This window comes from Struthio camelus, chromosome 15 (assembly GCF_040807025.1).
Source record: "Struthio camelus isolate bStrCam1 chromosome 15, bStrCam1.hap1, whole genome shotgun sequence".
Classification (NCBI taxonomy): Eukaryota; Metazoa; Chordata; class Aves; order Struthioniformes; family Struthionidae; genus Struthio; species Struthio camelus.
In genome coordinates, this window is record NC_090956.1 from 8,513,761 (window position 1) to 8,657,939 (window position 144,179).

Sequence of the window (144,179 nt, forward strand, 5' to 3'; positions counted from 1 at the left end):
AATTTCCATTTTCAAAATTGCATTTTATTTTTCCTGCTATGTTATAGTTATATCCCGAGGCAAAAAAAAAAAAAAGTGCATTGAAGTTGGAGTGCAATGTAGCTTCATTTCTAATACTGTCTGTATTTGTTACTAGTAAAAAAGTAAAAAACAGGTGCAAATTCATAAAGTAACCTGGCAGAACTATACATAAGCCTATATATTATATCTAGTTGACACATATTGTAACACTTATGCATAATTAATATATAACAAAGGATTATGTACGAAGTATCAAAGATCTCATGCCCAGTGCAGCAACATACCATACCTGACCTGAAAGGCAATGAAGACTGAGCAGCTGATACCAGATCATTGCGTGACAGGACAAAGTTGAACTCTCTCTCCCAGACAAACACACAGTAGGAACCCTTTAACACTTAGCCTTCAGATGAGTGTAAAGTCATTAACTCAGCTAAACAATTTTGAGTTCCTATTATATTCATGACTGCAAATTCTGTCTGGGTGGGTGGGTGTACTTCTATGTATATGTGTGTATTTATATATACTGAATGGCGATGATCAACTCAGATTATGCCTCTCTTGTGTTATTCTGAAATCTAAAGAACCTCTAAACTATGCTAAAAAGAGAAAAAAAAGAAAAAAAAAAAAGAAACCAAAGCTCCCAAAACCAAGCTCTCCTTTTTTTCTATGGCAATAGTGGCAGAAATTCCCTAATACAGCTCACCGCCAGCATAGTTTTGACCTCTGAACAATTACTTGAAAATTGTGCTTCCAGCAGACATGAAATACACTATTCTGATTAAAGACAGACATTTAGGAGACAGATTGTTAACATGTTAATTGACTGGCTAGCAAGAAAGACTGTACATTGTGTATGACAAGAATTTCTTTCAACATAGTTCCTGTTTGCAACTTGTCTTAGAAACAAAAAGTTCAATGAGTACATCACAGAAAATATGCATGTCTATCACTACAATCATCACCTTCTAGTATTCAGGCTGTTTTCATTTATCAAAGATTACACCTGCTGGTGGGTCTTTTCTATTTTATTGCTGTAGTATTATATAAAATTTTACTAAATAAAATGAGAGTTTTACAAAATATTTATTTTGAAAAAATCACTCTGTACAAATTTAACATTCTCAACACTGAAGTTTTATAAAAATGCTAACACAACAAAAAGACTCAAGTGAAACAATAAACCAATCTTTTCTTAAATTATAAAGATACAGATTCATTCTGAAGAACTATTGTTATGACAGAAGTCTAAACATAAAAAAACCATAGAGATAACTTTATAAGTTTTTGCTTTTATATCTGTTGCAGTCAAATACATGTATCAATGGATGACTTTTCCTATCCTTTTTATAAATTCCCCCCAACACTGTCCACAACTAAACCAAATACCCTAAATGGCTTACAATTTCACTGTACATAGTTTGTGCTCCAAGAAAAGCTAGCACAATTTGATCATCATTTTCTCGGTGCCTAACAAAAAGTTACCTCTATACATTTGGTACAAAATTCTCTGTACAAACCAACTTTGCTCATGTAAATTTTTGAAAGCAAACATAAAGGAACAGTATTTATTTGTGCCTTCAATTTGGTATAATGAAGGAACAGTGATTAAGTAAAATTTCATGAAGTAAAATTCATTAACTGGGAATACTGTTTTTTTTTTTTTAATATAATTACCATTGTATAAAAACTTTATATACTGCAGATTATTAGGAATGACAAATCCTAATCTAACAGTGCTAGTTTTATAGTCCCCATCATAAAATAAGATTTTTATGTACATTATTTAAGTCTCCTCCCTTCATTTTAAGCTATCTGTGAAGCTGTTGTTGCATATTAAACAACCATTTCTGAAACATGAGATATCCCTTCTCATGAGATTAATTAAAAACAGTAAAACTGTTATATTCCTGTAAACACGATTAAAATGAAGACTGACAAAATGCAGTGTGACAGGTAAGCCATGGTTTGAAAAGATTTCTTCACATTTTCTTAACACAATATATGGCTCACAGCACAAGCAGCAGCAAAAAAAGCTATTGAAAATTTCAAGTTACAGCCAGGGGTGCCAGGCAGGATCCATACGACAGAGATTATCCAAGCTATTTGCAGCTGCTACAAGAGTGTTGACTTTGCTTTCTCCTCCTTCAAACTGAGCAAGATTATGAAGTCGAGTCATGATAGCAGTAACAGCTTTCTGAACTAGTGAAACCAGCTGCTGGCTGTCCATATTTTCGGGTTGCCCAGCTGCTGAGAGTGGAGAGGAAGTATCCTCTTGTGTTTTTTTGTGCCAAGCAATTATTTCGTCCCGTAACACAGTTTTTAGGATGCCATCAACCTATATGAAAAATTAGACAATCATGTTTAATCCAAAGAACCATCAGGAATTATAGATGTTTAACTAAATTGTAATCAACAGCATTTTGACACTTTTGGTCCTGCTTTGCAATCTCAGCCTTTTCAAGATGACTGTAGCTTCAACTGTGTTTATTATTCCCTCTCAAGGTTTTTCTTTTCAAAAGAAGTTCTTATTATGAAAATGCAACACAATATCCCCTACAGAAATGAACAGTTACATAAACTGTAAAGTATATTAAGATCTTTATACACAAATAGTCATAAATATTTTGTTTTTTTAAGTGACAGCATTGAAAACATCTCTCCCCCCCCACCAGGCATGCAGGTGCACACACACACACACACACATATATATATATATATATATATATATGTACACACACACACACACACAGAGGTCATTGTGCAAAGATTAAGAGTACTTCGCAAAGTTGTGGGGTTTTTTTGTTTTTTTGTTTTTTTTACACAATGATTATGCTTCTCAGGGAATACTCTTTTCTGTCAAAGAGAAAGCAAGCTGACTGCAAATTACATACACATATATACACACGCACATGCGGTTCTGTAGTATAAATTTATTCAGCGATTTGTACATTGTTAGCTTGCAGTCATTGAGTTTAGTGAACTCTGAATCTTACCACTGAATTCTACGAAGTTCTGCACCCTTTTCCACTTAAATAACTGCAGCATATTTTAACTTAATATAAGGAGCAGTTATCTGCAAGAATCAGTTTCTTTGGGAAGGGGAGCGAGAGATGGCACAGCTAATTCTAGGGAGGTTTTTTTTTTTTTTTTTTTTTTTTTTAGATAAAGGATGTTCAAAACTGTATTTTTAAGATTTCAAGCTGAAAGAAATCCCAAGGCTAGCTCTATTACTGGATGAAAAAACAAACATCCAAAAGAAATAGTTTCCTACTTTTTCCCATCACTAAGTTGAGTTACTGACATTAATCTATCAACTCCATCAGACTTGAACTTCTAAAAGAAACTTTTATGTTTCTAGTCTGAGTTAAATTTACTATTTGCCCATGAGCATTTCATAACATAGATAGAGATTAGGCCAATATATGCATACACTTATCAAATATATTTTATAGGCATCTGTAAAAAAAAAAAGATTTATAGAGAAAAACTTCAATATAAGTCCAGATTATTTTAGAATAATCTAAAGCAATAATGTCCACGTCTGAATTGAGTGCTGGGGACCCGTAACTCCAAATATAATAAATGGGACACCTGTGCTCTGATCTGCAACAAATCAATGTGGCAAATCTAATCGGGTATACATAATTCAGATGTTGAAATTACATGCTACATCTGCAAACTTGTTTGCCTGTATAGACATGGCATAGAAAGGTAAGCTGATGAATTATGAAGAAAAAAAAAAAAAACAAAACTCTAACACCACTTTCTGTATTATGGATAAAGATAAATTTCACTTCAGGATATTTTTCCATTTTTTAAAAAGTAACCAGCTCACGCTATAGCTACAGTATGTTCTGTGCAATGTCTTTCTGGTGCAAATTGCTGCCTAAGTGCAAGACGCCTCATTTCTGGAAAGCATTAGAATTTAAAAGGAAGTTAGACAATTTCTTTAGAAAACTACACCCTGCTAAGAGCTAGAATCCATCAAAGTAACAATATATCTTTAGCATTCTGCTCTTAACAAAGGGTCAAGACACATTTCTACTCACAGTATATTATGAAGATTCTAAATGATGCTGCACTTGTCATTTTGCCATTTACCACGGCCAGAATTTGAAAGGATTTATATGGCTAAAGCATTGAAACCATCAGCCTGAATTAACATGCTTGGACAAAAAATGAAATTAAGAATAGAATTATACCTATTTTCCTCCTATTCTTACCAAAAAAAAAAGAGGCAAATTACAAAGATTTCAGCTGGTCTTTGTAATGACCTTGGGGTAAGATTTAAAAACTTGAATATGGATTGTTCAGTTTCTAGCTTCCCCAATAAAATGCTGTTTAGTTTTATCAACTGCTGAATATAACATGCGTGCAAACAACCTTTCAAAAAGGATACAGACCTTAAAGTTTGGCTGTGCAAAGCAGCGAGCTACTGCAATCATTGATGCAGTCAGCGGACCAGACACCCCAATGGTGGTAAGAAATTCAGAAATGTTTGGTGTGAGCCGGAATGGAACTGGACGATTGGCATCCAAGTCACCAGTAGCATCGTTAATGTCAAAGCGAAAATAAGCTACATTGAGCTTGCCAGTGTCCTGTATTTAAAAGCAAGATGCACAAAAGAAATTAAAGGAACAGATTTTCATTAACGAAGCCAAAAGAGAATGAATTTTTGTTTACTGTTAATACTTAGAGCACACATATTTACAAGTGATTTTTAAGAAGAATGAATGTGTGATTTATTATTTCAGTTTTGCATATATTGTCTTAAATAACATATATATAGAAGCTACCTAAGAAAGAAAAAAAGATTCTTTTTAAAACCTAAATTACTGCAACAGCTTTGTATTCTTTTCATCAAACAGTCTGTGAGTAAAAAAGATAAAAAATTAAATGCACGTAGAAGGTCAAGTACGTACTTCTTTCAAAACGTGTGTCCAAAAACCTTACTAAATATAGGCTATTATAATATCAAGCTTAAGGAATATATTATTTTGTAGCAATGGTCTGTAAGGAGTCACAAAGAAACACAGATCTTCATTCTATATGCATCCCAACAAAGCACTGCATTGTTCACTCTGGGTAAACATCCAAAAGCCATGGCTGCAGAATGAGGACTAAAGAATCATAATTGCTATACACAATATAGCCCTCCCTGCATTAGCATGGCATCAAAACTTTAATATATACCACCTTTACTCTACTAAGGTGGCAAGCCTCATTTTAAATGTTCATTTAGAACAGAAGAAAAATCACTGCTAAAAGGAGTTGTAGCTTAATATGCCAATGCCCAAAAGAGAACAGACAAGGAAAAAGAGTAGTTGAAAATGAACACTCCCTTTTTGGAAAACGAAACTCAAAAATATTTTTCACATGTAACTGTTTGACACACAGATATAGCCAAAGTAATATATTTGAAGAAAGGCTAAAGAGAGCCTTTTCAGTTATTTACATGAACAGTTCCAATATCTAAGAGTGATTTTACGAACAAAGTTCTAAATTCTCATATTTGGACCAGAGAAGGTGGAGTTGACATCCACTGATGTTTAAATTACTACCGACATGATGTGCACTCATATAATTAACTGAAAAACCTACTGAAATGCGTTGTTAATTATATATGTCAAATTACTGTACATTTTGACTCATTTCAAAAGTAAAGTCCAAATTTCCATTTGATCAAAGAAGACAGCACGCATCTAGAACAAACTAAAGCATACCTGGGCAATCTGCAGCATTTCAGGGTTGAGCCTATTTAAGTGAAAGATGAATTCCGCAAAGCCAATTAGGGCTAACTGAATAGTAAACATCTTTCGAAACGTCCAGTAATCTGTAGCATTTGGGAACGTATGTAAAGCCCACTCCTTAAGCATACTGCGTGGCACCATGTTACTCTGTACTTCTTTAAGTATATCTCGAAGAACCTACATAAGAGAAATATTAGTTAAAAGAGATGATTTTTAATAATACACTGTTCAGCCACAGGCAAATACGCCAAAATCCAACTACCAAACTTTCTCTCTCAATTGCTGTATCCTATTTTAGGAAAACATCATGATTCTGAACTTGGACACATTCAGTCCAACACTGCTTTCTGACTTATTTGCAATATACACCCGAACATTTTGTAAGGCTATTCTTTGCATAGCTACAAAGTATTTGGAAATTTATCTGAATAGACTATTTTAATAAAACCAAAAGAGCTGTTTTCATAAGGCATAAGAGACCTGCAAACAGGCATGAGAGAAAACCTGACACTGAAAAGTCAACTGAAGTATCTTTATTCAAGTCCTTCAAGAAAATAAGTGTACTAAAGTGATATTCAATGCACTGCCCTGCTGCGCTTCCTTATGGCAAACTAATGGAACAAACTTCATTATTTTCTAGCTTCAATGCAAGCTGGATATGCATTTCACAGCAATAAAATCAAAATCCTCTATTTTAAGTCTTAAAATTTATACATGTGATTCATAAAACTTATTTCCACCAACCCCAATGTAGTTCACAATGTCAATATACTGACCATTGTACAGGAGGTTATGAGCAACCCAATTCACATTTTTCCACTTTAAAGCACTTAATGTCCCCTCACTGAAAAATCTCCTTTCCTGATTGAAAAATGTAAATATCATTCACAACTTCCCAGTTAAAAAGGTTGTTTTGGGGCCAGCCTAACTCCTACTTGTTTCAAAGGGCTTTGAATTAAGCCCTTACTTAAGATGAAGTCAGAAAGGTTGTTCAGACTGACAGGTTAGTGAGGAAAATACGGATCAACAACAGTGATATAAATTATTTTCATAGCTGTCTCTCCTTCCCTCCTCCCCAGAAAAAAAGATTAATAGCAGCCTCAGTTTACGAATCGTTATCAGGTAGAAGCAGTCTGTAAGTAGCAGAAGGAATCAAGAGGCATAAGAAAAAAACATGCCGACATATGGCAGCAATCTGACAGATTTTATTGGAAGGTGTGCCACAAAAAAAAACAAAGAAAAGCAAGCATCGTGGCAAGTTTTGAAATTATACATGGGATTTACACAGACAGGAACCTTAAGATGCATTTTTTTGTGGTTTCTTTGCATACAGGCTAGTTTACAGAAGAAAGTGGAGGATATTTTTCTTACAGGAGATAGAGAAACACTCTGGGTAAAACAATTAATGCATTTTTAGAGCAAAGTTACCTCAAAAATAGACCAACAAAAGCTGAGAGATGCATTCACCTGTTTCTGTAAATGAATACTTTGCAATAGTTTTTCCCTGGTTTTAAACATCTGCAATCTACCATGATATTTAATTACTGTAGCATATACTAGCTTAATTAATTAGAAAAAGAAATAAAAGTTAGGATCTGTTCTATTGCACCAGAAAGAATGACAGTCATACCGACTTCAATGAAATGTCTGTTAAAAACAGTTTCATAACCTGAAGGAAAAATTTTCAAAATAGAAAGAGATGTTACATAACATTTTTATTTTGTAATGGTGAAAGCCTCAAAAGATCGTTTCTCTAAATGATGCCTATGTTATATATTTATTGTGTATTTCTAACAACTGTATTTGAAATAAGACTGGCATTTTGTATGAGAATTTGCATTAACCTTAAGATAAAAAAATGTAAAATAAACTTATTTATCAGAATTGGCTATTTCATGGAGGTTACAGTGAGAAGGAGCTTTGTACTTTCCCAGAGGTATCATTTATGAGCATGAAATTAGTGGACCGTTTCTACTTGACTTGGGTGAAATGAATGCATTGCCTACTCAGCTGTACCCATTCATATAAAAATTGGAATGCCACTTCCAATGTTATCAACTGGTTATTTTCACAAGCACTATACAAAAGGGCCAAAAAACAATCAAACCTTTGTCTTTTTTCAGTTGCAGTTACCCTTAACAACCTAAATAGAGTAGATACACCTTTTTGAGGTTTCTTCAAGATTATCTAAAATACCAAGGAGTTACCAAAGAGAAACAAAAGTTCCCGGAATCCACGAAGTAAAAATCAAACAAACAAAAAATCAAAACACCACCTCTGTAAAACAGATTTGTCTCATATCTGATTGGGGGGGGGGGGGTGACAGTAGAGTTCTTAAGAAGAAAGCTCAAAAACAAATTCATTGTATATTCTAATACCTGATGGCTAGCTTGAGTACCCCGTGCTTGCACCGTTGCCAGCCTGTCATAGTAACGAGAAATAGGGTTGTCATGCTCAATGCCTTTCTTGGCACAGCGTTGCTTATAGATCTCCACCAGGGAAAGAGAAGAGGGATTGTCTTCAACCAAACGCATCTGTGGAGAAACTGCTACAACACGAGGGACTAGGGATAATTTGAGAAGAGGGAGGGAGGACCAGCAGGAGGGGTAGAGAGAGCAAAACAAAACAGTTAATCCATAATCCAAATACTACGAGAAAAATTATCATGCAAGTATCAGCCCTTAAAACACTCGTGTGATAATCAGCTGAAGCGTGGCAAGTGAAGATTGTTATTACTATGCTTAGAGAAAATTCACAAGCTCAGTTAAAAGAAAACGAGAGCAGATTTGTTATTTTAACTAAATAGAAACACCTCAACTATCTTAGCAAAAAATTGAACCCATAGCGGTTTGTACATCTGATTACATAACACTGATGTCATTTCAGGAAAAATGACTCTGAAGAACAAAACTACTGAAGTTAGGATATTTAAAGTGATCCACAAAAACTGGAGGAAAACTTGAATATACTTGAGGGACAGATATTTAAATGACACTAAAAATAACAGAAGGAAGATGCAGCAAAATGTTCAATAGGAAGAAAACTTAGGACCACTAAGCTTTCACTTGAGGAGTAGTAAGTTAGCTTGCAAAAACCCAATTTACACTTTCAGTGATGCTCAACAGATATTGTGCATTTTCACCTACGTCAAGAAAGACTAGAGTTCTTCTGTAGCCAGCTTTTCAAGTGCCACTACTTGTACTGCTTGACAGTGATCTCCGGTTACTAACAAACCTGTTCCCTCATCATTTCTCTCAGAAGTTGTAAAAATTAGCCTCAGGAATACAGGAAGAAGTTGTTTAAATGCATTTAAATGGTTTGCAGTAGTTTCTTCAATCTTAAAGAAAAAAATGCATTCAGAGAAAGAAGTGGTCTTAATGAGCTTAGTTCTTCTGGACTGTTTCCACTAACCTCTGGTAACAGTGAAATGAATGAGCTGCAGATTCTTTTTAAAAGTATCAAATAACAAGGTACAGAACTTTTTCCAAAAAAACCCTACAGTTTAAGAACTGCTCTTTGAAGGACAACATGTTACTTGATTAATCATGTTATAGATGATATATTTAAGTGCCAGTGGCCTTTTCTATTGTGTCCTTCAAGGCTTTAACTACTGTATTTCTTATTTTGGCCTGAGAATGATATAAAATGGTTTTCACGTATATGGAGATGCTATATTTGCTTTTTGTAATAACCAGTACTTTGCCTTTTATATTTTTGTCCTTAAGATTAGACCTCAATTTTGCATTTCCAGCTCTCAGTACAACTTACATCACCTAGCCACCTAAGCTTATGACAGCAACTTCATATGTCAGAAGATACTACGAGTACAAAAAGGAGAGACTGATAAAACTGTACATTTTTTAATGAGATCAACAGAAAAGCAGCAGCTTTGTCTTAGCGTCTTTACTTAACGCTTCCCTTACCCATAACACACTTCCCACTCACCAGCCAAGGCTTATTAGAAGTGACTAGCACAACGTACAAAACTCATTTATTTAAAGTTAATAAGTGATTCATCGACCTTCTGAAATGAACAGTATTTATATGTTACTATGACGTTATAAGCCGCAAGCTGGAACTTGCCAACAACTTAAGTATCTTGAAAACGTCAGGAATTAAGAGTTCAAAGGCATTCTATTTACATTAGTATTTGAATCACAGGCAGACCAAGTGTGTTGCCACGTGAAGACTGACACTGTCTGTATTTCTCACAAGTTAATTTCATGAGTGATTCCTTATAATCCACACCTGAAATGGTCAAGATGCACAGGCAAAGAGAAAGAATTAAGACTGTGTGTTCAGTTAATTCACCGTTTCTGTTTTGAAATGTTTAAAAACGTGACATTTTTATTACATTAGTATTTTGGCAATTTATACACAAAAAAACATATTGGAACCATCAATACCCCTCCTCGATAAGGCCTCTCTAGCACTATGTCTGTTAATTCTGTTATGTTCAAGCATTGCTAGGTGGTGCTGTTGGCAAAACGTGCTCTTTAAACCAAGTAACCTTTTACAGGATCATAAAAGTACTTTCAACAGAAGGCCTGCATCCAATATCTAGATTATGAATTGATTTTATTCAGCAACAACTAGCTAGTCAGTACATATTCCCAAAAGTAAACATAACTACAGATTTCTATATAAGGTTACTTAAAAGTTACACAGATGTGTCTCACTTGGATAATTCAGAAACCATCTATCAAATTTAAAGAACTGAAAAAAATTTTTCTTCTGGGTTATATGGATAAGGCAAAAGAAATTAAATATACATATATTGGGGGAAAACAGTTTTGTTCTGCCCAGTTGTGTCTAAATGTTTGTTCTAAAGTCTATGTATCCAGTTCTATAGCAACAGATCCAATAGGCATGCCTCTGCCTTACATACTGTCATTCATGACTGAACTTCATACCGTAAGTGATGTTTGTAACCTCTTCTAAAAACACGCTAGATCACATACATCCACTCTCCTTCTTTAGAGTGCAGCTACATGGCCAGAAAAGCCCAGTCATCTAAACATGTGAATTTACCGTCTGAATCAAAAATTTCAGTATCAGTGATTGGTATCCTTCAAACAAATTCAGCTATTATAATCGTTGAGTATAACATATATTTTAAAATAGCATGAAACCTCTCTTTGCAGTACCTGTAAAAAATAAGTGTCTTTTTGTGGTTTCCTTCCTTTTCTCTAAACAGGGGTTCAGAAGGCGAAGGAGCTGTAATACCCGCTCTTCTCTACGAGACTCTGTCAGGCAAGCATCATTCATTACCAGATATGGGTATATCTTTCCATTATGGCCTCGGATATAGAGTCTTCTGGCTGCAGTGTTGTGCTTCTGAACTATCTCCACTCTGGGCATAAACCTGTTAGGAAGAAAGAGGGATTAAAGCACCTGACCTGATCCCCTGTGACATTAAATTAGGACTAAAAAACAAAAAAACGCACAAATATATAAGGCAGTGTAACTGATTTGCAATGTACAATTCTATTATCCAAATAACCCAAGGTTTCTATTTTGTAGTTAAAAAGCCTTTCCTCTATGCATTCTCTCTTTTTTTTTTTTTTTTTTAAAAAAAGTATGGCTCTTGAGTGAAATTAATCATTACATAAGATCTTGATCGTTATCCTGAGAAACAGTCTTTCTATTGGCTACAATAAAGGAAATACTCTCAATTTACAGCATAAATTAAATTCAACTATACTCTTCATTTAAGAAACAGTACAGTTGCCTAGTAAGACAGTGTAAAATTACGAAAAGAAAATTAAGTAAAAACTGAAGGTACTACACCAAAACGTCACAATGAAATATAAGTTTAGATATGTAATTTAAATACAATGAAATATTTAGTAAAACTACTTTTGCACAGCGTAGATGGGGAAGGCTTTGATTTCCTCCCATTTTCAGAATTACAACTATCCTTTCCCCAATCATAGTTTACCTTGCTATCTTGATGTAATAATGTGTTGGCTTTGGCATAAGGAATTCTCCAGGTATCTCTACTTCTGCAGTTTGAGCTGAAAAATTACTTAGAAAACGGCACTTTTCCTCTATGAGGAAGAATTTTGGAAGCTGTTTAGTTTTTGCCTCCAAAATTTTGATCCACTTCTTCAGTTTAGAGATAAGATTGTGAAGTTTCATAGAACCTGGTACACTGAAGTCAAAGTCTAAAAGAAAAAAAATATATATATATCCTTAGCATTTCAAATTACATATGGGATATTTAACTATCAGCCGTTTCAAGTTTGCCCTTAAGCAAAATACTTTAAGGAGCCCCACATACAGCACATAATATATGTTATTTAACATTTTTTAAAGTATCACACTGGTCTTGCATATTATGGTAAAGTGGAAAGCTAGCTACTACAAACATCAGCTTAGTTAAACAAACAAACAAACATACCACCGTTATAGAAACATATCTATCTATGAATCCTGGACACAAAGAAAAGGCACCTGGTTCAGAGAAATACAGAAGAGATTAAGAATCAAAAAAGAAGAATTGGAGCATAATTGATGTAGGATCATACAACAGCAATAACGCTAGGACTGTAGGTGCTAAAAGAGAGCAAATCATACAATCCAATGGTGCAAACCAAACACACACACAGAGCTGTACTACCTTTATTATTCAGACTGCTGGATATTTCATTTCTATTAAAAAATCTTTTAGTGATATCCTAAAATTATATACAACTTAAATCTATCAGAATATGCCACTCCTTTTCTGTACACAGCTCTAAAATATTCTCTATTAACTGGTAACTCACGGACTTTCCAAAGAGCTTCCTACTTTACAGTCACACAAGAACATTCGAAAAACATGCTGTGAAAATTCTGAATACTATTACTGTATTTAACTGCCAGGTAGTGCAACTAGACAGACAGCATAGAAAGAATGCAGTAATAAACCAATGCATTAGATCAGATCATTCAGTGAAAGAGAAAAGTAAGCTTATTTTACAGTCTAGCACTATAATTTTTTGCCCATTTCATTAAACGTGATTTATTTATTTAAATCCAGCAGAGGCTTTTTACTTTTAAGAGATGAAAGAACCTCAACAGAGGATATAATGTGCAATCTGTGAGCAATTCCAGGACAAGCAGTAAAATTGCTGTTACTATTTTTCTTCTATTCTGAGCTGCAAGAATATTCTTTCTTCTTTTCTTGCTCAGATAACAATTGCATGCCACCGCAGGGAGAACAGATATGACAGCCTAAGCAAAAATGACAACATTATGCAAACAGCCTGCTCTTTCCTTTGCGACATAACAGCATTCCAGCGTGGCACTCTACTCTAGCATACATGCCACTGAGGTAAGAACTTTCTCGAGGTCAGTCTTCCACACCATGCAGGTAAATCCGTAAAAATAATCCCTGCAACATCTACCATTTCCTGGGCAAACATCAACGCAATCTTCTCAACATTGCTTTCATCTCAGTTTCAGAACATAGCAAGTAAATAGATTAAATTTTCCACAGATCTTTCCCAAAAGAGTAAAAATGAATAAGCCACATAAATTACATTATAGTTCAGCACTTCAGTACCACAACAGTGAGAGATAAAATACAATCTGCAAGAAGATAAAATGCTGTCTGCATAAACCTCATTAGCTAGAGCATCCAAAATTGTGCAAGTTAACTAACAGACTTGATTTCTTAAAATACATTTCTGTAAAACAGCCTCAAATTGTTTTAAGTTCAACATGTTACAAGTGAAAAAGCCAGAGCAAGGAGGAGATAGAGAACACTGACTCAGTACTTCCAAGTTTTACAGCTAAAGCAGAACAATCACAGCCTTCATTATGGTTCAATACAATAGAAAATTAACTCAGAGATGAGCTTGAACCTTAAAGAAGCTACTGTTCAGTATGTTACATACACACAGTATTTTCCTAAGCTGACAAAAGTAAAATAAAACAATCCTGAGTGCTACTCGGAGGTGAAATTGATTTAACCACACAAACATACCATGACTTCTATCTGCAAATGTGCTAACAATTAACTAAGCACATGCACATAGCAATCACTGGATACAAAAGATTTTTTCAGCTACAACTAAAACCACACAAAAATGATCATCCACAAGACTTACTTCTACAAATACGTTTGTCCTTTTAGCCATAAGAATTCATAAACCTCTTCGTTCATCCTCTCTTTCTATTAGATTTCTCCATTTTGCATGTTCAGCATGCTATTACTAAACAAAATAATGTGACGCAGGATTCCTTTTATTTTGCTATTCTGTTACTTAACATATTAGCTAACGTCTTCTCTGACTGTTTGTTTCAGAGCAGTGCTAGTATCCATAATACTCACATGTCAAGTGCTTTCAATGAAAATCTTAAGTCTATCAACCAAAGACTGATCAAAAAAAAAAACATACAAAAATTTTTCTACTTTTATGTGAAGAAAAAAAAAAAAAGGCTTCAGTGAAGAATGTAGTGCCTTATTATGGATGTTAGAAATTATTATCACCCAGCAGTATTCCTTTTTTTTTTCTACATGGTACAGGCAGTGCATCTATTGCAATATCACTGTAAAAACATTTATTACAATCCCAAGCCTACCCTCTAGTGAGCAGTGGGAGTAAATCACTTCATGAAAGTGACAAAATTATTGAATCATTTATCTCTTGACTCCCTGAAGTGTATAGAAGTACCCCCAAATTGCAACTAGTTTTTGTGCTAATACGTGAATCACCAAAGTAGTAGAAGTATGCATCAATATTATGTATTTCTTCAAAAAAGTCATTTAGTTCACCATGGGAATACCTCCAGTTTGTTGAAATACCTATTTTAGGATGTTTCTTGTTGTTTATTTCCTAGTGGCAGGTGGGTATAACAGAGAGTCCAATTAGTCTTTCTGTTCATGTCACACAAGAGTCCATGTGAGGAGAAAAAATAAATACATACATACATAAAAATCAGCTATAAGAAAAGAAAATGTGGTACCAGACATTCCCTGTTGTATAAAGCTCTTCTGCTTTGCAGATGGATAAATAATGGTTTTGTTTCAAACAAATCCAGTTTTTCAGTACTTCCAACTAGAGAATACCTTTGCAAGATAAGACATGTTGGTCTAAAACACCTTACTGTTTACCTAAAAAGAATAGGAAGTTCATCTCCTCATTGTAATGGCGATGTTCACAGAAGACCATGACACTTTTCAGACTGCATTTCAGTCGAGGAACCTTGCTTCCTCCGTCCCCAGTACTGCGACAGATTTTAGACTGGTATATGTATTCAGATGAACACGTTAATTCGAAGCCTTGAACACTTGAAAAATGACTACCTGAATCTATCCAACCACATGAATACAATTTAGAAACCTCAAGTTCTCACTGCTTTCAGTGAAAGAACAAACAAGGAGCACCACCTTCCTGGCAGTGAGGCAGGTCTGACCTGAAGAAATCTCTTGATGGTTCTTTAAGTAATTAGATAAAAGCATAGCTTTTCTGTATTTGCCTAAATCTTTTTGAGTAAATGCTGTAACATCACTTCTCATGAAGCACCACAAAAAAAAGAACACATAAAACAAAAACACAAACAAAAAAAACACCACACACACCAAATTAAGACTTTTTTGAAATGAAACTTCTGCTGCATTGGCAGAAAATAGTTCTATTCAGTTCAAAGTAATTAGTGATTAATGCTTCTTTAGCATCAGCAATAGCTAATTTGCAAGATTTGAAACATTATCCTGACCACAGACATGGCCTGATTACTCTTAAGAAAACTCAGGACCCAAGGATCTCCAAATAAAGAGCCAAGATACCCATCAAGAAAGATGCCACATAGCACTGTACATTAATTTTATTCTGCAGAGTAGTTCAAATCCCTTGTACACATGCTACTAAAGAAGAACTAAGCATTCTCCAAGACATGTCCTGCTCTGTACTTTCCCAAAGTTCTTTTTAATCTCAAAGGAACTGTTAGACAGCACTAGAAAAATAAGAAAAATCTCTGTGACAATTAAGAAAATAGTTCAGAGAAATATGAAGCAAAACTTGTGGTTTATCAATCAGTTTTAGAAACCCAAGACTACAAAGACCAGACCAAGGTCAATTATCATGACACTAACTCCAACCTCTTCATCTGGATTTTCTGGATGACATCCTGTTATCTAAAAATTAAAACAGAAGTACAGAAAGACCTACCCTAGTGATGCTATGCTTTTCGCTTGAGAGAAGAAAAGTTCCTTTTAAAAGTTGGAAATGAATAACAGCTCTTTGTCCTGCCCTCTCCCCCCACTTCCAGGAGGGGCAAGATCTTCCAGAAGATATTTAACTTCCTTCTGATTACAAAGATGCTATTCAGAGAAAAGAATTCATTGTGCTGGGTGCCAAAACTTCCCAGAGACTTATCTTGCCCTTTCAAAGGTATATTGTGGAAGGATCCACCAGAATTCAATTTGGGCAAAGAGAGGGTTAGAAAAAAGCACAGATCCAAACTCTAAACTCCACCATCTGCCCAGAAAAGAACAACTGGGGCAATTTTTTTTCCTCCGTTCACTGCTGAGTGAGTTCTCTAAAAGGGATTTGCCTATTCTTTGATGTCAAAGGTTTAGCAGAAAAGGAGAGAAGGAACAAAGAACTATGTATCTGAAGTTCCAGAAAACATTATTTTCAAAGTAAAATTTGTTTTTAAAATACATAATTTTAGCATGGAAAAAGCTGACTGAGCAAAGCTCTGGTGGTCAAGTGTGCTGCAAAGAATTTAGAAACTAAGTAATGGTGTGACAGTCCCTAATGGCTCCAAACTTTCCTTTCTGTAATTTGCAGGAACCCAGATGCATCTCAGATGTTGGTGGAAGAGGTTATGCAACAACACATAGCTGAAAGTGTCTACAAAACATAGCTGTCAACATTAATCTGGAAATAACTGAAGAAAACAATTTACTCCAATACAGCTCCTCAGCTTGGATACTCTTGCAAAACTGAAGAAAACATTTTACTCCAATACAGCTCCTCAGCTTGGATACTCTTGCAACAGAAGGCAACCACTGCAATTATCTCTCCATCATCCCAATACAACCGATACTCAGAATCGGAAGCTCAAACAAACATGAAAGTTCTAGTGTTACAAAAGAGCAGAGTGAGCATGATTTACAAATTGTTTTACATAATGTTAATACAGTCTTTGTTATGTTCAGTAAGGTAATTACAGCTCTCTTTAGTTATGTACTTTTTACTGTTATTGTAAAATTAATCAAAAACTTGTTTACTTTCTGCATAATGAATTATAAAACTGTACAAGAAGATGATCAGCTTAACTTCATCTGTTTTCCCACACCTCATTTGTGAATTAAACACTGAGTTTAATAGATTAAAGTAAAATCTAATCTAGTACTAAGTAAAATAATTATTTTAATCTGGTAGCCATTCATGTTTCATCATAATTGAAAAATAAAATGTGAAATCTTCAGTGAAAGAGGCAGAGAATAATTATGTATTATTATATTGAAGTTTTCTAGGCAACGCTTTGCAATGACTTTACATGATTTTTCTTTGTTATTTTTTATGCTGATCCACATAATCCTTTATAAGTGTTGTGATTAGATACCAAACGTGGACATTTTAAATGCCATTTATAAAGATATGCAGAAAAGTATATAACAACACAACAGCATGTAGAAATTGAAAAAAACCTATCAGTGCTTTTTTTTTTTTTTAATTAAAAATTAGAATCGAGCTGTAATTAAGTTTTCAAAAATGGTTCTCTAGACACGTTTTGAAACCTTATTCTAAATTTTGCAGACTTGAGTTGGAAGACTAAATAAAAGATTAGGCTAACTTTGCAACTCATGAAACCCTAGGTCTCCCTAACACTCATATCTCAAGGGAAAAAAACCGCAGAGAAACCATGACAGACCAAAAAATAACTCAAAACCAACCAGAAACCCAGCACATCAACAACATACATAGCACTGAAAAAGTGCCCAGACTGTTACTGCAATGTACAGACATGTAAATCATTAGTACAAATGAAAAATAAGTCCAGATGTATTTTGTTTTCCTATAAACTTCAGTCAAAGGCACACAAAACGTTTCAACTACCACCTCCTTCCCTAGTAGCCTTCATCCATTAAATTTAATCATATGGTCCAGGACTTTCATTAGCCGCTGTCATACAACTGCTGGTGCCTCAAAGGGCATCATGCAATACATAATATGCACAGGATATGTAGGTCATACCTGTAACTGAGTTACTTTCACAAGAGTCCCATCAGTTCACTATTTTCACAACGTTATCAGTAAAATGCTTGACGGACAGAAAAAAAAAAACAAACAAAAAACCAAACAAAAAACACACAAAGTTTACTTGTCAAACTCCATGAATGCTCAGTAGCTCTGTTGACCTCAAATACTTAAGGCTACCTTAACTTAAAATTATCTTAGAATTCTAAAAAGAATAACTTTTCAATGCAAGATTCACTTTTGCAAAGGAATCACCTTGATGTGGAAAGGTTATGTTTTTCAACAGCTGTGAAAGCTAAGATGAGGGAGTTTTAACTCTTGCCAGGATCATCCAAGTGAGACTCCCAGGAGGGTAAGAAGAAAAGTAGATTCAGAAGAAGACGAAAACCCAGGTCTTCACTGAAATTCTATCTTTCCAGTTAAGAACAACTAAGTAGCTTGAATTCTTCTGTTGAGAAAAAAGTAACTATTCTTTTTTATCTCATTTTACAGTCATCTTTAAGGAAAAACTGATTTAGTGTAGATGGGAATTTGTACAAAACCCCATAGCCCTGGCAATCCGCAACACTGATGCCAATAAATATCAGCTTCTGTCATATATAGCTGCATGGTCTTAACATTTTTCAGCAAGTATACCAAAAACACATGGTATTGTACAGAGGCTCTTCTTATATTAAATCAACATCAGATATTCATCAAATATGTAACTCCACTAATAAACAGAAGTTGAATGAAGCAAACAAGCTACTTTCCTAAACTGTCTTTTTTATTAGAGCTGATTAAAGTTATTGATTCAATTCACCTAACAATTACGTGAATTTGTGTAATGAGATATTTTAATCGAGCTATCCAAAACACTAAAGTAATACTACTCATCCCAAACAGCCTGTTTTGAAAGACTTCACACAATACTGTTAGTTTGAGTTCCAGGCTGAAAATTTCATTTAAATTCTGTCATCCACCATAAAGTGGAGACCATTATTGTCTTCATCTATAGCAGGTAATTCTATGCAAACTGCAGAAATATTATAGTGAACTACTCTAATTTATCTTTAAACACATAGGTAATTTGATTACCGCTAGGGTAATAAATAAACAGTATACTACTAAAGTTTAAACTCATTCTCTATATTGTGGTCTGTTTTTCACTGGTTACTCCAATGAAGAAGAAAGGAATAAACAATATATTCCAGAATGCTTTCATAGGTGAACTTTGGGGGTGGAGGGAAGGTGGAAATTTCTTTGGAGATTAAATGTAAAATTGAAGAATACTTTTTAAAAATTTACCTGTTGTAAATTGTCCTTTTAACTTCTGAAACACAGGATCTTGAGCTGTCGCCTGTGCTCTCCTTGCCAGTGACTCTGAGGCTGCGCTGGAAAACATCGTAGACACATTAGACACATTCTCAAGACCTACTCCAAAAGTGCTGACTAACTTCTTGACAAAATTGAGCGTATGAGGAGTGATTTTGGCATCCGAAACTGCTCCACTTTTCTCAAAGGCAACGGAATAGCACTTCGCCAAGCCCTGCTGCAGTTGTCTAAGAACCTAGGGATAAACAAACAAACAAAAAAATCCATCTATATGTATAATATATAAAAATATACATACAAAAATAACATCCCCTCAGAAACTTTTACTTAAAGCTGTATTATTAAATTAGATCAGAGGGTCAATCTGAATGACAGCACTAATTCTTATTAGCACTGCAAATGAGCAAATTGAACAGCAGAAATACTTCATCATAAAGCAAGCCTTGCTCTCTTAATAGCAGCTAGGTTTTAGATTTTGTGTTTTGTGAAAAATTAGAAAACAACGTGGTAGAAGTGCTATGAAGTCTGTGCTAAGTAGACAGATCAGAGCAGCCTACCACTACGAGAGGCAAATAATAAAAATGGAGTACCACGTCCATCTGCTTTTTGATAGCATTCAAACTTTGGACAATAATCGCCACCTGTCACAGACTACCAGAGCAAGAAGAAAAATAGTATCTCCAAAACTTAGTGTAAGAGCAAAAATTTTCGGTTAATGCAAGCAACAGCTGAAAATCTAACATTAGAGACGTTTAACTTACTAATAATTTTGGGAAGCCTCTGTATTGCTTCCAGAAATAATTAAGATCCTTAAAACTCCAATAAGAACTGCCAGTTATAGGAATACATCAGTTTACTATCAAAATAAACAGTTTTTTTTTTAAATGTTTAAATATTTAAACATTTCTAAAAAAATTAGACATTAAACATTTCTAAGGAAAGTTAGCTGTGACATATTTCTCTCTAATACATACATATGAATTCATATCAAAGCCAAATACCTCCTCATGCCAATTCTCTCTGAACCAGACCATCTGATCTACAATGCCTTCCAGAGAAGACAAAAGCGTTGGATGCAATTCTCGCTGCATATGCATAATTCTGCTGCACCGCCACATTGGTGCAGTGGCTCTAATTGGCCCAGGATCTGAAGCAGAATGGGACTGATTTCCAACTGAACTTGGCTGTTGCTGCCCAGAATCTGGAAAGTGAAAAGAAAAAAAACAAAAGAAAAATAATAAAAAAACAAACTTTGATGACCTTGATACATGACTGCACGAAATAAAATAACTGTTCCAAGAATTTGCTTTATATTTACTCTAAGTGCTAATCATATCTTATCCAATGAAGCACAGAAAATTTAGCTTTTTTGAAAGAAAACTCTGCTCCAAATGGTGTTCAGTGGTACAGACTTCCTGAAGTTAGAGCAAAATAAACACTCTTCAAAAACACAGAAGGTGTAGCTTTAGCTTTTACACTACTGAACTGAGCTCCTGAAGTAATTGACATCTTTTCATATAGGATTCAATTACTTACATTATGCTCATTTTGCCACCCCTCCCCTTTTTTTGGTGAGTTCTCACATGTAACTGAAAGGATGAACGTGCTGATGCCAACAACATGCAAATTGTCTTAGAGTGTATCTTTCAGTATAACTGATCTCTTGCACAACAACTACATCATACAGTGATTACATACAGAGTTTTGGTTGACCAGGTTATGACCCACTGCTTCGCACACCATCACATTTCAATCACCAGAGACCTCCTTTAGCCCACCAACACAGCACTAGTTTGTGGCACAATCAAGAGAAAAATATTTTATCAGCTATTACTGTAGACCTGAATCTGAAGAATTTGGCATAGAACAACTCTGTGGCTGCATGCAAATGTAGTGAAGGAATCAAAAATAAAACACTTTTTAATGAAAATATCTTGCTTTAGTCTTACAGTATGTGAGCATCTCTTCCTCCTCTAAAGGAGCACCCAAAGAAAAATAAGACATTCTTTAAACAGTGCCATTTAAATTTTTATGCAGAAATTTAATGGACTGATTGGCAAGTGAAACAGGCACTTAACTAAACAATGCACTTTGTAACAATTAATAAAGAATAGAAAGGAAAGTTCTTCAAGTCTCTTTCCTGGGATTCCTAAGAGATTATATGGGACAAAGAACAAGTAAATTTGTGGAATTGTTTGACATAGTGATTCTAAAAAGGATTTAGTCCCCAAAAAGTGGTGTGCAAATCCCTCAGTGTTCTCACCACTTCCCATACATTTGCCCAAAACAGAAATTGCTTTTATTTTGTGTTAACTTAGATGCTCATTTTACTTGAAAGTTCCCCACAGGAAGTAATTTTGGAGATGTTAAAGCACAGATTTTTCACAGAAAGCAGTTTCTCTCCCTTGAGCTACATGAGCTAGTCTTTGATTAAATTATTTTAGATGCTTGACCCATTCAAAAGGAAACAGTACAACGTGGTTCATGTTTCCAATCAAAATTGGACAGGAACAGCTTACTTAGAAAACAACGACTCTTTTCTACATTTATAATCCAAAAATTTTCTACCTCTAGAGGGATTTTTAAAGAAAAAATCCAGCAAAGAATGTGTGATTCTCAATAATTAAGGTGACAAGAGACCGAAGTAGATGGCACTCTTCTTGGAAAATATTTTATTCAAGAAATTTCAAGACAGCTGAAGCCATCTGTAGACTCAACCTCACAAAAACAAACAGAATCCAAACAAAGTTTATCAAAAATTTTTCCCTTAGATTCTCTACAAAACATATGAACCTAATCAAGACTATTTTCCCAGTAAAGTCTGGTAGAACACACAATAGTGACTAAGTTACAAAACGGGAACTCCAAGAAGCCCAAACAATTTCACTGTTATCAAGCTCACCACTTTTGTAGCGCTCTCGTTGTTCTATCTTCAAGGTCAAATAAAGGGTCCTGATAGGGAAGTAGACAGCTTGGGGGTATACTCTTCCCACCTATTTGGAGATATACATACATTTGCTATTTTCTCTGTTAATGAAAATCAAGTCAATAGGTGTAGATTCTCCTTGTAAATGAGCACACATCAGTAATAATTAGTTCCTTGTTTTAAATAACAGCTGACGAAAAACTAGGAAATTAAAGACCATTTCAGTAACAGAAACCCAAAGAGGATTAAATGGTGACTCTCTCCACCCAGTTAACGCACCCCTAATTAGGGCTTTCATATCATATTCCCTAATAAATCTGGAAACAATATAAAGCTAGACTATCCAGGCCAGCTCAAAGATCTTAACTCACAGGCATAACAGAAGAAAAATAGACATAATGACCACAATTAGGCCACAATTCCAGCACCCAATACTACATGATAAGAAGGCCCATTAGAGAGTAAATATACTCCACCTAATTGCAGCACTTAATGTAAGCAGATACCAATTTAACCAAAAGCTTCTATTTAAAAAAAAAAAAAAACACAAGAAAACCCACCTCCTTTAAAATCTACAAATCTCAGTATCTATTAAAGGAAAGAAACAATATATCTAAGTACTACTGATGATAAGAGCCCATCTTATGACATGACAAGAGACTTCTTTAGACACAATTTTATTAAATCATGTATTGTTCTTGCATCCAAATGCATATGGTAAGTAGTAGAAATTTTGTAATGGCAATTCACTGCTCAGTAATATGATACTCATGACAGATTGCTAACATGACATATTTATGGTTCATGCCATCAATCAAAAATAAAAATCAGGTTCTACCACTTCTGCAAACCTATGGTTTCAAATCAGTAAAACACACACAAAATCTGTTTTTCTTTTAATTGTATACTCCTTCTATGAACCCAAAGATTAAAGGCAAGATTATCAAAACTATCTGTGGTATTTATGAGTCTAAGCTCTAACTATAGTAGGACTTCTGAATAGGCACTCACTTCTGAAAATTTTACACAGAAGAGCTTACCAAATAAGAAGTCTCTATAACTCACTGGAATAGGTTTTCTCTATCTGCTGTCAGGAGACATTTGAGCGCACTGGCGTTGCAAGACAACACCAAGCTATATCAATTAGATGTCTTGCTTTAATTACTTTGCTTTGTCAAGCTGCTTAAGTGCATGGCCTCTTCAAAATTTCACTTTGATTTTACAGAGCGAGACCAAATATATATACATACGCACGCATATATATATACGCTTATGTACACAAGCATCAATGCTCGTGTAAGCACATATGGGCATATTCTCTCTCTATGAGAATACACATTCTCTTTTTGGAGCTCTGAAGAGTATGGGTAAGGGAGAAGTATGAAAGGAGCTGGACATCTCAAAAATCTAGGGTGGAAGAAAGGAAGGAATAATACTGGGACAGAAATTCCGAACAACAGTTTTCCTTTACCAGTTTTCAGGGAACAGTGGAGCGCTGTAGACAGAAGAGACCTAGGTTAAAGGCTGTTGGGTGAACTTCATATATTCACCTGCGTGTTAACAGGACAGCTTCATATGTTCACCTGCATGTTAATAGGACTTCACAATTGTTTTAGGCTAACCTGAGTGAACAAACATATCAAAAGGCTTCCAGGGTTTGTGCATGCTAAAAACAGCTTGAGCTAGTCAGCAAACAGGTAGTATCTCTCAAAAGATGAATGCTGAGCCCTTTTCACACTAAGCAGTAACAAAACTATCTAAAAAACATGTCAACAGAAAAACGTCACAGATTTTCCCTCAGTCTAGGTAAGTCCTAAATAGCAACTTTATATTGAAATACAGGTACACTTTCTGTTTCGCTGACTCTGCTTCAGAGCAGACAGGAGAAGGCAGTAAAATCTTAAAATCCCAAAGCAAGATTAATCAAAGCTCATCTGTCAGGTTGGAGGCACAAATCCAGGAAGTCAGATTCTTCATCTAACTCCCTAAACCTTATCCTTACTCTTCTAATCACTTGACGTACTACACTCAGCATGAAAATGAACAGAGCCTCTGTAAAGCTTCCTGAGGGTGACAGCCAGAACACTCTTTTTAAAATTACGTCTAATAAAAACCAAAGCACTAATAAAACAAGTTTCTCCGTTTAGTCACAAGAGCAAAAAATTCTTTATCCCTACTCCTACATTACAAGCATTTAACTCTACATTTCCAAACGCATATGCATACCATAAAGTTCACAACATACCATAAATAAATTTCAGGCGGGAAGCTATAAGTTTCATGCCCATATGGCATATAGTTTCACTGGATTTAATCTCGTCAAGTAACACTCACTTTGAAAGTAACAATATTCTGCTTATAGAGAGAAATTAACACATACATTTGTTCGCTCAGCAACAGTTACAAATAATAGCATTTTTAAAACTTAGATCGTCTCAATTTGCTTTTAAAAATATTTATATCTCACCTTTAAAACAAAGATTATGGACACTACAGAACTAGTAACAATCTTCCGTACCTACCTGACTAATGAGGTTGAGAAGTAGCTTTCCCTCAGAGCCAACCAAGCACGTCAGCAGCTGAGGAATCCAGGCCAGCCACTGAATAGGCGGGACGCCAATACAGTACTTGTCTACTGCATCTGCTAATGTGTTCTTATCATCATCGAAGCTCAGGAGCCAAAGAACCTAAAAGACAGTTTTAAGAGGACATCTCAGGGCTTAAACAAATTCAAAATGCGTCATTTGGGTTATGCAGAAAACATTGACATTTTATTAATATGATACTGTTTTATCTGGAATCCTTGTAAGCATCAAAGCTTGCTTGGATACAAGAAGTTGTACTCATCATACCTTGCCAATGTCCTTTTCTTTCTCCTAGAAAGGATATTAAAGGATATTAAGAATACGTGCAAGTGTACTGCAAAGCTAAGAAACAAGAAGGAAAAAAGCCAGCGAAGTTGACTGCATCCCACAAATTCTTCGGTTTTTTGGAAAACAAAGACTTGTTACAGAACACAAAATAAACTTTCCGGGTAAGTTAACTTTGATGCAAAAACTTGAATGTTTGGGTTTTTTTATTATTATTAACTGTGCAAGCCTAATGAAACTTTTTCGTATGTGAACTTAAATTCAAACATATTATGCACTATTTGTCTTAAGCACTCAGAAACAACTGAAGTAGAACTTGGGAATTCGACAACATAACACTAACAGTTAGCAGGAGAACACAAATGTAGTAACGGTGTTTGTCTCACGTAATAAAAATAAAAATAGCACAGGGAATTTCAGAAAATTAAGCATTCACTTTGTTAGAAGATTGCTTGGGAGAATAAAGATTAAATTAATTACAGCTGACGTTGCAGCTAGAGCAATCCACGGTTCCTATCACTGATGGAGTCAGAGGGACATCCCTTTAAGTCGACCCCAAGTAAGTAGCTGGAAGAGGTGGTCTACACAGACCCGAAATGCAAAAGTAGAACAAGTGCTGTTAATTCTATGGTTTTGATTTTGCTAAATATTTGACTAAATTAAAAAGCAGAAGTAAGGAACACAAGAAGGCTTATATGAAGTTAAAAATCACTTATAATTATGTAAAACCAGCTAGGGAGAATAATAAACTTCAGAGTGCTAAGCAGTCATTAAAAATATTTTCTGTGTTTGTTTCACGTTCAAAACAGAATGACTTTCACAGTCTGTCAATAGTTTTTAAGTTTTCTTCATGAGGAATATTAAATGCACCCAAACTGAGACATACATAATGCAAAGAACTTCCACTGAAATTTTGTGGAAATAGTTAAAACTTACAGAAAAAAGCCTGTTTTGAATAAAACGCAATATCGAGGTAAAAGTTAATATGAACATCCATACCAATGATAAACACATATGAACTCATGATACTTTTTAAAGCACCAAATCATGCCTTTCTTCAGATTTCTCACTGCATCATGTAGTAGAAATGCTGGACATAACAAATTTTCTCCCTTTCTCCCACTGAGAAAGAGGATCCACATCTAAAAAATCAGATATCCTGATGAAGCAGGAAAATCCATGATAAACTACATGTAATGAACCCCTACTGTAACCACATGTAATCTTTCAGCCTAAATTAAAGTTTTCAGTCAGTAACTGAGCTTTCTCAAATTGCACAACTTGGGGCATATCAACACAATTCCAGCCTCTTCTGAAGAGGTGGAGCTCCAATTTTTTTTTTTTTTTTTAAAACATCTAGATCTTACCTTTGCTAAATATTTTCTCGATTTGCTCTCATTCTGATGACGACATGCATGCAGGTAGCAAGTAATAGCAGACACACCCAGGTGGAGCTGACGTTCTTTCACAAAGATATTCTCCAAGTAATCACCCCACATGGCCCATGCTTTCACTAGCACATCATGCATCTGCACAGCTGCAGAAAAAGCTTTGTTTGCTTCTTCAGACCTGCATTGCGACAAGTGTGAATATTCATTTCTTATTAATACAAAATTATTACATTATCTAAGAGGCAGAACTCTGATAGGGTGTTCAACCACTTCCCTAATACTGAATGATACCTTTCCACTAAGTTCTCTAGCAAGCCCTTATGGCTGCTTTCCCTAACATTCAGAATCCATGAAAGTAAATGCTTCATAATGGGAACAATTACATAAATGTTTAAGATCTCCAGACATTCCCTAAAAGATTAAAACACCTTCAGCGTCTGGAAATAAAACAATTTTTTTAATCAAGTGCTCAGCTACTACCAATCAAGAATAAACATGATATCCAAGCTTAGTAATGAATCCTATCCTGCCCCTTATCCTCTTATCCCTTGATCTCATGAGCATCTAAGACACCCCAGCCTAAGCTATATCATAATGATATCCCACACGTTTGAATCAGTCACTACAGGAAAGAACGCAGACAGTGTTAGAGTATCAAAGAAATGCTGCTTTTCACTTTCCTGAGAAGTTCTTTCATTTAATGGCAGCTATGTTATAGCTTGTTTCTGTTATCTGTGTTGTTATAACTGACGCAACCTCAGTATGTTTCAATTAAGTAGGTCAAAGAGAAATAACACCACTTTGGAATTCACAAGCAACGTTTCCCTCCCCTGCAAAAAACATGTCAGCTACAACAGGGTCCATTTCCCTATCCTGGCACTGACCAATTTTGCTGTGTTTCAGCATCAGCAGCAAAAACTGCCTAGGATTGCATTGCAATTGCAACCCAAACAAGAAAATAAGTTACTGGAAGAGAAAGAAGGAAGAGTGATAACACAGAAAGAGCAAAAGCAAACATTAAAAATACTTCTCTGCCGAGTAAAACTGGAAGTGAGGTAAAAGCCAAATTAGGAAGATGTCATACTAGCTATTTTTTTGGAGGACTACATCTTACTTAACTGCTTACCCACTCTAGTCATGAAAAATCTACAATCAAAGTAATCTAGAAAAAGTCAATTTCTGATCTCCACAGCTAAAAGGTTTATTTTTCAATGGCAAAAACTGAAGGAATATGAAGGCCAACCATACAGTTCGTGGATTCAGCAAAATCTGTTTTTGGTAACCAAAAGATTATTAGCTTGATAATTCTAAAAGTTTTCTCTAGGTTTCCTCAAAAGCTCCTAGTTTAAGGTTTAGCATGACTCATACCAATGTAAACACAGCCCTTGAATCCATATAACCCTGTGGAATACGCATTAACATTTCAGGCACAAAAACAAAGGATGAGAAAACTCACATATGCATTACTGAATTGAAGGAACTTGTAAATCTTTCTGGGATCCTTATTAGAGAAGTGCTCCACTTTTCTCTTAGAGAATAAGCATTTAGAAAAACAGCACAAGAGTAAAGTACTGCTTGTTTGTCTCATGCTTAAAAATATAAAAATATTATTAGTTTGGAGGATCATGGTCTGCAATGATAAACAAATTAAAATGACTACCTGTTGGGTTAAAATAATAAAAAGGAAAGTAACTTTATCTGTCAAAGTGCATATTAGTTTCTATGTTACATAAGTAGGTTACTTTCTTTCAGTGGCTTTCTGTACCCTCTCTGAGCTCCTGAGGCATGCTACCACAGGAGCAGCCTGATAAATGACTTGGTATCACTACTTCCCTTTCACAACAATAAAGATTTTCCACTAGGTTTTCTTTTCTCCCTCTCTACTATCTATCATTCCTGACACCTGAGATGACTTTTTTAACATGGTTTCTATCACCTTGCTCAGAGAAGGGGCAGCTCAGGGAGGTGCAACACCACAGGTGACCTTTAACTCCCAGGTTGGCCAGCACACAGGCAAGCAGGAGTCACATTCCCAAGGGCTGCACTTCAACCCTTGGCCATTCTTCCTAACTGTATGCACCTGCCGTATTAAAAAATGCCTATATTTATTTTTGGCAAGATTAAGAAACTGTAAATAAATCAGAACCATGTTTTAAATAAAACTCACTACCCGTCCTATCCTGAAGGAATGAATACAGACAGTTTTAGCTATTTACTTTTTCTGCCTGCACTAAAAAAAAAAAACGGGGGGGGGAGGAAGGAAGAGCAGACTCTCTTCTCTTTACACCTCAACTAAAACTAAGCTTATTTGTCGTCACAAAAAAGCCCATTGCACTTTTCATCAACGTAATTACATTCTGTCTATTCAAAATTCTCTCTTGTATCCACAGAAGATATTCATCATTTCCTGACCTAAATTGCTATGTGGAGTTGAAGCGTACAGCTTAAAAGCTGATGGATTTCATTCAGTAAGCGCCTACCCTGTAAGTGGTAAAGGAATGATTCCACCTATACCTAGCATGTAGTAATACTGCCATTAAAAATCATGCATATAAAAAGCCATTGATATCTGAAGGGATTTTAAGGTATCACCAGGCAAAAATTGACTACTGAGATATTTGTTCAGTGGATTAAAGAGAGATCTTCCTCAAAGTAATAAGAAGTTTGTCAGTATAAGGCAAAAACATTAGAAAGCAGGTAGTAGTCTGAAAGCAATGTTTGCACTTCGGTGTTTTTTAATTGCTGTAATGCAAGACATCCCCAATACAAACCACATTAATTGTTCCAATTCAATTATCTGAAATGAGTTTGTGTTGTATTTGCATATTGGATGATACAGCAGATTTGTCTAAGCACTCTGAATTATGCCACGATATCTTCCTACGCCCTGAACAGGTACAGCTTACAAGAAGGACATACACAATGAACAATGAAACAGAAGCCAAAAATTAAAAAAAAAAAAGGCAGCAGACAGACCTAAGCTTACAGACTAATCAGCATTTTTTTTCCTTGGTTTTGCATATGATGTTTACATTGAAAACATACTGAAAGCCACCTCCTTTTATCAACTACACTAAGAAATTACTCAAGCCTTCATCAGGTTGACTAACAAAGCAGTCACCAAACCAGGGAAAACAGTATATTAAGCTGCAAAGCTTTGGGCAAATCCTTTCTTCCTGCCCCTTCCCCCTGCCCCACCTGCTTCTTCCAAAATAAAACATTTTAAAAAGAACTGATGCAACGTTTGCTTTAGCTAGTCTTCCTAAAATACTTAGAAATATTACCAGTCATTACATCTTCAAACTGAAGAGCAACTAAGTGTTACCTGCACTTTTACTTTAACAGTTGTGCCAAATTTTAGGCTGGTATAAAGATACAGAAAAACTTTCTTGCTTAAATATTGTGTTTAAGTATGTCAGCCGCATTTTTCTGAAATGTGAGCTAGTGCCTCTTCCAGCCAACACACTTACTTGTTAATCTGTGCCAAGAACATTCCCTTCAATGCATAGAACTCAGCAGTCATCTCCTTGGTGAAGTACTTCAGATTAGTTGATTCAATAACTTCAAGACCCTGTTAAATAAACCTTAATGAAAAAAAACCTCCAAAATGGAAGTTTCTATCAAAATGAAAGTGCCATAGAAAACAGCCAAAATATCCTCCTGAAATTTAAACAGCATGAATTTTAACTGTTTTTAACTTATGTTCCATTTAATTATCCTTTAAAAAAAAACGTGGACTGAAACCACATTTAAGTTCCTATTGACCTATGCAAAACTATTAGACGTTATAGATAATCCATCATCTGATGAGCTTTGGCATTTCCACCTTAAAGCTGGCTGACCTTATGTCAAGATTTTTTGCTTAGTCACACTTCTTTTTTCCTGTCCATTTAACTCATTCAGTTTCACTTCAGTATGCCAGTATTCATCGCTCATACAATGTAAGTCACTCAAAACCTTTATTTAGATCTTCACTTAGTCTTGTGATAGTATAGTTTCTTTCTTTTGCAAATCATACTTACAAAGTCTGTTCCATTTATTTCTTAAAAGATTTTTAAAATCTATTTCTCCTTTACTCTCATTTGGCTAATTTTTAAAATAATCACAGCAAAGACGACAGTGACTGTCTGCTTTCAACTCTAACAGTGTTACTTAAGACAACTTTATGCACTTACCTACAACGTGACCAACCCAATTCAGACCCCCACCTAGTCAAATCACTGCAAACTGCACATTATGGTCCTGGAAACCCCCCAAGTTATAACAACAGTTTCAGAGATAAAGCTAACGTACCTGCATACACTCATTTTTGCCCATGACTCCTGCCAGCTGAAGGTAACATTTAACTTGCTGGCGAATTTTCTGGAAGCAGTCCACGATGGGCACAGTTGGAATGGTATGAATGCGGCTCAGTATATCCAGAGCTACATTGACCAGCCCTTGCTTTCGTGCTATCTTTCCATACTGGATAATTGCCGAGGCAGAAGCATGAACTCCCAACATAGCATTATTGGAACTAGGATCGTGCTGAGAACTATTCTCATAGGCAGTTACAATGGCTAGAGATGAAACATGAAACATTTGTCATTGCAAGAGAAACTGTACTTGCAGCAAAATCTTACATAACAATACATACACATGAATTGATGATTTAAGAAAATGGAACATATAAATGGAAATTCAACAAAAATAATCACTTGTCAAAAATCAACAACATTTCTGTAAGTTTAAATAAAATGAAATAAAAAAACAAACAAACAAACTTATTTCAAACAATGTGTTGTCTGGAAAATTACATGATGAATGCATGCTGGACCAGGCAGTTTTACCCTGGTAATGATGTTGTCTCCACATGAAAATGCTGCTCCAATGGGATAAGTCATCTGACACAATAGGTAACCTGTTCCTCCAAGTCTTTACAACAGTCTTCATATCATGGAGGCTGTTGTTCCTTCCTAGATTAGTTGGCTGTAATCCTGCATTTATTTGGGCTGCTTCTTGAAGTTCAATTATTTGTTGTGCTGCCTAGAAAACGTTAAACAATATAAATCATCATAAAGTATAGTACAATCAGCTGGCTGATTTCATTGTTAGAAAAAGATCTTAACTAATGATTCCACCTTTAAATCATCCAGAAAAGAACAAATTATGTATGCTGCTTTAGCATCTTGCTTATTACTTTCATAAATGACCTTTAACCAATTAAACCATCAAGCAAAAACAGCAAAAAACTCCATGAGACTGCTTCAATACTTTAGTCATTGACCGAAATGTGAAATTCAGCTCCTGAGTCACCTGCATAGGATTTCAGCAGTGGCCAGTCTTAAAAAAAATAAAAATAAAAATAAAACAGAAATAAAATATCAAGGCCATAAAGTACCTTCCTATCTACTTGCAAAGGCCACTGCGTAACTGCAGACATCCTCTCTAGGGAGGCAGAAGAAGTGTCAAGCCGTTACTCCAGGCACAGCCTCATCCTAAGCAAACTTAACACACTAACATTAGCCAGTTGAGAACAGACATTACTGCTCTGTTACAGTTAATGTCTTCCTCCTATAATATTATGGGTTTGACTGAAAGTTTTAACTTTAGCCAGCTACGACATGTCTTTCCTTGATGGAATGAAGGTGAAAATTCCCTCATAATTTCCTTTATTTTGACCTGCATATGTTTTCACAATTTATTCCACAAATGGTAGCGTCTTACTTATAAGAAGCATTTTTTTTTTTTCTATAAACACCAAAGGAAGCAGTTTGTTTGAATTTGTCTTCACACCCCCTCCCCGGTGAGAGCCCCGCATGCTTCGCTGGATGTTATAACACCACAGTCATGGGGAAGGTCTCAAAACACAGCATAAAAAATAGCACTATATTATTATTACTGGCTAAAAACAGAAGCACTATCTAGGTTATAACTAAATCCTAGCATGCAGTTTGAATTTGCTACGTCAACTCCAATCACAGAAAAGCACAAGTGAGGACACACACAATTTGCTAGCAGGCTGAGGTAGAAATACTGATTTTTAAATACTCCCTTGATTAAAACAAAACTTTTAATAGCATAAATTCCCTGGTCCTTCTGAATAGGAACTTAAGCATACAGAAACACTACCTATGCCTTCCTGAAGCTATTACCTTAAGATATTCTGCAATGACCTTAGACTGGAGAATGTACTTGGGTTGAGAACGGTTTTTCACAGACATCTAGTATTCCCACAGTAATGAAAGGAACAAACCGAAGATGGCAGCAGTCTCAGACTTACTGGGCAGCAGACATTTTGTTAAACTTCAACAACCTGAAGAAAAGGGCCACAAACTTTCATGGAATTTAATCACCTGTAGTACAGTAAAACCAGCGTAGTAGTCCCTAAGCTACCTCTCAGTAGATAAGAGCTGCATTCATTGTTAATCAACCAAATAAGAGAAGTTCTTAACTCCCCTCCCCCAAAAACGCTCCTAATTTATTAAGTCAAATCTCTGGAAAAAAAAATAAATTAAGGAAAGTAATATTTTCCTACAATCATCTCAGTATCAGTTCTCACAATAGCTTAACCTTCATCCTACACCCATTCATCACCTAAATTTAATTTTCTCATAGGTATTTAATCACACGCTATCTGATATTAAAAAAAAAAAAGTAATTACTGCAGTGCAAATTCACTGCTGCATTTGTACCTCTGTCATTCACTGCCAATTTTATCATTTCTTCAAGGGAGATATATACAAGATTATTAAAAAAAAAAATGTTTCAATAGATATTTGAAAGCATTTAAATACTTTATACAACAATACTAATCCTTCCAGGCTGCAGATACTGCCAATCTTTGGGGAGAAAAACTTAAAACATTAATGAAAACTTAGCCGGAAGGAATCAATTCCGACAAGAAATCTGCTGGCTGTAACACAGCAGCTCAAACAAAGGCAGCGCTGTATTATTATTTATATCGTACCTGTTTACTCAACAACTGCCTCTCGATGTGTGTAACTCCCACTCACTCGCTCTATCTGCTGCAGCAACTTTTCTCACAGAAGCCGAAAGGTGTGGGCTACTGCGTGAGCTCTAGCCACAAGCACAGTCGCTTCACCAGAAGCGCTGCAGATCACGCAGATTTAGGTGCGTATGAATCGCGCCACGCATGACATAGTGAAAGCACAGATCTCGTACAACATTACGGAAACGTCTAGATTAAATAGAGCTGGAAAAAAGCAGGATCCTCCACGTTTCTACGGTAAGGTTTATTCATAGCTTGAGTATAGGTCCATCTGGAAATGCATCCCTGCTATCCAGTTCCAGGTTATACTGTGCTGAGATATCCCAGAGTTTCCCTTTGGAGACGAACGGCTCCCTGCTGGTAATGAGCTGGGCTTAGCGACATGTGCTGTTATCAATAAAGCTCAAGCAGGCCGTAGTCAGCCCTTCACGTTATGACAGATTAGTGGCACGTCCAGTCGCGGTCACACACTGCGTGACAAGCTGAACCCAAGGCTCCCCCAGCCCTGCTCCCCACTCCAGCCGCAACCACGCAACCACAAGGACGCCTCCAAGAAGCTTCTGGATCTCGAGGCCAAGTCCCATTATCTGGAGATGAGTTTAAGCAACTAGTTCCAGCCAATTATCCTTGGCAATAACAGCTACTCTCTAAAATTCCTGTCTTACCATTGCAAAATGAAATTTTTACATAATTAAATTCAAAACAAAGCAAAAGGATAAATATTGACATTTTATACGTTTAGAAAGGAAGCAGGAGTCCCTACACAGTGAAGCATGTGTAAAAGCGCAAGGGACACTTGCCGTGCAGCTTTCCCCATGTGATACTTGTTATTTCATCTCACTTAATTAAACTACATATTCTGTATGACTGAAGTTGCGCCAGGTGCTTCACAAAAATATTTCTGAGGGTCTAAAAACAACAAAAACTGGTCTCAGTAAGTTCTCACAAGCTCTTCATGAATGGACAAGACACAAGTCCTTTGCTCTTTTTTTTTTTTTTTTGGCATCATTTTTCTGAGTCACACATAAGCCAAAGACTAAAGGCACTGGACTTAAACATAGTTCTTGATATATAAATAAAATGCCACTGTTGCAAGAACTAAATAAATTGTTTCACAGGCTCTAAAAATAAAGACATACCTGCTGTCTAACACCTTAAACACAGTTTACTTTTAAATAAATAAAGGAAAACAGTAAGTTCTTTATATTTTAATATTGAATGATTTGAGGGCTAAAATACTGCACACTGAAATAAGCACCAAGGACCTGTTTAACAAGGATGAAAGAAAAGCAATCTTTTCCTTTCATTATTCCAAGCAATATTCCCCTAGAGAAACAGAGAACAGCAGGCCCTGTTTTGAGATCAAAATGCTTCTGTTAATGAGTCAGGAGCAGCCAATGAGCTCTATTGTCTCCCAGAATTGGGTAACAGAATTAGGAAACAAGTAAATAAGTAGAAAAGTGGCATGAAAACGTTGGCTTGGCCCATCCTCTGACTACACACTCGGTTATCCAACTGGAAAGGCACTCATTCTTTATATGGCAAGGATTTAAGCATGCACCCAAGGGTTATCTGAATATCCAGCTGGCTCTGTTTAAGACCACAGGCAATATACTGCAGTATTTTTGCAGTATATAGGATGGTATGAAACAAGTTACAAACGTTTCCCCCATTTTAAAAGACCTCTACAAAGAATTAAATCAAGTCACTTAAGATTAGATGATACTCAGCTTTTTCTGGGTTCCCCCCCCCCTTTTTTTTTTTTTTTTAAAAAGTTCTTGTAACCCAAAATTAATTAGATGTCCCTCATTTCATTCTGGACAGACCAGCACATTGCTTCATTGCCAGAACTATTCTGGGAGCAAGCGCCTCTCAAAACTTTGTTTGCTTTGTCCATTTTTCTCCAGAGAGCATATAGATCGCTGTCATAACCCAAAGCAGTGATGCCAGAGGGATCCATCCTCGTCTGATTCAAGCCATCCATCCCTTATCAGTTCAGCAAACAGCCCCTGACGGAGGTTACCCCGTCTCAAATTTTCCAGCTGATCTACTCGCACGAGCACTCCGTAACCTATCCCAATTAAAATGAGGCAATTAGTTGGAAGCAGTAACATTTCCAATCAGCACAGCTAAGTTTGGAGGATGTGCACCCACACACGGACAAGGAGCTTTACTGAAATATGGCTTCCCACACAGAGAGAAGAGATTCTCTTTCCTGTAGCTGGTGTTAAATTACACGAGGCAAGCAGAGATTGCTCTTTTTCAACCCACAAGACCCCTTCGCCTGTGGAACAGTGTGGTTCAGCATGAGACTTCTTTTTACAACAGTACTGCAAGAATATAACGTAATGTTGATCCAAATGACCTAGCAGGATAACTAATAAAACTGAAGTTTGTGGCATGAAGCTTTAAGGTACGTATATTAATCTAATACAATCCAGTCTCCTTTCTGGCAGTTAAGAAATGTTTACCAACAATCACTACTTGTGGAAGTAACTCCCTGTCCATCAGAAATGTCGTACACTTAAAAGATGAGATTCTTTCCTACTCCCTTTCCCCAATGTTCTTGATGACTTCTGCTATACTCCCAAGCCCAACTAAAAAGAAAAATAAACCTAAGAGCAATCCTAAGGTTTGTACCGAATTGCCCATTTACAATAAAAGCTTTCTTGCTACCATTACATTTAGCCCAAACATGCTCCTAGAATAAGATGGCGAACCCATAAGGGCACACATGTGGCTGCTCTACTGGTCCAGCCTGAGCACCCATTGAGGAGCTCATGCCAACCCAGCTTATCTGGCCTGCCATAGGGAAGCACTTAGAGTCCTATCAGTATAAAACTGTACTTACAGAACTGCAAATCAAAACATTTAGTTATACATATAACACATACAGTTACCTCTGTAGGCCACAAAAAGAATGGACACAGGTAAACTACAAACATTATAAAATGAATCCCAGTCAAAATGCACATTCTGCAATTTTTAACAAAACAAAATCATTAAGAGAAATTAACCATTATTGTACAGTAAAGCATATCTTATATTCATAATTGTTTAAAAACCTGAAACCTGCTACTGGAAAATAATTGATAATAAAAAACTTTTATTCTTACCTGGAGAAGGGGAGTATGAACATGCGATACTACATGAGGAAGCCTTCGCCATTCCCGAATAGCTAAGCTGCTCGCCATCTCTACCAGACGCTCAATGAAGTTAAGCTGCTGCTCTTCAGGGTGGCAGATTGCTAAATATCCTCTGTACATGTTCACTTTCCAAGCCATCTCTTTTGGACAACTCAGCTCCACCTAGTAATGAAAAAAAATTCTAGTAAAGATTATTCGTCCTTAAATGCAGAGAATTTTGGGGGGGGGGGGGGGGAACAAAAACAAAAAACCCTGCTATATAAATACTTTTTTTTTTTTTCAATAAAAATCAGTTCTAATTCTAAAAATATCAGACTAAAACATCGAAGTCTGACATTAGAGGAATTTCTTCTCTCGAAGTTTTCAGTAAGGGTGGGCTAGCAAATAAATTGCAGATTCAGCATAAGAGCTAAAGCGCCTGCACACAATATGCTGTTAGGGTATTTTTACATTAACAGCTGTAGTACAGTACAGAGACAGTTGGTCAAGCTGAAAGCAGTCTTGCAACAGGAGCATGAAGCTCACTATAAACCAGTTCACCCTGTACAGAGGAAAAAAAAAGATGCTTTTCAGCGGATGAAGCATTAATGCCTTCTGAAACGCTTCAGGGCCGTACGAACAGGTAATGTCAAATTCTGGCTTAAAAGAAACCCCTCCACGCATGCAAACTTGTTGTGCTAACATTACACTTCCTAACTACCCTCCCGAGGCCATTACTAAGTTTATGAGAATAAACAGTTGATAGTTTTAGATAATTTTAAAATCATCTCATTCGTGTCAAAATAATTTCTGACTACAGGTGCTAAATTAGGTGAACGTGCTAAAGATTTTTTAAATAAATTAATTTAAAACCATTTTCTTAAAATTCAGGAACAGTAGAAATATGCTAACTTAAAAGGAGTACAGCACAACTCACTGGAATTGTGCAATCATACATATGCAAGTGTTTTAGAGTAAAAAAAGTTACAAAATAAGATTTTTTCAAAACAAGTGCATCCTTTGAAATTATGCCCCAAACACTTAATCACCCACTAACTGAAATCCTGAAATCTTTGACCTCTCTTTTTCCCCTTCACAATAAAACTTTTTTGTCTTGATATGCAACACAAAAATCCCTCTGCATTATGTTTTTGTTGATATACTATTTCTTAACCGTTTCAAGCATTATTTTTGCTTATCCTCAACTGACTTCAATACCTGAGCCACCGAAGAGAAACTGCCAGGTAGCAACCCTACACTTACACAGTGAAAATAATCTCTTTTTTATTACATTATCTACTGGATCATTAAACACAATGGCAATGTGAGCAAATGGAAATGAGTCTTGGGTCCTATCAAAGGCCACTTGGTATTTCAATGGCTTAACTTTTAATAGGTAGATTATTAAAAACGCTTCACAAGGATTTAGGAAAACTGATACACACTTGCCATCTTTTCTGACTCCTCCTGTGGGTCAACCACGGAACATCATAAAATAACACATTTAATAGAAGCTTTTGAAAGTCATTTTTTAAAAAAGCAGCATGAAAGAATATCAATAAAATTGGAGTAGCAAGTACAGCAGCATAGAAATAATTATTCTTTCCCATCCTAATATTTTTGCAAACACGTGTCCTGACACTTTTACAGGAACGTGAGTAGATCTACAAAAGCTCCATTCATGGCTTCAGTATCTTCTCCCTAGCTCATTAGTAAATGCCTCATTACTGAAAATATCTCATTTACTATAACTGCAGCTAAAGTGTATCAGCACTTACTCATGGTTGTCACTTCTACTCTACTTGGAAGCCACCAAAACCAGAACCTGTCAGATATGATCAACTTCATTCTGTTATAACTCTAGGCTTAAAATACACTGTATAAAATAGTTCTTATTTTAGACTTTAAAGATTTCTCAAAAATGTTATTTCTATAATTAGCCAATAAAGCTGCATACTTAAATAGTGCACAAAATGCTGATTTTTAAAACAGTAATATATTAAAATATAGATATCACATATTCGATAATTTCTGTAGCGCATATAGTTTACTACTTACAGATTTGCCTTCACAGGGACTGATAAATGATAAAATCCATCTTTAGAGACAACAATTTAATTTCAACCATCAGTACTACAAACATGGAAAAATTCAATTTCAAGCGTTTCAATGGTTGGACACTCTTAATTTAAGTTCCATCAAAAGACAATACCGCCTTTAATTAAACTACTTGTACTGTTTTCACAGTCTAGCCCTTAAAAATAAAATATATCGACTGCACCTACCTATTTTACTTTCTGACAAAAGAAATTGTTACAGAAAAAAAACACATTACATTAAAAAGTAATATTCAGCCTGATCTTGAAGAAATTGAGAGAGACATACAATTCAGCATATTTATCATGAGAGAATAAGTTGTCACAATGAAACACAGTGTTAGGATATTTTGTATGCAGGAACTTAATCCTGAAAGATACTGGAATTAAAGAACGCTCAGTATTTTTTATAATCGTGTTTCTCTTTTGCAAATATTATGAAACTAGATGGTCAATTCGTAATTTGACATGTAATTTTTTTAACTGATGGATATTGGTTCAAAACTTGGTTCAAATCAGTAACAATGAAACATAACACCCAGTTATGTGAAGGACTAATTCTTCTGGCTAAATCTCTGCAGCATAAAAATAGTGCTGCTGAAGGCTCTGCTCAGAGCTTTATCAGTAAAACTATATTTCAAACATGCAATTCACTCCTTTCTGAACTCTGGGCTCTTTAGCAGAGTATTCCAGTAATATCACACTCTATAGCAACAGTACACTGCAGACCAGCAAGCTCCTTTCCACTTGGGATTTAACACAAAATTCTCATCCATAAGGGGCCAGTTCTACAAAAAGGTTACAGTTCTGGTTTACAGTTCTACATTGACTAATCATAGATAAACAACTCCATTTACTATGACAAGAGGATATATTTTCTTAAAATAATAATAAACTAATAACTAAGAAAAGGGAGTATAATTTTAAGGATGTTTCTCTAGGCATTTAAACTTTATTCACAAAACAAACAAACAGGAAGACCAAAACAACCCCTTCATGAACACTTGGAAAGAACAAAAGGGCTAGGCTTTAATCTTTCGAAACGTTATTTTCAGTACGTAGCGTGCCCCCTGCTTTTAAACTGTTTTATAAGGGTCAAAACTTTATGGCGCATACATTCCCCGGGCACACAGAGAGCACAGAAGACAGCGTCACCAATGAAGCCCAGGAAAGGACAAAGGAAGGTTAAATGTTTTACAAGTGCTTTTACATGTTGTTCAGCAATAGGGATTTAAGCAAAATGCAATAATGAACTCTCTATTGAATCAAGAAGGTTAACAGCGGGGAGGTGCAAACAATACATTTTACCCGTTACTAAATGAAGATGACAATCACCTCACCTCCTCTACACAAGTTCCTTAGTTCCTAACAAAAGAAACAGAATACTCTGCTGCTTTCTAAAACCACGTGTAATGGGCAGGACACATCTCTACTGTTTCAGGTTTCTAAAAGTCACATATCTAAGATGTGCACAGAAATGCTGCAGCACCTCCATCCTTGGAGATATCCAAAATTCTGCTGCACAAGAAACTTGACCTACGCGGCCCTGCTTTGACTGGAGCACTGGGCTAGAGGACCTGCATAAAACCCTTCTGACCCAAATTATTCTGTGATTTTATAAGCCTTATGTTAAACTATAAAAGTATTATCATAAATGCATTAAACTTTGAGGAAGCTTTGGAATTCCAGCAAATTCCAAACTCTCACATGTTCTGATTCCACAGCATATAAAATAAGGGAACTTGTAGGAGACAGCTCCTACTAGCAATACTTAATCAAGGCCTCAGCACTCTCCATCATAAACTTGTACCTCTAGAAGCCAGTACAATCACTCCGATAATTACTTCCACAACAGAACTTACCACTATTTGCTATGATTTGAGGAGAGAAATATCTGTTGTTATCTTTTCTTTTTTTGGTAAAGACTGTAGATTCAGACAGTTTCACTTCATGAAAGCCTACTCTTCCTTGAAAGTGGTTTAGGTGCTTTTACTATGCTTTCTAGCATAAAGATTATACACACAAAAAAACTGTTCGGGGAATACATTTGAAAGTCAATCATCTCAAAGCTAAACATGCCCTTGTGCTTACGTATTATGATTCAATTTACTTTATTATCTTATTTATGCAGAATCAAAGTATATTTTCTCTTAGAACTCACCTATCCCATCCTAGCAATCCTCATCATCTTATTCAAGTCTGGTCCCCCACCTCTGAGTGCCAATGAATTCAAGCCCTGCCTCCTGCACAGCCAATCTCATTGATGCCCCCTGCAACATTTCATGCAATGCCTCTTTCCCCTCTGCTAGTTTTCAAAATTTTTTTCGCATTTCAGAGGAAATCACTTTCCTCAGCTTCTTGCTTCAGTCTATTTACCCAGTTAATACCTACTGCCTCTTTATAAATTTGTTCTACAACCTCCTTCATCCTTACCTCGCTTTCTTCTCGTTTGCTTCCCAGCGTCAGGCTCATTGCCTCAAGTCCTTTGCCGAGTCTCGCTATCCCTCACCTCTCGGACTCCGATTACATTTCTACACTCCAGCCTTAACCACACTTGCTCTAACTCCTGGTACTTCCAAGTTACTTAAAAATTATGCATAATGGATACACTATAAAATCAAATTAACATCATTATGAATGGAACTAAAGAGGACCCAAAATGAAAATAAAATCAAAAATCTATCAGTTCCTTTACAGTAATAAAGCTCTGAGTACTTAAACAGAAAGTAAAAGAAGACAGATACAAGAAGCAAACCCCAGATGCACTGTCCAGGGTGTACCACAGAAAAACACTGTTACTGAAAGAATAGCAAACCTTCTATTATACTTCTGCTAGGCAAAGCTATAAACGTAAGAAAATAAGAAAAAGAAAAATGGCTTGGGCCAAGTACGTAATCCCAATACATTTCCCATCATATATAAACAACCTCAAATTTGTCACTGTCTTCACTCAAATAATAACCACTGGCATAACGTGCAATGTATACAAGCCTCTCCCACCAAACAATGTTGAAACTCAAGAGATTTCACGTGCTGCTTTTTCAAGGTGGGGGAGGGTGCTCTTTTACCTGCCTAGCAACATTTTGCCAGATCTAGAAGTCTGCATATTAATGGTGCATACAGGGCAGACTGCTTCCATTTAGGTAACACATGAATGTAAAGCTTCATTTGAAATTATGATTGCTTTAAGCTTTAAAACAGTTTCAATTTTTTGTTTGATGCCTGGAAGCTGCTTTCAAGTTCTGCAAATGCAAAATATTTTAATAGGGTAGAGTAAGGAAAAAAAAAAAAAAAAAGGCCAACCACCCCCCCCACCACAACTCTATGGCATTTTACCAATGCCCTTGCCATAAATCCACAGATTTAGATCTTTATTACTGAAAAAGATGGAACAGTTCAGGCAAGACAGGCAAAACAGCTGCTCTCTGCAATGTTATTTGCCCTTTCACAACCTGGAAAACATTGTAGCTGAACACAATGCTGATCTTACCACAGAGAACGGCGCGACCTAGTGCACGCATGTTCAAAGAAAAATTGCCACAGTTGGATCTCTGAAAACCAATTTGAGAGATGTTGAGGAAGACACTACATGAGGACGACACCACATGCTAACAAAAGACAGGTAAGAGCCATCCATGAATAACCTAAAGTCTCTTAACAAGGATCCTGAAACACTGATTACCTGAGGGCAACTATTCCTGAGATAAAAAAGGCAATTAAGGTAAACCAAATTTAGCTGACAATTCCTCGACTTTCACATTTTCATATATTTGACATATTCCTCCCTCAAGGACGGTGGAAATGAACAGAATAAATTGTGTTTAACTGTTTTAACTTTGAATAGTAAGAGCTGGGAACACTTTGGCTTTGCCTTCCAGGTGCTGAAACAAACACAAAACCACCAGAGACGATAAGCTTTTTTCATTTTAGACCTGGAGGCAGGGTTACTTTGTCCACAGAGACTGTAACAGATGTATCTTCATATCTTAGTCCATTTTAAAAAAAAGGAACTTTTGTTCCTGCAAAGCTTAAAATATAAAAACGTTCTTCTCACCCTTCTCTAAATTGCATACCTGTAGGTTTAGTTTATCTAATACCATATATCTGCAAGGGTCCATCATAAGTTCCTCTAGATATCACTGCTGGCACACACTTCTCATGCAAGCATTTGTTGCTTTTTAATGACTCAATTCCATGCACCAACTCTTTCACCAGCCCTGTCTATGAAACTGCTATCTAGTTAACAAATGTAAATTTCTTACATAGCACAGCTTTATAAAGAGATAGAAAAGAGAACCAAGTTTATCTGTTGAAATAATATGCTTTGGTTGCCAAAATACCCAGCTGCGCGCTGGGACATCAAAGAAAACTTTCAAAGAGCAGTTTACTCTTTCTGTGAAATGAGCTGTAATGCTGACTTGCTAGAAATACAATCAGTAAAATAAAAAAAGAAACTAAACATTAGCAGAGCACTTTTTCAGAGTCATAAAAAACCCTCACTCACCTGCACCAGAGCCTCCTTCATAGCAGTCCAGTTTGAGACCCTCCACGCACATTCGAGTACTAGGTAGGGATTTATATGTCCTTTTGATTGGCCATACTCTGTCAAAGGTTCCCACTGGTTCAATTCTTTTGAGCAACTAAGAAAACCAAAACAAGTGTCAATTTGGTTACCAAGAAAGAAAAAAAAAAAAAAGAGACATCAATAAAAGTCACTGACAGTTATTTGTATCAGGATACTATAGGCACCTGAGTATGTCTGTGAAGTGCTTTGCAAGCACTGCCGAAGTTTCATTCGGACAGGAGGACTTTGGTTTTTTTGTTTGTTTGTTTTTTTAAATTTATTTAACCCGCTGTAATATAGAAATCTATGAAAAGGGAAGAGATACATTTGGTGTCTCCCAGAACACCCATTATATACAGGAAAAACAAATTCTAGCTCAGTCCGTTTCAACCAGTAGCAAATTACATTTTCACAATGCTTCAGATATATCAGTTCCAAGGGTCTGTTAAGGGAGTGATAATATAGCTTTTTTAAAATTCTCTTACGTTTCTCCCATATATTAGAAGTCCTGAGCTAGGTTTACTCTAGTAAATGATGTTTTAAACTAGCAGGGTATTTTACTTCTATTGCAAGGTATCAATACTTGTTCTGCAACAGTTTTTAAAGTCTTACCGAATCCAATGGTCTTCCCAGAGCTGATACTCAGGAAAGATGGAAGGGGAAGCATTGTTCCGTTCATGTTCTTTTTTCGCCTTTTCCATAGCTTTTTCATAAGTTTCTTGTGCCTAAATAAAATTCAAATAGTGTTATTTTTCCATCTGCTACACGTATGTGAACTTAACCTTCTATTCTTTAAAAAAAGTGATTAAAAACTTTTATAGTAAGTTAGAAAGAAATCCAATGAAGTGACATTACTAGGCAACTTTACAAACGTGGTAAAGAACTGAGAGAGACTTCTGACTGCCAGAAGAACTGCTCAAAAATTTTACCTTATCTAGGTATTACGCAGCCTTAAAACTGTTACTTCAGTCAGAAGAGAAACGGTGGCATTTTCTACTTTAGAAGACTGAAGTCAATTATCAACATGCAAAATATTTTCTTACTGACCTGAATATTCACCCTGGCAGTAGAACTACTCAGATTGTTTCTAATATCAAGTCTGTACCTGTTCAAAAAAGCCATGCTGTTCATAGGCAATAGCTGTTGCTGTCTCCGGGAATTTGCAGCGTTTCTGCCATAGTCCAGCCCACATATCCTCCTCTTGTAACAAAGAGTATAGCTCAGCAAGCGAATCCAATATTTCCTAGAACGGTAACCACACACATTCCTCTGCAGTCAAACTGTCATTAAAAAGCACAGTGGAGAACAAAGCCACACCTTCTGCACTGAGGCAAGTTCAGAAAGATAGAAAAATACACATTTATTCTATAAGCTTTTTAAAGGTTTACAATTCAAGCTATAAATAACAACCATCTACTAAGAACAACACTACACTACACAAGAAAAAGAAACCTATGTTTTTTGTGTTGATTCTGGCTTGTCCTCCCTAATATATCAGATCAATTCATAGAAAATAAAACTACTTAACAACACAACTCAGCTTTCAATGCAGAAAGAATTTGTAATGTTTAACTTCCTCACCTGATCACAAACATACCAAGGTTGATCGTAACTACCTGTTTGACTACTAAACACAACAGCACCTGCTTAACTCAGTTTTGGTTAGCTAACAATTCTTCAGAATCATATACCAACAAACTTCATTTGTTAGGGAAAGCCATACTTCCTTTGAGGGAAACAGAGACAGTACAGACTTCTATTTGTGGTTCAAAATTAGGAGCAGAAATGGCTCTCAATTTGGTTTTACAGTGCTCTGGAGAGTTGGTGTCAAAAATAGATTAAAAAGAGAGAAAAATATGAAAGTGATAGAGGAAGAAAATGCATGAGAAGTAGGTAAGACAAAAGGCGATGTTTTAAGTGTCTGTATTCACAAACATGCAAGGAGAGGAATTTCTTCAGTGAATTCAAAATGGGCTCTACTTTAACAAGTCCCTAAAAACAACAGTTGAGAAAGCAGTACTATGTACTGCACTGCTACGGTGTTTTTCTCTCCCCATTTCATAAGGTATTTCAATAACTGCAACACTGTACCTGCTGAGGAGGAGTTATGCTTTCCTGCTCATAAAATTCCGTTGTCTGTTTAGGCTTGATTTGTAGGCTCAGTCCTTTTTCGAAGGCTTGATGTTCCAGCATCAGTGTAGAACGGAACCAGAGATTGTGAGTTTTACCCAAGTATTTCAGGACACAAGGTCTGATGGGAATGGGAGGAACACACTGCGACATTGCTTCCACAAAGCAATTCAGGGCGCTCGGCTGGCAGTCTCGCTGGACTTGATGGCTACCACTGCACAAGAAAGGGCTTATTTCACCCGCTAGAGCCTGGAAGAAAAGGATAGTTATCTGGTCACTCAGATCCTTCTGTTACTGATTTTGGATTCAGATTCTTGCTAATACAGTATACACCATGGAACAATCATTCGATAAGGGTAATTCTCTTAGTAAACGGAAGGGCACTACTTCTTTCAAAACATGTGGATGGAGATACGCAGCATTCAACAGTCGCAAAAAATGGCAAACTTCTTAAAGTGAACAAATTGTTTATCACACAGTTACAATTTACAAAAAAAGCAGTCATCAACACAGAAAAATTTATTAAGAGAGAGAGAGAGAGATTCTCACATGTTGCTGTCTGTCAGACAGGATTTTCCATAATCGTGAAAAAAGCTGGATCCAAGTCTTCTCTGCTAATGGCGTAGAAATATGACATAACTGAACAAAGGCACTCAGCAATGCTCCAGTCTAGAAACAAAAAGAAAGAGATGTATATAAATGAGAAAGTATAATTTATACTATGAAAGAACAGTTTATCAGTTATACAGTTGTCTAATTTAACGTCTTTTCCAACCAGCATGTCAAAAATAAGTTTTCTTTTAGCAATGAAAACAAATGTGAAATGAATTTAATCCTATTTCCATGTTGATCAAGACTCTGGCTCATGGAGGCAAAGGAAACAGTTGATGACTACTTGGTAATAAGAATGAACAATCAAGTTAATTAGATAGAGCAGTTACTATTTTTAGAATTTTTTTTCAAAATACCTTTCAGTTAACATTATCTTCTTAGAAATTATTTAAACACAAGAGGCTGATACACTACTGATTCTGTGCCCCGTCTTCACCATCACTGTTTTCTTAAACAGCTTCTTTAAAGTTAGAATGCACTTCGAGTTGAAAGTATCTGTTGACACTTAAGCCACAAAATTACTGAAGTTATGATTACAACTATACTGCTCCACACAGAAACAAAAATTAATGCCAGCAAGAATGACAGAAGTTTCTACATGCACTTGGAAATCCACAATAGTTTTCAAATGCCTATGTAACAAAACAGTTCATAGCACAGCCCTCATTCTAAATACGGAAGTAAAAAGTACTCACTTGGCCTTAACTTGCCTTACTTATTTAGAATTTAACTGCTGCTTATTTCAATTTAAGACTATTCAGAAGCCAAGGCAGCCAGCAACAGCAGCAGCAGTGACTGCCATAAGACCAACTACTATTAGAAGAATAGATGTCCTCTATGAAAAACAGATCAAAAAGATAATCTCTTCAATTTTTAAGCTCAAACACTTTGGAAAGTTTGGGAGGATATTTTTCCCTCTAAGTAATGGAGAGATGGAGGAACTGAGGTAGAAGATGAAAATGTAAAAGAGATACACAGTAAAAAGAAAAAAAAAGTGGGGAGAGCGGGGGGAGGAGCGTCAATTTGAAGATTTCAGTATTAAAATGAACTGCCAGGAAACCAGTGATCTGTACTAACCTTCACTTCCCGAAGGGAATCGAGAAATTTGTCATGTCTGTTGGTCAGCATGTGCAGCTGATTGCCAATGTCCTTCTCGGAGAGTTCCTTCGTTTTCGGGGTACTCGTCTGGTCTCCTGGAGCCAGTTCAATGTCAATTTCAACATCCTAAGCAAGAGCAAATAACTTCAAGCATGCTGATATTTTCTAAGTATGTTTATTTTATTTCCATACAAATTAACAATAATAAAAAAGTTAAATCAACTTATTTCACCTCTCAGTATTTCTTCAGGTTCAGAAACAGAATTTCTAGACCTCTGTAGTACAGAAATGGCTATTTATGGAATGAATGCAAATTTTGAGAATCCAACACATGGTTAAAATGCAATGTTGTTAATAGTGATGCACACTCTTTTAATAAACAAACATATGGTATGCTGACCTACCTCTGCACATCCTCTTCAAGGCCTATCCTTCAAACCCATTTAATGAGAAAGTAGGAAAGACATTTTCATCAAAAAGATTTCTTTTCCTACAATATTTTCTGAAAGTTACCTCTTCTTTGGATTCACTGTTTTCCCTTTCTCGAGGCTCCTGTTTGACATGGGTAACCATAGCAAATGCCGCTCTATCATGGCTGTCAGCAAGGTTGATAACGTTAGTGATGGAAGGCAGCATAGCACCCTGACAACTCGTTCCAATGGTAGTATTTCTCTCACACACTGCCAAGAGGAGCTGGACATTAAAAAACAAGGAGAATTTTTAAATATATGTTTTATATTATTTATTTATATAACATTAGTAAATTTTCGTCTTTACCTGATCATATTTTGTCATCATTTTGAAGTCTGTGACCATACTTTCAATATTATCTTTCAAGCCTCTCCTGAAAATGCACAAGGAGTAGGGATCTTCTACACCTAAACTCCTTGGTGCTCCATATTTTTTAATAGATATATTTTGTGTCCTCAATCAGTTGGCATATACAAAATCTCCCCATTAAAATGACAGTCCTACCAAAAGGATGGGGAGAATTAATGCTCTCCCTTATCTCTCTGCAAGGAGTTCTAACGCTTTTAAGAGCGCAAAGCTATTCTCCTACTTCAAACTCATGTTTTGAATACATAAATTGTTTTTTTTTTTTTAAAGTTAAATCTAACTTTTCTTAAATAGATCAACCAAAAATAAAATTTCATTTCAATGCAATCCCACCTAACACTTGCCATACCATCAGTGCAGACATACAATCCTTAAAGGTTTTCCTGAACTCATTTACAGTAATAATTCTTGATTTTTTTTTCTAATCACCATCATTTTAAAAGAGATGGCTTTTCTTAAGATACATTAACCTGTTCATTAAGCTTTTCCTGGAGAAAATAGACTGTAAGGATTGATATTAAATCCTCAAAGATTAATTTCCCAAGCATCAGCTTGTCATGGTTTAAAACACTTTATTTATTTTTAAGTGCCATGGGAAGAATATGAAGCAGTAGACTTCATATTTTTAGTTATGATACAGAAAATATATACTCCAAGACACACGTTGCGTAACACTTGCATACAGCCAAGAAGAATGGAGAATACATCACACTTCTACAATTATTATTGTATTTCTGATAAGAGTAATTTCCCTACCTCAATGCACTGTTTGATCCAAAAGTGATTTCCCATTGCTTCCCAGTTTTGAGAACAGGTCACATAAAGTAGGCGCTCATAAACACGACGCTTCATAGAGTTGTCAAAGACCTCAAAAAATTTGGCTCGTATGAGCGGCTGAGCACAACGCAGACCCGAAAGAAATGCAGGCTCAAGTTTTGCAGTAAGTTCGCTACCAGAAAGATTCTCATCCCTAAAATGAATAGAGAAATAATGACATAGATATTAGGAAAAAGAAGCCATCTAGCCTTTATACATAAAACATGGAAATCAAGGGAGGTAATATTTTGAGGGAGCTTTAGTACATCCAGGTACAGCATTTTGAGAGAAATAGCAAATAAAATAGTGTTGCTTGGTAGAAAATTGCCTTAGAATTATCACAAATTTGTTACATTAGGATAAAATCTTGTCCCATTTGTGAAACAAAATCAGCCTCAGCCACATCTGTACCCTTGTTTAAAACGCCAAGGTATCCCTCATTGATGAAAATCGCTGAGTGCCATGTCCACCCGAGGGCTTTGCACAGTTAACCAACAAACAGAACAGCAGCAGTAACTGAAAATAATGTGAATCATTAGTACAAAATAAAACTCCTGACATTTTTGACAGGGGAACTATTTTAGTTATTTTATTGTGTTACAAAACCTGCCAGTTCAGCTAACAAAGTAACACCCCCCAAAACTATATTTTACAACAGATTTTCAAGGAACAATCTTTACACCCTATGGATGAAAGGAGGGAGAGATTTTAGCCACCATCACTGTATCTAAAATATGATCAACTATTAAGATGCCCTGGTACCTTGGGAAAGTGGGAGATTAGGGCAGAGGGATATTTTCACAGAGGCAAAAAGAAAACCTTTTTTAAGGAACTTCTATTTTCACATTGTATCTTCAGATACAGTAAACATATACTATGGTTTCAACGAAATGAACAGATTCCGGGGTCTTGGAGGGAAAAAAAAATACTTAATCCAAAATTAAAAGATTGATGGCACGTTATAAAGGTCATATATAGTACAAATTATGAACCAATAAACTGCAATAAATGATTAATTGCTATAATTACCTATAGACATAGTTAACAAGGTCTAAGAACTGGGCATTTAATTCAAGGTCTTCTGGAAAACGCTTTTCAATGTAAGTCATCATTTTCACTAGTAGAATGGACTTTTCTCGAAGAGTAGGTGTCTGTGTTAGAAGAAGACAGGATTAATTTTGTCAATTCATCTTAAAGCACACAGAGAACTGGTACATTCAGAGTATGTCTCAGCGATCCTTTATATTACTTTTTCACTCCTGAAGTGGAAGGTCACAGTTCTTGAGAAAAATAACTCAAGCATTTATACTTCTAATATACAGCTAGAGAAATTTAAAATCAAGACTAATAACAAGTTTAAATTGCTTAATGATTATATAAGTCTAATGTATATAAAAAAAAAAAAAAAGTAGGCCCCTTTTTATATAGCACTAGATTGTCAAGTACTCAACTCTGATACCAAATGCTGTAAATTAAGGAGGCCGCATAATATTACAGGAATACCATGATATAAATCAGCATTAGTCATTCTCCTTCTAAAGAAGCTCGCTATCCAAGTTAATATAGACAGCGTGAAATATATTTTACATCTTTTATTTTAAAGCAAATACTGGGCAAAACAGCATTTGAGATCAAATAAATAATATAAGCCTATAAAGTGCTAAGCATCTACAACTGCAGTTACTTTCACAGGGTGTGCACAATACTCAAAACCTTAAAAATGTCATCTAAACTTATACACCAGATCCTTTTGAAGCTCATTATCAAAAGCTGACAAATTATAATAGTAGCTTGGCTTGTATTTATTTAGATAAAATCATTATTGCATTCAAATACTATCTTCTCAATTTACCTGATTAGCTGCCATTGGAGAATTGTTTTTCACCCACTCCTCCACTATTTTTACCACGGCACGAAGAATTTTGGCATCAGTAGATTTTTCAATGAGAGACGTTAGAATAGCTTGTATAAAATTTTTCCTCATTTCCATGCTCATCACAGCCAGGCGAGTTTTCACAAGATCCAGGCTTAGCATTACCAGTTCACTTGTACCTGCTACAGATAAAAACAAATAAACAAAAAACAGATTTTATAAACACCTATAAAATGACTGGTAGAAAAGCTTTCAGTAAATTTTAAAACCAGCAGTAATAAGAAACGTCACATGAAAAAAAATCCCTACAGAAAAATTCAGAATTACTGCCTTTCATTCTTAAACAACAGGAACAGACCTTAAAAAAAAAACAAAACAAAAACAAAACACAAACTCCATTCAGAATCTTACAAGGAAGCCTCTGAGTTTTCTTTTCAGTAAAGCTTTGGTAAAAGGTCATTACAGAATACCAATACGAACAAATTGCAACTCACTTACGAAAGAAGAAATATTTTACGTTATAGCCTATTCAGTTCTGGTCATTTCCTGACTTACTTATCTGTCAAGTTTAATAATTTTCCAATTTTTTCTCAGTGTTAGTAAAATTTTCTAGGTTCTAATCTACCTAACTGAAATACGGACTGGAATCTAAGATCAGTAGCATTTCTTTCAAAATACTTCATTAATGAATAAGCTACTGAAGAAAGTACAGTGCTCTTTAGTAGCACTGAATTTTCTTCTAGGAAAATATCTGAATTTTTCAGTGACTCAAGACTGAATTTGTTGGACGACAGAATTCTACGGACTGAAAAAGATGCAATTTTAAGATAAAAACAAATGCATCAGGTCTGATGAGTTAATTTTACAAGCAGTTGCTCTTCTATTATCATACAGGAAGGAGTAAAAAAGGTGAAAGCATAAGACAAAAGTGTAAATAAAAGTCAACCTCCTTCCCTCTACACTATGAGCTCTTGAAGGATTTCAGTATTGTTGTATATGCTGTACCTCAGCAAGTATTCACTAAGAAGTTTGGGTTAATACTGAAATTCATGTATTAAGTAGGTATTAGGAGCTCAAAGTGCATTTTTATCCTTCAATAGTTCAGCGATATTCCTCACTAATACTGAACTAATTTTTAATATTTAGTAATGCCCACAAAACTCTACGAAATCATTTTAATCCCTTTAGGATGAAGAGAACTTAATACACAATTACAAGACTTTTAATCATTACATCGTTAGGCTATATAATGTAATACCTGTATTTGCTTCTGCTGTTCCTGCTGTAGCCTGGGGATTTAAGTGCTCCCTGACCATCTTCTGCAGAGACCGCATAAAAACTGAAATCAATCTGTCAATGTAGCTGGGGTTGTTACTGCACGCAGACTTTAGAATCATTAAAGTACCTGCAGATAAAAACAATACTTAACATAGCAAAACTTTTATTGAGGATAATAAGTTAAAAGATTTCCTCTATGTTCTTGCTCTGTGAAAGAACACAGAAAACTGTTCTAGCACTACAGAGAATTTTGTCCTCCCACAAAAGCAGCAAGGGACTACCTAAGTTACAAAAGTTTGAAATCTGGATAGATTTGAAGAAAAGACTAAAAAACTAATACTGCACTTTTCTTTATACATTAGTTGAAACTTTTGAATTTCTGCATATAAATATATGATTTGAAGAGCAGGAAGGCAAGAAAGAGATGGATTGAGAGCAGGTGCTTCCCCAAGACATTAAAAAAACCAGAATAGAAATATATTTAACTAGGCAAAATTAAACTACTGCTAATTTTGCATAGATATTTTAGTAGCTAAAAGTGAACTTGTACATGAATAGGCCTGTTTTTAGTATTGTAAAAATAAAAATATTGCACAATCCTGTTTTTCTAATCTAGAAATTTTCTAGACAGTTTCACGAAACAGTTACTGCAGATTGAAAAAGGCAACACTATTGAAACAGCTAACTTTACACGCACATAAGCTGCCTACAAGATCACAGTCCAAATTACACAGCTGTTACTAATACCTATCCAGTATGAACTTATTCATACTCAGTTTTAACAGCACCTACCCTTTAAAAAATTTGCTCTTTAAAAGTACGTCTGTCAAAATATACCCTCTAAAAACCTACAACTATCCTCTTCCTTACTGCAGCCTCACAATTCAACAAGAGCCTACAACAATTTTTATAGAATTACACTCATTGAATGATTGCTTTGAAAGTTTTGATTTCTTTTACTGCTCAAACATGCATGAAATTTGGCACACTTGAAGTTCAGCCTCTTAAAAACAAATCTTAATAAGATTTGCCCCACCTAACAGAAACAACACAGTCTAACCTTCAAGTGAACTCTGGAATAAAAATAAGAAGTATCTTTCTTGGTTAGTTTGTTGTACAGCACATCCCAACACCTGAAAAATAGGTAATTCCCAAAGTGGAATTACAACTACCTACACAGGTCACAGAATAGACTAGTGAAAGATATTTGCCATTTAAATCGCAAGCTTTCCAAAATTGTGCAGTTTCAGGTCTGCATTACCACCGCAACCAGTTCTGGGCCAAACTTTGCATTATTCCAGTATATCTCTGTCATTGTCCTGTGTAGCTTGAGCTCTCTATCAGTTAAATAAGTATGAATAACGTAAGAAGATTAAAACATTTCAGCTCTTCAGAATGGTACACACTAAAAATTCAGATTTGCTCATTCAAGAAAAAACGTACTATTCTTGTGATTCCTCATTTAGTGAGAATTCAAAACCTACAAATGAATAAATAAATCATCTTACATGATTTAAAACAGCTGATAAACGAGGCTTGAAAAAAAGAACTGAAAAAGAAAGGAGGCAATAGCAAGTAAGAATGTTTACATAGATTCCTTGAAATATTCTATCATCTCTCAGAATAGCAACCACAGGATTTTGCCTGTCCAATATGATAAGGTTCCAGCAATTTTTACTTTATATTTTAGTTTATCTACACGCTGCATCTTTTTCCTGTGCACTCTGAATACAGGAGGCTTCTATGTAGCAAAGCAGCAGGAAGTGCTTCCAAGGCAGCTGTCGGGAGAGGACAGAATGCAACGAACCACTGTCCCGTTCTTCACAGTGGACAGACTTCAGCCCAAGTTCACATCTTGAACGGGGCTCCAAATGCTTCCCACAAGCTTCCTTTGCATAATTATCATATTTCAACTTCCTTATGGAAAATAAAAGCTAACGGCCACAATCATACTAATTAATTACTAGAGATGTAGGAAACTTACCAAAGAGCTGGGAAGGGTTAGCATTAGTGGCTTTTTCATAATTAGTAAGTCCTTCATAAATAACCTTTCCAACTGCAGCATAAAGGCACTCCAGCTCTTCATACTTTGAAGCTACACTTGAGGTACCTGCCAAATTGACAGTTATATTTACTTTTGGTAATATTAGCCACAGAACAGGCAAGCAACAATTACACCGTACACATACGGTCATCCATACCATCAGTGGAACTTTATGTTGGTAATAAACCATAAAAAGGTAGCACAGACAGATCCCTCACTTACATAACCTATTTATTATACAATCAGTGCGTCTTCCCTAAATAACTCATTTTGGTAAGAATCCTTAGATCACTGAGGTTTTTCTAAGGAAAAAAAAACCATTATCTAAATTAGTTTTATCAAACACAGCACAGTATAACTGTCAGCTGTTCCATATTACCTACTGTCTTTTTTTTCCTCCAAACGCCCAATCTCCCTTCTTTATTTTAGCAAAACAGTAAAGCTTAGCAACTAAAATACTGCATTTCAAAAGCAGAAAAATTACAATTGCAAAATAAATTAAATTTATAGCATGCATTTCTTGAACTAAAATTATGACAGCCACAGGTTATTAAGTTTTTATGTCAGTGGATAATGATGTATTCCAAATGATTACTTATTTCAGCTTTTCTTTTTTTAAACAGAGGTTGAAAGTGCAAACGAAAATGGAACATTAAACACAGATATCATAAAACAGAATATTAGCACATTCTGAAATTTTTCATCACCCCACCCTTAATCACTTAAGGTATGCAGCAATAAAGGAGAAAAGGAGGAAGAAAATATCACATACTTGGTTCTGTAGGAAAAATACCCATTAAGCGAGAAAGCAAACTATGGACTGCTCTCAAAACCTTGGTGTTTCCACAAGTCATGCAAGCTGCTACGCCTCGTTGCAGAGGCTTGAAGCTACTGAGGATTGCAGGGGGCTGCAGTACAGTTAGCAGGAAACTGAGGACCTCTAAGCCAGTGCAAATGTTGGCAAAGTTGGCCTGGTTGGGTTGTTCCTAAAGAGAACATATACAGTGAAGCAATGAATTGGTGGAAAATATACAAGTATTAAACAATTTTTCTACATTGAGGTTGAAAATCTGTAATAAGATTGAGGTCTTTATATTAGGGATGTTTCACATCAATCTTTTTAGATAAGTCATGCAATATAAAACTGTAAAATACATGGCTCTATAAAATCTTTAATCATAAAACTCTTACTTCAGCTTTTACAGGTATGTTTCTTCTGACACTTTTTGTAGTCCTCAGTTTTGAAAAGCATTTCTAACCAGCAAGGTTGCAGGTAATTTTAACAGAGGTTTATGTTTTATCTACTTGTCAACATCTTTCAGAGACGGAGTGAAGGGCTAAGACATATTCTATTGTAAGTTAGGGCTTGAAGGATAGAGAAAGGAATAATTGGAACTAAAGGAAAAAAAAAAAAAAAGAAAAGAAAATATTCCCAGTCCTTTCATTGTAAACCTACAAAATAATAATTTATACAGTAAATTAGTCTGCTTGCTGCAGAAGTCTTAGTCTTGCTTCTGATTCTCTCTTATAATTCATGCTACATTGCACAAACTCAAGATACAAAATTTCTGTTCCAAAAAGCTTACGTCCTTGCAGCATGTTAACATCAAGCACATCCCCCTTCCTCAGGGTTGAAGGGCAGTGTGGTGGCTGTTTTGGGGTGGAAGGAGGAGGAGTGGAGTGGGTTAGGTTTAGGTTTTGCATCTTCCTTAGATGCAGCACACTTCGATCACTTCAGCAAAACCCTTTTACAGAACAAAACTAAGCGAGGAGAAAATTCATGAAAGATGAAAAATTAGAAGATTTGTCAGAAAAGGCTGAGGAAAAAGGCATCAGTTCAAGTTCTGGAAGCATCATACAGACTCTCTGAATTGCACTCCCTAAGGTCATTTTACTCTGCCACCATCTTCCCCTCTGCTCCAGGAAGGGATGGCTCAGTCCCCAGCAATGCTGGTCTGCGCGCTGCACAGAGCTCCCGTCAGCAGCCAGCATGCTGGCGCTCACAAATTTATCTTCAGTATAGAGGAATCACTCAAATAGTCATGGCTTTCCTGAAGTCATACTACTGTTACTGCACAGCCTCCAGCACCTGGCACTTAAATACATACCTTTGCACTGCAACTGGGTAAGCGAGGAAGAGGAATAGGAGGTGATCCTTACACAACAATGGTCTGAATTACAACTGTACTTCTTCCTGTCGTAGGCTGTCAAATGCCATCAACAGGGGAAAAAATATTTGTATCTGGATTTTAATGGAAATTTTCACTCAGGTTGTACACTACTTGGGAAAAGATGAGTAAGGCAATGAATATGAACTCCCTGGAGCACTAGCAACACTTGTAAACCCCAAAACAGAACCAGATGTATTTTACATAAAAATAAGTACAGTAACTACTTTTACAATGGAGCTACATCAAAAACTCTTCCAACAGTCAGAGAAAAGGATGAAAGTAGATAGTTGTTCTTTTATGGATTACCTCCATAAAGGCAATAGCTTTACTAAAGTATAGCAAATGTAGATCAATATTTGGAAAAAATGGGCTACAATGAATTTTCTTGTGATCTTGGGCATATTCTAAAAGGTTCCTAGAAGTAGGATATATTACTGCTTTATTCAAAGAAAAGGGGGGAAAAATGACTTTAAGAGAACTCCTAAAAATTTAACACAATAAGAATTACTAGTCTATTAAATAGTATGATGCATATAAAATAGGTGTAGAAAAACATCATGTTATATGGCAAAAAGTATACAGATAGCATACAGGTGCTATACAGCTAAAACACTAGGTTGTATCATCAAGTGCAGGAAGCTAGCCTTTGAGTGATCTTCAAAACTACTATAGTGTAATCACAAAACTAGAAACCAGTAAAATAATCTATGCTTGCAGAAAGTTTTATAATACCTTCAAAAAAACAGTAGGCTATCCAAATAAGCAAACTACAATTTATTTCAAAAATCAAAGTAATACTGGAAACTAATCTACCTGCTCCTAACCCCACTTTAATATCTGTAGGTACTGCAGTGATACAAATTGCAGATTTCACACACTTCACATAGTCTATGTGTTTCACTACATAGCAGAAAAGATTAAGACTGTAAAAATTAATACCCTAACTAATATTTTGTCCAACTGCTTTTGTCCCCAGGAAGCCCAGCCAAGACTACAGCACCAGCAGGAGGCCTGTAGCCTCCCAGCCCCTGTCCCAGGCTGGCACCTTCGCTCTGAAACTGCCCTTTGGTTTTTCATGCAAGTTCTCCTCCAGAGCAGGCAGCGAGAGGAAAAGGTAAGGACAGTATTGTAATAATCTTTCACTCCAAATTCTGCAAAAGGAGGCAGCTTTTCCACAAGAAAACGATGAATTCCCCTACAGCTCTAATGACAAGGCCTGGCCTTCTCACATCAGCCTTCAGCCCTGCGCCCACTGAGCTGCAGTTACCATGCTCTAAGCCCTAGTCCTGCCTCCTCGTTTCTCCCCTTGGCAGAGAAGCAGCCTACTGCTCTTCTGCTGTGCTGCCTGGCCTTCAGCAAAGGCAATATAAGAGCAAAGAGTTACAGCCTCTGAATTCAGATTTCTGAAGCTCCTGATGTCACAGGAAACAATTCCTCCAGCCACAGAGTCATCGACAGGCCCAGGACAAACAGCATCTTCAGAGAAATCAGTTGTTAAACTAATGCCCTCGCTCAGCAAACACAATCACATTTTCAGAACCTGCTTTTTTATTTGCATCTATCAAGTGCAGCCTAAGAAATTAAAATTTACTTTGCAGCTACCAAATAGCAGAACGATTACAGACACTCAGTTTGAAAACTCTCAGCGTTCATGGTCAAGTGTCCAGTCTCGGGCACTGACTTAACCCTACTCCTCTTGGAAGTACAAAGCTACAAATGACCAGTAAAACACATTCCATCAATTTAGTTCCAGATTTTCGAAGAAATGGCAGCGAATGAAATTGAAATAAAATGTCAAGCCATTTAATTACTACATTCAAAAACTATGCTACGTTATAAATTCAATCTAAAACTTACAGTTGAAGTCCACACATTAAAAACAAAAGTGAATGTTCACTACACACACTAGTCAAGAAATATTTAACTGTGAAAGACACTTAAACATTTTATTTAACAAGTATTCAATCAACATTTGTGCTAAAGAATCCTAAAGCCTTACAAGACTAAAAAGTTACCTACCACAGTCATTAGCAGCTTATCAAACCATTGCAGTTTGAGTTCTGATTTTGGCCACATGTCTGGTCGTAAAGCTGTTTTCAGAAGGTTGACACAGCGGCGAGACAACAATTCCCCAGGAGATCCAGCTGTGTTTGAGTTGTCATTTACCTAGTAATTAATCAGAGTAACAAAACGACATCTTTTTGTAACCAACTCATGAATTTTGTATGCATTTCAAGCAAGCATATAATTTCTTATTTCTGAAATGGATGAGCTTAAAATAATATCAGTTATATCAGTTTAGTCACATAGTATTTTACTGCATTAAAAAAAGGTGACAACTAATAGTAAACATCAAAACTAGTGTTTAAACTGTTAGTTAAATACTTGAAATCACCCAGAAGTATATAAAAAAAGTTTAATCTGATACATCATTACAACAACTCTGGACATACTCGAGTCTGATCAATCTTTTCTGTTTGCAAAGTACCCATAAACATATGTAGTTCTTTACTCAATCCATATTTATTCTTCTAGGGCCTGTGATGGGTTAAACCCCCTGTTACTTGCTAACAGAGACTGCTGCGAAAACAAAAGCCACAGAATTGCTCAACTTTAAGCTACACCCTGCTAATTTCCTCCACTTTGGAAAAGTTAATTCTTAAAATACTGGCAAAAAGCTTTATATTTACAGGTTACATGACAGGAAGCAATTCTATGTATTTGGTGTTGAAACTACAATTATGATGATTATCCTTAGATATATAACGATACAGTATTTTTCTATTATTCTCACTACATGTTCTTCAGTTCTTGGGTACAACAGAACAAACCTATATGGTAGCATCAAGCAAATACATCTATGAATTAAAAATAATATTTATGAAAACTTCTTGAAGTCTGCTGGGTTACAGCCAAATTCTACTAGTCAGGTTTATTTCAATCATGTTACTCCTCACATAGTACTTTGTAGTACTTCATAGTACATATATATCTCCTTCCCCCCTCCAACCTCCCCCCCCACCCCAAAAGTAAAGAATGAACAAAACGCTGGGTGAGTGATCAACAGCATGGTAAAACATAGACTACTTCAATTTCAAAATTACAATCATTGCCATTTAAAGGTTGATTTTCAAAGCTCATGCTCCTTGCATTAAGCCACAAACACAACAATGCCATGTAGGAGGCTACAGCATGCTTCTCACATGAATAATAGCCATTATTTGTGACATGAAAAATTTGCTGAAACTGGTTATGAAATTCAAATTTTCCTTGATTAAAATAAAAATATTTTACTTTTTTGTGTAATTTCATATTAAATTTTCTAACCTTTCAGCAAAAGAAAGCAAATATAGAGGCAGTAGAATAATCTCAGCATGAAAGTACTCCTGTGAAGAGATTTTTGTAGTTTTGGCTACTAATGCTACACCAGTATTTGCATATCAGAATAAGCCCAGTACCTGGCAAGCAATCCTAATCAGGAAGTTGACCACTGTATCTGTATGCTGCTTGTCAATCGGCTTGGAAAGAAGCGCATCAGCTCCTGGCAATGACTGGCTACGTCCAAATACCTGTGCATATACAAAACACAAAACCCATAACCAGCATTGCAAGAAAGACAAAAAAAAAAAAAAAAAAAAAGCAGAAAACATTTAAAGTATTTTCTAAGAGTGCAAGTTTGAATTCAAGGAGTTACAAGCTATGGGGAAAAACAAGTAAATTAAATTGCTTAGTCAGTGCAGGTTATAACTTCAGAGTCTCTGAACAAAACCTGAACTCTTCTTACAGCGCTTATTGCTCCAGTAGCTGTTCTGAATCGTTTTACTTCTTGGCCAGAATCAACAGACAATCCTCTTTTAACAGCAGATGAGGTAGAACCTGCTCCTTCTCCACTTGCGCTTGGATCCATATCTGAATCTGGCTGAAATATCAGCAATGTGCATGTTAAAAAAAACAAACACACACTTAATGGTGTAACAGTTTGTTCTTTACCAGTTTATTTTGACTTCCTACCTGCTGGTCTTTAATTCTTTGCAATTCCCATTTAATAACTACTTCAGCAAGATCCACAGCTAATTTTCTTTGCTCAATCGTAACACTGGGAGTAAAGCCCAGTCTCTGCATGGCACTAACCATATGCTGAACCAAATGATGTCTCACTGGATAATAAACCTGAAAAGATGATTTCACAACTGTGTTAACCAAAAGCCAGAACCACTCTACAAAAAAATACATTATTGAACTAAAGTTAAAACAAAGTAGCAAGAATAGTCTTTAATCCCAGAGTGTGCTAAATCTGTACCACTGTTCACTGTTTTCCAACTTGGAAAAAAATTTTGGCTACAATTTTCCGTAGTAACTACTGATTTCATGTTCCCAAATGAGGATTTTTTTTTTGCAGATATGTGATATTTTTTCAAGGACCAGTCATTCCCATTTTTTGCTAATCTTTTTAGAATGTTACAACTCACATCTGAGAACACAATATTTTTCAATTTTTTTTCTAAAAGGTGACTTTAAAGTATGCTAATATTTTTATTAAAAAAAAAGAAGTCAAGAAGAAAATAAAAGTCATACGAAGGAAAGCTACCTAAGACTTTGAGGCATAGTTTGCTAAAGATTTTAATTCGTATTTTCAGAAGTGTTTCTATTTTGAAACTTTTCAACATTCCCCAATCTGTTTAATGTTTCCCAACATACATCGGCTGAAGATAAAAATTCCCTAGTTAACCCCACAGCATGTACAAAGTCAAACAAACAACTCAAGAACTGATGGAAGATTTCATTGCAGGATTTCATTTCATTTTTGCACGCTTTTTAAAATAGCTGTGAAGAGTCTTTAAAAATAAGTTCTGTTAAGGAGCGCTGTTAATGAGCACGCACTGAATTAGTCTTGCAGAGTTTCATCTGACCTCTCGAGTTCCAAGTTCAGTCACTAGAAAACTAAACAAGCAGAAACGCAATGGAATGGCAAACTCAAAGTCACAATTGCGACTAATGGAAAAAACAAACAGCATATGCTTAGGGAAGTTATGCTGCAGCAAGACGGTATTCTGCTTGAGACTTTCAGCAATCAGAATAACAATAAAGCTCATTCTTCCACGACTTAAGGAAAAGTCTTGTGTCTGCGTTTAAAAAACAAGTAAAATAAGATCTTTCTAAACTAAATTAAGCATTCCAGTTTTCAAGAAACAACGTACATGCTACTTGCTTGACCCAGAGACAATCCAAAGAAACATACCTATCAACTCTTCTGTATTTGAACAAGCCACCCCCAGCTTCAGTCCTTAACTTCACACTGTTTCACTAGTACCCAGGCAGCTCCCAATTACACAAATGTGTTCCCCATGCAAGTTCATTTTTAGGCTTATTTGGGGGTAAGGCCAGGTTGATCGTTCACTTAAATTGAAATGACATTTCAAAAACATGTGCTCTTTTGGGAGCTTGTTTGGTAGCTCACAAAGCCATAAAAAGGAAGATTTTACAAATACCTAAGTGATGCAAAAAACACTTGAGCAAAAGGGGGACCGACAAACAACGTAATCACAACTGAGAAAAAAAAAAAAACAACCTTCAGTTTGTTATATAATATTGTTCGTAATAGTCATTTTCAGTTTTAATCAAACACATTTGCAGAGAGCTGATGACTTTTGAAACTAAGCCATATAATCAGGATTACACTATTTTTTAATCAAACTGCAGTTTACCTCCCTAATATCTATGATACAGTGACTACCAGAATAAAGGGGACAAGTACCTTGAAATGTTGTACTATCAAGTGCAAAATATGTACTAATTGTGGAACTGTATGACCCTCTTCTACTATGATTTTTCGTGTCCAGTGAGTCAGCATCTGATGTCCATCCTCCATTCGAGCGGGCACAGCTGGAGTCAGAATAGCCATTGCTTGCCTGACGATAGCTCGGGCCTCCATGGCATGAGCTTTTAGAAGACTGTGAAAAACCTAAGGAGGAATGTTTCTTATGAACCTTATACATATTTACAAAAATAAAGCATTTATAAAAAGACAGACAAACTACATCATATACCTTCTTCCAAACAACACAGATTTTTTTTCTAAAGACCCATCTCTTTTCTAAAGACCCACAGCATACAATAGCATATTGCTGAACATACGTTTCCATCTCCTCTACCTCCCCTTTTCTTTGTTCTTCTCCACTGACCAAACTGAAGCTTTCCTTTGGTCCCCACTCCCTGCCTCACATGAGATATCTGTCTCTCTCAAATGAAGAAATATTGCCAATTCCATTAATCCAATAAAGACTACTTTTTACTGTCCCCTTACCCTCTCTTTATTCACTTAGCTTCAAACGTCTTTCTATATTCTCCTGTCTCCAAAGAAATTCATATTAATTTTAGGCCTGTTGCTTCTGCGCTTGGTTTTTGAGCATGATTTTACTTATTACATGTATACCAAGTATCCAAAACTACTCTGCAACCCCTACTCTGCATTCTAAAATAAAAGAAACTACACCACTTATCAACATTCCTTAGGTGTATGAATACAAGCATACTGTCAATACCTGCAGCACTATCTTCTTATGTATGGCAAATTTTGCAATGATGTGTGCTAAAAGCAAATGGCCACTGTATTTGCATGCTGGGTCCACACACGCCTTCGACAGGAGGCATGGCCAAGCAAAAGTCATCAAGCGTCGTAGTTTGCTGTTGCGGTTTTTGTTATTGTCGTGAATGTGATGTGGGGCATGCTCAACCAGAAGTGTGGCAAACTGCAAGAGATATATCCTGAGGGAATCCAGCATGTCTGCCTGTTTTTCTGGATCAAGTACCTAGTCCCAGGGATAAAGGGAAAAGAGGAGGAAAAAATTATTATCTATAAGAACAGTCTGGGTTTTTTGCTTTTTCAGTTTTTGGGTTTTCGGTTTCGTTTTTTGTTTTAAAGAAAACTAATACTTAAAACCACTTTTTCAATTTAGTTCAAGATCCATAAAATCATCACCTGAGGTGAGAATATTTTAATAACCAAAAACATCCAAGAACTTCTAAAGAGTCAACCTATTAAAAAAAAAAAAAATCTCAAATCTCATCTGCAACAACATTCATTTTATAATTGCTGACTGGTTCAAGGAAGCGCATGTAAGTTACAAAGATACTCGTGTTCAATCATGGAAAACTTTGCTTATTAAAAGGCTGGGATTACAGCCACATAAGCCCCGTTTCTAAAGAAATAAATTCAAATCCTAGGAATGTCACAAGTCAATTGAGTGTTGTAGTCTAATCCTACTGAAGATTGACGGATCTCACAACAGTTTAAAGTTTTATGATATGATTTGATAATACTGATCATAATACCTTGAAATAGCAAAAGTAACTCAAATCAGGATTGAAAATCCACGAGAGGAACAACTTTCAACTTCAACTTAATTTCCAAAGGCTTTAGCATAAACAAGGATTGTTACCTTTGTTATAAAAACACTAGTGATGCTTTCTGGATTATCTCCTTCTGGGTTTGGGGGTCCCAAAAGCTGTTCGCCTTCTCCCTTTTCGAAACTGTGCAAGAAAGCAGGATTCAGGATATGCTGCAACACCTACATAGAACAGAAATACAAGACGGTTATACTAGACTGCTGCATTCTCTAAATGACAGTCAGCATTCAACTTATTTTGCATGCAAATCTGCATATTGGAGATGTTTGTCTGATTCAGAAAAAAAGTCTACAAGTAAAACCTTAAGAAACAGACATAAATAGATTTTTTTTTCCCCACTCTTTCCACCTTACAAGGGCAAAGATTCTTAGAAAGCGTAAACTAAAAGAGTCAGTGTTGAAAGCAAGATGAATTGCTGCCTCTATTTATTACTGCTCTTCCTCAGGTATGATATTTTCACTTAAATGGCTCTGCCAATTATCGAACTCATTGACATTTAAGTAAGTGACTTCTGTTGCCCTAGTTCCCAAGAAGAAAATTAAACCTAAATACCAGACTACTTTGATTTAATTGCTTTAGTTACCTTGGCTTTGAGCTCATCTCCAAAGTTTGGGTCATTGAAGTCTACAAACCGGAAGAACAAAGCCCGTTTTTGGGATATGCTGTAGTTTTTTGGGATCTCTTCTTCCATGTATTCCTTCAAAAAAGTCATATTGCAGAGAAAACGACCCGTAAACGCTCGAAGCAACTGGAAGAGCAACTCTATATCGCCATAATTCCTTCTGTAAAAACATATGTAATAAAAACTTACTGTGAAAAACCATCTACCAAACTATTCTGCTGGTAATTTGATGAAGAAACTAACGTGGTTTAAACAAGCAGACAGTCAACAGGAGGCAGCACAAAGGTATGGTTTTACAGCTAATGGCAATATTATGAAATACTTAGATTAAATCTTATCTTCAATAACTGCAGTCCCTAATTAGTACATCTTTATATCTTTACAGTACTTTCAAAATAACTTTAAAAATAGTACACGAGCTATAGGAAATAAACGATTCTACATACTTGCAGTAATTCAATAAGCAATACGCTAATAGCTTAGGTTCTTTCCAATTTGTTGCCGCCATATTCTCCTTCCGATGTCTCTCCTGAAAAGCTTCGCTCACCCATACGCGTTTCAACTGATTTACCAAGGAATGCTGATTTGCTAACCAACATTCATCGTTCTTAACGATAATACTTATGATCTGTCAAAAGGAAAACAAGACAAATGCACTATCAACACGCAACAGATCTGTAAGTAGCAACAATTATAAAAAAAAAAAAAAAGCATGTTTCAAGTCAATTTAGGGTTTTAAAATCATCCAAAGAAAAGTCAAACAAGAAGTAGTTTAGAATGATTTTTAAAGGAGCTTTTTAAAAGAAAAAGTTTCCCTTGTCATCAGTTTACTTCTTGTACCTTAGTTGATTAAAAAAAAAAAAAAAAACTATAGTTAATTGGATTCCCTTTTCCTTTCCTAGCATAAAACTCTTGACTATAAACACACTATATTTTACAAGTATTTCTCTATGATATATAAAACAAAAAAACACATACACACTTGAAAGCACATACACCTGACCTGTTCTAAAGAAATTTTAATTATCCAATGCAAAGACAAACCAGAAGAACTGAATACCTTGATAGCCTGAAACTGAAGATCAAGACGCATTGTGGTAGTGCTTGGAGAACCAGGTCTAACAGCTGCTTGGGTACCAACAGGTAACAGTAGAGTAATAAATCGGTTTGGATTAGCTGCCAGTACATCTCGTAGAGGTTTGGCATCTTTATGTTTTAAGAAACTCTGAAGAAGGGGAAGAAATAATTTTAATAACTTTTAAAAGTAAACCATATCACAATGCTTTTTCATCTTGTAGTTCTTATATTCATTACTATAGTTGTATACGTTATATTTTATTTATTTATACATAAAAATACCCTATACAACTTAAGTGATAATCATACATGATCTGGAAAGGCATAAAATCAACCATTCATGGAAAACAAATACAAAACTAGGAACACACAACCTACAGTCAGCTTAAGGCTACGATTAAGGACTATGAGGTCATATGGGAGAAAAAACAAACAAAAAAGATACGAAAGAGGTAAATCAGAAACTTCTGGTTCATTAGATCTGTGAAGATTTCAGGTTTTTTTTCTTCCCCTTTCCATACTGCTTACCATAAACATTCTGCTCCACTGTGGATCATTTAAAGTGGCTTCCATCATGAACAGCTCAACAGTCTGGGATGGATGACGTGTCAGAAATTTTATCAGTGGTTCCCTGAACGGACTACCAGCCTGAAAGATTCATAACGTTTAAATGAAAAATGCAGAGTGTTGAGTGTTTTATTTGTCTATTAATTTACTAGCACTCAGAAAAGCACTTAATTTGGCATTTATGCAGATACTAAATGTTTAGAACTTCCATGACAAGAACTTATTGACAATTTTAATAATTGCTTTTAGAAGCCTAAAAAAGTGTTAATTCCACCTAAGAGGTTTGGAGAGGGTTATTTTTTTAAAAAAATAGCTTTTATATCAAACATTCCCACACCAGTATGTCAAAATTCAAAATACAATTTAAAATATTAGAAAGCAAAGAAAAATTATAAACGTTAACTTCCACTTTTACCTCAATCAACATTGCTCGTTCTGTTTTCATCACAACTTCCAGCAGAGGTTTGACCAAAGTCTGTGGGGCAGCTGGGATCAGATGAAATAAATTTATGATTGCTGAACAAATCTTCATTTCCTACAGGTAAAAAGAAACATGAACAATTTAATATTGCCAGCAAAATATATGAACAGAGTCTCACCTCTCCTACCATATTTTTCTTCTCTGTATTGGCTTAGCCAGCAACCAAGAACAAGGGGTTAACATCTACTTACCATGATGCACAGAGTAAATTTATCTTGTGGAATTTGTCTCCCCTTTCCTCCGCCCTGTAATATCATGCTTTACTTTGTCAGGATAGTGGTGTTTTACAGTAAGAGGTGACCTCTGTGCCCTGGTGATGGGGATGAAGGGAGTCACGGGTGCTCCCTACTGCCCTACAGTGAGTGCCTCGTACATCGCCAGGTTGGAGCTCCCTTTCTAAGCAATTTCCCGCGTACACCCCACAACCACCAGCTCGCAGCGAGGCACCAGGCCGACAGCTCTCTCCCAGCACTGCTCTAGCGACCTAGCAAACAGCTGGCTACTTTAAATAAACATCAGCTCTGTTCTCCTCCTAGATATTACATTCTTCCAAACAATTTTTTTCCTTTAATTTCTCTTTCTTTTCATTCATTTTAAACGTGAACTATGTTTCAGTTAACTAGACTGTGGCTTTTCTTTAGTAGAAAGAGGGAAGAAAACAAACCAACCCATAACACCCTCAACATCCCTCTAAAACCCATTTCTAATATACAGGATACAATGGAATATAACTGAAGGGATTGTGCTTCCTCAACTGAATAAAGACAATAATTATTAAGCCCCACTCCTTTAACGTGAGCTGCTTAGGCAGACCCCAAGGACTACTCTGTTGGATTGAAGTGCAGGACTGAGAACAACACATATAAAATCCATTAAGACATAAGTGCTTTCCAACAACAAAAAAAAATCCTGCTCTTCCTAGTACAAACATGCTTAACATCCTTAACAGCAACGTTATCAAAACAACTCTGCCACAGACAAGCATGGGACAATTCACAGCACTGCACTCAAAGGCACAATGCACTCTGCCCAAAACACAACAATAAAACTAACAAAACACAGTGTTAAAAAAAAAAAAATAGAAAAAAAATTTAAAAAAGCACAACAACAAAGAACTTCCTGGTGCCTCCACTGAGTTTCTCACCTCTACCCCTTCTGCGGCAGGCTGAACCAAAACAGAAGTCACAGCATGAAAAGAAAAACCCCATAAAAACATGAAATAAATGAACACGTCAGTATACGCTATTCTTCAGACTGCAGCCAGAACTGACTTCAGTAGGGTTGGATCTCCCGCTCGGACTGCATGAATGGAGACGACAAACGTCTCCCACTCTCTGAACTCCTCTAAGAACAAGGACAAAAAGCAGCCTTGTTTCTACTTGTATATTGCTTATATATAGCTTCCCAAATATTTGGGCAGAATACAGAGATATTAGAGATGATTAAAACATGAAATTTTTATATTATCCTCAAAGACAAAGTTGTCCAATACCAATTATGAAAGTACTTCCAGTATTTGAACTACCAAGATACAAAAGTCCTTCATACAAACGTTCGTGTGGATTTTCCACCGTGGTGCCACTACTCATTAGAGCAAGAGTTTGTGGCAACCGTTTGCTCAAAACCTTTTTTTCCTACTACTGAATAGGATCTAAAAACATCATTGGGGAAGCAGGGAAGAGAAGAAGGGATTTAAATCACAGATTTAAATTAAGTCTTCATTTCTACTTAAAATACTATTTATTTGCTCATTTATTTAAACAGGCAAGCCACAATTCAAGAACACACTAGGACTATTGTAAAATGATTTAGGTGAATCAAGAACCTGGTTGTGCTGGCATGAATGTGGATCTCTACAAGAGAGAGTTAATTACTCTCAAGAGTTACTACAAGAGTTAATTATTACGCCTCAGTTTTAACTGACATGCCTACAGTATTGACTTTGTTTCTTTGTTTACAATTGCCTTTTCTTTACATAAGAAAGCTCACTCATTAGGCATTTTGAGCACAGCACGCTTCATTAAGAGGCCTTGCTGACTAGCCACTATGTGCAGGATGCCAAAGAACTGCATGACAACACTGCCATCAAAGCAAGAGTGTTTGAAATGACACTTTCAAAACGTGCAGCTGAAAAAGAGAAATGAGAACTGTTCAGGTCAAAAAAGTTACAGTAATGCCACCCTGCGTTATTTCACCTAGCAAATATAAGGGTTTCCTGACCACTTCCATCCTCTGCTGAATCTACCATCTCCTAGATCTAACCACTCAGTCTGAATGACGCAACCCACTTGAGAAGCACTCTCCAATATTGATTTTATGCGAACATGTGAGGTTTGGGATCTTCCTATGATCAAGGAGAACCCAGAATAAGTGAAAGGCCAGCTAAAACTAACTCTAACCACGAGTTTCACCATCCTAGTCTCTTCCACAGTTAGAAGATGCAACTGCAATAACAGTGCATTGCAAGTATGGACCTGTGAAAACAGATTGCCATAACCATTGTATCTAAATCCTACTCTCTGTGCCCTCCTTCAGTTTGCTATAGTTTTTATTTTTAAGGAAACTTTAAAGGAACAACAGGAAAGTAATAATACTTCAGTCAGCTTTATAGTCATACAATTCCATGTGAAAGTGTTTCCACAGACTTCTCTTCTCCTTCAAGATTTGACAGTAGATTTGTTCTCATGTTTCTGATGTGCACCTCCCCCCCAACATACGCTTTAAACCAACAATAAAAAAGCACATGTTTAGGAGACTAAACACAGAACTACATAGAAAACATTAACTATGACAGAAGACATTACAAGCAAAAGAACTCACAAGTAAATGTGATTCATGCCTATGATTCAAGGACAACTAAAAACTGCTATAGTGGTGCCCCACAGTGGTTTCAAAGACCACTGCTATATAAAGATCTGCTCAACAACTGTACGTTTCATGTTTGAGAAAAAGTGAATCCCAGAAGCATCCGAAGGCCTTAGAACTACACTGACTTGAATAAAACATTAGCGTTTAACTGAAAAACGTGCAGACAGTACCCATTTTTAAGTTTAAATATAAGAAACGCATTCTACTCCATTAGAGTATATCTAGGTCAAATACAAAGCAATGACTAAATTTAGATGTTAAAGCTCTTTGCAATGACAGGAAAGAGTAATGACAAGCCATTAAACAATTTCTGTTTTGAGGGAAATAAAAAGCCAATCCAATTTCATTCTAATCTGAAAAATAAAGAAATTAATACAACTCCTCTCCAATTCTTTCCTAGTTCATGCAATAATAAATCTCAACACTTAGTATAACTTATTAATGACACCTTAATAGAATTACAGAACTTCTGACAATCTACATGTACAGCACTTCAGCAGGAATTCCCTTAAGTGCAGAATCATTGAAGAACACACACTGTTCTCATTAAGCTATGCAATTTCCCCTTCAACAAAAAATTGATCAGGTTCCCACAGTTCAACATTCAGACCACTACTTCTACTGGGACGGGAAGATTTTGATGCAATCTCTACTAGTAAATATAGAATTAGCTTTCACAGATCAGATTGAAATGAACAGAAATGAACTGAAATGTTATTACTTTGTATAATTTTTACAAGAATACGGTAGGAATATCAAACATACTACTGAAAAAAGAGGGATTATGCTGTTGAGTTCGTCATCCATTCCAATGCAGAACAGATTTTTAAGCAGAAATCCCTGCAGAATCAATATACTTTTCCCACACAAGCCCATGTGCAGCAGCCTCTAAAGTAAGTGTACCCAGAGGGCAAGAATCTTCTTTTACTACAATTTGTTACAAATATTCAATAAATAATTTCATTTACTTGTAACAAAATATCAATGTGTAATCAGTTATGGTAACATTTACAATTGAAAGAGTTCTATATTTCCTAAACATTTATACAGTTTATTTCTGCTTTGTCTTCCCCCATAGAAGCACTCGTTAACTTACATTTCCATCACTCCGCTGTCCTCCTTTGTGCGTAATAACTACAACTTCCATCCATTTACGTAGGTGTTGCTAATAAAAAAAAAAAAATTTTAAGTTAATTTCTATTATTCTTCCAATTTTAGTGTTCCATTTAGGAAATGACAGCAAATACTTCAAGAAAAGAAAAAGCAGAGGCAGCAATGACTGAAGGAAACAAAGAGGGAAAAAAAACAGAATTATTTTTGTTCCCTCAGCTGAAAAAGTTCATTTACTATTTGAAACCATACGATTCACAACTTGAAAGGTGTTAAGTACGTACCAAACTGAATAGGTAGCAACATAACCTAAGCAAGCTGTCATTAATCTATTAGAAGATTGAAACTTTTATTTTGGACGTGAAATGTATCTGTATGTTCCTCGCTTCAGGATCAGGGCATTATCACACTCCCATTTGTGGTTGTAAGAGGGGACTGTGAGGGATTGTTATTAAAAAGCATTTTATATATGTATATATATAAATAAAATGTAAAGCATTGCACAGGAACAGCAAACCCTGAAGTTGCCATCAATTTGATTTTTATACAGAACAAGTAACTCTAACATTTAATGATTTAACAAACCTTCATCTCCTGAACTACTTTTATCACTTGCAACTTAAGCTTCATCTGTTGACTGTTACAGTTTGCTAAGAGTTTTTTCCATACTCAAGAAAGCAAGGGATAACGAGACTACATACATAGATCAGAAGGCATAAAAATCTGAGGTTTGATATGCAGTGGTGATAGGTTCATACTTGTTTAACGTTTTGCGTGATACATATTCATTTTCACATTTAAAAAACTGTGACAAATGCACAGAGGATTCCCCCCACTTTAAAAATCCCAAGTAAGAAAGGCAACACCTTCCATCATTTCATAAATGAAAAAAATGCCAAAACAGACTTAGCCTACTAGAAAATAAAACAAGTTTTCAAGGGTTTCCTTAGTACACAATCCTGCTGGCACCTTGCTGAAAGAGGAATTTGGTCAAAGCAGACCTTTGCGTAATTAGGTATGACTTCACTTGAAGAAAACATCTCCTAATTTTTGCTTTCATAGGTCCTTAGAAATTACCTCAAATTTTAGCCATGCCAATGTTTAAAGATATTTAAGTTTTTCCTATTAATTGGGAAACAACAGTCTTTTAATATACTGAATTTTTCTTTCACTTTTCAGTAGTACAAATATTAGTCAAGAGGAATTTTTTTCTAGAAGAGCTTAACAAAAAAAAAAAAAAAACCAAACTTGAACATGAATAGGCTTACCATCATCTGATCACAGAACTTATCATTGAAAGAGTTTGGAAAAAGCCTAGTGACAGATGTCAGGCGATTCACAACATTCAGTGTCAGGCTTCGATAGTCTCCCAACATCATAAGCAGTGGTCTCATGTGCGTATGAATTTGATCTACTTCTATTGTAGCTCCTTCTAAGAACTGCAAGAGAGTAAAGAATTAAAACGAGGGGGAACATGTTGGCTATTTTTGTGCAAGTACATTATTTAGGACTTATTCTGCTACCTTATTTTATTTTGTACTTTCAAAATGCAACAGTTCAAATGCTATTTATTACCAAAAATATATATGCTGACAGGATGGATTCAGGAAGTACTTAGGTATTCCTGATACATGGTAGGATATTCTGTTAAAATAACTAAGCAGAACTTAATTACAGACAAAGATTTTTAAAACTACCATAACTATAAATAAAATATAAAACTATGGACAAACTACTTGAAAACCACTTTATTAATATTTGGCTGTGAAGCTGGCTGAAGGCAATACAGCAAATTTCTCTGTTAAAACCTACATCCATCCTGAGTAACACACAAGGTCAGGAGAACCTGGCTGCGAGCAAGCAGACAGGATATTTGGTGTTATAACAAACGCCTTGTGGCACAGATTTATCACACGAAAAGGTGATGGGAACAATCAAGAAATCTTATACCACAGACATAGGTCAGAGTAGCCCTTAGCTGCTCTCTCGTACCTCTCCCAGACCATACTGTCAGCAAACCGCAGCCAGCAAGTACATTCCCTTTCACAGCCAGAGTGAAATGAAAAGAAGATATCTGACTTCTAACCACTCAATGGTGTAAACAAATGTAAACCTTCAGCATTGCTATACTTACGCTCCCTGTGACATGCCACCCAACCCACACCTCATTACAAAAAGGTTGTTAATATTTTTGATTTAATTTTCTTTTTTTTGACCTATTATTAAAATTACTATTAAAATCTTGCCAAATTAGAATTAGGTATATCTATCAGGCAAGGGAACATCCTTTTCCCCTGTCACTCCGACTGCTTTACGCTTTAAGCCGGCACCCAGAGGGCAGATACAGATTAGGATACCAGTTCTGACTCCAAACAGCAGAGCTGCAGCCTGGTGCCCCAAGGCAGCAGCCCTGCTGCAAGGCAGAGCCACTCTGCTGCATTGCTGCCTCCTCCAAAACCAGCAACGGCCTCTCTACACCACACTTTTTAGGAACAGAAGCACTAGAAAAGCTTCTAAAATGAATCCAAACATGCACGTTTTTGAGAGTGCTGGGAAAGACTGACACCTTTTATTAAGAAAATATATTTACCATTAAAAAAAAAAAAAAAAGGATAGAGAAAAGAGAGAGAGAGACAGACGGACTGACAGCACCATGGTACTTGGGCAACCAGAACAGTTTCAACCAGAACAAAATCGTTATGGCCAAGTTCAAACCCCTCAAAAAACACATCCCACAGAAACATAATTATAGCGGCGCCACTTAGCAGAGCAGCCATTAAACTTTATAGAGACATTTCACAAAACCCTTTGTAACAACGAAGTAAAGCAGAAAGAACAGCAGCATCAAAGTGGCATTGTTTTAAACACACTAACCTTTCTCATGCATGCTTCTCCTGCCTCCTGCAGTTCATTATTTGTCGAGTTAAGTGCCTTGAAGAGTGCAGCAATGATTTTCTCTCTCGACTGAGGCAAGTAATTACAGGCAGCTAGAGCATCTGCAAAAATCAAAGTAAATTTGTTCTCTTTGTTAACTCATTTTCAAAAGACAGAAAAAAAAATCCTAATTCTACATTTATTCTCTTCAAACTTATTTTATTTCATCTTAAATTACTGACAGCTAAAGTTTAGCATGCTTTGCCAAAAGCAGCAGACATAATAAAATAAAAAAAAGAATGGAAATTCCATTAACAGTGTTTTAAAGTTTTCCAACTGCTATATAAGTATTCTAAAAATATTTTGGGTTAATTTCAGGAACCAAATCCTATTAAGACATAAGGCATTCTTTCCCATTAAACCGTGACCTCCAGAGAACAGTCATCACACTCGCAAATTTTCAGTTGATCCTGGACATAAGGCTACCTGTGGCTCCCAAGAACACTTACCTACGTCAAATTTTGTTTTGGAACTTACTTAAGGCTGCAATCCGAAGAGGTACAAGCGATGGCAGACTTTTGTAACACGGTAGCTTCATTAAGGCAGCATCTTCAGCCTCGCACAAATTCAGTAACTGTGGGGCGAAAGGGCACAAAACCAACAACAAAAAAAAACATTTTAGCCTAGCAGCGTGAATGATACCTGAAATAGTCTTATCAGCTACCTTTTTAGCCCGGTTTCCTCAAAGACCTGGGTTCATTTATGGTAACTGACCCCTAAATTTTACTGAGGGGCAAAAACCTTAGAAGTTAAAGTGCCAGTTTCCATTAAATGTCGTGGTAAGTGAAAGGCAAGAGAACCTGCTAGTACTGCCACTGAAAGTCAGGCAAAAATTAGCCATTTTACATTTTGTTTGCCAATATCCAGCTGGCCAATTTGCAAACACACAGCTTATACAATACAGGTTGCAAAAGAATAGGTCTACAAGCAAAGGTTGCTCCTGAATGGCAATGATAACGTGGAAGATTTAGAAGAAAGGGGTAAGAGAGCAGAAGGAGATTAGTAAGAGAAAAATCTGCTCAGAATGACTTCAGTAATTCTACCATTCTGGGCCACTGCCCAGAGGGTCAATTTTTTCCTACAGAGCTCTCCTCTTTGCAATGGAGTATTTTCAATAAACATTATGTTTTTGTTAGAAAATAATGAACAGTTTGAAACAGAAATTATGCAAGTTAACACTTCTCTCAGGGTTCAGATCTTCCCAATACCAATACACTGCCCTCAGCTTTACAGACATTTTTTTGATCTACAGCACTTTGGTTTTGTCTTAAGGGAAAAAAATATACGGTCCTTTGCCTTGACAATTGCACTTCCTACCTGCAGTTACTCCCTAACTGCAATTACTGTTTGTTTCGAAGTCCTTCTGAACCTATATGTGGACAATACAGCCAAGATCAAGGAACTAGACAGTTGAAGTTAAATCTACACACAGTTTTTACGTGATTTTACTCAAACCGTAAGGGACTCAAAAACCTTAACAATTAATATTTATGTTTTGTTAGTACAACAATTTAATACGTACACCGTGCATAAAATAAGGCCTAAATAATAAAGCTGTGGCTATTAGACTATCAAACCAAGGTTCATTTAACATGTTTCACAGGCTTTAGAACGTTCTGCCCAGCTCAGGGGTATTTAGTTGCAGGTAAAGTCAGACACCTTTATCAGTTCATGTTTCAGAAGGTAAATTCTTACATTGCAGCGAAAGTTTAAAATGCACAGCAACACGCGTATTGTTAACACTGACAATTCTAACACCAGCACTACTTAAGTATCTGCATTCAAACCTGAGAACAGAGAAAGACCGTACCTCTGTGTAGAAAACCTTGTGTTCCACAACATTCAGATCCATGGTAAACAATCGAGGTTGCAAGGTTGTGCAAAATGTATTCCCCTCCATTAGCCCAATCTGAGCATTTGCAGGTTGATGCCTAAGTAAGTGCTTTTTAGGAGGAACCATGTCTTGGAGGACCTATATGATATAATTTAGATAACTGAATTAGCAGCCTATTCAAATGACCCCACACACCTTGCAACAAAGGCATCATTAGCCACTGCCCTGTGTTTTTATCCATTTGCTATTGTGGCTCCAGATACGTCTCTTCAGAAACCACTAAGCAAGAAAAGTCCTTCTCTGAACTAATTTAATGCACAGTCAGTTAGTGAATCAACTCAGTATTTGTAATTATTACAAATTCTCTTTCAACAGATCTATGATATTTAGTAACTTTACATAATGCTATAAACAACGTTAAAAACAACAACAGACTTAAGCTTCAAAAACATTGAAGTCAAAAACCAAGCATATTGTAAGCTCCTAAAATATCAGGAAAATGAAAGCATTCATGTAAGGTTTTTCTATTACACCAGTTTCTCACTCTCCTCCATAAATACCTTTATCACAAGATCTTAACTAGAGGCCATCTCTGTAAATGCACAAATGACAATAATAACATCTAGAGTTTTATATGCTGTGGTGGCCTACATATTTTCACTAGAGTTTCAAGAGAACAAATGCTATATCAGATTTAAGGAGTAAACAGCAAAACCTGATTAGGAAAAACTGAGAGGGAAAGACACAGCAGGCTCTCTTATTTTACAAATGATGCAAAATAGAGTAGCCACCTGGCCTAGCCTACATCTCATTGGTGGGAGGATGTGCAGTCCATAATTTCAGGAAGTAAATCACTCTGAACAGGAGACATTACCAATACTGGCTAAAAACCACCTCAGGCACAATTTCTATGAATCTCTACAGTGTTCCAGCTACAGTATATTTAGAACAATGAAATCTAGTAAATGACAAACAGATGCTATCAAAGCACTAAGAACTTAATTCACTAGTGTGGGGAAATGCAGTCAACAAAGCATTTTGCAAACACAACTGGTAAACAATTTAAACTCACTTGGACTCTCAGCAATTATTTCTTCTCACCTCTTTATGTGGCTCCATAATCACAGTGACACTTTTTCCAGTGACCTGTGCAAGCACCTGCAGCGAATGCATGGCCTGTTTTCTCACAGTAGAGTTTGGAGACGTTACTTCTCGAACCAGGTCGTGTGTCACATGATGGAAAGACTTTTCCTGTGCTGCTAGGATTTCTTCTGTTTTTTCTTCGTCTTTTAAGGGAGTTGCACATCTAATCAAAAGCTGTTCTAATGTTGTCTTTGCCATAGCAACCGCTCCGTTGGAAACCTAAGGTATCATGGATTTTTTATTTTTAGATATAGAATACAAAGATCACAAATCTACACACCACTCAACAAACTTTGCATTTGACTTTGATGACTCCTCTGCAAAAGACTAAAAACATGCAAAGCTTAACATTGTCAACCAGTATTCCCACCGATCATTCCATAATTGTGAGCTGCAGTAGAACATAATTTTATAAATGAACTCCAAGAGCTGGAACACCTAAGCAATGTTGTCACCATGTGACTCACAATTGAGAAAAGGTCAAGCAGCCAATTCTGTAGGCACCTATAAGTAAAAGTGCATGCAGCTTTCTGATAAGACGAACACCCTTTAAACACACACGGAAGGAAGAAAAAACAGTATTTTTCATGCAAGTTAGGGTGAATCTTACATTCTTTCACTGATCTGAACTCAATTTGCACATTTCTACTCTGAAATAAGCAAACGCAATTCCAACGATTTTGACAAAGTTACTTGGGAACAAAGAGATCTGATTCCTTATCTCAGGACTTGGTTTAAGTTAAAATGACTAAAATTCACTCACAATTGTTACAGATGTGATACATTTTTAACTTAAGGAAAACCAAAGTTAGCAAGAGTTCAGTCTGTGTGAATGTAAGAAAAAAAAAGTTACTTCACAGTAGTCATTGTAATCCATTAACTAAATACCTCTCCAGTTAGATCCATCATAACAAAGAGAAGTGCCTTCAGGAAAGTCTGCTGGTTCTGGAGGACCCAAATTAAGGGCAGCCGTTCCATGAGGAATTTAATTGACACCACGCCTCCTAGTTTAGCATACCAAGCTTGTTCGTAACAGCAAGCACATAAACGTTCCACGATGTATGAGAACAAAGGAAGCTGACAAGCCTGGAAGCAAAGAATTTTATCAGTGCTTTGGTTTTTTCCAGCCCACTGACAACCTCCAAAAGTTCAGAAGCAAAAGTAAAGAGGCTGAAACAGGATGAGTAAAAAAAAGGCTATATTACCCTTTCCTTTGAACCCAAGATAATGCTAGCGACATCAAATATCACTGCTAGAGCCACTTCTCCTATTTTGCAGAGTTCCTTCTCCTCATATGCCATGCAGATTGCAATGGCATCAATAAGTACCAAGGGATCCATGCCTTTCGACCCATTTTCTTCACTATGAAACATGGCTGTGCTAGGCTGGCTTCCAACCTGATAGCACTGCAGCAAGAAAGGACCTATAATTTGGAGAGGGGAAGAAAAAAGACAAGACAATGGATATTTCAGTATGAATAGTCTTTCAATTAGGTTTTACTACTCCTCTGATGAGCTGATGGCAAAACCAGTAAGCACTGTGCCTATTTGCATATAAATGGGTTGTAAGGCATTTATCAGTCTTAGAAGAAAAATGATTACATCTACTTGAGTATTTTTTCTCTCTCATTCAATGACTATGTACTGCAGAGGTCTGCTAAGGAGATTCAATTAAAGCAAGAATCTTATGAAAGTCAAGTTACATTAAAATAACAGCGAGGAGCGTCTTCTACCAAATTACTTGTTATACAGTCCAACTCCAAACAATTTACTTCACAGACATGAGACAACACCGTGCTCTACACTGTTTACTTAGCTCCTCTGACAGTCCTTCAAAAGTGCAAGTGGAAACAACTCAATTAAAAGCCATACATAAAAACAAATAGGTATATCAAATTATACAAATGCTCTGAAAGTAGACACTGTTCCAAAAATTACTTCATCTGCTTTTGGTATTTTAGAACTATCTTTAGTTGATATTTTTGAAAGCGTGCTTAGTAATTTTTCTCTGTTCGAAAGACTTGAAACATAATTCAGCCATACAACAAAAAACAACGTAACAGCCATTGCAATATCATGACTTTCTTAAAACAAATGACTACTACAGAAAGTATGAACTTCTCCACTCCTCTCATGAAGGTCTCCACAATCTCTGTTCCATGCTACTCACCGCACTGCTGAGCTACTGCCACCATAGTGTAATGGCGGATTAAGCTGGCTACAAAAGGCAGAGCGCTAGGTCTCAGGTCTTTGATGACTGCCGACATGAATGCTCCTGTCAACGCTTGTTCAAACGTCTTACGAGCTGGTGTGTCCTGTGCTTTGTACCGATGCGAAATAATTACACTGGGTATAGACTTCTCAGTAAAGCTGAAAGACAAAATTAAATTCATTATAATCCTAAACTGCAGTATTGACAGCTCAACCATGAACATAGTCAAGGACTTAATTTACAGTTTGCTCTCCTTAACTCCTCCACCTTCCGCTTTTCCCCTCATTTTGATAGAGCTAGACCAGTTCACTTAGCCCGTATTAATTTTGGCAACCGTTCGTCTCAAACATGATGGATAGCTCAATTTCACCACAAGCATTTAAAGCCAGTGGTTCAGAAGAAGCCATATATATTACAAATAATAGGTATACGGGCATCACACTGCAACTCAATTACAGAATGTCATTTTCAGTATTTTGACATTTTCCGTATTTTAAAATGACATTTGATTTTAATCTTCCAAGATTGAAGTATTACTTATCAAATCACTGCCCAACAAAATGTATTTATTCCAAAGCTATATTTATGTCAAGTCATCCAAATTACAAAAGCCACTATGTTCTTTAGCTTCGTTTACTATCCTGCAAGACTCAAGAAGTCAGCATACACTTAGCAGGCAAAAGATGTCAAAAGTGATCTAAAAGCAATAAACACATTATGAATCAGAGGCTAAAGTTTTAAAACGTCTATAAAAATTTTTAAAATCCACATACTCTAAAACAAACATCAAGTCATATATTAAACTGATCGCTCTATAAACATAGGCTACGTGTGTGACTATGCTCCAACTTGGTCATTAGATGAAACTGAATTTTATGCCTCTTTCACTTTGTTGTAACTTATTTTTGCCAATGTACAGAATATCACAGTCTAATTTGACTTTTCAAATGTAGGTAAGTATCAGAATATGCCTACTTAAATATATTAATATAAAATTCAGTCTCTTCACATACAAGAGACTATACAGTGGACTATGAATAGAGGAAGAAAGTTAAGATATGAAACATGAAAATATATCATTTGCATTAAATAATATGCTGAGAAAATTCCAAAGTTTTCTCCCAAAATCAGGAAAGTGCAGCATTAATTTAAAATGAAGCAGGATAAATCACCAGGTACAAATGCCATACAGTGCCCAGACTAACCATTGCCTCTAAATTAGGCCACTCTAAAGACACCATAAATTTTACATACACATTTATGTTTAAAGAATTGTCATACTTGGGATGTGCCAGAAGTTGGTATAATGCATGTTTATTATCATCCAGGCTCATCATAGCTACTAAGAAACACTTGATTACTTCCCAAGCCTGCCTCCGATAATACGGTTCAGTGTTAGCACTCTTCAAACAGTCCAGAGCAGTCTCAATTGCCTACAATGAAAAACAGATGACAAACAGTAACAGAACAGTTTTTATTCTTAGTAATTTTAATAAGGTGATTAACCAAGCGAACAGTATCTTTAACACATTCTGAAGTCATTTAAACAGCATTTACAGTTTGGACTGCTCAAGTTAAGAAATACAGAGAATGCCTGACAGGTGTGGACTTGAAACCCTTCTGGCATTTGCTCTGCTTTAACATAAGCGGAAAGTTTCATGGCAGGAACATTTATTTCCATAGCCAGAAAGCATTTGAAATCACGAATGATGTATTCCTTCGTTCTCTCTGAAAATTTTCCTCCATCTTCCTTCCAGCAGTAACTGCCGTTCACCATTCCTATGTAGCGTAGACAGAAAAATGCACCTATATATGCATTGCATGCATGCATATGTAATTGGTACCAAAAAACGTTCTACCTTAAGAAATTGTTTTTGCATACTTTCTGCATAAATCAAGAGTTACATCATACAAATTAAATGCCTCTGTAAGCAACTTCTAAATACCAGTTGCTTAATGGAAATAAGTCTTCTCACAAAGGAAAAGAAGAATGGTTTTAATATATTTAAGGATCATTCCAATCTTTTCACAAGACTTGAGACTGATGAAAAGGGGGTACATTTTTCTGAAATTTTTCACTTTCACGCATACATAACATATGCAAAGTTATCCTCTATCCCTCCTTCAAAAGAATGGGGCACATTATAACCAAGAGACATACATCAAATAAAAATTCATATAAAAATTAACAATTTTAATGAATGATCAGTTGTAAAATGAAATCTAATCATCCATGCTTAAACAGTTAATATAGGATTAGGCAGAAAGAGTGACCCTTCAAGGCCTCTGCTTCAGAGAAGTGGGTATTATTCTTTGTTGAAAGGAAAATCATCTTTCCACTTACTGACTTAACTAGCTGCCCTCCCATCATCTTTTGAAAAACCTTATTAACATCCCAATGACCTTTCTTCAAAAAATGAGTTTTCCACGGACAATCACCAAAGCACTAAAAAGTAAAGATGAATTTCTCATTTTCAACCTACTCCCCTTTTCTTCTTAATCTGACATTTCTTTTTTACAGATATAAAGCGTGCTGCAAACAATATTGTTTCTCCGTCAACACCTAAGAAGCTGAATGTTGTTCCATGACATTAAACAAACAAGTTAGATGCATAAGTACTTTAGAAAACTTGGTTCAAATTAAACTTAGTAGGATAGAAAAATGTCAGCAATAACAGTATTTATACACATTCAACTCACATCAGTTTCAGTATAGAGGAGTAAAGCTATCTCTATTTTAAGAAACATTTTTCCAAGATATTTGTAATCCTGTTAGTTGCACAGAGAGTCAGCTGCCTGTAAAGAAAACCGTTTACTATACTCACATTGCACCTACTTATGGAAGTGTAATTGAAAAGATAAGTATTAGAACTCCACAGGCCAAATTAACTCAGAATCCAGCTTGATTCTCAGATCCCAAGACAAACAGAGATTAGGCGGCTGCAATTAGTAGGAACTAAACATTTATGATACACTGAGATTGTCAGATGAAAGTCACTACAAGTATGAAGTGCTTTTGCAAGTATTAAAAGTACTATACCCAGCCTAGAGATAACAAACAAAGCCAAACCACTGGAGTGATTAGAATAATCACTAGAGAACTTCTATGATCAAAGAACAAATTACTGGTACACTTCAAAGAAAACAGGGAGATTTTAGAGTAGATTCCTGCCCCTAATCTAACCAGCACAGCAGAAGTTTGGGGGAGGAGGGGGAAGGCATGCAACAGAGAACGTTTATTTGTGCCAACTTAGCTTCTACCTTATGACATAATATATACGGAGCAACATGTTTATCTCCCCTAAAATAAGTGATCTGAAACACAGTTTAAGGAAGAATAGGTTGGTGAACTTCAGCTATTTTTGCACAACAGAATTAAGCAAGAAGTTCATTAGGTCAGCCTGTCTTATATGGAGACTCTCAACTGATATGACATAGTAAAAAAGTAGAAAATTTAAGCCCTTACCTTTTCCATCGGGAGCTGAATAGATGCTTTACAGTCTGAAAATTCTATTGTAATACTGGGTCCTTGAATTTCTGTGACTATATATTGTAGTTTCTGTGATTCCTTTAACATTTTCCTGTTACTTCCACCAAATTTACCAAGTACACGGTAAGCCACATGAGAAATGTTGTCTGCAGGATAGCGCAGTGTACGCCACAAAGCCTAGAGGTATTTTAAATATGAAAGGTCAAACCCATCTCATTTCATAATTGTTCAAGTTATTGCATGAAAAAAAGAAAAAAGGTCAAAGTAAACACTTATTCCTGTATTTGGATATGTGACCCAGCGTAACTTCCAGAAAATACATTCACGGTTGGAATAAAAGCAGTCTCTTTTCCCAACAGTTTAAATGATTCGTAACAAGGTTGTTCTAAGCACAGCTTTAGATTAATGCGATAAATAACAAAATCTTTCACATTGAAATGCAACTTCGTATTCATGGTTATATAATGCTAAGCATTAGGAAAAAGAAAAATATATATTTGCGCCAGTTAAAGGCTGAAGTAAATTCACCTCAAAGAGCTAGCGTCTACATACAAAAATCAATGTGAACGCTAAATGTAAAGGCTAAGGTATATGCAAGTATCATGTTAGAAGAAATAGCTGCATTTAAAAAGTTGTTTAGATTGCATCCAAATCATCTTCACTGTATATACAAGACAGTATATAGCTCCCAATCATGATATGCTGTAGGTAATTAGTTTTCCTTCTTTTGTTTTCAACAAGTATTAATCATTTTCTGCATCAACTCATCTTCACTTTCGAAGTTGGAAAAAGGAAAGATTAATTTTTAATTTTTCAGAGTTTTCAATTTAATAGCAGGACACCACTAGCCTTTTGTATACAAATCAGACAGGAATGGTTCTTGTGATAGACTTTTCACATTTTCACATCCCAAGTTTCACACCGTAATATTTAGAGATTAAATGACCTCTAGTGGTCTAAGAGGAAACAACACGTTTACCTGCATAAGCTCAGCTCGAACGGGCTGGATATGATCATACAGAAAGTCTGGTTGCAGGTTATCCACACATAACTCGAGAGTTCTTAAGCCTTGGCTAACCAGGGTCTGAGATCCATTGAGAGCCGACACCAACGGATCCATCAACATTGGCAGATAAGGCAGCAATGAGCTCAAACGAACCGGCACAGTGAGACACAGCTCTACAAACAGATCTTTCATGTGTTGTTTATGAAGGCCGCTTTGCAACATATTAAGTCCTGAAAAATCAATGATAAATTATACATTTGAAGGAAAAATATAGTCAATAATTGATTGTTTAAAAGCTATTTCCTAAATTCTGAATAACTCCAAATTTTAAAATTCTGTAAAGCTTATATCTCTGTAAATAACATATTTTAAAAAATAACGCATAATTAATTTACATTAAGTCTTTTTTGCAATTTCCAATCGTGCATCTAAGGATTTTATGCAGTGAGTATTTATTTTGTACATGCATATATGAAAAGAATATGCATATACTAAAATTAAGACTAGACACAATAAAGTAGCACTTCAGTTCAGTGGATAAAAAGTGGGAAAAGCTAGTTTGACCCAAACCTCAATCTTGTATCAATAAAAGAAAATATACACAGAGCAAATTATTTTTAAGATATCTGAAAAGAAAAAGTAATTGTGTTCAAATGCATTCACTGTCCCATACAGACTAAACATATTCCCCAACTTATTTTTTTCCCCAGCAAGATTTTATATATTGCATAAACCTAGCTAACAAGCTCTACATGGACATGTATCTCAGACAATGATTTATATATATAACATACATATTTGCTAACTACAGTAAAAATTATGCTGACAGGTGCAGATGGGTACCACCAGATTTCACTTTCCTGAAATTTTTCCAATTAGCTTTTCCTTAGGTTTAAGTAGTTCTCCACATTTGCTTGCTCATCCTCAGTATCTCTGGGAGACAGTCCTTGCAAACAGGTATGCTCATTTAATCAACCTGATTTTGTTATTTCCCTTTCTTTTTGAAAACTGATGCTATTTGCATGTGTATTCATCATGCATTTGGCAGGTGCGCACACATGCTCTCAGCTGCCAAACAGCCACAGCTTCTTTGCGAGGTTCTTCCCGCAAAACATGTGATGGCCTGGCAATTTTGCTTCTTCTACTATTCTTGCTCCTCAGTGCTTTATACTAACAAAACTATCTATAGCAAATAACTAACTAAACAAAACCCAGACAAACCAATTAAAAAAAAAAAAAAACACACTACAACGGAAAGCAGAACACAAAAAGCAGAAATTGTGAAGCAGCCAAAACTATGGAGCCTGAAGCAGCTGACAGTAAATGAAAACAAGACACATTCGTGTTATTTAATCAACTGCTAAACTTAAAATCAGCAGCTACTTAGCAGGGTTAGGTTTTTTTTTTTTAATTTTATAGCATAACTTTATTACTATTTTTATTTAAATAGAAAGATTAGAAACTAGGAGGGTGAAAGAAGGTATTTTTCTACCTTGCAGTAAGTTTGGTAACAGTGGCAAGAATTCTTGATACAACAGATCGTGACTGCCTCCTCCAATAGATCTGAACAGCGCTCTGAGCAGCAGGAAATAGTTATAGGGCTCTTTGGCAGTCTGTGCAAGTTCCATAGAGCTGTTCACAATCTTGTGTAAATGTGGCTGTAAAAATAATAATAAAGATTAATAATACATCAATATTATCATCATTTGTACAAGAGTTCAGCATGAGACAAGTTTTTCAGATCAAAACCTTCAAGTACCTTCAACCTTATTCAGAGTACTCTGAGCTGACACCATGCTAATTTGATACTGCTCTTGAGGATTTTTTTAAAAAGTAAATATGTATCCCAAGAGCACCAATAGCCCAGGGCATTATTTAATTAATTAACCACAGCTTTCATCTTAGACAAACGAGTCAGCTCACTACTCCAAGCAGTCAGTGTATTAAAACAAAAAACATTCTGCAAATGTGACATAATAAAAAGCATTTGCTCTGAAGTGCCTAAGGATGGGTGGCAGAAATGTCAGAAGTAAATGAAAAGAGAAAACACTTTACAACATTCATTTGCTCTAGACCTAACTTTATCATTAAATCTTAATTTTTGAGTGCTAAAAATTCACTTTAAGAGTCAACTTTTACAAGTGAAAAACTAAGTTATGGAACTGAAAGAGTAAGACTCTGTCAGTGGCATTTTTAGAAGAGCAGGAATTAACAGTCTGCAGGAATCACTAAAAACAGCTGATAAATGCAAGGATTCTCCCAGATTAGGTACAAACAGTGACACTATTCTGGATTTTACTAACATCTGAGAGTGCTCTATGTTGCTATGCAAATGCTGCAATTGGCCTTCATCATTCAGTTAAATTGTCTACCCAAGGCCCATATCATCAATCCTGTTGAAACAAAAACCTAACAGAAGCATGAAACTGTGAAAGTAGTAAATCACTCTTTAAATTGGATCTCCAGTTTATAAAATACAAATGACCTTGATTTTGATGATAAAAGAGAAGAATTTAACCATTGGTTTATATTACTTTCATCTTTTAAAGAATCGGGAAAATCAGCAGTCCCAATACTGTTCTACCCAGAAACAAGTACCAAACTAACCCTGCTATAACAAATACTTAAGCACAGAAACCATTAACATGCAATTACCTGTATTAGGTATTTTATTTGTTCCAAGGCAGGGGCAGGAGGAACGGAGAGAAGTGGGGAGACAAGGACCAGTATTGTATTAATATTTTAAGTCTTGCTATATATAGGCAAAACTCACTTTTATGAAAAAGTATTGAGCAATATCGTTCTTCAAGCCCAGAACACAGTATTTCTGAACTCACTGAACAACAAGACTGTCTCTTGACAACATAAAAATAGATCCCTTGAATAATTATACAATATGATGTCAGTAGAAAAAGCTAGCATTCCTTAATCCAAACCTCAACAGGACAAAAATACGGAAGAGGTACACTTAATAGAATATTAATATACAAAATTACAGAATAAATATACAGAAAAAACTGATTCCAGTCCAGGTAAAAACATAGTAAGTTAATGTAGCAACAAAGAAAAAAATATGCAAGAAGGTACCCAGGCTAACGGCAATCCTAATCAGATTACAAACACAGATCAGTCACTTAAGACTCTGGATTTCCTCATCGTTTCGCAGTTCCAGATATGAAGCACACAGTCACAAAAACAATCTCCTACAAGTAAGGTAATGTATTTGGTGCTTGAATAATGGAGATGTATCATTAGCAGCAGTTCAGACATGGAAAGATTATCTAATGTTGAAGAAAGTAAACCTTAAGCTTTCTCAGACTCCTGAAGAAAACACATTAAAAGTCAAAAAAAATTTTTTTTTCCAACAAAATGATCTTTACCTTCAGCATTTGCTCATTTTCAGCTGCAAATAGTGAAACTGAGCCAAAGACTAACTTGAACAGCTTGAGATACAGATTGGAGAGTTCCACATTAGAGCCCATTTCTGGCAGCCGATCTAGAAGATACTCCACCAATATTGTTGCAAAGAGGGCAGAGGTAGTAGGGTTTGCCAAGAAGGAATTGGCAACAATCTATAAAAAGAAACCACAAGGGAATTACTCTTGCTGTAATGAAAGGACTAGAAGGATAAACACACTAGCCATATAAAACAAAAACAAGGACCAATTTCTTCCCCCATCTCCACTGCTAGGCAAGTGATTTAGGTTATCCTCAATGGGAAATAATCATGCCGGGCAACAAAAATCAGAGCTTTCACTTAACTTCCCAAGAATATAACTTTATATTTAAAATTTAATTTTCAATGTAAACACTTATTGGAATTGTGTTCTGTAAAACAGTAGATCAGAACAGTAACAGGACAATCTTCTGAACAAAATGAGGACTCCACAATGTTCAATACTTCTCGAGAATAAAATCCACTTAAAGTGCCATCATTATTCTTCTGAAATATTCATGTTTGTATTGCAGCACTTAGTTTGAAAAGTTTTTGAAAAACCTATCTTTACAAAGTATTTTTTAAACGGATACAAACCCTGCATGCTAATTGCAACATTATTATTTATAAGTCCTCTTTAGCTTGATGTACTTTAAGGAATAAGTTATTTTCTACAGGCTGATTATTATAAATTGGAAAAAAAAAATCATAATACCTGAAGAGCATAGTTTTTTGAAATTCTCTCCACCATATAAGGAACAGTAGTTTGAAAGATTTCTTTAAAAGTTAAAGGGTTCATCATAGTGAATACACCAGCAAAATGTTCCAGAACCTCCTTTTCCTCTTTCATTCTGACTGTCTGACAATTTGCTACTCGAACATATGTTTGTCCATTTCCTGCTATTTGGACCTATGGCAGTTTAGAAAATGCACATATTTGTTATATAACTTGAGTAACTTCTTGGAAAAACATTATTTTTAAAGTACCTTTTACCAAAAAATTGACATTTTTACAAGTTTCAGATGCAAGCCCTGCAAAATTAGAAGAGCCAACAGCAACAAAAAGTATTAAAATAGAGTATGCCCAGCACAGACTTTAAACCCATGAAGTCAGGAGTGGAAAAAGACAACAGAAGGTGATATCAAAGTGTATTTGTAAACTTCCTAAATCCTAAATTGTGTACATTCACATTTCACTACTACTTCGTAACTAAACGTATGCCAAATGAATGTTTCAATTCATTACTCAGCTAAAAAATAAATAAATAAATAAAAAACAAAAAACAAAGAAACAACACACTTCTGGAAGAAATGATTTAAGCCACTAAATAAGAGATAGATTTTTAAGGTCTGACCTGCCTATATAAACACAAACAATAATAGCTGTTAAGAAAACAATGTTTCTTGCAAGTCCTTAAATACTTTTAAATTGTTAAAGCTTCACATTAAATACGGTCATGAAATTAAAGACTTCATGAAAATATACTACTCCTGAAATTGGTTTTGTAGCTGACAAAGAAATCCCCGTTAAAAGATCTGAAATACACAGAGACTGTATAAATAGAAGTGTTATGTGGTCAGGTTACATACCTGATAAATATCCAAGGCTTGCATTGCATATTTTACCAGTTTTATATAGATCTGAGTCTCTTTAGGCTGCAGCTGCTTATTAGGAATGAATTGTGCTTCTGAAAGACGACAAAGAACAAAACAGTAGTTACTTATTAAAAACACTATTTGCCTTTAGGCTGTAATTTTAATAGTAGAATTATAAAAGAGCAATATAATTAAATATTATGCAGTTTTACCACCAGGAGCTTTGCACGATGTAATGCCCCACGTGATTGTCTTGACGCCACAGACCAAAGTTTTTACTAAGCTCCGGCAATCTGTGACCTGAAACGTCTGTTTATCTTCTTTTTCTTTCTCCCCTTGTTTCTCAAATACCGGCACTGATGCAGGGGCCACTGGAGCGGCTGGGGCGGGAGATGGAACCGGCACAGGTGCTGCATTTGCTGCTGTCGGTACTCCAGGTAACGCGGCTTCAGCAGCCCCAAGTTCAGACTGTGGCTTGCATTTTTTAAAAATGACAGAAAGCTGGTATCGTGCTATAGTGTGAAATTTCAGAACAAAAACCTAAGGCACAAGGACAAAAGACAAATGGAAGAGCCCGGGGTGGGGGGTAGAAAAAAATAAATTTATTCTTTCAAAGATGATTCTAAATTTAAAAACATTAAGACTTCAAGCCAACATACTTAGATCAATAAAAATGCAGCTAAGTATTTCTAGAATCATTCAAATGACTGCAAACATTCTTCTAAGGTATCAATCAACTAGTCTGTTATTTTAAGCATGCTCCAAAAGTAAAAATATGTTCCTCTCCTCCCTAGATGCATCTCCTTTGAATTCACATCCTAGTACAAATTTTCATTTAATAAGCAAACAAATGACTAAACACTTCTCTTACAACATTAAAGTTGAAAAAACAAATAGGAGTAGATAAAAAGTAAAAGTTTGTTTTTAAGATCAACCCTATCTTTAAACTATCAGAAGCCAACTTCAGTTTGAGAACACTGGAATAGAGGACTCATTAATTACCATGGGCGTTACACAGCGGTGGAGAGCTTTTAGCATGCATGTCTAATTTAAAAAAAAAAAAAAAAAAAACCACACCCCTCCCTATAAAGAAAGTCCTTAAAAAGGATACCTAGGTTTTCAAGTTTGGATATTTCACATCATACAGATCGCACTGATCTATGCCAAGGACCTATAAGATAAGATTTCACCACAACAAGATTTCACCATTCAGAAAAGGGGGGAAAAAAAAGAAAAAAAAAAGACAACGTAGTAGTATCATTCTTATGTTTCCTCCATTGGAGAAAAAAGTAGATTGCAACTAAAATTAAAAAAGAGTTAAGCTACCTAGCAGCATAGACATTCCATTTCTTGCTTTGGAACAAATCACTGAATGAATAAGCTGAGCCGGCAAAGCATCTTCAGTGTACTCAAGATATCATCCCAGTTGCAGAGCATTGTAAAAAAAATCCTTCTCTGACTACAATGAACTACAGGAAACAGACTGTTTCTATCTATTCCCATATCTCAAGAAAGAAGAAAGAAAAATGTGAGCATCAATATAGTATAAAAAAAACCAGAATATTTAACTTATTATCAAATCAGTACCTCCAGCATTCTCATAAGAATATCTCTACCATTTCCATTTTCCTGTTCGCTTTTAGACCGGATACAATCTACCAAATTTAGCAGAAGCTTGCAAGACATGGTCTGGATACTGCTAGGCAACGACTCATCATCAATGTTCTTGGCAAATAACTGGACAGCAAGGGAGAGATCATTGAGTGGTAAATGCTGACGGACATGATGTACCAGGTCTGCCAGTGTACTATATGCAAGTGGTCTACCAGTAAAAACAAAAAACGAAGAAAGCATATTGAGAACAATTATAATTGCTGTTAATTGTACTTAACCAATAATTACTGCCTGGAGCTATTTTCAAAATACTAAATTCAATTTTTTCTAGTTTTATATGCAAAGCACAGACAAAGTTCACAATACTTTCTCTATTGCACAAGAGAATTATAATCTGCATAACTTTATTATTATCTGCATAAATTAATATTCCCTCAGATTTTCTTCCCCCACTGTTGAACATTTCCACATATCTTCATCTGCATACACTGCATACACGCTCATATTTTTTAACTCGGTTAGCAAAATCACCTAAAACCTAATAGAATATCAAAGTCAAATCCAGCAAGTTAGTACTCAGCCTCGTTTTCTTCAGTTGCAAGTGAGTAACTTTTAAGCCATTTGGTCAATAGTAGCTTAAATCTCATTCAGATTTTATACTGGACAGAGGATTTAAGAGTTTGACAGGTTCCTGAAATATTGGGAACATGACAGTGAATCTATCCAGACATTACTGTAAATAGCAGTAGACCTTGAAAAAAAAACAGCCCTGGCAGGCTTTCAGACAGATATCCCAACCTTTCTCTCATACCTCAGGGTCTCTCTGGCAGTGTATCCGGAGCCAATTAGTATAGATTCATCAAACAGCTTGTCCATGCATGGAATAAATTCTGTGATAACAAAAATAAAAAAGAAAGAAAAAGAAAAAAAAAGCTATACATAATGGTTGTCAAGAGAAATAAACAAGAACAGTTAACCATTTAACATAGGTATTTAAACCACAGTCAGGAAGTGGGTTTATTATAAAATTCATTTCTAAAGCTTATTAAAAGCAGTGTCATTTCTAAGAAAACTGTCAACTAATCTCTTGTAACTATGAACTCTACAGGCACTTGCCCCTTGAGTAACACTATAGTACGTAGTCAAAACCACAACAGTGATAACCCCTTACAGCTGGAAAGAGAAAAAATGTTTATAACATTATTTTGACCTTTGCAGTACTTCTTCAGCATAATTGATGAGTTACTGGAAAGGATGAGTTAGGACAACACTGTCTAACACAACTCTATTTTGTTGGCATATATCATACAAGAGCTGTCCCAAAAGATGAGGAAGAATAGATGCAAGTTGAGATCCAAGTACAAAGGGGAGTTTTCGGCAAAAATGCAAACAAGGAGCAAGAACAAAGCGTTTTCTTTTTCCTTTGAAATGACAGAATTCAACAAGTTTATGGAATTGATTACCTCTCTCCACCTTAAAGGCAGAGGTTGGAAACAGCAGGAAGGGTTGATTGCAACAAGTTAAAATGTAATGCAACAAGTTAAAATGTATTAACCAATAAACAAAAGGTAAGGAAAGAGAAAAACAGGCACCTAGCAACCTTCATTCTTTATGAATTTCCAACCGATATTCAGGATTAAGATTAGCATTTTTTGAAATTGGAACTGGATAAGGAATCAGCAAGGTCTATTTAAGTGAAAGGGACAATGTGGTAGGCTGTCTTTGCTTGTAAGAGAATGCTATATACTGCAGAAATATGTAGGAAGAGAAAAGAAGAGCATCAGCATTGTTTAGGAGAGGGGTGGGGCTTTTTGGAGGTCTAAAAGGCTATGAAAAAGCAAATGAAGAATGGGAATAAAGATTTCAGATGCAAAAAAGATTCATTATTTTATAGGGCAACCACTACAGCAGACATGATGCAAAAAAAAGCTCAGGTCATAGCCAACAACACCATGAATAAAAAAACTGAGTCAAAAAGAGGGTTGGAAAGGAACGGCCTTGAGGATCAACCCACTCTGGCTCAGAAAACACACTTATCTTAGACACGCACTTATCTTAGACACGGTAGCATTAGCAGGGCAAAGAGATTAAGACACAAATGAAGGCAAGCAAAGGAAAGGCAAACTGAAAGGCAGTAGCTTTTGTGCAGGAAACATTTAACATAAGTATCCTAGTGTTATGCTATTACTCTTAATGTGAACTAGTAACAGAAGTTAAAACAAAGGAAATGATAATAAATTGCTCACACCGAGCAACTAATAGGACTCTCTCATTAAACTCCAAAATGTAACAGTTCAGGTTGAAATTATGAAACATTCACAACGTGAAGTCCTTAGAATTTCAGAAACGCCGTCCAAACCATGACAGCCTTCTGAAACGGGCATCACCTTACTGCGATGATAAGAGTTAAGTTTCTAAATTTCACTTAATTTTTATCTTCTAGGCCAGGTTTTAAAACACTTATATCTAATATTCATGTGCCTACCACGTTTTGTAGAGATGAAGTATTCTTAGACAGAGACCGTCCTTACAGCAATAACACTGGAGAACATGACTATTTCCTCCTTGCCCTCTCTTTTGGGAGCCAGAAACAAAAGCTCCACAACAACAAAATACACCACAGAAAGGTATTTGTTATTATTTGTCAACTCTCAATCAACATAAGAGATTCAGTCTGAAAGAGTCTTCCACCAAGAAGTATTATAATGCCAATGCCAAGCCCCACAAACATGACACAATCCCTCACAACATCTTTCCACTTAAGTTCCTCCACACCAGTGAAAGGACTGAAGCCTGGTTTTCTACAAATTGGCATATACCTTCCCCATCCCACCTCGGCTCCTCCTCACACTCCTTAGCACAGCTGCAATGCCAGGCTCTCGCTTCCCCTCAACATTTCTATACCCTCTTTGGGGCTGCCAAGTAGCCATGAGCAAGGCTAGAGGGATGTGCTACCAACAGGAATGCTAACACGCCAAGCAGCTCACCAGGTCAATGAACCACTGAGCTCACACTGCTGTTTTTTCCTCCAATGTGGACACTACCTCAGGTTTTCTCTGCTACAGCAAGGCTAAGGATCACAAAGGATGCAGAAGAACATTTTCTTAAGACCACTTTTTCCTCTGTTGAATTTTTTGAAACTGGTCAAGTTTGGAAGTTATTACAGAGAGGCTGAGAAATGTAGAGCAATTAAGGCTAATTTCCTTAGGACATGAGGCAAAAAAAAAAAAAAAAAAAAAACCAAACACCAAAACAGTTTTCCATGTGATCACACATGGAAATACTAAAATCAAGAACTAGTAAACTTACGCTCTTTTTGGGGGGCGAGCTAGTAAAACCTGTAAGACATCATACCCCCCATAACTGTTGAAGGGGAAGGAAGAAGGGTGATGACCACACAGTAAAGATGAAAAGACAGAAGTTAATATTTTGTGAAATACCCTCCTCTCAAAATTTGCAATTCTGCAGAACAGAACATATCCATCAAGTTTAAGTTAAACCAGGCAGATCAAAAATAGCTTTCCTCTGCTAGAGACAATTTTTGAGCTGAATCAAATATATAATAACAGTTTCCACAGAGCTATTTCCACTCTGGTTATCAGACTAATGTTTTTAAGTATCCATATAACTGCAGGCACAATTACAAACCAACACAAGTGTATATCATTGCCTGGTAATTACTTAGAATAATAGAGATCTGGAAAGGTGGAAAAGCCATTTGTTCAGTACACTCTCTTATTCTGCAATGTAGGACAAGATTCCTAGTTTGAGACAAAAGAAAGCTGTCAAGGAAGGCAAAAAAAAAAAAAACACTACACACAAAACAAAAATACAACCCCCCCCCTCACAAAGAAACACACTCCGAAAACAATTAGAAGTATCTATAGCCTAAAACAAATGCCAAGTGTGTACCTCTTACACACAGAAAAAGCTGGAATTTTTCCAGTTTATAGATCTATTTTTAAAAGAATAGTACATACGGCTCCGCAAGTCTGTTGTTAAGATGTGCTTTGCAGCGATCAGAAGCTCTTTTCGGAGGTGTGCAGTTTCTGCTGGACAATTGGACAGTAGCTGCAACATTCCTTTCACCATTTGCTGAGAATATTTTGCCACTAACTCCTATAAAAGAAAAATTACAAGAATTCAATTAGTATGGCAGACTACTTTAAAGCTTTGCTCTACATTTGTAAAATAACATCAGATTAAAATTCATTGATCTCTCTTTAAAAGTCTATCCGTAAAAATAAAATACAGCAGTTATTCCATAAATGTTTTGGAAATAAAACAAATAAACAGAAAAGTGAAGGACTTGTTTTCCTTGTGTTCACATCAAAATTCTCCTGAAAACACAACCAAGCACAGCTGGATCTTCAGATTTGGTACACAAATCCTCTTCCTCTCCAAACCCTGATTCACCTCAGTCATTTTGTTAGCCTGCCATATACTAACTAGAGAGCTGTTACATGAAAAGTAACAAAGTAACAAAGTAACAAAAGTGCAACCTACCTGGTAAATTCTTATAATGTAAGCCAAGAACGACAATGTTTTAATTTGAGCAGCAATAAAATCAGCATACAATTCCTTGTTATAAAGTTTATGTTGTCTGAAATTAAATTGAACAGTGGTTACTGTACTTTTCCTCCTCTTCTCTTTAATATCTAGGTTCAGAAAACTCATATGTATCAATTCAGATCATGCTTAGGTAGAGGTTCTTGCTTCATAAGCAAATAAACTCATCCTAGGAGAGTCCACTTTCAGCAGTTCAAGCTCTCTGCCATTCAAATTCCCAACATCGTAAGCTCCAAGCAGAAACACACACCCCTGAGGCTGCCATACAATTCAACTTTCTAAAGAAAGCCAAGCCAACGTGCTAGCATCACTTGGCTCCCTTCCCTTAGCTGGGCCATTTCTTTCCTCCAAGCAACGTTCCTTCACACAGACTTGTTTCTCAAGTTTTAACCACTTATCGCATTCAGGTCTTCTTGGCAGACAAGGAAAGAGAGAGGTCATACTCCTGTGACCGTTCTCAGTACCACCTGCTGCTCGTTAGAGACATCCCTCTTTGAAGGGGCAAAGCAGCGCCCAGATCTGTAATATCGCAATGCTTCACCTAAATTAGGACTCAGAAGTTAAAAATATATCACCTGTGGCCTGATAAAGATTAAACAACTATAATGTCCTTGCTAACATGGGCTCCAGCACATACTATCTGCAGTAACACGGATTTCTGTCAGAAACTCAATTAATAAAATAAAATATTTGCCCTCAGTAATAACTCGGGATCGATTGGACGAGTATGAATTTTCTCAGTGACGCATATAAAAATACTTAAATTTGCTATTACTTCAATCACAAAAATGCTTCTGCAGGACAGTTTTAACTCAAGTAATCATTGCTACTTTAGAGATTAAAAGCAACAACATTAGAAGCCAAAACACTGAATACAAGACAAAAATATCTGGAGTAATCTTGAAGAAGAGGTTTAGGCAGTTTATTCCAAATATTGTCAAAATATTTTTAAAATGCTCTTACCTTGCTTGAGCAGAAACTTGTATTATAATAGTGTTCATAATCAAGGGGACAAATTCAGCTACCACATTATGAATGTTCAGTTTGTAGAGCTTAAAAAAAAAAAAAAGGTATTATTAAAGAAATTTACAGCTCACACTTGGAGTCAACTTGCTTGAGAGCTTATCAAAAAAAAACCACAGATATCTCACTGGATTGTTATTAGACCACATTCTATTTCAAAAAAAAAAAAAACAGTTATATTCATTTTTACCAACATGCTAGGCCAGCAGACAATTCAGTAATAAAAAGTACTTGCATACAAAACACTACATATACACACTATACTAACCTGATACATAAGAACAACAATAATAGGTAGCTCAGCCAAGACCTTTAGGGATAAAGATCCTCTGGGAATTATAGAATGCTGAAAAGAGAGAATATGTATTTTATAAATATTTTAATTATTAATTCAAAAAACATGTAAAATACATTTTTAATAAACTCCTTATTTTAATAACACTATTCACAGTTAATAATATATAAGGAGCACAAAATCACTTGGTATTACATTAAGTAAAAACACTGCAATTACAGTTGCATAGCAAATATTTGAAAAGTCTGAATCAGCTTCTACAAATAAATCTTGATAAGCAAAACAAACAAAAAGGAAGATTACTGTATTTAACTGTCTCCACAATTTGGGATATTCTGATGTAGACAATCTTGTAGTTAAAGAGCAGTTAGAATACTCACTGTTCTTGTTTCGCTGTCCTCTCGTTCAGGGTTTACTTTCACCACAATTGTTGTAATCATGCCAACCATTTCAGGAGAAGGAACAGTGTTCTCTGGAATCACCTGAGGATTCTCAAAATACCGATTCTACCAGCGGACAGAGAGCAGAAGAAAGAATATAATAATGCTACTAATAGTCTCAAGGTCATTTATCTCACTGGAATTCCTAAATACACTTTTTCCAACATCTTACTGCAGATATTTGTCTTCTCTGCACATCATGTTTACAGAACAGGACTATGACTGCACACATATCCTGTAATCTTTCACTCCCACTAAGCAAGAAGCAGAAAAGCATCCCCAAATAAGGTGGCTGTTTTACTAAAGCAAAGCATCCAAGCAGATATTCTGTAGCAATGAGGAAGAAAAGCAGGCAGTGGCCTCTACATAATCAGGCACAATGAAGAACTCTGTTTACTGGAAAATAAGTCATCTAACCCTTCCCTCAAAAAAAAAAAAAAAAAAAGAGGGAAAAAAAAGCTGCATGGATAGCTCTATGGCCAGCAAACTAATGTTTTATTATATAAATGTACCTCAGTTTGCTGATACTAGTGATACTGTACTGCAAACAGGTTTTCTAATTCAAAGTCTGAATTTCTCTGTTCTTATAAGATTTTGTGTTATTTAAACATTTTCCTTATAATTATATCTACTCCATACCACATATCCCCTGTAAAAGTAATTATATTAATGCGTTTCTGAGGTAAAATTAAGAAATAAAAATGAGTTTTCTGACCATATTAAGGGCATCTAAGGAAATAAATAGCTCACCACTACTTTTGGAAGTTCCTTGTAAATCTGTTTCACAAAATCCAAAAAATGATGGATCTAATGAAATGATGGAAACAAAAAGAGTCAGTTTATCATTAAGGAAAAAAAAAAAAATCATTATTTTAGAATCACTGGAGTAACAGTACACTTACATGAAATCTTTAGTCACCACCATAACTTTCACGTTGTTTAAAAGGAATTGAAAAGTATTTTCCTTCTTTTCCACTAATACTAGCTTGAACTGCACTTGGACAGACTCTGATTTAACTATCATCTCAACTTTGTTCCAATATGATATCATTAAAAAAAAATTATCGTAAGAGAACTAAATCTTCCTAGGAGAAAAATCAAGGAAAGAAAGCAAGAAAAAAAAAAAACCACAATGGACTGAAATACTCCTTCGTAAGCTACAAGAGCAACACAACAGTGGGGAGAACCCACAACAATCATAACATTCCCTTTTTTCCCTTCTCAAACTAAAAAGAGAATTTCCCTTTTTGGGAAATTTTCTTCTTTCTGGAGATGCTCCTAAGTCTAACCATATTACCCACAGACACTTAAAGCAAATCCAACTAAGCTTTAACAGCTTTTTCCCGGGAGGTCTGGCACTGCACAGTCCTCTTTAAACATTACTTTAAGGTAATTTTTTTTTTAAATATATGGCCACCACAATATGTCAGCAAACACAAAATGACAACATCAAAAAAATTTGAATAAATAAATCACAATTCAGGAAAGAACATGAAAGTTAGTTCTATATCACATAGTAAAATGAATGACTTACTTCTTGAGTGATTGCTGGTCGGAACTGCTTGTGCAATTCAATAATTATTCTTAAGCAAATCAGTACATTTTCTTCATTCTCTGTCTGAAAAAAAAAAAAAAAGAGAAAATATTTAGTGAGCCTACCATTGCACTTTTTGACTACTCCAAGAGTAATTTAAAACCCTTTAAAAGTATACTTATCTCAGCAACTTAAAACTGCTCTATTAGTACAAACGTACGCAAGAACAATGCCTTTCACTGGATGTAACTTTAGCGTGCAACCACAGAGTATGGCTAAAATTAAATTCACCCCTAATGGAATGAGGCCCAAAAGCTTCAATTGCTGTATATCAGCAGACCTGTTTGCAATACCCTACAGATAGACATATATTAATGGAACTGCTTATGCACAGATCAGATTATTTTCTGTGGGCTTCAAATGGCAACATTTTCAATTCCATGTAACAAACTTAATAAAAGCTTTTAAAATAAGGTATCTTGCATAATCCAAGCTAGAAAAGTACTCATGAATGAAATCTTGTTTAGAATACAGAACAGTTCTCTGCATCTGTAAAACCTAAGCTTCTAAAGGGCAAAACATCTGCAGAAATCCTCTAGACAGTAAGATGCTATCCTCATACCAGTGAGGACTAAACAGAACGCCCTTCCTCTCTTGCTCCAGAAGTACAGCCAACATCGCCATTTAAAATCGTAACCCTAGCAATTTTCAGAGACAAAGAAAGAGAAAAATCTTTCTGGAAATCTGAAACAGTTTTAAGAGAGAGAAAAAAGAACAATACCTCTAGAAATCTAAACATCACAGATAGAATGTTTTTGGTATGAAGACGAAGATGTTCATTTGTTGGTATTCTGTGAATTATTTCAAGCACTAACTTTCGGAGTTGCTGCAAACAAAGGAAAAGAAATTGAAAACCGCTAGAATTTTTTAAAAGCCCATAAGACACAACAATTGGCTGTAACATTTTTTCAGCTCAATACTTCTGTGGGCTTAAAAAGAAAAAAGCCATTTACTTTGCTCAGACATAAGCTTACACGCGAACATAATGCTTCCTAGTACCCACATACGTGAATATAGAAAACAAGGCAAATTTAACAAATTTACAGCTGAAAAAAAGTTAGACTTTGTGAACTCAATTTTCAGTATTTAATGACACAGATTCAACTTTTGCCTTTCGTTCCACAATGAAGTCAGTATTTTGTAACAATCTAGTTTTATAGAAGGACAGCCAACGCTATCTTATCTGTTTTTCCTCATTGTTCTTAGAAGTACAGATCTGCAAAGTTTATAAATAACTTAGAAACAGGTTTTTTTTCGATACTACTCCAAATGACAGATCTATTTTTAACTATAGAGTCTATATACAAATCAGTTCCACAGGCTAATCAAGTACTTCACCAAATGAGTAGCTTGCTACATATATGGCAAAAATGTAGCAAGTGCTTTGTGCAGTTTACCTGTGCTGGCTTCTCCTGCAGAAATTGAACTTCCCCATCCTGCAAAAAGGTGAGAAACCTAGGGATGATGTGTTCCAGAAAGGTAGAATACTGAGGGGATGACGTCACATTCTAATTGTTTAAAAAAAAGAAAAAAAAACTCCTGAAATTCAGGGAGAGCAATATGCATTACACAGATTATCTCAAGCTACATTCAAAGCTAGCATTAATAGTTTTCAGTCACTTTTTAATAGACTTAGTGATTAAGCATCTGCAGACATACTACAGAGTTAGTGACCTTACTGAAACAAATAGAAGTGAACGGTAATTATCTCTTTTCTCCAACCCCAATGGATTGTAATATGATTTTTTTTTCCTATTTTAACAGCTTCACCTCACATAGAAAAAAAAAAACTATTTAAATAATAAGCAGCTATTTCAAACACCAAACCAAAAAAATCTGATATGCTCTTGAACAAGAAAGGCTTAAATACACACCCACAGTTTATTGTATTGGACACTCATGACTTCTCAGACACATTTAAACTGAGATTTTAGTTAGTTCTGCAAAGATACGTACGTATATACGTCACTTAAACTGAGCACTTCTTTCCTTTGTACAAATGATCTTTCACTCTCGTCCACTTGTTGCGAAGCCAGAAACAGTATTAGAGGAGAAAGCTTCCTCTGTCTGCAAATGCTGCATCTGCCTTAAACACCTAACTTGGCCACTCTGATGTGATTGGAAACTCAACTTATACGTAGTTCATATAAGTGCCGTTGGGCAATTCTCTGAAGTATCTGTGATACAGAAGCATACTGGCATGTTCAGGAAACGTATAGATAAGAATATAGCATTCCTTTGAAGCCACAAATAAGTATTTTAGAGGTTTATTCACATCATTCCTTGTATAACATAAAAGTTATACAGAGCCATCTCATTTGATAGGTTTCTACTATTTACTCTCTGCTTTACAGTAAGATTTCGTAACATGCGTTCATAAATCTTATTACACTAGGCATTGTGCAAACAAAGTTTTTTATCTCAAGAGCTTTCAAAAAAGCAGAAAGATATTACAAGAGCACAAAAACATTTTAAACATAAGACAGGATATTTTCAACAGCAGATTTATCCTCATCTTTTATTCACCTCAAAGATCTTCCAAAGAAAGTCTGTCTGCATCTTCTCCTCCTCCACCTCCCCTACAGTCTTTCCAATTTTGACAGCTCCTTCCTAGTCTCCCCAGCTTTATGCCATGAGGATGCTCCCACTTTTCTCTTGTATTCTCACTTGGAGGATGGATGGAAGGAAAGATTCACACAGGAAGTCATACTGCTGCACGCTTGGGAAGTGGTTCATGAATCCATTCAAGGAAAAGTACACATTCATGAACTCCCAATGTCTCTGCTAAACAGCAAAGAGCAGACAATTAACAGCACTCTTGGCACCTATACATTGCTGTTCTGAGCCATACAAGAAACTAAAAGTTCCACCGTTCTAATCAAGCTCAGAATTACACTGCCGGAACCAAACAGCAGCAATGGAGGTCGACTCTGGAAACTTTAAAGGAAGGCATATGCCAAAACAGAGACTGGAAATACAGTGAAGACTCTCCTCTCTCCCTATTTACAATCTAGAATCTCTGTGAAAAAATGGAGAAAAGAAAAAACTTTCCCCCAAATAGATCATTTCTGAGAAACAAGATTCGAGATTATCAAACGTTACCATCCAGAAACTGGAATGAAAGAGCAATATCCTCCCCTAGTCCCAGAACAACACCCTTACGTAGTTAGCTCGGAAACTGGCAGCGTCAAGTGGATAATGTTAGGGTGAAGTACCTGTCTTAAATCTCACTTTAAAACCCGTCATACTCACTAATTCACATCCAGTTCTATCCCTGGCTAGAGAGGCATGGAGATTAATTTTGTAGCCAACAGACTTCAAATACCGTAACTTCCAACAAACAGTTAAGAAGTGAAAAATATTTCTTCACTTACAGAAGTAAAAAATGAAAACTAATAAAGTTTACACTTAATGGAAATGGAAGTAGGTGACAGAGAAAAGTTAAAATGGACACTATGGAAACACAAGATGAAAGGAGTCCATCTAAGAGCTAGCAGAATGATCGGCAACAGTAACTTCTGCACTCTTCCAAAAAAATCAAAAATAAAAAAACCACCACCACTATATTAGCCATTCCTCTTGCTCCCTCGTAGTTCCATACAAACGAAACTGTGCTTAAGCATAAGTCAATTCATCCTCTTTATACGTAGGGTCACGTTACAGAACCAAGCAAGTTCCAAGAGAAGAAAAATACTCTATCTTGAACATTATCAAAAGAAATACTGAACAAGTTCTTCCCTACTGATGGCAAGGGCAAAGAGAACCAGCTCAGCTTTCAGATTTCAGCGAGATCACTAGATAAAGCCATTATAGCTACTCTTTTAGTCAGATATCAAATTAGGCTGGCGTGCCATCTTTGAAGCAAACATATACTGAAACTCCAAAAGGACATTTTAGACAGTCACTTAAGCTCTGCCCACCCTGACATATGGACGCAGATCACAGATGTCTACTTATTTGCTCACACAAGCTAAACAAGAATTTCGCCTTTTAATTCTCTTTATCATACAGTTACACTAGCTCAAATTGCATTCCTCTGTGTTAACCTGAACTAAATCAAACAATTCACTGGACAGGAAATTCCATTAATAGCACAGGAACAACTGAAATTGGTACAACCTTGCACAAACAGCACTGGAATGCAGCAACCTGTTGGACGTAACTTTGCGCAAAGCTGACAGAAAAATATTTGAAGACATTAAACAGCACTGGAATGGGTATTTTTGTGTCAGCATCTCAGACTAACAGAGATCACTTCAAATGAAGTTTATAAAACAGAGTGTGTTACAGCAGGGCATTGTTCTCACAAGCACATTTTCAAAGCAGTATAACTAAGAAACTAGATACAGAGAATTACAGTGATTCAGAGACCTTAAACTTACATTACAAAATAACAAGTTCTCTGTAATTTCAAAATAGACACATAGTAACTCAGTACTCAATAAAAGTACAATTCCCATGAACACATAGTTAGTTTAACTTCATTGCTGCTGATCTAAACTTGATGGTCTATTACGATGCAAAAGAGGTCACTGGAACTGTCTTCACTTCTAATGTCAGATTCCACATTGGACAACTGCCCCCTCACTTCTGTGCTATGAAACTATGCAGAAAAATCTGCGAAGGCCTATCTAGTCTTCTACTTCATGAGGACCAAATATATATTTGAATTAAATAAAAGAAAGTTCCAAATACATAGGTTTCAGATAGTTAGCCAAAATGGAAGAAAAAAAAAATCTATCACATCACCTTTATTTAAACATTTATCGAGAAAAGATTAGAGATCTCCAAGCCCAGAAGTCATAATTCTTCAATAATCTTGCTAATTCCAAACAAGACAGAAACATAATAAAAAATGAAGATTTCCATACATAAATATAATCCTAACATTGGTGACTTACAAGATAAATCATAAGACACAATATTAAGCTTTACACATAACATCAGAAATCAAGCTGACATACATTAGGCAAAAGAAGGACTATCGTTCAGGAAGCAATTTTTTTTTTAAGTTTACCTCAAAATTCTCACTGACTTCTTGCATCATTTTCAATTTGGTTTCATCGGCTGAAAACGGAAATTGAAGCAAAAGAAATTAAATGTAAAACTACATCGTAGAAGGGACACCAGCTCCACCGATCAAAGAAGCAATCAGATCTTATCAGTCCAGCTATCACCGCCCAGGTAGAAGGCACACGATTCTCACAAACATCCCTCTGTCATACAACGGCACACGCACACAGCTCTCTCGCTTCGGCTCATGCAAATATTACTCATCACTTTGCTTCTTCAAAAATCAAAACTCAAACCAAATCCAAAGCGAATCCAGCACGCCTTTATCCCCGCTAGTCTAGCCAACGCCGCCCCTGTCTGTGAAGCAAACGACGGAAACACGGCAACCCGCAGCACAAAAGGAAAAAAAAAGAAAAGAGGGAAAAAAGCGCATCTTACGTGTGTTGACATCTGTGAGAGCGGCCACGAACTGCAGGTATTTTTTCATCAGAGTGGTTTGGTCCACCACGGTGGGCCCTTGCGCGGTGACGAACGCCATGCCGGGGGCGGCGGGGCCGGCTGCTTTCAGCGCTCACAGCCGACACCAGCACACCTGCAAGAAACACAAAACACCTCTTCAAGTTCATGCGACCGGCAAACAGCAGCTGACGCGCTGCCCCCGCAGCCGCGGCTCGGGTTTGTTAGACGGGGACGCATCTCCTCCGACATGGCAGCTGTCACGCTTAGTTTGGCTGATCCGTAAGGGCTGGCGCTCGGGGCGGCGGAAAGGCGCCCCAGGCCCCAGCGGACCCCCGGCGCGGCCCGCACCTGCCGCCGCCATCGCGCCCGCCCCAGAACGGCCTTAACGCCGCCGCCGGCCCCCTCCTTCCTCCTCCTCCTCCTCCTCCTGCTGCCGCCGCTGCCCGCGGCGCGCCGGTTCCGCCCGCGGACCAGGCCGGGCCTCACCTCACCTCAGCGCCGGCCCGGGCCTAGGCCGCGCCGAGGCGCCGCCACCGCCGCCGCCGCTCCTCACCCCGCGCCCGGCCGGCCCCGGCCCCGGCCCCGGGCCCCCTCCTTTGTTGCTCCCGGCGCGGAGGCCGGCGGAGGCGCATGGGCGCAACGGAAGCGCCCGAGCCCAGTTCCGGCCGCCGCCACCGCCGCCGCCACCGCCCCCCGGCCCGGGGCGGGGCCGCGGTCCCCGCGCCTCCCCCGGCCCCGCGCGGGCGGCTTCGCCCGGCACCGGCCCCGCCGCCGCCCTCCCTCCCTCCCTCCCTCCGGCGGGCGAGGGGTCACCGGGGCGGCGCGGGGAGCCGCGGAGGGCAGCGGCGGAGCCCCGCAGCCGCGGGCGGTACCTCAGCTGCGCCGCGGAAACCCGCCGCCTTGTCGGCCGGGAGCGGGACTGCCCCCTCGCCGCGGGGCAGGGTTTGGGCTGGTTTGAGGTGTTTTTGAGGGGGGAAAAAAAAAAAAAAAAAAAAAAAGCCTTGGCGGCTTGCGCGGAGCCCGTCACGTTGGCGGCGGGCCTCGGGGCGGGGATGGGGGCTGTCCCCGCCAGGGCCGGGCCGGGCGCCGCAGGCTGGAAGCGGCCGGCGGCGCGGACGGAGGTGGCGCAGCGGCGGCGGTGCCTGCCCATGGCCGCCGCCGGCATCCTGCGGCTGAGCTGCCTGGCCCTGCTGCTCCGCCGCCCCGGCTCGGCCGCAGGTAAGGCGGAGCGGGCGGACCCCCCACCCCCCCCGGCGGCGGCGGCGGCAGGTGCCCGGTGCCGCGCCTGCCTCCTGCGCCTCCCGGCCCCCTCCAAAAGGCTCCTGCTGCCCGCGCAGCCCCCGGCTGTGCTGCGGCAAGGGGCTGGGGAGCCGCAGGACCGCCGAGGGCTGGACGAGCCCTCGCTGACTCACGGCCCGACCTTGCGTTAGCTGCCTGCTGTCCAGCCGCGGCAGCCGCGGGGCTCCAGCCTGGCCCCGGCTGGCCTGGAGTGCCTTGACCGCCTCTGGGGAGAAGCTGCTGGGTTAGCCCAAGGCCGCTGGCCGTTTGTCCGAGCTTTGTTCAAACAAAGCGGAGGGTAGCCTGAGTCTTCTGGAGACCTGAAAGCTCCCTGTGTCAGACTTCATTCAATCACCCGCGCTTCTCTGTTGGCTCAAAATTTGTGAACCCGGGGCCTTTCTCATGTTACGAAGTGGGAACGGTGAAGTTCTCACTCAGAAAGCAATGCTGCGGTTATTTTTCCTCCATCCTTTTGCATCCAATGTTGCTTAGCACCTGGGATCTGTGGAGTGAAATTAGGGGCCTAATGAGATGTTTGAGGTCTCTTTTCTTACCACCCCGGCTCGGAGGGGGACGCGAAAGGCATGCAGGGGCTAGCTGACCCCAGCGCTCCCTCCGGCCCGAGCGCTGCATTAGAGGCCCCAGGTGGGCGAGAAGTGCAACTTCTGCAGTTCAGAGGTTCTGCCGAGTCCCCGGCGTGATGAGCCCCAGCAGTGCAGCGCTCTGCTCAGCGTTGCTTTGTTGGGCTCCTGCGAGGTGATAACTAGCCAGACACTGCTGGGAGGAGGATGGGTACGCCGCGGGGGAGGCAAAAAACAGTCTGTTCCCAGCTCTCCCAGTTCCCAGCCCTCCATGGTTGTTGCATTTGGTTTTGTTGTTCCAACATGTGCAAGTCATTTAATGTCGCACTGCCATTTCTTAACCCACAAAATAAGTGCAGCAGTGCTTTCCCAGCACTGAAACCTGGGGATGTAACCCCCGGTTAAAACTGAATTTAGTATCCTTTCCGTAAAACCAAACCTTGCCCAGCTCTGCCCGATGTAGTAGTTGTAAGAGCGTAAGTAAGTAGCTTGTGTAAATGCAGCAGGGAAGAGAAGGGGGAGCAAGGCAGAGCAGCAGGGCTGTTTTTCAAGGTCACGAGTTTGGCACCCCCTTGCACCTCGCTGTTCCAGTTGTGAAAGCCATGAAGTAAGAACCCTTTTTTTTTTGCCCTTGAGGGCTGAACTGATCAAACACTAGGATGTTGGTAGCAGCTACAGCTTCAAATGCACAAGTTTCATTTATACTGAAATCTTTGGCCCTTTCCTAGAAAGGGACGTTAACAGTAGACCATAGATAAGTAGCTGGTACTGAGTTTCCATACTTGGGCAGAAGGTGGAGGGTACCAGGGTACCTGTGTGTCAGCAGAGCTGATAAAGGAAACTACTGCATGAAATCCTGCTTGGGCCTGAAAGTTCATTTTTAGTCCAAGGCTTTGCCCAGTGAGAGATTTCTTTAAGCAAGTTGGTAATTTGTCCTTTCTGTAACTGCAGAGAATTTTGCAGTGTCCTCACCTTTGACTTCCTCACTACAGCCCTGGTCTTAAAAAGAAAAAAAAAAAGTGGAAGTGCACCAACTGCTTTTATTTTGTTGTGTTTAAGTTATTTTCATGTTTAATGCAATTTTCAGAATGGACGCTTAATGCCAAACAGTAGAAACAGGTATAAGGCGCCGAAATATTTTTGAAAACTCTAGTGAGCATGCACCTACATCTGCAGATGCCTGCACACTGAAAGTTAGCCTATTTCAGCAAGGTTGGCCTGGCCTGCCTTTTCCTTTGCAAAGGATCTTCCTCTGCCATACAAATCCTTTTCAGCACGTGACTTTTCCATTCTGTTTTGAGTGAGAATTGAAACAACACGGATTAGATTTGAACCTGAAGCTTTTCAAGTGGATGGAAGTTTAGTGAGTATGGTGTTAGATTGCTAATGAACATAATGTTAGATTATAGCCCAGCTCTAGCTATAAAGCCTCCTCAAAGTTTTTTGGATGTTCAAATTAACATTTTTTGTTTAGGCTACCCCTTACTATTAACATTTCTAGGACCAATTCCTAGATGTTCTTTAATGCTACCTGTTTGAATTCAAATATATATGTGCGTAACAGTTTCAGTTCTAGCCTTTTACATGGTAAAAAAGGTGGCAAAGTCTTAGCTGGCATTAGTATCATCGTGAATCACGTAACTACAGCTGACCAGTGAGAATGTGAAGAAATAAAAATTGCAAAACAAAGAGATTTTTCTTCTGATTTTTGCAGAGGAGTATGATCTGGAAATAACCAACAACGGTCCCATCACAACAGGAGCTCAAGCTACTGTTCGTGCCAGTCTAAGTATGAAGAATGACAGAATGGCCTCACACTTTTATCATTTTAACTGGATTTATGCTCCTCTGATTCTCATTGAGAAATCAGAGCAGCGGTTTCACTCCCTGATTAATGTGACTGGTGAATTTCCTGGGACTTTTCCTGTATCTGTCTGGGTGACTCACAAAAACTGTTGGTTGTGTCGGCCTGTTGCTAGAAATGTCACCGTACTTCACATCACAGGTAAAATGGCTTTACAACTTCTACAGCTTCTTTACGACTTCTTGAATTCTTCAGGAATTCAAGCTACATCACAGTGGCTGCACTACCTTTGCTAGTATCAGAACGAGCAAAGGCCATCTCGGACAGGCCGTGTGCTAACCAGGCCACGTTGTCTCCCTGCGTCCGGGAAGCAAGCGTGGTGCTGCCCGTGTTTTCCTGCCTCTCTCGCTTAGGGGAACCAAGCTAGAAACCAGACGCTCCAGTAGCTGTAGGTCACGCATCAGTGCTGTTTGGTGATACCCAGTGCTGCCTGTGTAGCTGCTCAGCGTTTCGAGTCCCATTGTTAGGGCAACCGGAAGGAGCCACAATTGACTAGTTTTCCCTTTTGCATGACATAGAAAAACTTAGGCCATCAGCATGACAGAGCTGTTACACTTTCTTTCAAAGTTCAGGATGATCATCCTGAAACGAGAGGTGGAGTCATGGCTGCCTTTCCAAATTGCATCTTACTGTCATATTCATAGCCATAAACAGGCACTTTTGGACAAACTGGCACATGGGGCAGTGTGGTTAGCCTAAGCTCTGAGGCAGGGATCAACGTGAAGCATCCTTTGACAGCGTTCCGTGATCCCTTCCTCCAAAGACAGGCAAGCGCGTCCCTCCAGCCATGTGTCCCAGCTGCTCTCCTTGTGCGCTCCAAAACAGACCGACCCCACGTTCTGCAGCGGCAGAGGAGCAGCATGAGGACATCAATGATGACAAAAGAGCCTACCTGACATTTTGAGGAATAGCTATTACAATTTTTCTTTGAGAAACGCCAAGGGAAAGCCTTTATAAAAATATACATAAGATCTTTTCTCTCTTAAAAATTGCTGCCTTGCTGAATAGCTGCTTATTCCTTTTTCTCTTTGCACTGACTTAAAGTCTCATGTCACTAGAAAAAGGGATAGACATTTTTTATAGCTATGGTAAGCTAAGGTAAGATCTTGTTGTATCCTTCTGCCTTCCCCAAACAAGAGAATGATCTAAATTTTCTAACCTATGAATAAAGAGGTGTCATGATGATACGCTGACCAGCTCATTATAAAATGAATAGGATAAAAGCTGTCAGTAAGACACTTACCCTGGGCACAAAGGTGGTTCCCAATAACAAATATAAATAGGGGCACAAAGGTAGTTGCTAATAAAACATAAAAATTACGTTTTCCGGTTAGATCTGCATTATCAGCCCTATTCTGAAGCAGTAATTGTGATTCTTTTATTTGTGTATTATCAAGATAACGGTTAACCAGATTTAATGAATTGTTAACAGGGTAAGCATCTTACTAGTAACTCATATCCTATTAATGTTATAATGAGCTGATCAGCATATCATCGCAATACCTCTTTATTCATAGGTTAGAAAGTTTTTAGCTCAATTTCTGCTAATCCTTAGAACATCTCTTTACTTATAAGCTAAACAAATGACCATAGAATTGCAGGCAGACATGAAAATCAACATTTCACGATTTTTTTATTTACAATGTATAGCGCATCTGTTATTCAGAGTAGTCAGATCGTCATTTCCACGGACGTTGCTAAAATAAAAAAAAAAAAAAGAAGAGGAAGGGAGTACGTACTGGCTTGATTCTGAATCCCTTGGCTCTTGGGGTTAAATCCCAGTTCTTTTTAAATCAATAGTAAATATTGTTACTGATCTAAATCAGCCCAATATTTTTCCTCTTGGTTCTATTAGTGGCTGTATCATGACCAATAGTATAACCTTGAGTAAATCATTTAATCTCTCCGTCACCTCGCTAACACATATAACAACGCTGAGTAATAGATGTACAGTATACTTAACCAGTTGCACTAGGGCACAGAAAAACTTAAGCAGTAGATTTTAAATAATGCTTTGATATTCACAAGAGTGTACTACACAACTGATATATGCTGTCATCCCTTCTCTACCTTATTCTGCAGAATTTATCACAGGGAATCTTACCGTTGCCCAGATAGAAGACAGTTCGTTTATCAAGCAAGGTTCAAGCTCATCCACGGACACCGTGACCCGGATTTCTTTCTCTCTTCATGACCCAAGTGATTACTTCAAGTCAGCGTCGTTTGTCTACAACTGGGACTTTGGGGAAGGGTAGGTACGGTTACGTTGTGTTCTTTAATGAATATTCGAGATGTCTCTGATTTAGATGCACATGAAGAGAGAAATCCTGATAAATCACAGGACAAAACACGCGCCTGTTTCAGTTAGTGCACTCTTAGCGTAACATCCAGGTGGGTTATGAAAACTTGGAGACAAAAGGTACTGTGTATTCACAGAACAGTGATGTTTGAAAGACCTAAATTTCTTTTTCAAATACGTGCTTAAGTGTATTACTTACTTAGTGTAGATTGTTGCTTTAGACTGTCACTGTGCCTACAGAATCTCCAGTAGCAGGTTGTTGTTGAATGTGAGAATAATTTGTGCACTTAAGGAAAATGGAAACAGTATTCTTCCTTGTGTTTGGCCAATAAGTAGTTATTACTATGATTAGCTGCCCATAAATAGACCTCATCTTGGCTGAGGAACTTTTGAAGAGTGATAGGTCTTTCAAATAATATAGAGCTGTACATTAACACACACTAAGTGCTGATCTAATAACAAAATGAATAAAATAACCAACCCATCCAACATAGCTCTGAGCTGCCTGAAATAAAATTGTGGGTGGTATCTAGCCCTCATGTCGCTTCACAGTAGAGAGGAGAAAAAGACATTCAATTAGTTTTCTTCTCTGAATGCAAAGATATATCCAACAGGAATGTGTGTGTGCAAGTAGAAATGTCAGGTTTGGCTCTTGAATACTAAACTCTTTTCTTTTTCCCTTTCCCCCCCCCCCCCCCTTGAAGTGCTTCAGTTAGCTGATAGCCTACCTGCTATAAAGGTAGTTTTCATATTTGACCAACTCTTCCTATTCCATTCCATGAATTACTGTAGCGATATCTTCAGTTTCATTAACAAAAATGTATTAAGTTAAACACACCCTGGGCCTGATACTGATTGTAGCTTCGTTGGTTTTATACCATTGTAATGCTGCAATCATTAATCCTGACTGATATGGACATAAAGCAGAATTAGAACCACAGCTGACTGTAGCACTGTGTATAAAGAAAAAATATTAGCGCTTATCCCTTTTTAAATTTAACATCATAAATATACAAGTACTTGATAACAGGTGATTTTGAGTATAAATCTTTTCATGTTGCACCTAGGATGTATCAGATTACCAAGGAGCCCTTTGTCTACTATAACCATTCCACTGTGGGGAACCGCACGGTCCATCTGAAAGTGATAGCTGAATGGGAACAAATTGGAAACATCATACATGAAAGAGAAACTGTGCAGAAAACTGGCGATTTTACCACTGCTCTGGAGCTGTTAGGTAACTATAAAACATTTTGCACCCTCAAAACAGAGTTTGCTCTATACATAGCAATACAATCTTGCTGCTAGGACTTTAACGTGGTAAAACAACTCAGGTGTTCCTGCACATGTGTGAACTGGTCAATCATTTTTCAGTTAAGAGTTAACATTGCAAAATGGACTTTGCACTTTTCTAGACCAGGAAAAATGGGGAGGGAAATATAAAATCTTCTCTCTGTTTCTCTGTTCTTTTCATTAAAAGCTTATTTTTATGTAAAACTTCTGTTAACCATTATCAACATTTTTCAGTTATCAAAAACTTCACGGTCTTTTGCAAAAATCTCGCATACACTTAAAAACTGCAATAAAACACTTATATTATCTTATTTTGTTCATTTAATTTACACTGATGAACCCTGAAAAAATAAATTTGATCAAATGAATGAGACTTTCTTAGCGCTTATTCTCTCTGCTTCAAGACTAGATAAACATGTACATAAACACATGAAGCATTAACAAAATGGTCAATTAGCTTTTTTTGGGGGGAGGAGGTAGTATTACTATTTATGGCAGTGATACAGCTAAAACCAACAAAATCCATGAAAATAAGCCCTCACTGAAAAAACAGTGAATTTCAGTTTACATATTGAGTGTGATATGCTTTTTTCTTCTCTCAGATGCTGTTAAAAGTATCAATGTAGTGGGCTCCAGAGAGACTCACGTAATGGAAAACTTGAGTTTATCTCTTCATATCAATGGCAGGTAAGTAGCAAACATAACTTTCTTTTGCCAAAAAGCATTATATGCTTGGTTTAGTTTTTTTCCGTTTCCCTAAAATATTGTCACTTGCACCCCACAGAACTGTTTCTTAAAAAAATTCTTATGAACAAAGTATGATTGAATATAACTTGTTCTTGACTAGAAATACCTTGAACTCTAGCAGCCTGAAAGAGATCACATCTTTAAAGAAATGTAGAATATTCAAATGTATATCTCCTCAGAGAATCCTTATACATAAAGCAAATGTTATTTGTATATCTTTGTAAAGAAAAGGTGAAAAGAGAACTATTCAGAGAAAGACAGTGGAAAAAAATGACATTTTAAAGCTCCCTTTTGGATTTCTCTCCTTGACTGATTCCCCACCATTAAATTAAACTGTATCCAGAATTCTGCTGAACAGCAGCTGTCCTTGACTGGCACTGGGGAGTGGTAGGTTTGGGGAATTATTTTCGCAAAGTAAAGGTCACCACAAGATGAATAAGGCAGAGAGGCTCCAAGCAGAAGGTGAAATTTTAAAAAGTAGTCTGTATAAGGAAAAGGCTGGAGAAAAATAAAGTTACCAAAGAGAGATGAGTCTGGGCATGAGGAGCAAAGGGAATTGTTACTGATGTTTGCTTTTTCCCAGTATGTCACCTGGGGGGACTATTCATGTATAGTTACAGGAATGTAGAGGAGTCGTGAGCACCTTGATCCTAGCACAAGCTCTCTCAAGCTGTGATATTGAGAACACAGGAGATCTTTTCATATAGCAGAATCATTTTTAAATGCCAGTGAATGACTCAGAAAAGCCCCTTTACCATAAAAATTCTTCATGACTGCGGAAGTCATTCATTCTCTAGAAGAGGGACGCTTGGCATTCTGCTTTTAGAAGCTGTTTGGCCTAATGGTTGGTTTCCAAAAAAGAACCCCCAAAAGCACCGGACTGGTGGTAGGGATGTAGGACAAAGGGAGCAGCACCCAATATATAGTCATTTGCCAAGACATAAGTAACCCTAATAGACAAAACAGCACAGTTTGTTTTCAAAAAGTGAATTCTGCTTTGGTAGGAATGGGCACTGGCGATGGCATGCAAGTAAATATGAATAGCCAGTCACCATTACAGGCAAACTCTCGAATCATAAAAGTAGGCTTGATTTAAAATGGACAATATTTACCAGACCTAACCGCTAGCAGCAAGACTGGAACTGTTGTGATGGGAGTTTATATGATAGAAAAGCAATATCAAAAGCTGGAGAGATCTTTTAGCAAAAACAAAGCTAGAAAATGAGCTAAACATGTAAACATGCTGCTTTCTTTAGCAGAAAATGTCCTGGGCAGATAAGGAACGAAATACTAAGAAGCTGGGATAAAGAAAGGCTCTATCTGTTGTCAGAATCAAAAACTGTAGTGCAGAAGATTAGGCAGAACCATTTGGAGCAAGGGTCTGAAAACAAATAAAAGACAGCAACTAATCACAATGAGAAGAATAAATAAGGTCGTAAAGTGGATTGCACTTAGATTGCTTGGTAGCAAATGAAAACCTTTGTATTAGTGTAGGGGAATCCTGTGATCTTTGCGAGCTATTTACCTTTCTAAGCTATTAGTCCAAATGATTGCACTGAGCTCATCTGGCACTCTTTCCAGTTCTTTTTTTATCAGAAAAGTGTTAGGTGTGCTTCAGCAACACAGACACTGACCTCCAGCATGTGAAAAGAGCAAAGAAAAAACAACCTATACCCTCTTGGGAAAAAAAATAAGAGATTACCTTTGTCTTTATTAGAGAAGGGCTAAGAGTCCTTTTTCCTACACACAATGGCCTGCCTATGATCCACGCAGGTATTTAACTGTCAGCTGAAATATTTGTTCTGGAGATGCATTATGAAGGGCTTTTTCAACTGCCAAATGCTATAAACCAAACAATTGTGCAGTTGATTACTTCTCTATTTGTACTTGGATTAGCTTCAATGGTTTTCAGAATTATTATTATTTTACCCAAGTGCTTCATCAGTTCTTAATTCTTGCAATTTTTGCAAGGTTTTCACCTTTTGTTTTTTTTTTGTTGATATTTTCATTTTAGCCCACCACTGGCATTATGCTGGCTTATAAAGGCTGAGTGCATTCCACTTGAAGGTGAAAAATGCCATCTGGTGGTGATTAACGGTTCTTGCTACAATCTGAGCCATACTTTCCGCGCCGCGGGCCAGTATTGTCTCAGCGTGAGAGTGGAGAACGGCGTGACCATGTTGCAGACATATCATGAAATAAAAGTATGGCCAACAGGTGAGGTGCAGCTAGCCTGAGCAGCACGGAGGTTCCTACAGGTCTGGGAATCTGACAGTCTCAGACATGTCAGGGATAATTATGGAATAACTAGCCTGGAGATGAGGTTTCTGAAAATTAGTATAGATCCTAAAAAACATAGGAAACGTGTACCGAAAGGAGAGGCTGTCACATGCCTCCTGTAATTGCTCTGAGCTTCTTGTATCCTGCTAAACTCTTAGTCTCAGGAACGTCCTGTAGCTAATGGGTTTCATGGGAAGACTGAGTTAACACATATTTTTCAGCTTAAATAGCCCCTTGCTCTTATGGTTAGAGCAGATAACTGGGAAAACATGTGCATCTATCACAGTCCCTTGATTAAGCAGTCTCAATTTTTAATTTTTTTTTAGGGGTAGGTTTTCTAGGCCTCCATTTCTTGTTTTGTCCCCCCAGCCAGCAATCCCTGTTGGCTCCCCCATGCATGCTCACACAGGCCTCTCTGGGGTCTCTGAAGCATCTTACAACCTCCCAACGCCCCAGCCCCACATCCCCACTTCTGTGCATTCAGGAAGACCTGAAGTGGTCTGGGCTGAAAAATTTGTTTCCTGTTGCACACAGGTCTTTTGTTCTAAAAAGTCTGAAAGTTTCTCCTAAAACATGGTTTCTTTCTCACCGTTACCTCTTCTCAGTGCATTGCTCCACTCCAGGAGTGTCCCTTTGTGCTCTTTCTCAGGGATCCAGCCGGCTTTCTTCATCCTGCTCTGCATCGCTCTGGTTTCAGTGGTGCTAGGACTGGTGCTGTACACGACCTTCCGAAGTAGCACACAGCAGAAAGATCTTGTGGAGGTACCCATTTACTCTTGCCTAGAGATGGAATAAGCGATTGGATACCTTTCAGCCCTGTCCGTTCTTTAATCGCTAGGCGCACGTCCGGGAGGTGGAGGTGTTCCCCTGGTATCTCTCATATTGATCTATTCCATGTGAAAACCTGAACAGCACAGGCAAATGTTTTAAGTAACAGGTCTGCTTCTGGCTCCTTGTGGGAGAAAGATGACTGATTCAAGTTGCCAGGGCTGTGATGGGCAGTTAGGTAACATTCCCAAGCATGTGCTTGCATGGAAGTATGCCTTCCAGGTGATCTATCTCTGAGTGCTGACATGGGAGAAAGAAGTGGGATAGTAGGAGGGTATGCTAGATAGTAAGGAAGGGTGGATATTTACCTAAAGTGGCACTAAGTTGTCACCTGACTTTACCATCCAAATTTTATGTACCCAACTCCCTCCTATCTCCCTGGTGTAGCTTTCACTTGTTGCATTATCATTATTATAATAACCACGAGCTCCTAAGTCAAAAATCACATTCTTGAACCTTTGGAAAGCACCTAATACGTTTCAAATTATGTCACAGTATGACTCATATACCTATAGAGAGACTGCCTGTGGGCTGCGTGTGCAGCTGGTTCAAATCAGAATAGTCTATTTGAAGTCAGTGACTGACTAGGACTGGTTGAGGGCCAGATTCTCTGCCTGGCCCAAAGTATCTTGCTGGTCTCTCACTTGAGCCAGATTAGGCCTAGACTTCAAACTGATCTTTTTGATGTTCCTTTTCCAGGTAGCTGACTTTGACTTTTCTCCGCTGTCTGACAAAAAACTGTCTTCTGCTTCGGAGTCAGGCTGTGGCCAAATATGTTGCAGATCATGTTGTCTTCGGTCATCTCAAGAAACTGCCAGAGAGAGTCATGAACTTCTACTTTCTTTTTACAAGCCAGTCAAAACTTACACAGTGTGAAGAACACAATCTCACTTTGGTTGCACTAACTGCTGAGTTTAACTATCCCACTTAGGATGAGTTAAAAGCTCAGCGCTGCATGGATGGTTTATTTTTGCCAATGCAATGAGGTTAACCACTTTACTAGGTCAAGCACATGAGTATTTCCTTGTGTGACCTGAGAAAGAAAGAACCTGAAACACAGTAAAAGTAGCTTCATATTTTTAAATTATACGGGTGTATACATTTACAGCTGTAAATGCAGCATTTTATTCTTATGAAAGATTATTTTATGCACAGGTTTGCTAAACTCATTACCTTTGGTAATTTGTCTGGTCCTTCTGCTATTTGTTTCAAAGAAGAACATGCCTAAGACAAACATACCTCTCTTTCTTATGTTACAACAATATTACTGGTAATACAAGTCAGACAGAATGCTGTTGAATGTATACTTGCTTCAAAAAGGAACTGACTTTTCCAGGTTGAGAAGAGCTTTAGCCTACATGCTTCCAATGAACCAGTCTATCTAATTATGTTGTGGTTTTTTCCTTGTCTTAAAAGACCTCTTTTTTAAGTTAATGGGATTCTGTGGGACTATAACAGCTGATGAGCTGCTGATGGCAACCCAGGTTCTTGGCAGCTTTGCAGAGTGGCAGCACCTGCTGTGGACGCCTGCAGAACCCCAATACTCCCCTGCAGTAGTAAGCCATGCTAACCTGCGTAGGTAGCATTTTTTTCAGGCTATCCATTCCTCCTTTCTCTTTCGTATATTACTACCCATTGAGTCACCAAAACTTTCTCTTTGTAAACACAACAAACAGTAGCTCAAAGATGCTTAGCAAAACAGCTTTCAATATTCAAGGCTCCTTGCCCATTGCAGACTATCTGCTACTATCAGCTCCCTGCTCAGCCAGCCTTGCCTCCTGCTGCATAGCTTTCCGCAGCTCCTTAAAGGCTTTTACACAAAACTGCCTTGGGAGCCATTTCTTTTCTTACACTTGACACTGACACCTTTCTTACCTCTGACTTAAACCCTGTGAGCATTGGAGGTTGGGGGCTTTCAAGTATGACATCATTTCTCAGGTATGCTGAATGGGAGATGCTTGTCTGCATGCGAGGGAACTACCGTTAGGATTTCAGTTTTCTACACTTCCTTAGAGAGGCCAGAACCTCAGTTCCTCTGCCTGTCAGTGAAATGACATTACCTCAGAACGGCTCAGTGCTGTAGTTAATTTATTTGATACATTTAAAATGGATTAGGATCATCTAAGGTAACAAATGATCCAATAACTCCAAGTTTTTGTCAAAAGCGACTTTCCAAAGCAGGACTTCTTTTAGTTCTGGAGATGCCCTATTTTTCTAAAGCAATGTTTTTGTAAGTGAGCTTGTTGATTAGGGGTGGTGTCCTTTGTATTCATTCTCAGTGCCCTGGTGTTAAACCCTTATCTTCAGTCATGTTTGATCACTGTTTACAATGTGCCTCTCCTTAGTCTAGCAAAGAAGCTGTTGTTCTTGGAAGCTGCAGTTTTATTGCTTATTCCTGAGATACCAGCCATGTGAGCAACTGTCAAAGACACGTGACTAGCTCTAGGATGTCTGCGTGCTCTATATATGGTTATATATGGTCCTGGGCATGGGCAATGCCAGACTTCCAATGTGAAAAACACAGTTCCGAGTGGTCGTGGCCCTAGAAGGACTGCTCAGTTGCTCTCTGCAGCCAGAAGTTTAGTTTGGGCTTAGCCATTTTGTAAGTTTGATACACATATGTGACCCTTCCTGGGATAATACACCTAAAGACATTGTTGTCTTTGGCCACTGTCATGCTAATGAAGGTGTAAAATGTCCTTCTCCATATTGCCCTCCTAATGGAGGTAACAACTAGGAGAGAACAAGTTACAGGTACCTTGAAGCAGATATCATTTGGGTTGGGCAAAGATCATATCAAAGCATTAAGATCCGTGCTCGGCCCCCTTTGTATTAATATCCAAGTGATTCAAAGGGTACTGTGCAGTGATAGGCCAAGAGCATCACGCCTTTGGCGTTGTGCCTCCTTCCCCTCCCTGGTATGTCACAGCTGATAAGACTGGTCATGCCAAACGTGGTGAAAGTGGATTTCCTCCCCCCCGGTCAAGGAGAGGGGGACGTGGAATTAGTGATATCGAAGGGTGAAAGACTGGCCTAAGATAATCATATGGAGGAAGACAGGGCAAACCCCTTCAGAAGAAAATTGGTTCTCATTCTCTTCCTAAAATGAACACGGCATGGCCAAGAAGCCAAATAATTCAGAAGGGCAGAAAAGGTAAATGGCAGCAAAGTAGAAAGTCAAAGCTATCAAAGAGCGGAAGAGACACTGCTCAAGAGCAGATGCAAAAGAATAGAGGTTAGAAAGGGAGACATCTCTTGCAAAAAATAGGCACTGAGAGAACTACATTTAAAAGGCATGTCAAGAAGCAAATTATCTAAGAAAATTTAAACAACCTTATCAAATTGAGGTATAAGAAATAATCTCACGAACATGTTCCTGAATCCAGCATGAAACTGCTTCCTGCACGAAGGACTGATCAATGGGTTCAATAAATGCCTCTGAAGGTGAAGACAAAAGGTAATTGAGCAGCTCAGGGTGTAGCAAGGAGAGCAGTGGAACGTAACGAGGACCAGCGGGAGGATTCATTTTGTTAACCGCAGAGATCAGCGACCTGGAAAAAGGAATGTTCAGCAAAACAATGAAAGTCACCGACTCAGAAGGGGAGTTCAGCGAGTGCAAAGCCGCGGAGCAGTTAAATTCAGATGATAAGCAAGAGCGTGAGCAGATAAGAAGTTTGTGCAACTTAGAATTGTTTTCAAGGAAGCAAAATGTCCTGGAAGGACAGGGTAAAGCAAAAAAACCCTGCTGTTATTCTCTAACTTGTTGTATAAACAGTTGTACCAGCTTGCGCAGAAGGTGTGGGGACCAGCTAGCCCTTAAGAGCACAGCATAAGGCGCAGTGACTGAACGGGTCCGGGTCGAAATCTGTCTTTCCTCTCTGGCGAGTGGGTTACGCAGCCCAAGCTGTGACAGCAGTTTGAACTCACAGGGCCTCTATAGCGTTTTCTCGATGCCGTAGGAAAGGAAACGGTCTCAGCCGGAGGAAGGTGAAGAACTTCATGTTTAAACGCTCGGCGTTATTAGATAGTCAGCCAACGCTCTACCTTGATTTTGGAGAGCCAGTGCCGGTTTCCGTGGAAACGGAAGCGCTACCCTGCAGCTGTGACTGAAATGTTGAAATGGCGCCGACCTGGGCTCTGGCAGCTCGCCGAGCGCTCGACGCCTGCAGCTTTCACTTGCAGCCGCTGCCGGGGGGAACACAGCGCTTCGAGAAGCTTCTCGGGCCTCTTCTTTCAGACCGGGGCTGCTCGTCGTCAGCGCGTGTAATTCCCGCAGCAGCACGTGTGAGCAGAGTGATCGCAAATACGTGGTGTTTTGTGTGCAAACCACTGCAACAGCAACCAACAACTAAGAGCAGATCATACCGGTGCGCTGGCAGAAGGCCCCCTCTGGCCCCGTCACTATCCCACCAAATAAGCGTCTTACACGTCTACTTGCAGCGGTCCTGGGACCACAGAAGTGATATTATCACCGTCTACGCAAAACAGAGCTATACGGAGAAAGGGAGTGTGATTCAGAGTGGCAAGTAAGGCAGGTGTAGATGCCTGCACAAAATGCAAGATTAAAAGGTTAGGGAGCAGTTCAGGCCGCCTGCTTAGCCTTGGCCCTTTCTCTCTAACCCACGGGGCGAGGTTAGTGCTGTGCCGCCGCTTGTGCAGATGCCAGCTGAGATGCGGGCGCAGCACAGGCTGCAGCCGCAATTAGAGAACTGCACAGCAGGTGTCTCCCGACGCATGAGAATATTTGCCCTGCCTGCACGCTCCGGGGATGGCAGGCACCGGCTGCTCTAAAGACTTTTCTGCTGATTATTTTTATGCACTCATCGCTGTGGCATGCGAGCTAAATGCACAACCAAAGTCAATAAAAAACACGTACTGTTCACAGTACAAATATCGTAGTTTTGGGAACCACCCCAGCCGGCTATGAGAAATGACTCAGTGGCAGTCAGCAAGCAGAGGAACGCTGCCCCGGGGCAGATGAGCCTCGCGGCTCTCCCAAGGGGATGGGGGGCCAGCCTGAGCGAGCGATGCAGGCAGCACGCTCCCGGGAGGACCTCGGGGGGGGTTATCGACACCCGTGACATGAGAGCAGCCAGTCCTGCAGGCCCCTTCTTCAGCGGGACAAACGCTGTGCGAGTAGAGGTTGGCAGGATCCGGCCCGTTCCTGGGAACGAAAGCTCTTAGTCCTTCCTGGTTACGTAAATTAGGACTTTTTCTCATCTAAAGCGTCTTTTCAGCTGCAGTTTAGATACAAAATGAGAACAGATGACAGCAACAAAATCTCTCCTCATCAGATCGATAGCATGTACTTAATAGCAAAACAAAAATGGTGCCATAGGTCTTTAACGTCACTCCAGTTTCCGATCCTTAATCTATTCTTTAATTACATGTGACTCTGGTTTTTTTTGTAACCTAGTAAAATGCAGTGAACACAAATATATTTCTCTTACACTAAAATACAACACGAAGCAGCATAATATCCCACTTGCATAAAGCACTTGTTCCACTACTTTGAATTAAACCAATGAGGGAAAAAAACATCTCAAATTCCATGAGAGTCGGCTAATTAAATAGCAACGCCCCTGCCTTCATTCGTGCAGTCTTGGTAAATTACTGTAACTACCCCTAGCTACGTCATGAAACAGATCAAGTTCGAGTTAACAACCTCAAACTCATGTTCGAGTTTGCATGAGCAAAGCACCCGAACCCGTGCCTGCGTGCACGCACGGCGCGCTCGCGGAGGAGCAGCTCCTCGGGCAGCAGGAACAGTCAGACGTCAGGAAAAGAGCCCGCGTTTCAGTGGGAGATCACAGCGTTCACGGTCGCATAAAAAGGCCTTCAGCGAGCACCTAGATCTAGCTAACCAACGCCTAACACTATAGCTGGTTCCTAGCCCACTGTTGAATTTCTGCCACGTTGCACACTGAATTCGGAGCCTTTTCCTGCGTCCCGAGGGACAAACAGGACGCTGTTCTATGGTGGGCGGCGCGGCACGTGGTCTGCCGCCCGAGGAGGCTGCCCCATGCAGGAGCACCAGAGTCCTAAAGCCAGTTCTTCCTTTCTTAACTGATCCCAGCAATACTAGAGCAATTCCTGGGAGGCTCTATATTTGCATGTTAAAAAGTCTTTTACAGTATTTAATTAGACTATTAAAAATAAGGTATTTCTGTTACTAGATAATTTTTATATTTGTGGAGTTGATCAAGGTTATAAGTAAAAGAGAGATGCAGTGAAAATAGGAGAGCTATAAGTTAAGCCATGAATCAAAAGCGAGTGGCAGCTCCCTGGCTCCAGGGTGAGTGATAGATCGGCACAATCTGTGCTGAGCAGCCAAGGAAACACCTGGATTTTTGATATAGCTTGAGTTTTGAATCCAAAATGATTGCAGGTAACTCTACTTGTGATATTTTGAGTTCTTACTCATGATTTTTCTCTCTTTAAGAGCTGTAGGATGGTATTGCTGCACCCTGTCAAACAACTGCAGGATTTCACTTCTGGGTAAAATTATTCATGCTCAGTAACATGAGTACTTCATATCGCAGGTCCACCTCCGCAGGAGTTAGGCATCCATTTCCCATACATCTCAATAGGAGTTGCATTCTTAAGTATCCTTAAGATGGATCCAAGCCATGCAGTCTAAGAAAAATGGGTAGAGGGACATTTTCAGAGGCAAGTGAATTTGCAAATAGCTTTTAATTTACTTCTGGTTTTATTCCCTTTTCTCTGTTTTGTTCTTTCCTTTCCTTTGGCTTGGTAACAAGTAGTGAGGAAGACCTGCTTGCAGCCAGGAAGACACCCTTTAATTACAGGCAAAGAATTCTATTTAGTTCTGCAAGGAATTGCATCCCTTTTCCTAATACAATATATGAAAAATCAGGTAAGCAGTTCATACATCTTTTATGACCAGGAGGATCCTCAAGTACTACTAATGAAGTACAGAAAGAAAAGACTGGCATCTCAGTAGGAAAATATCATCCATTAAATGCCTCCCTGGGGATCAAATGACACTTACAGTTGAGAGACACTAACTGCTTCCTACATTTCAATTGGTACCAGCAGGATGCCTATTTGTAAAGATTTGTGCTGCCTGTTATCTGTTAGTGTTAGGCGCCACATAAATATTTTCTGACCTTTGCAGTAGACATTTAGCATTTTTTTCACAGACCAGCGGCCTGATTTTACTTTGTAAAACTCTGATCCTGCTCAAAAATGAGCACAAGAGCAACTCTGTAAGTGTGCATAGTTGCATGGAAATCAATGGACTCAGTGAACACGTGTTTTGAATGTTTTCTGATCAGGGCTTTAAATACATTGCCCTTTGCAAGAAAACTTCTGTAGTTCTTTTTGTAAAAGTGTACTTGCCTTTTACTAAATAGCTATCACTAAAGATCAAAAGGCTTCTGAAACAGATCCTATAAAAAAAAACTACAAATGAGAACTTGGAAATTTGTTGACATTGCCGAGCTGATTAATCAAAGCCAGCTCTTTGATCCGGTGAAGAAAGGCCTCGGTTCCAAAATGGTGAGCGCTTTAATAAAGAACGATTATGTCTCCCGGGTATGTTGTCCCCGATCCACAGGCAGGCCTTGCATGGGTGTCACCGGAGGCTGCCCAGGAGTCAGAGGCACCTCTGCTTTTGAGTGTTGTCTCACTTGAAAACTGCACAGCTCCATCCCAGGTACTAATTGGGGGCTTCAGCTGACTTTTGCACATATACACACACACACACATATATGCGTGTGTATGTATGTACGTATTTGTGCAATATCCACTACCTTTCAAACGAGAAACGCACAGTGATTCCTCTCCCTGCTGATTTGGCATATGACTCCAATAAAAAAGCTGTAGTCACAAATAGCACAGATTAACCAGCAGTGCTGAGGTCTGAGAGGAGAGATTATACATCCTGTGTCAGCAGATGTTTGTAGCCACCAAAAAGTCCTGTGACTTAAGGAGCTGTTCTTTGTTCAGGAGCATCCTACGTGCTTACAGCACAGGCACGCTTCCACCACAGGTGATCAGCCCTGGAGCCTGCCCCACCCTGGAGAACCTCATCTGAAGCAAACGTGGCTCATTCAAAACTCGCCCTGCCCGGTTGCAGAGGTGGCTGCAATTCAGTGACAGGTGGACTGAAACTGTCCTCCAGGCGTCCAGAACTTGCCGAGGCGTAAGACGCTCAGTGAAGACCCTTACCAGCCATGCTAGAACAGCAGGAGTTTACCCATTATGCACTTATCGTTACAAGCTGCTACAAGAAAGTGAGTTCTCAGTGAGTTTGGGAGGGTCACAATGGCAATAGAAATACTACTATTACTACTAATAATACTACTAATACTACTAATTAATACTAATTAATACTACTAAATACTACTAATAATACTACTAATACTACTATTAATAACTACCACTCTGCTATTTTTCACACCAGAGAAAGAACATATATGTGCAAATTATGTAAAAACATGAACAAAGTAATTCCAGGAGACAGACTGTCACAGAAGGAGAAACAACTCTAAAAAATTTTTTGAATTAAAAAAAAAAAAAAGAAAAAAAAAGGAACAATATCAGGACATTACATAGAGACTTTCTATCCAGAAGGAAACAGAAGAAGGCATAGCATCCTTCAGGGAACAATCAAAGTGAAGCAAGAAAGCGTAAAAAGTAGGAGGCAATTCTATGGTTTTGGAATTTCCTGGGTAGCAGCTGTGCTTCTGTGAAATGTGCTCCTGAGAGCCAGGGAGAAGGACACTATGGTAATCAAGGCATGCATACGTTACAGAGCATTTCAGAAAAGGTGGGTTTAGTCATTCATTGGCAGTGACACACAGCAATCTAATCATCTCATAAAGTGAGAAAGGCACAGTAAGGTAGGATGTGTATTCACCGTTCATTAGTTCCTCTTGACTCATTGCTCAGATAGACCCTCTTCCATGCACGGTGCCATCAGCCTCAGGGAGCTGTCCTCCTCCTGATCCAGTTGTGCTAGTGGAAGCACCTACTGACCTTGTCCCTGCCCTGTCACTGGATCCGCCACATTAAGCAAACCACATGAGCGTTCCTAATTCACATCAGCTGCATCAGTGGGGCCAGCTCACACCAACCCACCAGCCACCAGTTTGCATAAATTCTGCTGATACTGCCCAACTTGAAGCACACTTATGCAAACCCCTTCTGCCAGCAAACAGGCAAGGAGAGCAACCTCTGGCAGGAAAGCACTGAGAAGCACCTGGGTCAACAGCTTCTTCCACTGGTTCAGCTGGACCTGAACAAGGACATCTGCCTGGGCCTTGCTGTGCTTGCTGAGCAGAGCAAGCTGCTTCACACAAAGACATTCACGGTGTTAGCTAGTGTGCTGTCGGTTCACATACTTTCTACTAATTGTGAACACAAGCTTTGAGCTGACCCGTCTGTTTTTTTTCACCTTTCCCTCAAAGAGCATCTTTACTATTAGTAATTCAGGCTCTGGTGTGGCAATGTAATGTCTCCAGAGGAACAGTGAACATACAGAAGTCTCCCTGCCCAGCAAATCCTGGAAATGTGTGGCCTTCTGCTCTGCTGTTTAGTACAAGAGCATGTTGCAGAGTCAGAGCCAGCACAGAAACTTGAAAGCAGAATGAGCTACAGTCAATCAACAAATGTACAGCAGCTGTCATATTACAGACAAAGCTGCAGCTCTGATCTTCGCTTGATCTACTGGCTATGTTCCTGTTGATATAGCCCAGGGTGGTGTTGGCCTTCTTTGGTGCCAGGGCACACATGTGGATGAGGTTCATCTTGCTGCCTATTAAGATCCCCAGGTCCCTTTCTGCAGCACTGCTGTCCAGGCAGTCAGTGCCCAGCCTGTATTGCAGCAAGGGGGTTTTCCTTTCAGGGTACAAGTCTTTGCATTTGTCCTTGCTGAATTTCATGAGGTTCCTGGTGTCCCATTCCCCCAGCCTGTCTAGGTCCCTCTGGATGGCAGGTCTGCCCTTGAGCTACTGACTGGTGTCTCCCCCCCCCCCCCAGTTTGGTGTTGTCTACCAACTTGATGAAAATGCACTCCATCACCTGCTGCAGGTCACTGATAAAGATATTAAACAGGACAAGCCCGAGATAGACCCCGGAGTACTCCACTTGTTACCTGCTTCTGAGATAACTCATTACCCACAGCCCTATAAGCCCAATCATCTGACACTGGTTAGATGTTTCTCTTTCACCCATCTAGCTGTCTGTCCATCCAGACTGTAATGTCCCAATCTGGATACAGGAGCCTTATCGGAAGATGTCAAAAGACGTTCTAAAGTCAATTAAATGACATCCACATCCATTCCCTTGTCCACGAAACCTGTCTTTTTATCATAGGAGTCAATGCTTACTCTATGCTGACTGCTCCTGGTGACCTTCTCCTCCTTCCTCTGCCCAGGAATGTGTTCTAAGAGGAATTATTACTAGATACAAAGGCTATGGAAAATTTTAACAGTACCGGACATTCCCGTTTAGCAGCACCAAACATAACCAAGGCTTATAAGTATCTAAAGTCAAAGCATCTTTGTTTCAAATACGCATATTATTCAGGGAATGAACATAGGTTGGAGCTGGTGCCAGAGTTAGCTCCCTCCTAGGTAAACAGGACTTTCCAATTAATATAGTTCAGTCTCAAGATGAGAGGAAATGCTTCTATCAGAAAACTGGACTTATAAATACTTCACTACTAGCACTAAAACCGGTAGATTACACTGAGTACATCTAACTGTTTCAAGACATACAAAAGCACTTTTTGGAAATATTTCTGTTACCCATGAAGTCAAAGGGTATCCTAAATTTTGATGCATACTGGGGCACGTTCTTAGAGCTGTATAATTTTCAAAACAGATGGGGCTTGTTTACTTCCAAAGCTCTTGAGTTTTTAAATACAAATCTGGAAAATTTCCACCTAATTTATGCCTCAAAGTTAGCATGATTTCACAGCAGCTGGATCTGTTTCTCTAACTCACACACTCATCTACGTATGCATGCATATCCCAACGAGGGAGGCAGGCCCATGGAACCCAAATCTTTCAGCACTGTGCACTGGGGATAGGATTACTCCTTGCATGAGTTTTACTTGGGGTTCCTAGGCAGCCTGCGCCATCAAGGATTTACATAGGCTTCTTTATCTATTCTGTACATGCCACACACTTCGCTAGAACTGTTCTAGAACGTTTCTGAAATTGACTTTCAGATTTTAAGCACGACCATTTTTCATATCCCTTCAGCAGCATAACCAAGTGCCTTAGTTACCATCTGTCGAATTACTCACATGGAGCCATAAAAACATTCTAAAATAATCTAATACGCCTTTTATTTGCTGGTGAATGTCACAATTTAAAACATTTCTGATTCTGATTTGACATGGCTACTAATCAGTGCTCAATCCTAGAGGGCAAACAAGTATTTTCTCTTTCCAATGATATGCAGCGTTTGTAACTTTTTAAAAAACGCAATATGTATGTTACCAGCCCAACGCTGAATATTACAAGCCATGAAGTTTTGAAGTATGACAGTGCATTGTCTGCGTGTGGGAGGGCCTGCATAGCCATAGTCACAACATTTTGAATGTGATAGGTTTTTTAGCCTAGAAACGCCGCCGACGTATGTGGCTGCATATTTTTTAAATTGCCTTCCTTTCTCCTGAAACAGAGGAAAGATTGTTAAGTGGTTTTATTGTGGCACAGAGTGAATCACATTGGCTCTGAGAGGAAATAACATTGCAATCAAAAAGCCTTCAAGAGTGCATCAAGGACCCTGTAAGATGCGGTGAAACTGCTCCTCAGCTTCCCTCCTGCGTGATTCAGGAGGGGCTTCGTGCTCCAAAAGAGCTGGAGACACCAAGGAGGAGGCAGAGGAAAACAAGGATCCTCACATTTCTACATCTTAAATAAATCCACAGTTTACCTGCAAACGCCACAAAACTTTCTGAAAGCTAAAGCCTTGATAGCTACAGTTTACATTATTCTCCTTTCTCTATTTCCCTAATACAGCATTTAATGCCACGTTCACTGTCGGAGCCTGAAGAGGACTGTCACACAGGCAGTCTGACAAGGAAACAAATCAATGGGTTTATTTTAGGTGGCTCAAGAAGAAAATATACTTGCACATAATATATAATTTCTAGCCTTTCTCACAAAAGTGTGCCAACAGCGCACGGACATTTTCAGAAGCACGGAGGGCGAGCAGGGCCGCGGCCGCTACTGAAAGCTGGCAGGAGCAGGAGGGGTCGGTCCAGGCTCTGCCCTGGAAAATTGTGCTTCTAGGCTTCCGCTTATCAAGATGACTTTTACGAAGGAAGTAACCCAGCACTGCAGCACTGCTGAAATTTCACTCATCTTCAAGCTGCCTTTACAGTTCTTGGCTCTTGCTCAGACCGTTATTACAACTCGGTTTTAAACAAAGCTGCTAGAATAGTGTGCTAGCCCAAATCTTTTCAGACATTTGGAGGTACTGCAAGCCTACCATTAACTCAGGACAAGCGGTACAGCTGCTTTTACGTCACTAAGCCCTGCAGACCTAGAGGAGCTGGATATGTGCATTCAGACATTTATAGGCATGTGATGCACTGCACAGCTACCTGACAAAGTCTATGTTCCACATATCTCTGGTGACCTCATAGGCACCACAGATCAGTCCTCCCAGTCTGTCTTGATATTCAAGAGATTTATCTGCAGTACTATAAGTGGCACAGCCCTCTAAGCAAGAATATGAATTTCCAGCTTTCTAGATGCTCTATGCGAAGTCTCCCTCACAGGGAGTCCCCTAGGCCCCTCTCTGACTTGCCGCTGGCTAAAGCAGCCCTGCTGCTCGCGTGCCGGCCTCGGGAACCCGGGGGAGGGATGCGACAGCTCCAAAAACTGCAGATGTAAATGGCAGCGAAGCAGAGCACTTCAGCTCAAAATCCACCTCACTGCACAGGAAACACCGCACAGACAATCCTTAGTCATCAGCGTCTTAAAACGAAGCAGGGGATTTTTACACACACCTCCTCCTCTCTCCCCCATACGTACTCTGCTTCACGGCCCAAACCAGACAACATTCACAGATTTAACAAGTCCTTGTAGCCACGCTTTCTAAATATCCTTGTGCATTTCAGGAAAAGTTAAATTTTCAAAGCTCTTATTCATATCGAAGGACTCAAAAGATAGCAGAGTGGGTGGTCAGCAAAGTAAGCCGGGGTGGCAGAGAGGATGAAGCTGGCATTTTGAGCGGCAAGCTGCTGCACCACGCAGCAGGGACCTACATCACCCCGAGAGGCACTCACACCACCGAAAAGCACAGTCCCCGAGCCCCGGTTCCCTTACGTATAGTCCCATGGGCACCAGGAACTACAACCTGCTGCCTCGTCGGAGGCAAGCTACTGCTGAGCATCAGCAGCATGTTGCCTTTTGAGTGGAAGCATCTCCCATTCATACCAGGTTTGCACTGACACGCTTAACATCCAATTGCAAAGAAATATATACATTCTGAGAGACTGTCCGTGGTAGGTTGCCAGCTCTTGTGCTGAGGGATGCATTCCAGAAACAAGGAGTTGCTGGGCTCTGTGTTGCTCTCAGAAAAAAATATATTTCTCTTAAGAACAGACGTTTCCTACTGAAACCTTATCTAGCATGGAAACCTGCAGCGTCTCCTAAGAGAGCCGCGGCCTTGGTCCGCGCACGACTAGGTCCCAGCAGCCAGGGAGACGTGAACCACATCCAAATGGTGCTAATGGGAGCTGGCTATGGATTCCTCCCCTGAAGAGGGTTCTGCCCATTTCTCAATCCACGTGAAAAGACTGAACCCGGGGGCTCTACGTACGGAAGTGTCAGCCTGTGCTGTTTGAGCTAAAAGAGAAATGCCAGCAGCTCAAAGGCAGCAGTATGTTTTTGACTGTCTATTAAGAATACGACAGAGGGCTGCCCTGTGTTGGCATGTATTACACTAGACAGGATATTTCGTAAGACGGCCACAGAGTAAATAGGGAGAGGTTGCAAAGCACTCCCCCGTTATTATGCAGCGGGTTCCCCTCACTCCACGCCTAGAAAAAGAGAAGGTTTAAAACCAGTCACCGAGATCCTCCTGTCACCCTAAATCTTCACCTATCTCCAGTACACCACTGACTGTTATTGTTAAGGCTCAGAAACGGCTCGGGTTTTGTGTGCCTTTGCAGTTCTGTTCTCCAGTGGGAACCCGCAAAGCTGAAATATTGCCGGGAAGTCTGTCCTCGCAGGGCTTTCAGCCCGGGTTTGCAGACTCATGACATTCTAATGGATGACACAAGCTTTAGATAAGTGTCTGAACTTTGGGCTACTCCTCCGAATTGCACTCAAACTCCAGCCCTAAGGAGTTCACCCATCATTTTTAGAACCTTATTAACTAGAGCTTAAGGGAAATAGCTATAGATTTTATTCAGCAGGGACATTCGGCTGTGTGGAGCGATGCTGTCTCCATTCATTTCCTTCTCTGCAGTGTTTCAGTACTGCACATTTTTTAGCCATCAGATCCGAACACAAATAATTGTACAATAAAAAACAGTGACTCAACAGGTTATTGCCACAATAACTCCTACATCTCTGCTGTACACAGAGTTAAGATTGGTTGCTTACCCCACTTAGGAAGCAGATGCAGGTAGTGCCATTCCTCGTCACCCTAGTCACTGGGCTCCATTTGTCATCCCCTAGACAGAAACACACGTAGCTCAGGCAGTGCGTTGCGGAGACCACAGGGCAAACTCCAAACTGAAGGAGGGGAGAGGGAAGGGGGAGCTCTGGTTAGATCTACCAGCAAATCCTTCGTAACCTTTTCTCTAATGTTTCTTCTCTCATTCTTTAATTTGCAATTAAAAAATACAGAACCTGCCCAGGGCAGGAGCAGCAATTGGAGACAGGAGGCGCTTCCCTCTTGGCACACTCTTCACTGTTGCGTTTTCTCTTTCAATGCACTCTTCCACTGGATTCGGTATCCCCTAGCCATAGTGTGGAGGCATCATGCCCTAGTCTACCGCATTAATGTCTGACAGATTCATGAAATTAAAAATGAGAAAAAGGAGAAGGAAGCTGTACATTTGTTGATCTAAACCCTCAGGCTGCACCTGCAAGCCAGCCGTAATACACACAGGAGAACACAGAACCCCGTCCTCCCAGAAGAGACCGTCCTTCTAGAGGTTTGCAGAACTACAGAGCCTAGCAACACCCCACAAATTCATGCCACGTAATGCAAAATGCCATCCCTAAGAGGTCTTACACCTTCAGTTACCTATGGCAGACTGAAAAGGACTGCTGCAAGACTAGGCAATAACCTAACAGCTCTTCAGGAGAGTACCCTCACCTAACTCTCCTCTTCCATTATTTTACCAAAGTCTTCGCAGTTTACACTTCAAAGCAAAAGAAGAAATAAGTGAGCCAAGGAAGTGCCCTGCATGCAGAGCAAACCTATACGGCACACCAGTTCTCTCTGTCCAGAGACCCTGGGAATTGCCCTAAAAGCCCGAGGGAACTATGTGACCCTGTAAAGCAGCAGGACTGGGCACGAGGTGTGCACAGGCCCTGCTGAAATCCGTCTGCACGTAGCCATTTTTGTTCATTTGGTTTTTTAGCCCTTGTGCCTCCCCTCAGAGGCTCTCATTACAGCTCATCACAACAGCAGCCGCTCACCCCAGCAGGTTTCATCCCACGCCAGGGGAAGCTGCCCTTTTATCTGTTAGCTGCTTTCTTTTTTTAAGCTAAGCTTTATCACATCGGGGGGAACATCTTTGAAATGTTCACTGATTCCTGCTGGAAATGGTGCCAAGGGGAAGAGCCATTTCCCATGGCGTCTCTCTGCCCCTCGCTACCTCTCCGGGACTCGCCGGGCCTGGTGACGGAGCAAGTCTTCCTACCGCAAGACTTTGCTGTACTTTTTGAAGCAGCGCTGGGAAGAAATACTCAGCTCCGGCAAGGAGCCTCATCTCATTATCTGCATGGCCTTTTTGATGAATTATAAAGAACTCATGCTGCTTGCTAAGCATGTTACAGACGTCAGGCCACAGGCAGGGTTTTTTGGTTTTTTTTTTTTTTTTTAAGTGAAAGGATTATTATCCAGGGGTTTGTTGTAAGCTACAGAGTGAACTTTGTTCAAGATGGAGACTGGGGGCTCTTGCCAGCTTGGAAACACTTGCACAACACTCATGCCAAGCATGTACTCTAAAATTCACTTTAGGGAATGCATGATCGTTCTCTCTGTCACGCCTACCTAGCTCCATGGTCAAATCTTTAACTTCTCCACAATATTCAATTTCTCCTCAAAGCATCCCTGTGAGGTAAGAACATTTTATGATCCTTTTTTTCAAAGAGAAACTTTAAGATTTGTGCGGATCATAAAGAGATTTAGATGCTTAAATAGAAAGCAGAAGCCTAAATCCCTTTGAAATGAACCCCGGAGAAGCCCCCCTGAAAGGACTGAAATGCTTTAACGCTTTGCTAAATTTCTGCCTAAGTGATTGGCTCAAGGTCATGCAGGATACTGGGAAAAACAGCTCCAAATTTCAAGGTTTTCTCAATAACTATGCTCACTGTGAACCGGAAGCATGGAAAATTTGTACCTTTGCAAGGCTGGGCAAAGCAATCAGAGCTATTGCGTGAGCTAGCCCTAAAGGGCAGCGGGTATCTTTGCCCGGGCATAATATATCAATGCAACTATTCTGCATCCAGGCCTGTTTGGAGGCTCAGCACAGACCTGCATTGTGCAAGGCTGGCGTAGCCTCGAGGTGGGCAGGACGTGAGCCCAAATCCCCGGAGATCCAGCCCATTCCTCAGCCATGAGGACGGTCCTCCCCACACCTCCCCTCCGGAGGCATTAGGACGAACAAACAGCGCCTTTCCAAACACCACAGAGACCGTTTGATGTGGTGGGGCCTGAACTGCATCTTTCAGAGCCCCTGAGACTCTTCTATCCGCATAGAAAAATAAAAAACTACAGAATTTTTGCTTGAAATTCAGATCTAGTTACTGCTGAGCTCGAGAAGCAGCATGTACACGCAGGAAGCGTTATGCCTCCTTGACTGGTGTCAGACAGAAAGTAAATTATTTATGAAAGTGCTTCATGTGATATATTATTTTGGATTTAAAGGGGCAGAGCTGATGTGAATGCTAGTTTTAAAAAAAGTTAAAAATGCAGTCAAACCTGAATCTCTCAGTTTTGCTCAGTGTTTGCCTCCTGCTAGGAACGGTCACACATTAGCACCATTGAGATCTCACCTGCATTTACATGGATAGTCCCGTCCACTTCAGTGGTGTCGCTCCTAATATCCACTGGTTTATGCAGAATCAGGATTTGTGAAATAAGATTTCTAGTGCCAGTGCTTTTCCAGGGCAGAGCTGAGTAGGTGACTGCAGATGCAAACCCTTCTCTCCTCACCGTCAGACCCACATGTAGCCTTCTGTTTTCCCTGCACAAGATTCAATCCAGTTCTTAAATTAGCAGTAGCCAGACAGCTCCAGTCAGCCATTTTTGCACAAAATAAAATTACCTGAAAGATTATGTTGCTGCAAAAGGTCCAATAGTGGGATATAGAATTGACAGTAATTTCCCAAAGTTTGCTAAGCGTTAATTCAAATCAAATATTTCTAAATTCTTGCAGCTCCGAATAAAGCCCATCACCCTAACCATCACAAAGGGATTAACATGTAAAAGCATATTAAAGGCAGTTTTTTGAAAAGGACAGAGCAGAAGTCATTCCTTGAGATCAAGGAACAGATCTGCCAATCTGTTACTCGCATATATTTAGTATTTCTCATCATGTGACTTTGTGTCCACATGCAATAAACCTTTACAGTTCAGATGAAGTTTTACAAACTTTTGTTAAGTTGATTCAGCTCAGTCGATCAGCCAGTTTGAATTTCCACACTTTAGCATTCTTTAGTGCCCGTCATGATAATTAAACTGAGACTTCTGTAATTACCCAAAATGGAGTATCTCAGAGTCCTCCTCTTGTTGATTTAGGGATTTTCTCCCAGGTACATTGAAAAGGAGCAGCTGAGCAAGCTCCAACAGGCTGAGGTTGTGGTCTCCACTTTGAGAAACTGTAGAGTAACTTAAGAGGATGAATCCCTCTTCCAGTGGCACCAGCTGACTTCAGAGGTGGGCTAATGAATCTGAGATGACCCAGCAAGCTGCATAACGAGTCTGGCTAGAGTTTCATCAAATGGCAAAATGTCAATGACAAAATACCTCAGCAGCTTTTTAGTATTTCAGGATCAGGCCACTAAAGCCAAGTCATGAGCACAAAAGTCACGTGACATGTGATATGAAGCTGTGCATCAACCCATCCATGATTTCAGGAGACAACTGCAGACAGCAGATTCCAGCTTGCCTTCCTCCCCATCGACACGATATGTCAACATTTCAAACTTGGGTTTAGATCCTTCAGCCACATGTCCTCGCAGGTTTCTCCCCCAAACCCGTGGCCAAGCAGTAGGACCATGCTTACACTGACAATAGAATTAGAGCTGCTCTCAGTTTTCGTGGGGTTATGATGTCTTTGACAATGTCTTCCCCTCTTTCCCCATCTTAACTCAAAACTATCATTAAAATGTAAAGAAAGAAGTAGAGCTATATGTCATTATACATCCTGCTACACATAGCAGGCTTTACAACACATGCCGGCACCGACAGCAATATACAGCCTGGAGACACTCCTGAAGCGTTTCGCTTGGTGCCAAACTCTGGAGCAATCCAAAACTGGTAACATCTGAATCAGGTCTCTTGGGTTGGCCCTATATAAAGAGATATCACTTGCAACATTAGGACTAGCTGCAGCTTTTAAAACCTCACAGTCTGTGACACTTCACCCTGTTCAGATGCATGGATTTGATTCGAGCCCTTCTGGCAACAGAATTTACATATAATTATGCAAGGCTCCTTGGGGGAAAAGCCAAGAAGCTGGCACATTCACTTGGTCATGAGCACCAGCATCAGCAGTCGCAGTGCCAAAGTAGCTCCTGACCTCGACTTGGGTTTCACTTTTACTGCAGAGTAAGTGGGGCAAGCAACGCACCCGGCACGGCACCGGCTACTCTGCAAACTTCTTTTATTGCCAAACTACTCCAATCTTGTGTGGAAAAGCCATCTCTGTATCTCTCCAGCTGCTTTGATAATGGAGCTGGTGCTGGATTTTTCCCAAGTCCAGAGGCTATGACAAAGTGCAGACTCTGCTGCGGAGCAGACGAACGCACCAGCAACCTGGGTGGGGGGAGCCAAGACATGACGAGCCGGCTGGCTGCAGCAGCCGTCTGCGACGGACAAGCCACCTGGCTTCTGGGGACAATGACGAAAAAGCCGTACTTCCCTCGCATTTACTTCTTTGTGTCCACATGCTTTGTCAACCACAAGTGACTCTTTGATGTCCTTGTCCTTTACAGCTGAAGGACAGCACTCTTTCCTCTCCCCGGGAAAGGCTGCAACACACTTTCACAGTTCAGATAAAGTTTTACAAACTTTTGTTAAGTTGATTCAGCTCAGTCGATCAGCCAGTTTGAACTTCCAGGCTTTAGCATTCTTTAGTGCCCGTCATGATAACTAAACTGAGACTTCTGTACTTAGAAGCTCTGAGTATGTTGTGCAGAGTCAGGCAGACACTAACACTTCTGATCATGTAGGGCTCTTTATTCCATCAGGATGAGTGCAGCACCTCTGTGCCAAACCATCGCCAACAGCAGGCAGAGCATTCGGCTCTTCCTTGCCTACAGCTTACCCTGCTACCATAAGTCAGATTTGGGCATACTGGTAAAAATAGGAAGTCTCTACTCCTAAGGTAATATTTTGTAACTAAACAGCCTATTTTTTCCTGTGGAACTGTGACACTACAGGAATTCAGTAAGCAATATTAATATTTTAAAAAATCACTAGCATTTAAAATAAGATTTCTCCAGCTGATGCATTCAGATTTTTCTTCCTAATTTCTTAATTTACTTTAGTAAATGGGTGTTTATGTCTGCTGATGTATTCAGATCCTGTACACTAATCCTGAGACATGTTTGTTTCTTCTTTTTTTTAAGCTGCATAGCAAAAAGTACTGTCATGCGTATCTCTGTATCTCAGAAAGAAGGTCACGTGATTTCATGACAGCATAAAAAGAGAAAAGGAAGACTAGAGAGAAACTTTTCCGTAACATTTCTGCAACTGTTACCATAGTAATCATTCATTTCACCAAGCCACAGAACATCATTTCAAGGATTTTTCCAAATGCCCATAGAAAAAGTAGCAGGCATCAATAACCTTTTCCTTTAAAGCCTCCAAAAATTGTCACAGACCTTTCTCTTAAGGTATTTGCTGAAAGCAGAAACAAAACAACGAGGGCCAAAAATAACATCGCTGTTAAGATGGATGGATGTGAAGTGAGGTAGACATGAAAAAAAGCAGTGCTGTTTCTCTGTGTGCCCAGGGCCTAAGCTTCCCAAACCGTCAATGACGCTGATTGTCAACTTGAGATATGTCAACACAGAGGCATCCAAGATCTTAAACAGTAAAGCTCTGTAGATCAAAGCCAGCTCTTCTAATTGTATGAAGGGTGTCGCCTGCAGGGCAGTGTCTTTTAAAAACAAGCAACTTAACCAGATAATTGCGTTTTTCAGGGCTGGCAGTTTCTGGGTAGGGGTTGGGGTGCATCACCAAGCGGGGTGCAGGGCAGGAGACCTCACCTTGCTTCACTGGTGTCCCAGCATACAGCTCTGGGCTTCATGAACCTCTATAATGCAGTTTCCAGAAGCTCCTCCTTGGATGAAGAATTTCAAAGAGGGATTGTAATCCCTCATTTTGAAAACCACCATACATGCAAACTCATTCGCAAATACGGGCTTGGTAACGTTCAGGGGAGTTTTTTTTCCTGTAACTATTTACTTCATGCGAGGTCTTGGGCAGAGACATGTAGAGTTAAGTCCACTCCTATTACATTCCTCAAATACAAAGCGCTCTCATTTTTTCTTGTATTCAAACAGCACCAGCACAGTAGATCCTAGACTACAACTAGAGTACCTAGCAACTAGCAAGCTACAAAAAAAAAATGGAAATATTCAGCAAAGCTTTGACCTCAGCAAGAACTCAAACACGCTTACAGAGAAACACTGCTGAACCCAAACCATGCTCTGAACCAATATATCCTTCCGACCTGTGTCAAGAAAGTGCTTTTTTTTTTAAGCTCCCCTGATACCATAGGCGTTTGTATTCTGGAATTTGCAACATTAGTCATTTTTCTACATCATTTGAGGCACAGCTTCCAGCAAGCTGTCACAGTGATCCGTATGTGACTGTCCAAGACTCTTTTTACATCACTTGAGACTCACCCTCCAGAGAGTGTGGGAGCGCAGCAGCACACAGTTGCTGAGATCGTGCACACAGGGAAGGGCAGCAGTGCCAGCAAATGGCTAATTCAACCATATGTGCCTCGAGTTACCTGCTGTGCATGAGCAATCCCAGAAACTGAGTGCAGAATTAGACCTCCTGTTACATGGCAGCCTCTACTGAAAATCTATAATTACACTGGTACGATGATAATGAATAGGAGACTTTAAAAGGACAGGTTTAATTATATGAGTTTTCCCACTGTGCATTACAAAACAGCTTCCCCTGGCTATGTCTCAAATGACAGAGCTGAGAATGCTTCAAATCTGTGTGGTTGGGATCGTCCTGGCTACATCCCGGCTTTGTAGCGTGGGACCAGGGCTCTGGACACCTTCCTACCCTCTGCCTGACTTTGTACAGACAAAAAAAACAGGCTCACATGGGTGGTGTGGGAGCAGGCACAGCCATAATAAACCCTACATTTATGCATAACTTTCTGTAGGATCAGGGTCTTGCTGTCTTCTCTGTCTCATGAAAGCAGTCGATGAAAGTGAAACGTAACCAAACAATTGAGTTTTAGTTTGACCAAGTAGTCATTCACTTGATTGTAAAATATTCATTTTGTGTCTGGGCAGGTTTCGCATCTTTTTAAGAGTACATTTATTTAACTTTCAAAAAGGGAACATCACTTCAAGGCCAGAAGCCAGAATGTTTCATGCAGATCATATAAAAATCACCCAGTACTTAAGGGGCAGCGAGGGGGCGCAATTGGACTCAGAAAAGTTTTCAGTCAACCCAAAACTTCCTTTTTCTGCAAAACAAATTCTTGGCAAAAATAATTACTGCTGAGATCTGAACTTAGGCAAAGGTCTCCAAAATTGCAAGCATGTGAAGCAACAGCCAGACTGTAGAGCTTCAGGCTGGAACAGACTCTCATCCACTGCAGAAAAGAAGCAGCTAGAGAACCAATGGGTCACACACATACACCCAGCACTAAATCAAGTGCAGATTAATTATCCACAAGCACATCGGTGTCAATGCAACATTAATGCCACAAGATATAACTGATTCTGTGCTATTTTAAAGGTATCATATTATACAGCAAGAAATAAAAACCTCAAGGAAGCCTGTATGCTACAGCACCGTTCTGTCAAAGGATCTTTTTCCACGTCAATCATACTGCTTCAGCATAAGGGATAAGAAACTTTTTACATATTCATTAATTAGTGCTTAGTTTTATTTGAAAAATACATCCTTCACAATATGTCAAGTTAATATGCCATAACATTGTGAACATTATTGTTTTTATGCTTATTAGGCATATCCTGCTAGAAGAAAGCATTTTAAATTAGATTAAATCTTATACATGTTTAATGCGGTGTTCTCACAATTTAAAATGCTACTCTATTAAAATAGCAGAGAGAGGAATTGACTCACAGAGTAGGCATGCGAAAAGAATAGGTCATGAGTGAAATGAATAATAGATTAACTGAATAATCATATTACTTTCTATATGAAGAGTGTAAATCACAATAATCCAATGCTGTCAGCAGAGGCAGAGAGGGCAGGCTTTCTAGTACATAACTGTGTTCGTTATCTAATAGAAGAGTAAAGACCTAAGTCTGATTAGCATCGAGGAGAGATCATTTCACTGCAGCTAACGGCAGGTGTCGACCCCGGTTATGGGTTGCGCTGTTCTGGGGATCCTCTTTCTAATCTGTGAAAAGTCCACTCCCGTCCATCCTTAAACAGCCCTAACTCTGTCCCTTAGGAAGACTCAAGAAGCAATCTCCCATGCCTTCGCGCATCGCTAACGGACCAGGTACTTGCAGCACCATCAGTCAGATGGAGCGTCCAGCAGGACCTGGCAGTCCTGAACCGCTCATCAGCAGACATGCTCTTCATAACCCCACGACTGAAGCCAATTCATTACGGAGCCCATCCAAAGGCTACTGACGGCAGCGGAAAGATTCCCAATGATTTAAAAAGGATATGATTCAGACTGTGAGACTCCATATGTGCTAATGATGCAACTTTAAATCAGTGTATTTATATATGTTATATATACATTTGATATCATTAGCTTTTATAATTGCTATGAGTGCATATATGTATCCATGCCTGCAGCATTAGGTTAGAGATTACAGTGATAATTAGACGAGAACAGCCAACATTTAAGGCACAATAAAGCAGGGCTCTTATTCCTCCAGCCTATTATCCAAACCCAATACACTGGGGTGTTCATTTTCACTACCTTGCGAGATGCACGGCTCTAAGATATTTGGCTGAGTTAGAGCCCTTAGCAAACTCCAGCGGCCCTCAGCCAGTGCGGGATCAGTGGAGGATCCCCTCAAATGCTGAAGGTGCAACATGGGAAAACCGGAATTATGGGAGCTGGAACCAGAACTCCTCAGTGTGGAAGAAATGTCCCTGTAACAGCGCAGCTCACAGTCCACAACACTCTTCATCCACCCGTCCCCTCACTTCCCCAACTCTGCTACCTCACCCTGCCCTCCTCAGAGAGCAGGGAGGAGTCAGAGTCACTAGGAAAATAGGGCTCAAATATTAACTGCTGTGAAAAAATACAGTGAACTAAACATGTGCAGCGAGGTAACACCATTCACCACTCCGGCATTACCCGCTATGGGAACATGATGCTTACGGTAGGGAAAGCTGTTTAAAACAGCAACCAGTAGATACAAAACAGGAGCTGCCACCCAACAGGCTGTCTGTTAATGAGAAAGTAACATTTGGTAAAAGTTTCTAAACTTGACCTTGTCGGCATCAGATTGAAGGAAGAGGATAAAAAACAGGAATAGCTGCTGGCATTAGGAGCTGATTGTCAGCTGCATTCAGCTTCAGAAGGGCTCGCAGTCAATCTGCTCCGCGCTCGCTAAGCACTCTCAGTAGGATGTGTTTAGATATCTAGGGACACACGCTTCGAGAGAGGGCAGAAAGCAGGGAAAGATATTGCACAAATGCCAATTAGAAGGTAATTCCAGCAGATACAAGGAGGGCCAGATTCTGCCTTTTAAGCCATGGCCGTGTCATAAGAAAGGGAGAGAAGAGAATAATGGTTGTGGTGTTCAGCCAGACCATGCTCAACCAGTAAAGCATTCCTTACTGTGCTCGGCCAGATGCAGGAGCGAAGGAGTCAGTTTGTCTGTCTGTAGATGAGTTTGACATGAGGAACGCTCCCAGCCTGGCACCTGGAGTTAGGTATCGCTCACCAGGCCCCCCGCGCAACGCCAGGCATCTGTCACATGAAACAGCATTTTCATCAATTAAGTGTCAGTGATTCAGAGCCATGATATGGCAAAGTGACTCAGCGACAGATTGATTAGGAATGCAAACTAAAACTACAATATCTTTGCAAAACGCTTGATTTTTAGCTTTACAGTTTGCTGCATAGCCCACTGGACACACATGCAATAGGAACAGGACCATTCTAGCAGCCTGAGCTGATACACTACCCAAAATTGCTGCCACAGCAGGAGCAGACTGCTTCATAGCAATTGGTACAGCAGTGGCTTTGGATGCAGACCTAAGAGCATACGGTATATCTACATCTGCTCTCTCAGCATCTCACAGCAACAGGTCACATAGCTCATCATCCAGACAAGAAGTTCTGGAGATATCCTTTCCCCATACAAAATCACCATTGCAGAAGTATATTCCTTGTGTCAGGAGACCCTGCTTAGTGTAGTCATCTCCTAAATAGGATTATAACCAAATCCTATTTTCTAACAGTGAAGCTGTAGGAATCTAAGGATCTAAGCAGGGCAAGGTTTGTAGAAAGGGAAAATATCCTTTATTATACCACTTAATATATTTAGAAAAAGTAGATACATTCTAAGGAACATAGGACTTCTTCAGGACTGAAATGAAAGCATCGAACTGATAACAACTGCTCAGAGTTCAATTGTTAATGAATTAATTTTGTTAATTTTGTTAATTAAGAAAAGGATGACTGCCTCTATGGAACAGAGAGGAGTCTTCACAAAGACTCTGGACCACAAAGACATAGGACATGATTTTCCGGGTGCTACCCGAAGAGGTCAGTAAGACTGTTGCTCATCCAGACCCTGCAGTTTAATATCATCATGTGCAAGAATTGAAGAAACGTGTACAAAAAATGAGAACAGAACAGAAAGAACAAGGGTGAATGTACCATATGCAGTTTTGTACCTGAGACTTCAAAAGGACTGTTGCCCCAAACCTGAAGAACATAAAATGAGTGAAATTGACTGAAAAGGAAAAATAGACAGGATGAGAATTGGGAGTTCTTTAAGAAAAATTCATTAGATGGCCAAAAGCCACAATTCCACAATTAAGAAAAAGAACAAGTTTGACTAAAAGCACATTCTCATTTAGTGAGAAGTGAAGGAGGCAATTAGAAAGAAAAAGCCAATATAAAATGACTAAGAAAGAGGAAATCGATAGGAATTACTATAAACTAAAAGTTAGGAAAGATTAAATATTTATAAGGGAAACTAAGGAGGACAGAGAAAAAGCCATCACAGGCCAGGCTAAGGACAAAGAGTTTAAACAGATCAAGGGCAAACAAATCACAGCACTACTGCAGCTATCTAGCTGGCAAAGTTTTCAACAGGGATGCAGAAGAGGCAAAATTGTTCAATACATATTTCTATGCCATATATGAAAGGGCCAGTGAAGAAAATTAAATGCCTTCCAATCCTTGAGTAACTAAGGAGGATGTTAAAGATCTAGGAATAAACATTTTAAAGCAGTTAAGGAGAGCCTGCACAGAGGAGCTGGAGAAGAATTAGATGAGAGCATTTTAATTTTTAATAAACCTTGATATCCCAGGGAAACCCATTCGTTTTCACTAAGTTCATTTAAAACTAAATTTGTAGTTATACATCCAGGAAGCGTTCCTAGGATCAAGACACAGCTACAGAATAAGGGATTACAGCCTAAAAAAGTTATCCTTAGATGTATAAAAAAGTATGGAAAGAGGGTGGTTAATTTACTTCTATTTGCAGCATTTGGGAGACCAATGATGAAATACTCTACACCCCTCTGGTACCCCAATTTTAAAAAAGAACGTTGCAAAACTGGGGAAGGTGCAAAAATACAGAATTTCTTAGTGGATTAGAGAACATGCCTAGAGGTGTAAGATGAAGAGCTCAAAATGGAGATTGAGTGCTGGCGGGCTTACAAACATTTGGAGACCACTGAGAAGGGGAGAGAAAGGCAGAAGGGGAATAGTTGTTAGAAAGAAGTCCTTTAATCTAGATGAGAAACAGTAAAACCTCACGCTAGACAAATCCGAAACGGCTGCCAGGCATAGAGTGGGTGATTAAACATCTGAGCAAACACCCAGGAAGTGGTAGATCATCTCAGGGCAACGCAGTCTCAGCACGACCGCGAGAGCAACCGGGTCTTCTCCCTCCCTCACATGGAAGAGGAGCTGGAAGTGCCGGGCATCAATTGGCACAAGCCTCATGGCCGGGCGCATGGCCCCTCACGGCAGCTCCCTGCACCCGCCTGGGGGTGTAAAAGCACGAGACGAGCCATGGAGCTGCTTTATGAGCATGGGTGCTATCAGCAGTACGGTGGGGAACGGGACACAGGTCTAAGGAGGGCTGGTAAAACGTTAGCCTCTCCGGGAGATCCTTATCTGGATTACTCGCCTCTCCAAATCAAAGGCCAGATGCCTTTCTGGAAGACGTGCTTTAGCCACGCACGAGCTACATAGAGGCGATCTCAAGGACTTGCAATGGGTTGAGAGTCTGGGCAGAAGAGCTGGTCTTCGGCTTTTTTGTAGACATAAGGCCATAATACGGTTATGCCCAGTCGGAAATGAAACGCCCTGCTCATCTACCACAAAGCTTGCCTGAGCAGGGGAAAGCCTTGGGGCGGTCCTGTCCAAATTCAATAGGCCCTCATTTTAACAGACACAGAAGATTTTGTCAAGGCAGTACCAAAGTACGATGAAGTCCCTCAATACCTTTGTACTTGGCATCAGAAATGTCTCTCAAAACAAACCAGAGCTTGGAAACTTCCTCAGCCCAAGACTACTGTTTAGTTTTGCTGGTAGAGAGGAAACCCTGGCCCTCCCTGTGGCGTTACTATTGCGCTTGCCCGCACCAGAAAATAAGGGGAGGACGATTACAGGCACTCTTCGGAAACGACGAGCTGGGAGTCCAGTCGTGGATCTCTGTCAAAAGCAACCTCGAAGGAAGGTGGAGGCAGGTGATTTGAGTACTGGAAAACAAATCAAAACTGATCCGAGGCACAGAATTACCAATTTGCTGCCTTCTGAACAATGACTTAGCGGCGCAGGAAGCAAACAACTCTTCCCAGACCAGAGCGCTAGCACAGCGGCGCGCTGATCGTTTATTCATTTCCTGGCACGTGGGCCTCAGCCTTCGCGTAGGCCTCCGCGTCCTGCAGCAGCTCTCCCCTTCTCACAGGCGCTGGCCCATAATACTGCTCTCTCTGACACCTGTGTCACTTTGAAGCAACTGCATTAACTCCAGCGCTGCTTTCTGCGAGACGTAGGCAATAAAAAACCACCGGAGTAGCACAAGCTTAACAACGTGTGGAATTGGCTACAGGAAGGCACAGGACCCCAGTCGTTTGCCCTTACAAATGGGAAAATAATTAGGCATGAGCGAGTTTCTCGAGCTAGTACGTAAGCGCTGGCTTCAGCAAAGACGCTGTGCAGCCTGATGCTGTAGGGACTGAGCCCAGGGAGCAGCACTGGGCTGTCCGGGATGAAACAATAAAAAGCAAGGAGAAAGCATGTCCTCTGTGCATTTAAAACTGTATTTCAAGTTTCATTATTTATAGCAAAACTTTTTCCTGTCCTGACAAATCTGCAGGGCATCTCTCACGGCAATTTTTTTTGCATGAGTTGGCAGGCGTCTGCCGTATTAACGTTGATACAATTACTCCCTACGCAGACATCTCCCCACCAAGCCTGCTCCCAGGATTAAAGACACGGCAGCTTTCAAACGTTCCACCTTGTAAAATTAAAGTTATTAGAAAATGCAATCACTCTCTAGCTAGTCTGTGTCTGCTGGTTATGTTTACGTTCCCGAGAGGGGTTAAAACAACATTTTTAGCAGCTGCCTCAAAAGTCAAATCAAATCTTTGCGAAACACTACATTGATTTGCATGTTATTAACCGTGATCCTTCCCCTCGGCTGCAGTTTTGCTTCCTGGACATGCTGCGGCGTGAAGGTTGCCGTTAGCTGCACGTGCGCCGCCTTCCCCGGTGGCTCCCTCCCGCCGGCAGCAGCTACGACCGCGCCAGGCTAACGAGTCCCAGCGAGACGGTACCGCCGCGACGCTTGCCGGTTCAGCTTTGGCAGAGGGAGAAAGCATTAAAACTTTCCTGGCAACTTCGGGATCTGCTACAACCCAGTCAGGTGGCGAGTGTGTCCACAAGGCTAACGCTGAACGCGGCCCCGACACGCGACATTTTTACTTAATGAGCTTTGCAGCACGCCGCACGGGACAAAGCGACGCGGCGGGCCGGCTCCGAGGCCCTTGCAACGCCGGGCGCTGGCAGCGTCCGCTCTCTTTTCCTTCCGCCAGCCCTGTGCGAAGAAGAGATCCCGCAGTATGTCCTCCCCAGGATCAGAGGGGTCCGAATAACGCTGCACGCAACCCGGAGCCGTCAGCTCGCAGCTCGGGGACGGGCTGCCGGGGCGAGCGTGCAGCCTTCGGAAGGGAGGCTCTGCGCAGGGACGCGCGACGCCAGAGGGTTTCAGCTGCCGAGCCGGGGCCTTTTTTGCCTCCTGCTTGCAAACGAGGAGCGCCGAAGGGAGGACGCGAAGGGCTGACAGGCTGCACGCAGGCTGCTAACAACCCCCCCCGCCGCCGTGCGACTGACAGGGGGGCGCACGGCAGCGCGGAGGGCGCGCGAGGCTGCTCGCCGGAAAGCAGGCCCGCGCAGCGCCCGGCCCTCCAGCTGCGGCGCGCGGTCATGCCTCTGGGATGAGGAAAAGCCTCGCCTGAAGCGGGAGCAAGGGTGGCTCTGAAGCGTGTCAGAAGCCAGACTCAGGTCTCTTTCGGGGGGGGAACCTAAAATAACTCCCCAGCAGACCGACCCTCGTGCTATTCCCATCTGCGGGGCATCGGCGTTACTGCAGTGAGTCGTCCTGCCCTAGTAACGGCAGAGGTCCCAGCTGGGCGGGAGGTCCCAGGCTGCGGCCGCCTAAACGCGGGACGAGTGGCTGTTCTTGCAAAGGTCGTGCAACAGCGGAGGCCTGGCTCTGCCCGTGCCAGCGCCGCCCCCGACGCCGGGCGCTCTCCTCTGCCACCCCGGGGCTTAGGGGCACCGCAGACAGCAAAGCCTTGGCTGCTGCTAACGCCGCTCAGCTTCGGCAAGCTGCAGCGCTGCAGGCTGAACATTTGGTATTGCAATTTTGTTGCAATTAGGAAGAACGAGATACGTAGTTCATATGCACGCAGCATAGGACTATAAACTCAGCAGCTTCTCATCGCTGCTTGCAGGCTGCTGACCCGTCCCTTGTGCTTCTGCAAGGACTTCCATGCTATGGCCACACGGATAATGACTTTCAATCCCGGTCCTGCCCGCATAAAGCCTCGAGCCTGCTGAGCGCTGCATAGCCGGGCCTTCTGCTGCCCACAACACCTGAAACTGAGCCTGCTGCAAAAGCTAAAAGCTGCTCAGCGGAGACTGGACAGATACAAAATTGATTCAGATCTGGAAAAGCATATAGTTCACCCTCTCCAGTACGGCAAAGGAGGGCACCAAATATTGGAAAGCTTCTCTAGATACCACTAAAATGCCCATTGTAAATGTC

General features: G+C 38.7%; 2 protein-coding genes across 10 annotated transcripts; one reads left to right on the forward strand and one right to left on the reverse strand.

Annotated features, from left to right (window-relative positions):
• Nucleotides 1–1,035: 1,035 nt before the first annotated feature.
• On the reverse strand, nt 1,036–103,840 carry TRRAP (transformation/transcription domain associated protein). 7 transcript variants are annotated; one of them, XM_068909259.1, is made up of 71 exons: nt 103,772–103,840; nt 102,879–103,032; nt 102,445–102,494; nt 98,825–98,935; nt 98,149–98,253; nt 97,368–97,451; nt 96,584–96,640; nt 95,774–95,899; nt 95,367–95,444; nt 95,039–95,127; nt 94,013–94,109; nt 93,487–93,625; nt 90,318–90,396; nt 89,480–89,714; nt 88,105–88,432; nt 87,887–87,984; nt 87,012–87,206; nt 86,241–86,432; nt 84,353–84,518; nt 82,834–83,090; nt 81,831–82,031; nt 79,646–79,797; nt 78,323–78,522; nt 77,359–77,576; nt 77,042–77,239; nt 76,112–76,372; nt 74,987–75,148; nt 73,654–73,750; nt 73,117–73,238; nt 71,511–71,681; nt 70,229–70,297; nt 66,199–66,318; nt 65,745–65,864; nt 65,200–65,364; nt 64,586–64,767; nt 64,101–64,299; nt 63,550–63,678; nt 62,653–62,919; nt 61,866–62,072; nt 60,122–60,280; nt 59,895–60,029; nt 59,569–59,679; nt 58,130–58,276; nt 54,712–54,925; nt 53,880–54,005; nt 51,876–52,022; nt 50,597–50,799; nt 49,774–49,895; nt 48,685–48,898; nt 47,605–47,784; nt 47,071–47,217; nt 45,931–46,050; nt 45,343–45,630; nt 44,357–44,494; nt 43,864–43,976; nt 43,192–43,327; nt 36,583–36,774; nt 31,272–31,500; nt 30,769–31,034; nt 29,946–30,046; nt 26,452–26,653; nt 24,737–24,901; nt 22,191–22,281; nt 20,290–20,489; nt 19,262–19,523; nt 11,716–11,941; nt 10,922–11,139; nt 8,153–8,337; nt 5,748–5,951; nt 4,428–4,622; nt 1,036–2,359 (listed from the first exon to the last, which is right to left on the reverse strand). In XM_068909259.1, exons 2-71 carry the CDS (start codon nt 102,976–102,978, stop codon nt 2,075–2,077), a joined length of 11,547 nt encoding a protein of 3,848 aa, XP_068765360.1. In that variant the 5' UTR covers nt 102,979–103,032; nt 103,772–103,840; the 3' UTR covers nt 1,036–2,074. The 7 variants fall into 7 exon arrangements, with proteins under 7 accessions (XP_068765360.1, XP_068765358.1, XP_068765362.1 ...); XM_068909257.1 differs by having other exon boundaries at nt 79,619–79,797; XM_068909261.1 differs by lacking the exon at nt 103,772–103,840 and adding an exon at nt 103,386–103,581 and having other exon boundaries at nt 31,305–31,500.
• Nucleotides 103,792–115,457, forward strand: TMEM130 (transmembrane protein 130). Of its 3 annotated transcripts, none has more exons than XM_068909265.1 (8): nt 103,792–104,117; nt 106,473–106,763; nt 108,705–108,873; nt 109,989–110,158; nt 110,817–110,901; nt 112,976–113,178; nt 113,891–114,003; nt 114,769–115,457. In XM_068909265.1, exons 1-8 carry the CDS (start codon nt 103,952–103,954, stop codon nt 114,943–114,945), a joined length of 1,374 nt encoding a protein of 457 aa, XP_068765366.1. In that variant the 5' UTR covers nt 103,792–103,951; the 3' UTR covers nt 114,946–115,457. The 3 variants fall into 3 exon arrangements, with proteins under 3 accessions (XP_068765366.1, XP_068765364.1, XP_068765365.1); XM_068909263.1 differs by having other exon boundaries at nt 103,887–104,117; nt 106,473–106,547; XM_068909264.1 differs by lacking the exon at nt 103,792–104,117 and adding an exon at nt 106,010–106,121.
• Nucleotides 115,458–144,179: the final 28,722 nt, after the last annotated feature.

Bases quoted from the DNA above. Each gene is read 5' to 3' on its own strand.
- TRRAP (XM_068909257.1), bottom strand. From the start codon at position 102,978: ATGGCGTTCGTCACCGCGCAAGGGCCCACCGTGGTGGACCAAACCACT. The intron at 98,254-98,824 runs GTAAACTGCACA...CTTTGTTTGCAG, and splicing joins TGCAGGAGAAGCCAGCACAG to CAACTCCGAAAGTTAGTGCT. The intron at 24,902-26,451 runs GTAAGATCTAGA...ACTGTCTTTTAG, and splicing joins CGAGAAAATATTTAGCAAAG to GTTCTTTGGCTCCTGAGCTT.
- TMEM130 (XM_068909265.1), top strand. From the start codon at position 103,952: ATGGGGGCTGTCCCCGCCAGGGCCGGGCCGGGCGCCGCAGGCTGGAAG. The intron at 108,874-109,988 runs GTAGGTACGGTT...TGTTGCACCTAG, and splicing joins AACTGGGACTTTGGGGAAGG to GATGTATCAGATTACCAAGG. The intron at 114,004-114,768 runs GTACCCATTTAC...TTCCTTTTCCAG, and splicing joins AGCAGAAAGATCTTGTGGAG to GTAGCTGACTTTGACTTTTC.